The sequence below is a fragment of the Oryctolagus cuniculus genome, chromosome 1 (genome assembly GCF_964237555.1).
Source record: "Oryctolagus cuniculus chromosome 1, mOryCun1.1, whole genome shotgun sequence".
In the NCBI taxonomy this organism is placed as follows: Eukaryota; Metazoa; Chordata; class Mammalia; order Lagomorpha; family Leporidae; genus Oryctolagus; species Oryctolagus cuniculus.
In genome coordinates, this window is record NC_091432.1 from 12848602 (window position 1) to 12990893 (window position 142292).

The window sequence follows — 142292 nt, forward strand, 5'->3', positions numbered from 1 at the left end:
ATCCTCCACCTGCAGCGCCGGCACGCCGGGTTCTAGTCCCGGTCGGGGCGCAGGATTCTGTCCCGGTTGCCCCTCTTCCAGGCCAGCTCTCTGCTGTGGCCAGGGAGTGCAGTGGAGGATGGCCTAAGTCCTTGGGCCCTGCACCTGCATGGGAGACCAGGATAAGAACCTGGCTCCTGCCATCAGATCAGCGCGGTGCGCCGGCCACGGCGGCCATTGGAGGGTGAACCAACGGCAAAAGGAAGACCTTTCTCTCTCTCTCTCTCTCACTGTCCACTCTGCCTGTAATTAAAAAAAGAAAAAGAAAAAAAAAAAAAAACACCCTGGGAGTCCCAGTAATTGGGTTCCTGCCATACATATAGTAGACATAGATGGACTTCTCGGCTTCTGGCTTTGGTCTCTCTCTTTTTCCCTCTCTTTCTCTCTTTCTTTCTCTGTGGTGTGTATGTGTGTTGTGTGTATATGCATGTTGCTCTACCTTTCAATAAAAATGAATAAACATCTAAAAATAATAATACATATAGGATAGCATTTACCTTTAGGGGAGTGAGATTGAAATAAGGACATAGGAAATGTCATTTGATATTTCTTATGTTGAGTGGTGGGTTGAATAGTATTTATTTGACTGTTATACTTCATAATTTTCATATATTGTATGCATTCTATCTATGTTATGGGCTGACTGTGCCTCTTCAAAACTCACCTCACTCCCAATACCTCAGATTGTGAGTATAATTGAAGATTAGGTCTTTACAGAGGTAATTAAGTTATTGCAAGATCATTAGAGTGAGCCTAGTTCCAGCATGACTGGTGTCGTTATGAAAAGAGATTAGGGCACAGGCAGGTGCAGAGGAAAGACCTGGAGAAGACGAGCCATTTGAATGTCCAGGAGAGGCATCTCAGAAGGAATCAACTCTGCCAAAACCTTGACCTTGGCGTTCTACCTTCCAGAATTGTTAGAAAATACATTTCTATTGTTTACACCACCCAGCCTGTCCACCTCTTGCTATAGCAGCCCCAGCAAACTGACAGTACCATTGTCAAATATTTCATCAGTAAAAACATTTTTTGTTGTTAAAAATCCATAAGATGGGGCTGGCGCTGTGGCACAGTGGGTTAATGCCCTGGCCTGAAGCACCGGCATCCCATATGGGCACTGGTTCGAGATCCAGCTGCTCCACTTCCTGTCCAGCTCTCTGCTATGGCCTGGGAAAGCAGTAGAAGATGGCCCAAATCCTTGGGCCCCTGCACCCATGTGGGAAACCTGGAAGAAGCTCCTGGCTCCTAGCTTCTGGCTTCGGATCGGAACAGCTCTGGCCATTGCGGCCATCGGGGGAGTGAACCATCGGATGGAAGACTCTCTCTCTCTCTCTCTCTTCCTCTCCTCTCTCTGTGTAACTCTGACTTTCAAATAAATAAATAAATCTTTTTTAAAAAATCAATAAGATGCTAAAAGGATGTATAGCAAACTGTTAACAACGGTCATTTCTGGAAGGTGTGATTATAGAGAATTTTCACTTCCTATACTTACATTTCTGAACACAGGGGCCATCCTCTACTGCTTTCCAGGCCACAGAACAGAGCTGAGGGGCCAGCGCTGTGGCATAACGGGTAAAGCTGCTGCCTGCAGTGCCAGCATCCCATATGAGAACCAGTTTGAGTCTTGGCTGCTCCACTTCCCATCCAGCTCTCTGCTATGGCCTGGGAAAGCAGTAAAAAGATGGCCCTAGTCCTTGGGCCCCTGTACCCATGTGGGAGTTGCAGAAGAAACTCCTGGCTCCTAGATTTGAATTGGTACATCTCCGGCCGTTGCGGCCAACTGGGGAGTGCACCAGCGGATGGGAAGACCTCTCTGCCTCTCTTTGTGTAACTCTTTCAAATAAACAAATATTTTTTAAAAAATGAGAGAGAAAGAGAGAGAGCTGGATCAGAAGTGGAGCAGCTGGGACTCGAACCAGTGTCCATATGGGATGCCAGCACTGCAGGTGGCGGCTTTACCCACTATGCCACACTGCTGCCCTTTAAGTAGCTTTTTAAAAAGAAAAAGAAAACCTGAATTATATATATATATATATGTTTAATTTTTATTTCTTTATTTTTTGTGTTTATTTGATAGACAGAGAGACAGAGAATCAGAAATCTTCTGTCCACTGATTAACTCCCCAAATGCCGACAACAGCCATAGGCTGCACTATGAGGAAGCCAGGATTGTGGAACTCAAATCTGGTCTCCAACATGAGTGGCAGGGACCCAAGAACTTGAGCTATCACCTGCTGCCTCCCAGGATGCATATTAGAAGGGAGCTGGAATCAGAAACAGATTTGGGACTTGGACTCCAACTCAGGCACTCTGATATGAAATGTGGGTGACCCAAGCTGCATCTTAACTGCCAGGCCCCTACCCCTCCAGACTTTTCTATAGCATGTCTAATACCCTCAAGGAAGATGTGGGTTAGTTAAGTTGTGCTGCAAAGATTGTCTTGCATAATTAATAATTAGAGCTAGCATTATTATTTACTATATGCCAGGCACATTTCATGTATTTCCATTAAATCCTTCCCTAAAACCTTGAGAAACAGATACTTTTAATATGATCACAAGGAAACTGGTGAAATATTAATAGCCCCAAATTACATTCACTTAGCAAAAACAAGACATAAGCCCAGGTGATCAAAAACCCAAGACAGTATTATTAATTATGCTATGATACAGTGAGTATGTAGCTATTCTTTTTGAGAGTTAAAATTTCTCCTTGTGTGACTGTCTATAATATACAATTAGAATATGTGTATGGTTCTTGACCAGAATTACCCATTCCCCTCAGTGACCCAAAAGGAGAGGGTGGGATTGGCTTTCTTGAGGCTTTGTCGAAGAACCTTTTCTGATATACTGGCAGTTCCCACCTTACTTGTGTCTTCTTAGTTTTAGTGATTTTTATTTTATTATTATTATTATTATTATTATTTTTGGACAGGCAGAGTGGACAGTGAGAGAGAGAGAGACAGAGAGAAAGGTCTTCCTTTGACATTGGTTCACCCTCCAATGGCCGCCGCGGCCAGCGCGCTGCGGCCGGCCGGCATACCGCGCAGATCCGAAGCCAGGAGCCAGGTGCTTCTCCTGGTCTCCCATGGGGTGCAGGGCCCAAGCACTTGGGCCATCCTCCACTGCACTCCCTGGCCACAGCAGAGAGCTGGCCTGGAAGAGGGGCAACCGGGACAGAATCCAGCGCCCCGACCGGGACTAGAACCTGGGGTGCCAGCGCCACAAGTGGAGGATTAGCCTAGTGAGCCGCGGCGCCGGCCGTGATTTTTATTATTCTATTACACAAATGATCAAAGAACTAGAGATGTAGCTCTTAATCTAGGAAAAGTTCAACAACAAGAAAGTTCAACCAGGCAGGCTATTCCTTGCCAACCACGGAGATCGAACACATTCTCCAATGTTTTCTCCACTCATTAACACAGTACCTGGAACTAGTAAGCTTTAATAATTGTGAATGGACAAAGTTATGCATTGCAGCCACTTGGGACATCTGGATCCCATATCAGAGTGCCAGTTCTAGTCCTGGCACTCTGCTTCTGATCCAGCTTCCTGCTAATGCATTTTGGGAGGCAACAGATTATGCCCCAAATGTTTGGGCCTCTGCCACCCATGTGGAAGACCAGGATGGAGTTCTTGGACTCTTGGCTCAGTAATGTCTATTGTAGGCATTTGGGGCATAAATCAGCAGATGGAAAATCTTTCGATAGATAGATAGATAGACAGACAGGATAGATAGATCCATATGTGCTACTGTGTTTTTCAAGTAGATGAAAATAAACATTATATATATATATATATATATACACACATATATTTAAGAATTACATAAGGAAAGCATAAATGAATGACATTAGCCTCAGCATCTCTCTGGCAAACATAGTAACAGGTTTACCAGGTACAGCATCAACCAGGTGTCCAGTTTGCTACTGCTTTCATGTCGATCTAAGGGAACCACATAATGTAATTCCTGACCTCTAAGGAGAAAATGGCTCAGTGTTGTAATGGGTGCTCTGGAGTGCCATCAAGATCCCTCGTTAGGACCAAGCACTCATAGTTTCCGCTGCTCGAAGTGCTGGTGGCTGATGGATCATAGCTGAAACTCTCTCCCTCTGAGGACTGTCCTTTCCTGAAAGGAAACATCTTAGGTATGTCCCCTCCTTGACACAACCTGTATGCACTGACTGATCAGTGCTTTGCCATCTAGCTCTCTCAAGATTGGATGCTTGGGATAGTCCAACTCAACTCTAGCTTTCCCCAAGCCAAAGGCTTCTGATGTTAAGTGAATCTCAGCTCAGTTTCTCCTCTGTCTCATCCTGTTCTTTGCTCCCATGCAGGTATTGTTCTTGAGTACACTCCCCAGTAAACTTCTGCGGGAGCCTGACCTGAGGCAAACTCAAATTTCTTCTTATTCAGTTGAGACTCCTGCTGTCTCTTGAAACCATAAATTATCTATTCTAATAAGAACGTTTTGTATTGATCATACAATTGAAGTTAGAGTAAAACTGGGGAACTAGATACCTGCATTACCTTTCATCAATAAGATCAGCACTATTAATAATCACTCGGCAAAATAGAACCAGTGCCCATGTGGAAAATATGGGGAAAAAAGTTGAAAATTTTCCCAGATGAGTTGAAAACTTATATCCATTCAAAAACCCGCACACAGAAGTTTATAGCAGTTTTATTCACAGCTGCCAAAACTTGGAAGCAGCAGTTGGTTAAAGAATAAAACATAGTACATCCAGATAATGGACTATTATTCAGCACTAAAAAGAAATGAATTATCAAGCTGTGAAAGGACATGGAGAAAACTTATATGCATATTACTAAATGAAAGAAGACAGTCTGAAAAAGTCACACCTACTGCATGACTCCAACCCTATGAGATTTTGGAAAGGCGAAACTCTGGAGACAGTAAAAAGATCAATAGTTCCCAGTGATTATGGAGTACGGGAAGGACGGTGAGTGGGATGAAGCAGTAGAGCAGAGAGGTTTTTTTAGGGTAATGGAACCATTCTGTATGATGTTTTAATGGTGGAAACGTGCAATTCTACATTGTCAAAACCCAGGGAATGTACAATACCAAGAGGTAAACTATGGGCTTTGGGTCGTAATGATGTGTCAGGGTAGATTCAGCACTGGTAGCAAATGCATCACTCAGGATACTGACATCAGGGGTCACTATGTATGTGTGGAGACAGAAACTCTGTACTTTCAGCTCAAGTTTTCCTGTAAATCTAAAACTGCTGTTAAAAAAAAAGTCTAGGTTAAAAAAAAAAAAGCCTAAAGCATTGGCGTTTGACAGGTAAACCAGTCTGGGCTGAACAGAGTAGTAAAAATTGGGATCAGAAAGGCAAAATAGCCCCTACAGGGCCTTTGGCAGCAGAGTGAGTTACTGGGACCTTATCCTGTGGATTACAGGGGGGCTCTGAAAATCTCTGAGTGGGGAACTCAGTACTGAGCAGCTGTTCTGTGAGAAGGCATCTAGAAGACAGACTTGAGGCAGATAGTTTAGAAGTAGGAATAAACTACACATGCCTGGACCAGTAAAGAAATGGGTGCATATAAGACCACCCAGGTTCTGGTAACTGATTGGATAGAGGAGAATGATGACTCCACAAGAAAAACTCAAACATTGATTGCTTTTTAAATATTGTTTCAAAGATTTACTTATTTATTTGAAAGGTAGAGTTATAGAGAGTGGGAGAGCTGTACCACCCTCTGGTTCATTCCCCAAATGGTTGCAACAGCCAGGGCTGGGCCAAGTCAAAGCCAGGAGCCAGGAACTCCCTCCAGGTCTCCCACAGGGATAGCAGGGGCACAAGGACTTGGGGCATCTTTAGCTGCTTTTCCCAGGCACATTAGCAGGGAGCTGGATCAAAACTGTAGCAGCTGGAACTCCCACTGGCACCCATAAGGGATGCTGGCATCATAGGCAGTGGCTTAACACACTATGCCATAATACCAGCCCCTCAAACACCAACTTTTAAAAAAGTTGTAATTATTTCACATATTAGGCATTGACTGAAGTACTATCATGCACCCACTTCTGTCTCCAAAATATATCTGGAATTTGTTCATTTTTCTCCTTCTCCCTTGCTACCACAGCCAATCAAGTCACCAGTACCTCCCTTCTAAAAGACTGTAGAAGCTTCCTAGAGGTTGTCCTTTCTCCAGTCTTGTGACACTTCAGTCAGTGATATTTTTAAACAAAAATTGGGGTCACTTGCCCTAATCCCTTCAGCTGCCTCCCATTGCACTGAAAATAAAACCCAAACTGCTTATGAGATCTTGTAAACATTTCGAGTCTGCCCCCTCCACACCTTCTCTCTCAGTTACTGCCTCTCTTTTCCTTCTCAGAATTCACACAAGAATGACTATGTTCTTTCCTTTGCTAACTCCTCACCAGCCCCTGGACTATAGCTTTAAGAGAGTAGACGCCTCTTTGAGACAGGTTACACCTGCTGTTCTCTTTTATAACATCCTGGTTGACTTCAACATTACTGTATATATGTGTATAATTACTGCAAATATTTTCTCTATATAATGACTATGTACATTAATTTGTATAATTCTTATGTAATACCTGTCTGACCCTAATGTCTTGTATGTCTTGTGAGGAACCAGAGCTATGTTTTCCCTCCTGTGACCTCAGCATTTGACTTAGGCCTGGAGATATACAACAGATGTGCAAATTGTTAAATGTGTGAATATGCTAAGCGTGGGCTACAGGGGGGAAGCAAAAATGAAACAAATATGGATCACCCCTTAGAGCAATTTGCCTCCTCCTAGGGGATGGATGACTGAAATATAAAGAATCCATAAGGAAGAAAATTAACATCACGGGAAACTCTGCAAGTCTTGGGAAAAGGGCATTATTTCAAGCCAGGTAGATTAGAGGAGTTACTGCAAAGAGGTAGTACTACACTGGGCATCGAATGCAGAGAAAGCATGCTCAAAGGCACCAACCTGAGAAAGTACAGGGCAAATGTGGAGAACGAGGTGTGGGTCACTTTAACCACAGCATAAAGCACATCAAGAGTAAGAAACAGAGTACACAAGAGGAAGAGAGGAGGAACAAAGTGATACCAGATTGTCACGAACCTCATGTGCCAGACTAAGAATTCTGGGCTGTATTCTGGAGGTAGCATAGGATAACAACAATAACTCAATGCAGTCATTTCAAACCTTAATTTTTTTTTTCAGGTAACATGTTGAAATAAGCATCCGTATAGTTACTACCTAGAGTCAAAGGAAATTACAGACAACATGACTATTCGTTCCTAAATACTTTAGCATATTTCTGCAATTATAAACATTTTCCTTCATATCGAGCAAACTATTACACTGAACCAATGTAACAACTACCTAACAGCATCTAATACTAGTTCATCAATTGTCCCCAATTATCTGTTTCTTCTGAACCAGAATTCAATAATTTGTTTTCTGTGTCTTTTAAGTTGCTAATATCAAACAATCATCCTTTGACCCTTTTCTATGAGATTGGTTTTCTTTAATCTTTGTCTTACCCTTTGTAGCCGTTGTCTTATAGACTGCTTCACATTCTTGATTTATCTGATTGGCTCCTCAAAGGTGTGGTTTAACTGGTTCCTCCTGCCCCCATAAACTGGAGGTTAGATCTAAAGGCTTGATTATATGCAGTTTCAGCATTTTTGGCAAGAAAACTCCATTAAATGATGCTGTATACTTCATGCTGCAGCACACCAGGAACCTCATAAAAATGATGGTTATGTCACAGCTAATGACACTGGGTTGGATATCTGGATTAAAGGTGGGAGGGGATGCAGCCAGACCTTTCCCATTGTGAAAGTATGGGTCTCTCCTTGGTGGTTTGCAAGTAACCCGAGGGATGTATTTGGCACCATAACTGTTTGCAGCTTACCAAACATGCTCAAATGCACCTAATCACAACATTCCTGTAAGTTCTATTTCTATTTTTTTTTTTTTTTTTAATTACTGGGGCTGATGCTGTGGCATAGTCGGTGAAGCTGCTGCCTGTGGTGCCGGCATCTCATATGAGCACTGGTTCAAGTCTCGGCTGCTCCACTTCTGATCCAGCTCTCTGCTATGGCCTGGGAAAGCAGCAGAAAATGGCTCAAGTCTTTGGGCCCCTGCACCCGCGTGGGAGACCCAGAAGAAGCTCCTGGCTCCTGGCTTCGGATCAGCACAGCTCTGGCCATTGCAGCCAATTGGGGAGTGAACCAGAGGATGGAAGACCTCTCTCTCTGCCTTTCTGTAACTCTACCTTCCAAATAAATAAATCTTTAAAAAATATTTAAGGTATACAAATTTCATCTATACAGATGCAGGAACATAGTGATACTTCCAACCCTACCCTCCTTCACACCCATGCTCCCAACCTTCTTCCTCCTCCCTGTTCCTATTTTTTTTTTAAAGACTTGTTTATTTTACTTGAAAAGAAGAGTTACAGAGAGAGAGCTAGAGCAAGACAGAGAGAGAGATCCTCCATCCGCTGGTTCACTTCACAAATGGCCGAAACGGCCGGAGTTGGGCCCCGCCGAAGTCAGGAGCCAGGAGCTTCCTCTGGGTCTCTCACGTGGGTGCAGGGAGCTAAGCACTTGGACCATCCTCCTCTGTCCTCCCAGGCACGTTAACAGGGAGCTGGATGGGAAGCAGAAGAGCCCAACATGAACAGGCACCCATGTGGGATGCCTGCACCACAAGTGGAGGCTTTTACCTGCTCCAACACAACACCAGCCCTGGTTTTAGACTTATTTAACGTAAGTGAAAACTGAGGCTTGGAGTACTTAAATGACTTTCCCTATGTAGCAAAGACAGGGCTCAATCATATGTATGTTGATTTTACTTTCATAAAAAAAGAAAAAAAAATAATACCTGGGGCCAACGCTGTGACTTAACGAGTAAAGCTGCCGCCTGCAGTGCCGGCATCCCAAATGGGTGCTGGTTCGAGACCCAGCTGCTCCACTTCCGATCCAGCTCTCTGCTATGGCCTGGGGAAACAGTGGAAGATGACCCAAGTCCTTGGACCCCTGCACTTGCATGGGAGACCCAGAGGAAGCTCCTGGCTCCTGACTTCGGATCTGCTCAACTCTGGCTGTTGTGGCCATTTGGTGAGTGAACCAGCGGATGGGAGACTTTCTCTTTCTCTCTCTCTCTCTGCCTCTCTGTAACTCTTTCAAATAAATATACGAAATCTTTAAAAAAAAAAAAATAGTCTACATGTCACTAAAGTTTTGAAGGATATTCTGTCTCTAAAATTCAACAAAATTTCTCTCCTTTGAAAATCATTTTTTTTAAAGTTTATTTTCTTGACACTGGGACATTGTTGAGAAAAAAATCAATTTGTCTTAGTGTCTAACTAAGAGCCATTTATTTCTACTGTTTGTTCAAACTGGCAAAATGTAACAGGTGCTGGATTCCTGGAAGTGTGGTGTTTTTGGCTACATTTATAACAATAGCTTACAACATCTAAACGTTACACGTTACTGAATCTGTGGCTTCCACAAATGCACGAACAAAATCAATTGCTCAAAAATAACGACGTCTGGCCAGTTAAGCACGTGCACACAACGTGTGCTCCGGACGCTAAAAGCAACACTAGCCTTTAGGTACGGAAGAGACCCAATGCCAAGTGCTGGAGAATCTATTTTCTCCTGAAGCGAGGTCAGCAACTCCTGGGACAGAATTAGTAGAGGCAGACACGGTCTAGAATCCAGAGCTAAGGGGTGGAGAGCGCACGTCGCAGGAGGGGCGCGGGCCGCGGGTCCAGGATGCGGCAGGGAAGCTGCTTCCCCCTCCCCAGAAAGCCAGGCCTTCGGCCCGAGACGGACAGACGAGGCCCCAGATGGGAGATTCAGGCGGAGGTTGACTGTCGAGGGCCGCTCTTTCAGCCCAGGCTTCTCCCAACAAGCCACTATCTGACGCCTTAAGTCAGAAGGAAACCCGACCTCCCACTCTCACATAAACAAAAACAAAAACACCCCCAACATTTGAGAGACTTTCACCACCCACCAACTTCCCAGAAGCTAGACGCAGGCGGGCACGCCCCCAAGCCTTCTTCTAGAATCCTGTTGGTTGTTCCGGCCTGCTTCTCTCTCTGAGGGCCCCTTTCATTGGCTAGCATTGCCAAGCTCCACCTTTCACAATTCCTGGAGCCAATCGTCTCCACTCATCGCGCGACCTCTCCGTTGATATGTGAGTGGCATTCATGCTAACCAGTAAGAAATGAAAGTGAGGTTTTGAAGACTAGACACCTCCCTTTTTCCCTCAACTCGTTCAGTAAATGGTAGAAAAGATTGAGCAGCTGATGCCAACACCAATCCGTAAGGGCGGAAGAGGATGAGGAGAAGAGTGATGGGAGGTGGTGACGTGGCAATGACAGGCGCATAAACTGAAAAGAGTGGCAGGAACACTAGCCAATGGGCGATCAAATTGGTCAGGCACTCCGCATTCTCCCTTCCTCCCAGAGCGCTAGGGACTTCAGAAAAGGACCAATTAGCTTGTGCACTCGCCTGATTGGCCTTCATCTGAACCAATCAACGGAGAGTCTGGCGGACGCGTCCCACCCCGGGCTCTCACTGGGCGGTGTAGAATGACAAGCCCGAGAGAAATGCCAATGTCCAAGAGATCTTCTTCAAGTGACACTCGGCAGCACCAATCGACGACCTCCTTCCAGGCTGCCGAGCCCTCCTCCTCACGGCGGGCCTGGCGGGGCGGGGACGCTGCGCGGCGGCGGCTGATGCGCTAGCCGTGTTGGGCGCTCCGGGTGGCAGCGGCGGCGGCTCTCGTAGGCGGTTCCGGTCCTGTATCTCCGGGCGGCGGCGGCTCATGGCGGCGACGGAGCTGAGAGGAGTGGTGGGGCCGGGCCCGGCAGCCATTGCAGCTCCTGGCGGCGGCGGCGCGGGTCCCCCAGTGGTGGGAGGCGGCGGCGGCGGCCGCGGAGACGCGGGGCCGGGCTCTGGGGCCGCGTCAGGGACGGTGGCCGCGGCGGCTGCGGGCGGCCAGGGGCCCGGGGCCGGGGGAGTGGCGGCGGCGGCGGGCCCGGCCCCTACGCCGCCGGCGGGGGGCTCCGGCAGCTCGGGCACTGGGGGCTCGGGCTCGGCTCGCGAAGGCTGGCTCTTCAAGTGGACCAATTACATCAAAGGCTACCAGCGGCGGTGGTTCGTGCTGAGCAACGGGCTCCTGAGCTACTACAGGTAACTGCTTCCGGGGCGCCGTCACTCACCGTGCCTCCCCCACCGCAGCCCACGGCCCCGGCGCCGGCCCCCTGGAAGGTCGCCCCGGGCTCCGCGTCGTCTGCGCGAGTGGACAGCCCGCGGCCGGAGCCCGCCGTGATGACAGTGAAAGACCCCAGACTGGCAGCCCCCGGCCCTCCGTTCCTTCTGCCACATCCTTCTGCCCGTCCGCTGGCCTCCCGGGCGTGTGGAGAGCGTTTGTTCTTCCCTTTCTTCCCACCGCCACATGGGTGCAGTTACTAACCGTGCAAGCCAGGCACCGCTGGGGGTGCTCAGAGCCACTGCTGTCCAGGAACTTAGCTCCAAGTCTTGGCTGCCCATGCCCAGCCTCTTAAAACTCAAGGTTATTCGTAGCCCTTGGTGTGCCCACCCTGGCCGCCTCCACGTTCAGGCGCAAGGACACCGCGCGTAGAGTGGCCTCAGCACCCCTGTAATTCCTTATCTCGCCTTCTGCACACCCCGAAATGGAGATCTGCGCTCCAGGGAGGCAGATCCTCCTCCCATGGGAATGATTTCAGTGCTGTGTCCCACATGGCTGTCATCTTTCCGGTTAGTTAGGATTACGTTTTATTCAAGGGAGAATCCGTGTCTTTGGTATAACTACTTCTGTTCGACAGTGTTTATTTTAGAAATGTTGAGTATTCACCGTGTGACCGCAGCATACATGCTGCTTTGGGTTTTCGTGTTGCTGTAGATAAGAGGAGTAAAGAGAGATGATGGGGCAGGACATACACATTTTCTGGGCTTGAACAGTGTGGCTGGATGTTTTGCAAACAGTATTTTGTTGGCTGCCAACAACCACCTGGGAGTTAAGAGGTATTCTCATCTTCCTGATGAGGAAACCAGCACTTACATGGGCCGCTTTCCCAACGTCTTGGAGGAGTCAGGGTTTGAAACTACTTCTGTTCACAGCAACATAAAACCAGGTTCCTGTTATATGAATCAGTCAGGTACAAAGGTGTTTGTATATCTGTAGCAAGTAAGTTTACAGGTCATAGTTGCTATGTATATTTTAGAAAAGTATAAAAGTCTCCCTTAAGGACTTTGCTTGACGTAATGGCATTTCTCACTGAAATCTTTTTGGGGGGATCCAAAACACTGATGTTGAAGAGCAGCTCACTCTGTATTTCTTTTTCCTTTGCCAGTAGTCATTCTGCTTCCAGGCAAGAGAGGGTAGACAAATCTCTTTTTCACTGTATTGGCTTTCAGAAAATTTTGAGGAGAAAGTTAAGGTGGGAATTTAAAGGTGTTGATAAGAACACAGTTTTTATCTGTGCTTTAAAGCTGTGTAAAATGCCTTAGCTTATGCTAACTGCTTAAGCAATGTTGATTGTGAGTAGTTGTATCATTTGCATCATTGTACTCATAATTTGTTTTAATTATAGCCCTTTCTAATCATTCAGATTGTCAGTTTAAGGTTCTATAATAAATCCAAAATTTTAGTTTACTGCAGTTTATCCCCCTACTCAAGTACACGTTTTTCTATTATCAGTGACCATCATTTTAATGATAATTGGTTGACTTACATTTTGACTTGCTTCATAAAGTCACTATTAATATTGATTCCCCATTTAAAAAAAATTGTGTATCAGCTGATGGCTTGAATTTATTGCCTTTTCTCAGGGAAGTTCTTATGGGATCCACTTTGTAGGCTAGTTGATTCTTCGATGAGTTTGAGTCTTGATCGGTATTCATTGTGAACATTAATAACTTAGTGGTCTCTTAAACCACTCTTAATTTCTCTCTTAGAAGAGCTAATGGTACCCATCTGACTACAGATAAAACTTCTGAAGCATTCCAAGCCACGGACTAGGAAATATGTCACAGTCTTTGCCAACCAAGATGGTTCCACTTGCAAACCAATCAAGCAGCAGGACCCAGAGTTATCAAATCTAAGGAATACCCTCAAAATCACATTGAAGTATTTCCTAACAACTACATTGGCAGCTTATTCTTCCCAGAAGTTCTTTTGGTCCCCATCTCCCTACTAGAAATATTTAGCCATGTGTCGTCCCTCTTGATTTTCATGCCTCCAAAACCTACATTCTCTTATATGCTGTTTCCAATACTGGTTCTTTTTAGCTGAGATCATGTGCTTCCTAGACCCATCCTCTGATGAACCATCCTTGTGTGCTTTGGACGCTGCTGCTTTCTGTTTACCTGTTTTATACTTTTTTACCTGCCCAGTTGCATAGATGTCCCTTTACTTCAGCCCTTACAGAGTCCCAGCTCTCCCAACAACACCATGTCAGGCCATAGTATTAGTTTTCTTGGCTAGCTTCTAGAGATTAGATTACTATTTGGGCTGGCCTTTTCAGGGAAGATCTTTCTAGCCAGAAAATGCCACCCAACACTGTAGTGCCTGAAGAACTTATCTTGCATCCTGGCAGTCATGTGTTTCCAGCTTCTGCACTAATCATTTATAACCACAGGTGTATCTTCCCCAGCCTCAGCTTGGGAAGTGTTAGGTCGAGTCTGCCTTACTCCCAGGGTTCCATGCTGTTTTTTAAACTGCTGCAGACTTTATGATTTGGAAAAGGTCTTTATTTCACAAAGATGATCCAGGCAGAAGAGATTGCTAGGCAGTGGTTTGTGAAAAGTGCCCGTAAGGAGGAATGTGATAGAAGGTCCAAGTGGCTCCCTTGGAGCAGAAAGCAAGAGTAAGCTGTCCTGTCAGCTGTAGGTCTATAATTCAGCCTGCATTATTCATAATGTAACTGAAGCTTGGGGGTGGGGAGGTAAGAATAGAAAAAACAGGGATTCATGTTACAGTGTGGCAGGTGCAGGGGATGGAAAATGGGCCAGTCCAGGGAGACCCCTGGCTATCACATACTGTTCATTTGTGCGTTTGAGGGAAAACCAGTTTGATGGGGCAAAATCAACAACAGCAAATCTGACATCCTGAGCACAATAAACAAACCTCAAGTGCACAGAATTTTAGTGTGCAATGATAGGGTATATGCTGTTTCCGGCATGCACGAATTCTGGATGTGCCAGGTGTATTTGGACACTTGGCTCCACTGAAAGGGAAATGGCTCTGCTTTCTACTGTGGCAGTTGGCAAAGGACTTTGACCTCTTTATGTTCCAAGTTAGGCAGGGAAAACTGCAGTCTCAACATGCAGGTTCCTGGGCATAGCCAGCAAGTGGTGGAAAACTTAGCAGTTTCCACTTTACATTCTGTTATGCTAGGAGCTTGTTTTTTTATTTTTTTATTTTTTTTTATTTTTCATATGAAGTGTCTAGCTTGTCACCATGCAGTGCTGTAAAGTTCAAAAGTTAGTCTATTAATAGAACTGTCAGTCAGTAGAGATTGAGAAAATTTTTACACCCAGTCTTCTGAGAGCAAATCTGCTGAATCTTTCCTAGCTATTAATAGGATGGCTTAGGAGCTCCCACCAATAGAGGTCGGTGGACCTTGGGAAAGAGCATTTTCCAGAAAGAGTTAACCACCTGGTCATTCTTTCATGAATATTCTTTCTCTCCCCTGCTGCAGAAAGGGAATTATTCTTCATATCATTCGAGCCGTAGCCAATATTTAATACTCTCAATGTTCTACTTTACCTTTTTACACTTCTGCAATTTAACTCTAAGCATGGTGTTGCATTTCTCATTTGGGCTGAGTTATAGTGATGGGGATGGTTCAGTGTATCTAATGAAGCTATTCTTAAGGAATGAGAACCTTGTATGAAATTTTGTTGCATGAGATGAGAGAACACTTGATCATTTTCTAAGTAAAAAGTAATTCTCGACTGCACAAGGGAACAAGGGAGCTCTTTGAGGTAATGGAAATATTCTACCTTTCGATTGTGCTGTTGGTTAGACAATTGTATACATTTGTCAAAACTCACTTAGTTGTATACTAAAAATTGCTGAATTAATTTGCATGTAGCTATCCTATTTTTAACAGGTTAATGATGAAAAGAACAGCAGGGCAATAAAATCTGACCCAGAAAATACATAGGTTCTGAAAGGAAATTCCTGCTGGTTGTTTCTTGAATTTTAGGGGGCCATTTGAGGGAAATGTGACCAGAACTTGCTGAATCCTTAGAATACCGTATTTTCCAAAAGACTAGTTATGAAAAAAAATGGAATATGCTGATGGATAAATCATCCATCACCTTTATGTTTAGCTTAACTTTGTTTTGCTATTACAGATCAAAGGCAGAAATGAGACATACTTGCCGTGGTACCATCAACCTAGCCACAGCCAACATCACTGTTGAAGACTCCTGCAACTTCATCATTTCCAATGGGGGTGCCCAGACCTACCATCTGAAAGCTAGCTCAGAAGTAGAGCGGCAGCGCTGGGTGACAGCCCTGGAGCTGGCCAAGGCCAAGGCTGTGAAGATGCTGGCAGAATCAGGTAAGCAGCAAAGAACACCATACCTGGGGAGCTTTCTGTTTGCCCCTTTATGCACAAATCTTTTGTCCCGCCTTGTGCTGTGTCATTTGATTATTATCTATCTCCTAGATGTCTCAAGCTTCTCCACATCATGCAGTATTTCTCCTGGAGTGGTGGTTCTCAACTGGGGCCAATTCTGTCCCCTGCCGGGGGAGCATTTGGCAAGTCTGGAGACATTTTTGGTTGTCACAAGCTGCTGGCGTCTGGAGAGTCCAGGCCAGGTTCTGCTGCTACATCCTACAGTACATACAACAGCTCTTCCCCCCTCCCCACCACATAATTATCTGGCTGAGGCTGGAAAACCACTGTCCTACTGGCATACAGTTGTGCTGATGCTTTTAATGACAATTGACTACCTTAAAATTTTGAGAAATAATCATTTTATTGCTAGATCAGCGTTAGGATTATAATAACTCACAAATTGTATCTACCCATACCTTCTCCTGACATCTTCTTACTTAACTGTTTGTTGAAACTGTTAAGTTGAAACAGTAGTTAGCCAAAAACTCTAAATGATACTTTCTATGAAAAATTTCCATTTTGCAACATTTGCTGCATTAAAAAGAACAGTCTACTTATGTTTTGATTTTTCTCAAGGAAAACAGTAGGATTTCTCCCCTGAGGTAGTGAGCTTGTTCACTTAGAACTGACCTGCTGACTTTTGTTATCTATCTTATCCTGTGTCATTTCCTATACTGCATTTAATATCTATTAAGCAGTGGAAGGAAAATTGGTCATTTTATAAATTTTTTGCTAACAGATTTTATTTCGACTGGCTTTGCTCCTTTGTCTGGCAGATAAGTCAGGTTTATCTTTACTTCTTTTGTCTTGATTTTAGTGCTGTTGTTCCTTTGCTCCTGCAAAGGAAGTGACACTTCTAAAAAAGCACTTTGCAGTTACAAAATGTTAAGTATAAAGCTGATAGAAGAAGGCACAACATAATGGTTCTCTACTTGATTTCTTAATAGAGAGCTACTTAATATAAGGCCCTGCATTGCTTTCATGGTTGTTGTAGTGTCAAGTGAGTTCATGAAGTTCCTGAACTCTCTTTCAGAAAAAAAAATTAATTAATGAGCCTTTTATTGATGTGGACTTGGTCTACAAAGAGCTAGACTATGATTCTCAATTTACTTGATACAAAGACTATTGATCACCCAACAGATGACCATGGATTCGTGATAATCACTGGCATAGACTGGAGTGGAACCCTCAAACTAGGGTTAAAAGGCTCAATAATGCATCCCTAATTTCAAGATTCATTCAGCTTTTCCATCCCTTTCTCCAGGTCAGTGTTTCTCTGATTTCACTGTGCATCAGGAATACCTGGCAGCAGGACCTTGCCTCACACTGGCTAGATTAAAAGTGTCTGGGAATGGGGCCAGAGACTTTACTCCCTTAAGAGGCACCCCAGGTGTTTTGATGCAAGCGGTCTGTGGACCAGTGTAAAGAAACCATCTGGTAATGTCAGGCCCTCAGTAAGTGAGATGGCGCAGCACAAGCAGTATCAGTTTGCTAGTTGGCAGAGTTAATAGGTTGCTGATTCTAGACTCACATAACTGACCTTTCCATCCCTAAAGATGAATCAGGAGATGAAGAGTCTGTCTCACAAACTGACAAGACTGAGCTGCAGAATACCCTCCGCACACTCTCCAGCAAAGTAGAGGACCTGAGCACGTGCAATGACTTGATAGCCAAGCATGGCACAGCCCTGCAGCGTTCCCTCAGCGAGCTGGAGTCCCTGAAGTTGCCTGCTGAGAGCAACGAAAAGATCAAACAGGTCAACGAGCGAGCCACACTCTTCAGAATAACCTCCAATGCCATGATCAATGTGAGTGCAGATGGTGTCTGTGTTGCTTTCTGATTCTTTCCCTCTTTGAAACGTAGTTCTTCCCAAGTGCTAGAAAACTGTATCTGATAAAGCCCAGGACATTAGGTACTGCTTCACTGCCCAGGGGCTTTAAGTTACATTGTTTGTTGCACTAAATAGAACAGGCTACACAGATGGAGTCACCTTCATGCTGTGCTCAGTTGGTCAGAAGGACATTGCTGCAGCCTAGGAGTGGGTTAGGCCAAAGTTCCAGACCTGCTTCTGCAACCAGCAGGCCATCTGATAGTGATAGTAATTCAGTCTCTTAACCTCTCTGGGTTGTGGTTTTACTCATCTATTTATTGTCAGTTATAATCTGTTGGAACTAAAAAATCTCCATGGGTCTTTTCACCATGGTGAAAAAGTTTGAACTATAGTCCTATTTTGCTAAAGTATTCTAACGTGTAGGATGGTAAATGGGGGCTGGCTCAAGTACTAGTGAGAATTGTAAAATACTGGTTAATCTTGTCTTTAGTCCTTGATTTCAGGTAATTCTATTGGTAAGACAAAATACTCAACTTTGGGCACCTTTCTTTTGAAAAGAAGGGACAACAATGCTGTTTACTTGTGACTTTGACTTTGGAGAGCTTTTGTTGGTTTGCCCAATATTTTAGCTGTGTGGGTACAAGGCACCAGGTAAACACAAAGCACCACTGGTGCATTGTTAGGTATGAAATGAATACATGGCTTTAATAGTGCAGTTTTTCCCATACTGGTAACTGATTCTCACCTGGCAGGTTGTTTTAGTTACCTTCCACGTAAAAATGCTCAAAGACATTTCCTAAGTGAGAGGAATATAATGTGAGAAAGGGTTTATTCTGGATAGGATTTTGTTAGTTTGTTTTGTCTAATTAAATGGGATGAAATTACCTCACCAGAGTCAGATTTTCCTTTGTATAGAGAGTGATAGATCTGCTCAGAGCTAGTTTAGTTCACATGGCTTCCTGTGACCGAAGGAAAAACCTGTTTTTTCTCATATAATTCTTTTGTTACTTAATGGGAAGTTATGATAACCTTTATTTTAATGCCATTTTCTGAAGTGTGAATACAGCTCTGATTCACAGTAGTAGAAAGAGGACAAATTATTTTCTCCAACTTGGGGGTTGCAGGGAGATTCAGTATCTTATAGGACCATTCAGCAGATCAGTCCTGATGATTGTGAAGTCATTCCTGATGTTTGGTCCATGTTCTTTTTTCCAAACTGATGTCTTTTGTAGCAACTGTGTGCTTGTTTTTTGGTTCTTTTGCGATCAGGGAAACCTCTTAAATCATAAAAGTCAATCAACAGTAAATAAATATACTTTTAAAAATGTTTATTTATTTACTTATTATACAAGAGACAGAGTTCTCCCATCCGCTGGTTTTTACTCTCCCAAGTATCTTCAGTAGCCGGGGGCTAAAGCCAGGAGCTGGGAACTCAATCTAGACCTCCCATATGGGTGGCAAGGACTCAAATACTCCAGCCATCACCTGCGGCCTCTCAGAGTGCACGTTAGCAGGAAGCAGGAATTGGTAGTGGAGCCAGGACTCTAACCTAGATAATCTGATATGAAATGTGGGTGTCCTAAATGGTGGCTTAACTGGTAGGCCAACCTGCTGTCCCAAGTATATCTTTTATTTTTATTTATTTTTTAAAAAAGATTTACTTATTCCTTTGAAAGAGTTACACAGAAAGAGAAGGAGAAGCAGAGAAGAGAGAGATAGAGAGAGAGAGAGAGAGGTCTTCCATCTGCTGGTTCACTTCCCAATTGGCCACAATGGCCGGAGCTGTGCCAATTGGAAGCCAGGAGCCAGGAGTTTCTTCCGGGTCTCCCACCTGGGTGCAGGGGCCCAAGGACTTGGGCCGCCTTCCATTGCTTTCCCAGGCCACAGCAGAGAGCTGGATCGGAAGTGGAGCAGGTGGGACTCAAACCTGTGCCCATATGCATGTAGCAGTGCAAGTGGTGGCTTTACCTGCCATGCCACAGCGCTGGCTCCCCAAGTATGTCTTTTCAATAGCCCAGCCCAAGACACAACAGTCTTCTGAGATAAAAGGTTACCTTTTATCCATGTTGGGTGTGTATCCCAGGCTAGGACAGTTGTTTTCTACTCTGATGTGCAGAAAACATTTTGCTGAATAAAATACCCCTTCATAAAACTAAAACTTTAGTTGGATTTTTCTTTTGAAAATGTGCTTATCTTTGTTCCTCAGGCGAATTCTTCCCCAAGTTCTAAGTGTGCAAGTTCTAAGTGTTCTCGTATTAACAAGAACATTCTGTTGAAAGTCAGAGTTAAGTTTTGTTTTCTTGTTCTGTTCTGCCTTGGTGAACTACTTGTGGCCTTTCCATAGCCGATTATTGCTTGAAATGCATTTTTTTCTGTGTTGTTTCCCTCATACCTTTTAGGTGATGATACAGCAAGGCATGTAATAATGCATGTCAAAAATTATCATGTTAGTGCATTTCAGTCTAAACAGGCAATTAAGTCAAAGGAGGAATATACCTCACTCAGTTCCTTGATTACTTAGGGTACCTGTATAGTTTTTCTTACTACCAAAGTGAATCTAACTAGGGGAGCAAATTTGAAACCTGTATTCATTTGCTATCTATTGACCACCTGCTGTTTATAGGCACTGTGCTAAGGGATATCCCTAAGGGTCAAGGTGTGTAGTCCCTTCCCTCAGAGATTACTATTTAGTGAGAAGACAAAGAAGGAAATGTATCATTATATAGTGCACAAAGTGCTGTGTAGAGGTGTGATGGAGCACATTGGAGGTGTTCAGCCCAGACTAGGAGGATTCGAGAAGGTAGTGCCACAGCTTCATTCAGAAAGATAATGGAGAGTCTTCTGATGAAGAAAGGGAATGTGAGCTTGAGGCCGGGAATCCAGCTATCTCTGTCACCTATCTGTATATCCTGGGGCAGCCTGCATCTTCTGTGACTTCAATTCCTTATCTGTAAACAGTGATGATGTTAATAGACCATCACAGGATTGTTGAACGTCTTTATTAGACAATTGATTTGAAGTACTCAGCAAAATGTCTGACAAAGAATTGTCTTCTGTTAAGTTTTAATTATGATCAGTGTTGTTAATGAGGAATAAGGTAGTGGTGTAGCATATGTGGGTTCCTTCCTCACCTCCAAAGCCTGGGTACTGCTGGTAATTAAGTATTAGAGCAAGAAAATAGCTAGAGATGAAACTGGAGTTAACTGAGTGCTGGCATGCAGGTTATGCTAAGTGAGTAGAGGATTAGAAGAAGATGAGATCAACTTTGGTGTATTCATAATTATAATAGCTAACACTTTATTGGATGTTTTTTATTAGCCTGATATGGTTCTAAGTGCTTAATATGTAAAGCAACAAACGTTTGAGATAGTTACTATTGTTGTTTTCTGTGTACATATTAAGAAAGATGTTCTTCTTTGTTTACAGTGTGATAGCAGGATGGAGCTGTGATTTGAACCCCAACAGTCCAACTCCAGAGTGTATACTCTGTACTGCCTCTGAGTATGGAGGATAGAAAGATGTGTGCAGGTTCCAAAAATATTTACAAATAATCATTAGGATCTGATAATTGGAGGTAGGAAAGGAAGCAAAACTAAGGAAAGGCTATCCCTTAGGTTTCTGATTTGACCAGCTGAGAGGACCCTGGAGCTGTTCTTGGGGTGGGGAATATCAAAGGGAAAAGCAGAGTCCTTCAGGGAGTGTGGTGAGTACAGTTTGAACCCACTGATTTTGAAGTTAACTTAAATAGGCAATTGGATGTTCTAAATTGAAACTCAGTGAGTGCTGGGCAGGAATTACCAATTTAGTAGCTATTAACCTATACGCAGTAGTTGAAATTCGGGGAGCCAATATTGTATTCACCTTTTGGTTCCTGTGAAACAGAACACAACTTTTAAGCTTACCTTGCCTCCTACTATGTACAAAGCAGCTAAGTTAAGAACTAGAGATCTGTATGTGAATAAGATAAATTTTGTCTTAAAGTTGCTCATAATCCATCTGGAGTGGTAGAAAATCAGTCACGAAACTGCCATGCATGTGTAAAATAGAAGTATGTGCAAAGTGGTAAGGCAAATGTAGAGAAGACATTAGCTCCTGAGGGGAGGTGTCACAAAGGAAGTAACATTTGCCGTAGGTCTTAAAAAATGAGTAACCGCATTCTCGGCAAAGTGCATATCATATACTGAAGTGAACAGGCCTGAAAGAAACCTGTCTCTAAGAAATGGTGAACAATTTGTAGCAGCTGCTTGGAGAGGAGGGTACAAGGCAAGTAGCTGCTATATAATGTGAAAGGCTCTTTATATTCATAACCAGGAATTAGTATTTGGTCCTAATATTCACAGGGAGTCCATGGAGAGATTGGTCAGAAGTTTTACTCTAGATCCTTTCTTTCATTCCTCAAGTAGGCTTCTGATTTTTAAGGTCAGTTATTGTTTTTAGTGACCAAAATAAGAAGAAAATAAGTTCCCCCCAATTGGTCTAGTTCAGAGCATTTTCTCTGTTTTCAGAGTCTGAATTTCTTAGCTTTAGGTCACTGAAGTTTATTAAAGAACTTATTGAAAACATTATCCTATGCTTTTTTCATCCTTTGTTCAGTTGGTAGAGCTCTTCTTTTGGTGCAGTTCACATACGTACGCTCACCTGGCATTTAGTCCTCACGACCAGGAAAATACAGATGACCAGACTTGCGTGTTTGGCACAACAGTTAAGCTGCCACGTTAGAGTGCCTGGCAAGTGCCAGCTGTGCTCTTGTTTCCAGGTACCTGCTAATGCACACCTTGGGAAGCAAAGGCAATGCCTTAGGCAGTTGTGTCCATGTCACCCTCTTTGGAGACCTGGATGGCATTTCTGGCTCCTGGCTTTGGCCTGGCCTCGCCCAGCCCTAGCCATTACAGGCATTTAGGGAGTGAACCTTTGGAGGGGAGCTCTCTTTTTGACTTAATCTGTCTTTGTCTTTCTCTGCCCCTCAAAATTTTAGAAAAGCTTTAAGAAACATGAGAGCCGTGTTCACTTTTTTTGGGGACTTGAGCTTAATGGCAGCTGTCCCTGATACTGTAGAATAATAGGGCAAGTCTTTTAATGTAATTTGCCAGCTAAAGTTCCCAGAGTAAGGTTACTGACTGGGCTTACAGAAACCTGAGAGGAGTCTGGCGACTTGAGGTGACACAATCAACACTTTCTCCCTACAGGCTTGCAGAGATTTCCTCGTGCTAGCTCAGACCCATAGTAAAAAATGGCAGAAGTCGCTGCAGTATGAGAGAGACCAGCGCATTCGACTGGAAGAGACCCTCGAGCAGCTGGCAAAGCAGCACAACCACCTGGAGAGGGCCTTCCGGGGAGCCACAGTTCTGCCTGCACATACCTCTGGCAGCGCAGGTTCTGGTAAAGGTAGGCGCTTGGTGGCGCTTGGGGAGACCAAGCCCTGTAGTTTCCTGCAAATGCTAGAAGAGCTCCACATTCTCAAGGACTCGCGTGTAACAACAGACTGGAGCTGCTTATCTTGGCTTCCCCACTGCTTTCTCTCTTTTATTGTATGTTGTGGTCTATATTTAAAAGAATCTGCTATCCCAGGCATTTGGTCAGTGTAACCAAAGTAAACAAATAGGGCTTTTCTTTTTATAGATCAGTGTTGCTCTGGCAAAGGGGACATGAGTGATGAGGATGATGAAAATGAATTTTTTGATGCCCCTGAGATCATCACCATGCCTGAAAATTTGGGACACAAGTAAGTTGTTATTATAATTATTTTTTAAAAGGTTTATTCTTTATTTATTTGAAAGGCAGAATTACAGAGAGAGAGGTCTTCCATCCACTGGTTCACTCCCCAAATGGCTGCAACAGCCAGAGCTTGGCCAGGCCGAAGCTAGGAGCCAGGAGCTGTTCTGGGTCTCCCATGTGGGTATAGGGACCCAAGCACTTGGGCCATCCTCCGCTTTCCCAGGTGCATTAGCAGGGAACTGGATTGGAAGTAGACCAGCCAGAAATTGAACAATTGCCCATATGGGATACCAGCACTGCAGGCAGCAGCTTAACCTGCTACGCCACAGCGCAGGCCCCAAGTAAGTTACTCTTGACTGGCAAAGAAAATGAACATACCTGGCCATCAATAGGTTAGAAACATTTTAGGAGAAGTATCATAGTGTCAGTGTTTACTGGAAAACTGTCAACTATTTTAACATAAAAAACATTCTATGTAGGTATTTAAATGCATGCCTATTCTAAGTGTCATCATTTGATCACCCATCAATAAGTTTGTACAGTGTACTTGGCATTCTGTTTTGTAAAGAAATGTCAAGGACCAAACTCTAGTTCTGATCTTTGTTCTCGTTCTCCCACTTTTCCCATCCATACAGACGTACTGGCAGCAACATCAGTGGAGCCAGCAGTGACATCAGCCTTGATGAACAGGTAATTCTTACAAGGGAGTTAACAGAGGTGAGGGAGTTGGGGTCTGAGTCCCAAGAATTTGTTTCTGAAGTGCTAAGAACAACAGAAAATACTGTTTTTTAAGCATGGGGGAAGGGAAGGTTATAAATAACAGATTTTCTGTTCTTTGTGGGTGATTGAATGGCTTTGTTTTTGTTCTCAGTACAAGCATCAGCTGGAGGAGACCAAGAAGGAAAAGAGAACCAGAATACCATACAAGCCAAACTATAGCCTGAATCTGTGGAGCATCATGAAGAACTGCATTGGGAAAGAACTCTCCAAGATCCCCATGCCGGTGAGGGTCTTGCACACCCAAACTGTTAGGCTGTCTTCTCAGCTTTAGTGGGAAGAGTGCTGATGTGACATCCCATTTGTGTAGCATCTTGTGGCATGGTCTTTATTACCCTTATAGTCATAAATTGGCTGTTAAAATTAGTTGCTTTAATTTTGGCCATGAGTCTGATATGTTCCTGGATCACCTAGAATCAGATACTTCAATAACAGTTATTTGTGAGCAAATTCCTATACTGGAGACATGCAAAAATAAAAACAGTGTGCTGTTTTCAAGATGTAGTTAATTTGAAAGAGACAGACCTAGGTGTAGATATGGTGGTACAGCAGGTTAAGCTGTCACTAGGATGCTTGCTTCCCATGCCAGAGTGCTGATTCAGGTACTGGCTCTAACACTTGCAATCCAGTGTCCTGTTAATTGTGCCTGGGAGGCAGCAAGTGATAGGCCAGGTGCTTGGGTTCCTGCTACCCTGCTGGGAGACCTGGATAGTACTCTGGCTGTTGCAGACTTCTGGGTAGTAAATTAGTGGATGGAAGATATATCTTTATTTTTCTGCCTTTCTCTCACTCTACCTTTCAAAAAAAAAAAAAGACATGAAAACAAAAAATTCAATTTTTTTATTATAGTGTTAATGTTATAGAACTACTGTACATACAAAGGTTTAGGGAACACAGAAGCAAAAGCAGCTCATTCCAGCCAGGAAGTTGAGGACCATCTCTATGGTGAAGATGGCATATAGGCTGACCTCCTTGGCTCTGATCAGGTCATCCTCCAGCGTGTCCACATTGTTGCCAGTGATCTTTTTAAAATCCCACATGTAGTCATGTCACTCTTCAGCTTAAGACCCATCAGTAGATCTTAGTTGCTTTCTTTTTTAAAAGATACATTTGAAAGGTAGAGTTACAGAGAGAGAGGGGTAGACCGAGAGAGATCTTCCATCCACTGGTTCACTCCCCAAATGGCTGCAACAACCAGGACTGGGCCAGGGTGAAGCCAGGAGCCAGGAGCTGCATGCGGGTCTCCCATGTGTGTGCAGGGCCCCAAGCATTTGGGCCATTCTCCGCTGCTTTCCCAGGCTCATCAGCAGGGAGCTGGATCAGAAGTGAAGTAGCCAAGACTCAACTCTGTGCCCATATGGAATGCCGGCAGTGTTGGCATGCAGTGGCTCAGCCCCACTATACCACAATACCAGCCCCTAATCTTCGTTGCTTTGAGTGTAGTCCAGATACTTTAGGGAACCCACTTGGTATTTCTTCCCAATGGGCAAGGCTCTGCCTTACACATCTGGGGTTCTAGTCATTAGGATTACCTTCAGGTTCTCAAAAGTATCTTGTGTTTTCTCTCAGGACTTTGCACACAGTCTTCTTTCTGCCTGGACTTTCATCAATTCACTGCCAACTCAAGCCACTTTTCTTTTGCTGTTCCTAGTACCCTTTTCTTTGGAATTCAGCTATCGTGTTGTTTCTTGAAGCACACCTTCTCCAGCACCTCCAGTAAGCATGAGATGTCTGTCTCCTGTGCTCTTACATCTGGGCAGTGCTTGTTCATTTCACAAGCATTGACTGAGTACCTACTATTTGCCTGGTGTTGAGCCAATATGTATTAGGTATAGGTTCAATCTGAAGAAACAAATCCAGAATGTATTGCTTTAAACCAGGGTTTTAGCTCCCTGCTGGTATGCCTGGGAAACCAGCAGAAGATGGCCCAAGTTCTTGGACCCTGTCCCCTAAATGTGAGATCCAGAGTTCCAGGCTCCTGGCTTCAGTCTGGCCCAGCCTGGGCTATTGCAGCCATTTGGTAGTGAACCAGCTGATTGCAGATTTCTCTCTCTTTCTGTGTGTATGTGTGCATGCGCGTATGAGGGCGTGCATATGTATGCGTATGTCTCCTCCCTCTCTCTTTAACTCTGCCTTTCAAATAAATAAATACATCTTTTAAAAACAATAAAATAAAGCAGAGATCTGCAAACTAAGGTCTTCAGGTCAAATCTTGATGCCATTTCTTCGGCCTGCAAGCTAGGAATGGTTCTTATAAGTGGTTGAAAAAAAATCAAAAGTTTGTGACATTAACATTCATAAAGTTTGGTTGGAACACAGTGTCCTCATCCACTCACGTCTTGTCGTGGCTCCTTTCCTTCTGCAGCAACAGCACTAAATAGTTATGACAGACTACATGGCCCTCCCAGCCTGTTTACTATCTCACCCTTTACAGAAAAAGCTGCAACTTCTGCCTTAAATAAATATTGGCTTAACTCATTCTTACTAAAATCCAGGGTAGGTGGTCCTGTACTGGCACTGTACTCCATAGTGTCAGGACCAGACTTCTTTCTTTCATTTTTTTTTTTATGGGAAAGTATCATTTTATTAGTAATAATATAAGAATTTGATACCAAAGAAATGAAGGTGATTTTACAAGCTCAGAATTTTTGTTAAGTACATGAAATTTCCATTTTATTGTACAGTTTTATGCTTACACTAGTTTAAATGCATTCTCTATAACTATATCAACTTAGGTCCTATGGGATTATTTCGGTCATCCCCACCATGTGACTTTACCAACAAGATTGAAGCTAAACAAACAAAATTAGAAACAGCAAACTTTTCGATGAATGTGATAAGAAATGGTCATCAGATGATGACTAGGGGTGTTAACCTCCAACAAGATACTTTGTTACAAGGATCCTTCTAACACAGCCATTATGTCAGAAGCTTCAAAGCACGGGGGCTGTCAGAATTATAGTACAATAAAAGAAGTTTCTCTAGCTTAAATCTCTTGTAGGCCCAATCCTGAGAAGTGAGGCAAAGCATCTTTCCTACAAATGAAGTGTGTCTCCAGCATCCACCTGATTGAACTTTCAGAGATGGATGCCCAAGACATATCATAAATCTGTGTACCACCGTGGCTCTGGGTGCCTTAGTTATGGCTAAAGAGTTTAATACCCATACACATCTGAAGGCGGAAGAACACATATAGTAATCAGCAGGAGCTGACTGTAGAAGCAGAGGCTGGTGCTGCTGGTGTAGCCCTGTGGGAAGTTCTCTTCCACAGAGGCCAAGTAGAAAAGTCCTAGAGAAATCAGTGGAATAAGGATGGTCAGAGTAGGAAGAGACAGAAACATTCTCTTCTCCCACTACTACCTGCCACCGTGTTTTAAAAGGGCTATGGTATTAAGAACATTTAGTTGTTGTGGTTTTTAAAAATTATGATCTAGTGCTGCTCTGTTTCTTCCTGCTTCTTTTGATTGGTCATCCTTGCTGCCTGTGGTATCATATTAGGGATCCCATCAATGATTGGACAGGCTATTCCCAACTCTTCATTAATCAATTCATTTGTTGATGCTTCATATCTGAGCAACTTCTTGGACAGGGAGCACACCAGGAACTGCAGCGGCACTGGGTGGAAGGCACTGGGCAGCGGCCCCGCCCTCTCGTTCAGATCTGCCAAGGGTCTCGACCTGGTGTACCCGCAGCACTGAGGCCAGCCTGCCGTTTGCTCCACTAAGCATGGTTCGGCTCTGGCTTCTTTCTGTCCTGTTGCACTGCTGTTTCACCTGAGTTCCTAAGTCTGAGTGGTAGCTCCACCTGAAACCATCAGAATCTCGTTCCAGACATCTAGAAGATGGATAAAGAGGATGAGCAGGCTCAGCCTTTTCAGTGTTTCTTGGAAACTGTATAAACTGTTTTCACTTAAATCTCTGTCAGCAGAACCTAGTTGTATGGCCCCAGCTAGCAGGAAAAGAGGCTGAAAACGAGGACTTCTATTCTGGATACCATGACCTAGTCAAAAATTGGCAGTTCTACCAGTTGTAAATGAAGGGAAGGATGGATTGGGGGCAGGGGTGGCCGCCTGCAAGTTCTGTCCACAGTCAGGTGTTTGGCATACAGAAATACAGAAACCATTCTCTGTCTGATTGGGACTTACGGGACAACGTGGTTGCTGCCTCTTCAGTGATGGTTTTCCTGACAGGCAGGAGCTATGTCTAATTGATCTTTTACTATTTGATCCTTAGCACAGTGCCTGGTATATGTAGACCATACAGCAAATGTTGAATTAATTAATTAATTGGGTCTTAGAAAACAAGCTTATATGTAAGTATGTAGAATTTTTTGTTGGAAAAATGTTGGCTTCCAGCCAAGAGAAAGACATCAGTAAATATACTGGAGAAACACAAAATTGTCTTATTGGGGACCTGAAAAGAATCTCTACTTGCCGAGGGCTTCAGGCAGCCAAGGCAGATCATTGCAATCTCATAAATGTGGTTCCTGTTCAGAAATAGCTTCTGGGTCTAGGTGACCTCCCTGTCCTCCTTTACTGTTTGTTTCTTGTTGACATTGCCCTTAGGAATGTGCAATCCTGTACCTGTTTGCCTGCAACTCATGTCCTCACGCTTACCCTGTACTGTACTGTGTCACAGAGAAGCTGATCTCTCTAGGCTATATTTTTCAGGCTTCTGTGTGTGCTGCAGTCTGGCTGGGCTCCACCAATACAAGATAACAGGAGGAGATTGCAGCCAGGAGGAAGGATGTTTCTCCCGCTCTGTGCCCTTTGAGACAGTGCTCTGGCAGCAGCTGTGTGGCTCTGGTTTTTGCTGGACAGGCCTTCCCTACAGCCTACTAGAGATTTTACCTCCCTGCCAGATCCCCCTCGCCTCTGGGCTGCAATAATACCAACTGTTGTTCTTTATTGTTTCTCTAGACTACCAGTGGTTATGGCTTCCTGCTGTTGCTAATCTCTGGGTTATCTTTTTTGGCTGCCTAATTCTCCATCAGCAGTATAATGAATTCCCTGCTTCCTTCCACTTTAAATACTCAGATTCATTTGTTTCCCTGTTTGCCCTCTGAATGACAAAATGACCATTATAAAAAGCTTGGCACTTTTAGAGATACTGTGGTTTCTGGAACAGCTGTGGGACCAGGGCTGTGTGTGTGTGTGTGTGTGTGTGTGTGTGTGTGTGTTTGTAAAGCAGCCATAGCTTAAGGATTCTGTGCTCCTAGTCCCAGGCAGAGTTAATATGTATAGTATCCTCCCATGGACTATACCACTGATCCCTGTTTCCCTGAAATTGTGTGGCAAAGATGCTTCATACTGCCTGAAATTCTGCAACTGAGAAAGTTTGTTAACACAGTTAATAAGCACCTTCTTTTAAAAATGCCCTTCATGATTAGATTTTACCAGCTTTGCAATCCTACACTGTGCACTTGTCTTATACTGCTTGTCTCTATAGAGAAGATAGTTTAGCATGTAGAACTCTGTTTGGTGGATCCTACTTCCAAAAAGCTAAGCATTCTAGTGTTGGTCCTCTGTTCATGGGAAAATGTACACAGAAAAACATTTGACATATTTCTCAAAAGAAAAAAGCAGATTCTGGTGTATTTTTTTAAAGTATATAAAAATGGGCCACAAACATGAAAAATGAGTAGTGGTTTATTAATAGTGGTTATTGATATCATTTTGAGTACTCTTTTTCACTATACTTTACCGTCAGTTTTTTATAGAGAAAATTTCAAGCTATTAATTTCATAATTGACAGCAGACAGTTCAGCATTTCTTTCTTTCTTTTTTTTTTTTTTTTTTAATTTTTTGACAGAGTGGACAGTGAGAGAGAGAGACAGAGAGAAAGGTCTTCCTTTGCTGTTGGTTCACCCTCCAATGGCCGCCATGGTGATCAGCACCACGCTGATCCAATGGCAGGAGCCAGGTGCTTCTCCTGGTCTCCCATGGGGTGCAAGGCCCAAGCACTTGGGCCATCCTCCACTGCACTCCCTGGCCACAGCAGAGAGCTGGCCTGGAAGAGGGGCAACCGGGACAGAATCCGGCGTCCCGACCGAGACTAGAACCCGATGTGCCGGCGCCACAAGACAGAGGATTAGCCTAGTGAGCCGTGGTGCCGGCCCAGCATTTCTTAATTGACAGCAGACAGTAAACATTAGGATAGTAAATGGCTCAGAGATTGGTGGGTAGCAGGTTAGACAAAAATACAGAAAGAGAGGTGGGATATAAGAAAAGTCTTGTGTGTGTGTTTGTTTTTTTTTTTTTTTTTTTTACAGGCAGAGTGGACAGTGAGAGAGAGAGACAGGTCTTCCTTTGCCGTTGGTTCACCCTCCAATGGCCGCCGCTGCAGCCGGCGCACCGCGCTGATCCGATGGCAGGAGCCAGGATCCAGGTGCTTTTTCCTGGTCTCCCATGGGGTGCAGGGCCCAAGCACCTGGGCCATCCTCCACTGCACTCCCTGGCCATAGCAGAGAGCTGGCCTGGAAGAGGGGCAACCGGGACAGAATCCGGCGCCCCGACCGGGACTAGAACCCCGTGTGCCGGCGCCGCAAGGTGGAGGATTAGCCTATTGAGCCATGGCGCCGACCTGAAAAGTCTTGTTTTTTTAAACTAAAATAATTGCTTAAGGCCACTACCATTCTATAACAAGACTTTTCTTTTCCTTCCATCCTCTGTTTTCTGTACTTAGAACTCAGGCTAGTAACACGCAGGCTCATTCAGCTGTATTATTGATCACATAAACTTTATGGGCTAACTTGGGAAATCTAGCAAATTTTGAAGTAGTAAAGTATTTAAAATCTCATTTAATTTAGAATCTTAACTTCTGAGGGTAAGCAGTGTAAACAATATCTCTTTTGTTCGCTTCTTCACACCCAGTCAGTAACATCGGGTTTGACACACAGGTGGCCTCAGTAAATATTTGTGGAATGAATAAGACTTGGCAATTGTCTAGTTCAGAGTGGAAGCTAACTTTTGTAATATATTCTTCACTAATCAGGACATATCTATACTTATAAATTTTTTTAAAGATTTGTTTATTTATTTGAAAGGCAGAGTAACAACGAGAGAGAGAGAGAGAGAGAGGCAGAGAGGGAGAGAGAGAGAGGTTTGCTTAATCCGCTGGTTTGCTCCCCAAATGGCCGGAATGGCTGGAGCTGGGCAGATCTGAAGCTAGAAGCCTGGAGCTTCTTCCAGGTTTCCCATGTGGGTAAAGGAGCCCAAATGCTTGAGCCATCTTCCACTGCTTTCCCAGGCACATTAGCAGGGAGCTGGATTGGAAATGGAGCAGCCAGGACTTGAACTGGTGCCCTTATAGGATGCCAGCACTGCAGGCTGCGGCTTAACCTGCTGTACCACAGCGCCGGACAGCGCCGGCGTCTGTACTTATAATTTGCTATCAGTTCTTCCCTCTCCCAAGGATTTGTAAATACTTAACTTCCTTTCTAGGTATACTTGTGCTAGAATGCATTACATTTCTTTTAAAAAAATATTCATTCATTTAATGCCTATTCAATGATGGAGTCTCCTCTGGGTTAGGCACTGATGGCTCTTAGGTGTGTGGTGCTAAACAGAAGAGGAACGATTCTCATATCAAAGAGCTTATAGTTGGTGAAACAAATGAAAATGGTGCTTTCTATCACTCACATGAACAGTTGACTATGAAGAATGAGTTGCTTGCAAGTTAGAGAACTGCTCTCTGAGCTAAGGCCTCTTTTCCTAGTGATTTCCATTTTCACCTCAACATTTCGGTATCTGTTTTTCTACTTGGAGGAACTGAAACCATTTCATATTAACCATGTGAGGAGTGTTTTTATACCTCTCTTTTCCTTACAGGTGAATTTCAATGAGCCCTTGTCCATGCTTCAGCGCCTTACTGAAGATCTGGAATACCATGAGCTGTTAGACCGAGCTGCAAAATGTGAGAATTCTCTAGAACAGCTCTGTTATGTTGCAGCTTTCACCGTGTCCTCCTACTCCACTACTGTCTTCCGAACCAGCAAGCCATTCAACCCACTCCTTGGGGAGACCTTCGAGCTGGACCGATTAGAGGAGAATGGGTACCGATCCCTCTGTGAGCAGGTAAAGGAGTCTCAGGACCTTAACACCTTTCCTTTGTAAAGCAAAGGATGGCCTTTTGATTGCTCTCTCTGGGTGTTATGTCTGCAGAAATTCTTGTTCATGTCATCCCAGCCCTCTTGTTTCCTTCAGCACTACAACACTGGAGACCTTGGTATTCGCCTACTGTTGCGGGTGTGAAAATGTCAAGTGTGACTTTTGACTATTTATCACTATCTAATAAGCAGTATCTTTTCCTTCTGCGTTTTAATTTGAACTTGATTTCTTCAAGGTGAGTCATCATCCCCCTGCTGCTGCACACCATGCTGAGTCCAAAAATGGCTGGACATTGCGTCAGGAAATCAAAATCACCAGCAAGTTTCGAGGCAAATACCTCTCCATTATGCCCCTCGGTAAGGCTGCCATCTTTGCAAGAATTGGTGTGCCAGGACTGAAAGTTTTCTGGCATGATGGAGGAAGTAATGGTTCAAGAATCAGGGGACTGGAGGTCTGATAGGGGAATAGAACCTCACTAGCTGATTTGGCCGAGTCGTTTAACGTCTCAGCTATCGAATGAGTGATGAGGCCAGAGATTTTTAAGAACCTATCCAGTCAGAAATTCTTTGATTTTTTTTTTTTTTTAAGATTTACTTATTTTATCTGAAAGGCAGAATTACAGAGAAGCAAAGGCAGACAGAGAGAGGGAGACGTCTTCCATCCTCAGGTTCACTTCCCAAATGACTGAAACGGCCAGAGCTGAGCTGATCCAAAGCCAGGAGCTGGTGCAGAGGCCCAAGGACTTGAGCCATCTTCTACTGCTCTCCCAGACCATAGTAGAGAGCTGGATTACAAATGAAGCAGCTGGGACACAAACTGGCACCCATACGGGATGCTGGCAATGCAGGCGGTGGCTTTACCCCCTACTCCACAGCTTTGGTCCCTTAGCTTTAAACACTAGTTTGGTGGCTGGTGTTGTGGCACAGTGCGTTGAGCCACTGCCTACAATGCCGGCATTCCTATATAAGCACCAGTTTGACTTCTGACTTCCCTACTTCTGATCCTGCTCCCTGCTAATGTGTCTGGAAAGACACTGGAAGATGGCCCAAGTACTTGGACCCCTGCCACCCATGTAGGAGACCAGAATGGAATTCCCCGCTCCTCTCTCCATAACTCTGCCTTTCAAATAAATAAATAAATCTTAACAAACAAAACACACACTAGTTTAGAACACAAATTCTAGCATGCAGGGGTTTGTGTGTGTGTGTGTGTGTGTGTTTTTGAAGCATTTTTATTTTTAAATTTTTTTTTCATAATTACAGCTTTAGGAACATAGTGATTCTTCTATCATACCCTCTTTGCAACCCATATTCCCACCCTCCTTCCTCTTCCCTCTCCTATTCCCATTTTTATTTTTTACTGAGATCCATTTCTAATTAACTTTCAATACATATGATTAACTCTGTACTAAGTAGAGTTCAACAAATTGTGTGGAAAAAAAAAATGTTCCTCAACAGTGGAGATAAGGGCTGTTCCAAGTCATTGCACCTCAAAGTGTTAATTTCATTTCTATAGATTACCTTATAGGTGTTATCACAGATCAGGGAAAACATATGGTATTTGTCCTTTTGGGACTGGCTTCGTTCACTAAGTATGATGTTTTCCAGTTTCATCCATTTTGTTGCAAATAACAGGATTTCTTTTTTATTTTAACCTCTGTGTAGTATTCCATGGTGTACATATCCCATAATTTTCTTTATCCAGTCTTCAATTGATGGACATTGGGTTGATTCCATATCTTAGCTATTGTGAATTAGATGCAGTAAACATGGTGGTACAGATAACTCTTTCATATGCTGATTTCATTCCCTTGGGTAAATTCCCAGGAGTGGGATGGCTGGGTCATATGGTAGGTCTATATTCAGATATACTCAAATTTCTGAGATATCGCTATACTGTTTTTTTTTTTTTTTTTTTAAGAAGAAAGGTTTATTGTCAGATTGGGGAAGCCTGACAGGCCAAGGGGAGAGAGCAAGAGGGTAAGAGAGAGGAGGAGAGCTTAAGAGAGAGCTGTACTGTCTTCCACAGAGGCTGTACCAGTTTACATTCTCACCAACAGCGGATTAGGGTACCTTTTTGCCCACATCCTCACCAACATTTGTTGTTTGTTGATTTCTGTATGTAAGCCATCTGACAGGGGTAAAGTGAAACCTCATTGTGATTCTGATTTGCATTTCCCCAATGGCTAGTCAACCTGAGCATTTTTTCATGTGTCTTTTGGCCATTTGGATTTTGCCCATTTCTTAACTGGGTTGTTTGTTTTGTTTTTGAGTTTCTTGATCTCTTTATAGATTCTAGTTATTAATCCTTTATTGGTTGTATAGTTCGCAAATAATTTCTCTCATTCTGTCAGTTGCCTCTTCACTTTGCGGAGTGGTTATTTTTGTATGTTTGTTTTTTTCAGTGCAGAAGCTTCTCAATTTGATGTAATCTCATTTGTCAATTTTGGCTTTGATTGCCTGTGCCTCTGGGATCTTTTCCAAGAAGTCTTTGCTTATGCCAGTGTCTTGCAGGGTTTCCCTAATATTCTCTACTAATTCAATGGTATCGGCTCACAGATTTAGGTCTTTAATCCATTTTGAAGGTAGCGGTCTTGCTTCATACTTCTGCATGTGGAGATCCAGTTTTCCCAGCACCATTTGTTGAAGAGATGTCCTTGCTCCAGGAATTGATTTTAGCTCCTTTGTCAAGGATAACTTGATTGTGGATGTGTGGGTTGATTTCAGGTGTTTCTATTCTTTTTTTTCTTAAAGATTTATATATTTATGTGAAAGTTAGAGTTACACAGAGAAAAGAGAGGCAGAGGGAGAGGTCTTCTATCCGCTGGTTCACTCCCCAGTTGGCTGAAGTGGCCAGAACTGCGCTGATCCAAAGCCAGGAACTTCCTCTGGATCTTCCCACATGGTGGTACTGCATTCCCAGGCCATAGCAGAGAGCTGGATTGGAAGTGGAGCAGCCGGAATTCGAACCGGTTCCCATATTGGATGCTGGCACTGTAGGTGGTGACTTTACCCACAGCGCCGGCTCCCATGTTTCTGTTCTGTTCTGTTCCATTGGTTTATTCATCTGTTTTGTGCCAGTACCAGGCTGTTTTGATTATAACTGCGCTGTAGTATGTCTTTTTCTTTACTTTTTCATTTTAATTAAAAAGTAATCATTTCATATTACTAACACAAGGGTTTTAAAGAGGAAAAAGATACACTATATAACATAAACAGTTCAGAACATAAAATGCTGCCATTTGAGGGACGTTGAGTTTTGAAACCATTTCTTGGTCACTGGCAGGAGCTCAGCCAAAGCCACAGTGGCTCCCTCACCCCTGCCAGGGGCCCCTTGAGGCTGCCCCACGGGGCTTTACTGAGCACAATCCTAAGGAGAGGGCAGCTTTCCTCTGGCTGAGCTCAGAGCAGCAGCCAGAAGCCCTCCCTGCAGCAATTTTACTCCAGCTCCAAAGGTTTGAATTGCCACCCCTATCAGAACATGTCCAGCTATCAAAAGTCTGACATTGAACTGGTCCCCACCTCCTGCTGCTCAGAAAACAGAACCAGAGTCTGGAGGAGAATAGAGGCTGGGTCTTTGAGCCAAATACTGAAAACCAGTCATTGAAAGGATGGGTGTCCACTGCCAGAGCTGAGCTCCTCCTCAGAGCCGGCTCCAGGACAGTGCTGCTAGAGGGGTGCAGACAGAACTGTGAAGAGGGAAGCATGGGGGTGCCCAGATTCACAGTTTGTGTCAAACTGCTGGTGACTGGAGCTGTTCAGTCCATTAGAGATCCTCCAGCAAAATGGGGGGTGGGGGGCCAAAAACAAAAAACCACCACCCTGACTAGGGCAGAGAACTTTCTTCTTTTGTAGCTGCCTTGGCCATGCTTCCACACACTTAGGAATCCCAAGGCAGCCCCGCCCCCATGTCGGGGGAGGGCTCGAGGACACAGAGTCTGTCAAGGGCAGTGTGCTTCTTTGTGACCCTAAGTAGAAGCTCGAGCCCTTGTCAACATGCATGGAAACCTTGGTGAGTTCAAAATGAACAATGGTGGCAGCTACCACCATGACCCATGCCAGTCCCAACTCTGCTAGCTGGGGCTTGCCTTCTTCTTCCTTTCCTCCCCCAAATCCAGCAGAGAGGACCCAGAGAAGCTCCCTCAAACATACACTGAGCCTGGACACCTGTAATGTCCCTATAACTCCAGAGATATTTATCTTCTATAAAAAAAAAAAAAAAAAAAAAAAACAAAAACAAGGAAGGTACATCTCCAGGTGCACTATAAACTTAATAGGGGATAAGTAATACAGCTTTGGGCAGAAGAGAGCAGGTGGCAGAAACTCATGACAATGGATGTAGACCTGGAGAATACAAAGGACGTCCTCTAAGCAACTCTATTTAAAACGCAGTAGCTGGGAGGAGGCCAGGGGCCCTGGGGACGTCAGTAATGCCTCTGGTAAGATCCCATGGGGGCCTGGGGCTGTCCCACTTGTACTGTGATCTGGTTAACCAGGTGGGAGAGAGCAGGGCCACTCTGGATCAGGGTGTCCAGAGCTTTCTGTACACTTAGATTGTCAAAGCTGATACCTGTGGAAGTCACAGGCCTGTGGCTAGCCATGTTGCTCACAGGTGCCAGGCAACTGGAGGGCTGTCCAGAGAGTCCTTGGGAGGGAGCCCCAAACCTAGGGCCCGTGTTCTGAGCAGATCCTGCCTGTCCCAAAGTGTTTGCAAGCTGATTGCCAGAGGTCTGTGATCTTTGTTGAGGCTGGCTGTTCCCTGCTGTGGGAAAATTCTGGTTCTGGGTGCTTCCGGCAGCAACCAAGGGGGATGCAGAGTTGCTATTGGCTGTGACCGTGCCACTACTGAAGAGCCTGAGTGTTTTGGCCTGAAGCTCTTGCTGGGAGGTAGGGGGTGCAGCTGGAGCAGGTGTAGCAGAGGGGAGCACTTGACCACTCTGGAACAGTTGGGAGCTTGGCTGTGTCTTCAGCAAGGCACCCGAGATCGCCCAAGTGGCTGGTGGGAAATGTAGTATGTCTTGAAATCTGATGTTGGGATACCTCTGGCATTGTTTTTGTTGTTTAATATTGCTTTAATAGTTGGGGTTTCTTGTGTTTCCATATGAATTTCAGCATCATTTTTTCCATATCTGTGAAGAATGTCCTTGGTATTTTGATTAGGATTACATAGAATCTCTAAATTACTTTTGGTAGTATGGACATTTTGATATTGATTCTTCTAATCCATGAACATGGAAGATTTTTCCATTTTTTTTTTGTATCTTCTATTTTTTTTTAAATGTTTTGTAATTCTCATCGTAGAGATCTTTGATGTCCTTGATTAAATTTATTCCAAAACTGGCCGGCGCCATGGCTCAATAGGCTAATCCTCCACCTGTGGCACTGGCACACTGGGATCTAGTCCCGGTCGGGACGCCGGATTCTGTCCCGGTTGCCCCCCTTCCAGGCCAGCTCTGTGCTATGGCCCAGGAATGCAGTGGAGGATGGCCCAAGTGCTTGGGCCCTGTACCCCATGGGAGATCAGGAGAAGCACCTGGCTCCTGGCTTTGGATCAGCGCAGTGCGCCGGCCGTGGCAGCCATTGGAGGGTGAACCAATGGCAAAAGGAAGACCTTTCTCTCTGTCTCTCTCTCTCACTGTCCACTCTGCCTGTCAAAAAAAAAAATTATTCCAAAAGTATTTGATTTTTTTTTATAGCTATTTTGAATGGGGTTGATCTTAGAAGTTCTTTCGCAGCTGTGGCATTGTCTGTGCACACAAATACGAAGGCTGTTGATTTTTGTGTGTTGATTTTATACCCTGCCACTTTACCAAACTCTTCTATAAGTTCCAGTAGTCTCTTGGTGAAGTCTTTTGGATCCCCTATGTATAGAATCATGTCATCTGCAAATAGTGATGGTTTGACTTCCTCCTTCCCAATTTGCATCCCTTCGATTTCTTTTTCTTGCCTAATGGCTCTGGCTTAAACTTCTAGGTTTATATTGGATAGCACTGTTGAGAGTGGGCATCCTTGTCTGGTTCTCAGTGAGAATGCTTCCAACTTTTCCCCATTCAATAGGTTGCTGGCCATGGATTTGTCATAAATTGCCTTGATTGTTGATGAATGTTCCTTCTGTATGCAATTTGGTTGAAGTTTTCATCATGAAAAGGTGTTATGTTTTATCAAATGCTTTTCTTTATCTATTGAGATAATTGGTTTTTGTTCTTCAATTTGTTAATGTAATATATCGCATTGATTGATTTGCAAATGTTGTACCATCCTTGCATAAATCCCAGTTGGTCTGGATGAATGATCTTTCTGATGTGTTGTTAAATTCAGTTGGCCAGAATTTTGTTGAGGATTTTTGCATCTATGTTCATCAGGGAAATTGGCCTATAGTTCTCTTTCTCTGCTGGATCTTTTTCAGCGTTAGGAATTAAGGTGATGCTGGCTTCATAGAAGGTGTTTGGGAGGATTCCATCTCTTTCAGTTATTTTGGATAGCTTGAGAAGAGTTGGAGTTAGTTCTTTAAACGTTTGGTAGATTTCAGCAGTGAAGCCATTGGTCTTGGGCTTTTCTTTGCTGGGAGGGTCTTTATTACTGATTCAGTTTCCATCTTAGTTATTGGTCTGTTTAGGTTTTCTATGTGTTCATGGCTTAGTTTAGGTACGTTTTATGTGTCTAAGAATTTATCCATTTCTTCTAGATTTACCCATTTGTTAACATATAGCTCTTTGTAGTAATTTCTGATGATTCTTTATATTTCTGTGGTGTCTGTTGTTACATTTCCTTTTTCATCTCTATTTTTATTAATTTGGGTCTTCTTCCCCTTTTTTTTGGTTGATTGGGCCAATGATATGTCAATTTTATTTATTTATTTATTTATTTATTTCAAAAAAACAGCTTTTTGCTTTGCTGGTTTTGGGTTTCTATTTTGTTTACAATAGTCATATCTTCCTGTTGAATTGATCCCTTAATTATTACATAGTGCCCTTCTTTGTCTCTTTTAACAGATTTTGTGTTAAAGTCTATTTTGCTTGATATTAGGATGGCTGTACCAGCTCTTTTTTGGTTTCCGTTAGCATAGAATATCTTTTTCCATCCTTTCATGTTCAGTCTGCATTCATCTTTGTTGGTGAGATGTGTTTCTTGTATCAGCAGATAGATGGGTTTTGTTTTTTAATCATTTTGCCAGTCTGTGTCTTTTAACTGGAGAATTGAGACCATTTACCTTTTTTTGTTCTTTATAGATTTATTTTATTTATTTGAAAGACAGAGTTACAGAGAGAGGTAGAGACAGAGAGAGAGGTCTTCCATCCGCTGGTTCACTCCCCAGATGGCCGCAATAGCTGGAGCTGTGCCCACCTGAAGCCAGGAGCCAGGAGTCTCTTCCGGGTCTCCCACGCAGGTGCAGGGGCCCAAGGATTTGGGCCATCTTCTACTGCGTTTCCAGGCCATAGCAGAGAGCTGGATCAGAAGAGGAGCAGCTGGGACTAGAACCAGTGCACATATGGGATGCTGGCGCTTCAGGTCAGGTAGTTATAACCCACTGCACCACAGCACCAGCCCGAGACCATTTACCTTTAAGATGGCTACTGATAAGTAACGACTGCTACAAGAACCACACAAAGGATCCGTGCAGTCCTCAGTGTGAACACGAATCCTGCAGCGATGACTCTCACCAGGGAATCAAGGAGCCCCGAGCGTGTGGAGCCACCCACAGTGACAGCCCAAAGTCCCAGCCACACCCTGCTCCCTCCCACAGGGCCACAGTGTTTACACAGTCCTGGCACAGAAGGCTCCCAAAGTCACGAGCACCCAACCCCCCTGCCATTTCTCCCAGCCTGACTCAGGCATCTCCTGCTGAGCACCCAGACATGAGCTAGCGCAGCTGTTACATATGTCCAAAATGGTGCCTTCCTTCTTTATGCTAGATAGGGGCGCAAGTGCAGGGTGGTTGGGGAAAAAGAAATGTACCCCCTTTTTTTTCCTCTAGGTTGGGAGGTATCCTGTCCACGACAGGGCTCCAGGCTGGGCCCACACCAGGCTCTTCCTTCAGCTGTATCACCAGTGGCTTGGGTGCTGCAGTCTGGTCTCACCACACTCCACGGCTGGTGCAGTGGCTCTCAGCTGCCGGGGTCCCAAGCTGTCCATGTCCATACCCTCCACGTAGGTCCAGTGTCTCCCCGTTCTCTGCCGTTTTCTCCCATACCCTTCCCTGAGATTGTACCCTCTCCACATTTTTTGATTATCCTCCCCTAGACTAGAGCAGTAAGCTCCCTCCCTCTTCTACCATCTTCTGTATTACTCCTATTTTTAGTTGAATGTGGTTTTTAAAGAAAGTTCTCTCTCTTAACTGATTTTGTTAACCCACTGTGTTAACCGTCAGGTTCTCTCTGTGCATCAGAACTCCATGATGTGAGGGTAGTTTTCCTGGCAGCTCCTCCCTTACCTCTCCTCCTCCCTGCTTCCTTTTTTTTTTTTTTTAAATGATTTTTTTTTTTTTTTAAATTTATTAGGTAGAGTTGTAGACAATGAGAGAGACAGAGAGAAAGGTCTTCCTTCCATTGGTTCACCCCCACAAATGGCCGCCGCGGCTGGAGCTATGCCAATCCAAAGCCAGGAGCCAGGTGCTTTCTCCTGGTCTCTCATGCAGGTGCAGGAGCCCAAGCACTTGGGCCACTGTGGCCAGAGCTACACCGATCCAAAGCCAGGAGCAAGGTGCTTTCTCCTGGTCTCCCATGCAGGTGCAGGAGCACAAGCACTTGGGCCATCCTTCACTGCCTTCCCGGGCCACAGCAGAGAGCTGGACTGGAAGACGAGCAACCGGGACTAGAACCCGGCGCCCATATGGGATGCTGGCGCTGCAAGTGGAGGATTAACCAAGTGAGCCACGGCACCGGCCCCGTGTTTTTAAAATTTTTAAATATCTTAGAAATCATGGAGAAAGAGAGTGAGCGAGCGGTATCTCTTGTCTTCTGACTCAGTCCCCATATGCTTGCCAATGGGTAGAGCTGGGCCAGGCCAAAGCTAGGAGTTGGAAACTCAGTTTGAGTCTGCCACACAGGTGGCAGGGACCCAACTATTGTAGCCATCGTCTGTGGTCTCCCACAGTACACATTAGAAGGAAACTAGAATTGGAAGCAGAGCAGGGACTCTAAGCCGGGCACTTCAGAATAGAATGCAGGCATCTGGAGTAGCTCTTAACTGCTACACTGGATGTCTAACCTGGGTCTCTTTATTTCTTAATGTGGATTTAAGTTACTGTCTAATGCCCTTTCATTTTAATCTGTAGGACTCCCATTTAGTATTTCTTATAAGGTACAACTGCTACCAATGAACTCTTTTAGTTTTTGTTTATCTGGGAATGTTAAGTTCTCATGTTTGCGGGATTATTTTTTAAGTTCTAGAACTGTTGCTTTGAAAGGCTTTCTTTTTTTTTTAATATGTCATTCTGCTGCCTTCTGGTCTGTATGGTTTTTTCTCTTTCTGGTTATTTTATTGTAGTAAAACACATATAACATAAAATTTAGCATCTTAACCATTTTAAATGTATAGTTCAGTGGTATTAAATACATTCATAAAAACCACCATCCATTTCTAGAACTCTTCCTCTTGGAAAACTGAAACTATGTACCCATTAAACAACTCCCTATTCTCCTTCCCTCCAGCACCTGGAAACCACCATTGTGTTTTATGTCTCTGTGATTTTTAACTAAGTACCTCATATAAGTGGAATCATATAGTATTTGTCTTTTTGTGACTGGCTTATTTCACGTAATGTAATGTTTTCAAGGTTCATCCCTATTGAATGCTGAATAATATTCCTTTATATGTATATAGTACATTTTGCATATCTGTTCATCTGTCAGTGGACACTTCGGGTTGCTTCCCTGCTATTGTGAAAATGCTACTGTGAACATGAGTGTACAAATATTTCTTTGAGACTTTGCTTTCATTCTTTTGGGCATATATACAGAGAATTGCTGGATCACGTGTTTTTATGTTTTATGTTATGTTTTTAATTTCTTAAAGAACCACCATACTGTTTTCTGCAGTGGTTGTATCATTCATTTCCACTAACAAGGTATAAAGTATAATTACTCCACATTCTTCCCAATACTTGTTATTTGTTTTGTTTTGTTTTGTTTGATAGTAGCTATCCTAGTGGGTAGAAGGTAGTATCTCATTGTGGTTTTGCCATGTATTTCCCTAATAATTAGTGATGGTGTCCCATACTCAATAACCATTTGTACATCTTTATTAGAGAAATGTCTGTTCTGATCTTTGCCCAGTTTTGAATTGTTTTGTTTTTTTGTTGTTGAGTTTTAGGAATACTGTATATATACCCCTTGTCAGATATAGATTTGTAAATATGTTTTCCCATTCTGTGAATTGACTTTTTCTCTGTTGATACTGTCCTCTGCCGCGCAATATTTTCGAACAATTTAATAAGTTCATTTTGTCCATATGTTGTTGCTTTGTCTTTGGTGTTATATCCAAGAAATAATTGCCAAATCAAGTGTCGTGAAGCTTTTGCCTGTGTGTTCATCTAAAACTTTTATAGTTTTTGGTCTTTGATTCATTTGAAGTTAATTTTTGTATGTGATACTAGGGAAAGTTTGAACTTTATTCTCTTGCATGTGGATATCCAGTTTTCACAGCACCATTTGTTGAAGACATTGTCCTTTTTTTTTTTTAACTTTTATTTAATGAATATAAATTTCCAAAGTACAGCTTATGGATTACAATGGCTTCCCCCCCATAACGTCCCTCCCACCCACAACCCTCCCCTTTCCCACTCCCTCTCCTCTTCCATTCACATCAAGATTCATTTTCGATTCTCTTTATATACAGAAGATCAGTTTAGCATACATTAAGTAAAGATTTCAACAGTTTGCTCCCACACAGAAACATAAAGTGAAAAATAATAGATGATTTTTTAAATGATGATGAAATCAGATCAGACCTATTGTCATGTTTAATCCCAGTGAGAGTCAAGTTGGGAATTGATAATTTCTTTTTTTTTTTTTTACAGAAGATCAGTTTAGTGTACATTAAGTAAAGATTTCAACAGTTTGCACCCCCATAGAAACACAAAGTGAAATATACTGTTTGAGTACTCGTTATAGCATTAAATCTCAATGCACAGCACATTAAGGACAGAGATCCTACATGAGGAGTAAGTGCACAGTGACTCCTGTTGTTGACTTTACAAATTGACACTCCTGTTTATGGCATCAGTAATCTCCCTATGCTCCAGTCATGAGTTTCCAAGGCTATGGAAGCCCCTTGAGTTCTCCGACTCTTATCTTGTTTAGACAAGGTCACAGTCAAAGTGGAAGTTCTCTCCTCCCTTCAGAGAAAGGTACCTCCTTCTTTGAAGACCTGTGAAGACATTGTCCTTTACACACTGAATAGTCTTAGCACTCTTGACAAAAAATCATTTGAGTATGTATTCAAGGGCTTGTTTCTGGGCTGTTTGTTCTTTTAGATAGGTTTATATCTCTGCCTTTATACCTGTCTTCTTACACTATTTTAATTACTGTAGCTTTTAGTAAGCTTTGAAATCAAGAAGTATGAGTCCTCCAGCTTTGTTCTGTCTCAACATTATTTTAGCTATTTGAGATCCCTTTATTTTCCATACGAATTTAGGGTAAGTTTTTCTTTTCTGCAGAATGCATCATTGGTTACCCATTTTTTAAAAATTATTTATTTATTTGAAAGGCAGAGAGAGAGAGCTCCCATTGACTGGTTCATTCCCAGATGCCTGTAACAGCTGGGGCTCCAGCCCAAGAACAGGAACCCAGAACTTACTCTGGGTCTCTCATGTGGCTGGCAGGAAACCAAGTACTTAGCCATCACCTGCTATCTCCCAAGGTGTACATTAGCAGGAAACTAGAATCAGAATAGAGCCACGATTTGTCACAGGTGCTCTGTTAGGGGATGGGGATACTCCAAGAGGTGTCTTAACCACTGTGCCAAATGCCCACCCCAGACACAGACTGCACTGAATCTGTAGATTACTTTGGGTGGTGTTGATATTTCAGCGATTTCAAGCCTTCCAATCTATGGACATGGGATGTATTCTCATTTATTTTTTTGTCTTCTCTAATTTCTTCTAGCAATGTTTTGTAGTTCCATCTCGTTGGTTTAGTTAATTCCTAAGTATTTTATTTTTAACACTATTGTAAATGGATTGTTCTTAATTTCCTTTTCAGAGCATCCTTTTTTCTTTTTTCTTTTTTTTTTTTGGGGGGGGGGTGACAGGCAGAGTTAGACAGTGAGAGACAGAGAGAAAGGTCTTCCTTCTGTTAGTTCACCCCCCCAAATGGCTGCTATGGCCGGCGCGCTGTGCTGATCCAAAGCCAGGAGCCAGGTGCTTCCTCCTGGTCTCCCATGCAGGTACAGGTGCAGGGCCCAGGCACTTGGGCCATCCTCCACTGCACTTCTGGGCCACAGCAGAGAGCTGGACTGGAAGAGGAGCAACCGGGACAGCATCTGGCGCCCCAACCGGGACCAGAACCCGGGGTGCCGGCACCGCAGGTGGAGGATTAGCCTATTGAGCTGCAGCGCCAGCCCAGAGCATCCATTATTAGTTTTGCATATTGTTTATAACTTACTATTTTGATTCATTCCAACGTTTTTGTGTGTGTATAGATCTTCAGTGTTTCTGAATATGAAATCATATTTGTGAACAGAGATAATTTTACCTCCTTTCCTTTTGGATTTCTTTTCTTTCTTACCTAATTGTTCTGACTAAAACCTTCTAGTATTTGTTGAATAGGAGTGGTCAAAGTAGGTATCCTCACATTTTTCCCAATCTTAGAGGGAAATCTGTCATTATTGATTCTGATATTTGCTATGGGGATTTTCTTTTCTTTTCTTTTCTTTTTTTTTTCTTTTTGGGAAAGATTTATTTATTTGTTTGAAAAGCAGAGAGAGAGAGAGAGGTCTTCCATCTGCTGGTTCATTCCCTAGCTGGCCACATCGGCTGGAGCTGCACTGATCCGAAGCCAGTAGCCAGGAGCTTCTTCCTGGTCTCCAACGCAGGTGCAGGGGCCCAAGTGCTTTGACCATCTTCCATTGCTCTCCTAGACCATACCAGAGAGCTGGATAGGAAGTGGAGCGGCCGGGATATGAACCAGTGCTCATGTGGGATGCTGGCACATTGTGGCTTTACCTGCTGTGCCACAGCACTGGTCCCAGAGTGGGCAGGAGGGATTTCCTTATATAACTTGTACTTTGTTGAAGTACTTTTCTTCTATTTCTAGTTTGTTGAGTATTTTTAATCATGAAAAACTGATCAATTTTGTTGAATGATTTTTCTGCATCAATTGTGATGACCATGTGTGTGTTTTTCCTTTATTCTGTTAATGTGGTATAATGCTTTGATCAGTTTTATCATATTGAACCATTCTTGCGTTCCATAAATCCTGTTTGGCCATGTGCTGCTTAATTTGGCTTCCTAGTATTTTGTTGGGGATTTTTACTTCACTGCTGATAAAGGATACTGGTCTGTAGTTGTTTTTTGTTTTTCGTTTTTTTCCCCTCATAGTGTTTTTGATTTTGGTATCACGGTAATATTGATCTCAGAGAATGAGATACATTAAGGTTAGGCAGATATTTTGAAGATATTTGGGAGGTTAAAAGAAAATACATGAGGAGAATGTGGTACAGTACCTGGTAAATGCCAAGTGCTCTCAGCAGAGATACTGTTATTATTATTATCATTATGTTCTCTTCAGTAGTGGTTATAGAGTGAGCTTAGAATTATATTCTTACTGGAATTGGCTGTATTATTCATACTTAATGTATCTTTCTAAAATTTTTGATTATTTTGAATCCTCAGTTCTTTTTTCAAAACACTGATTTTAGTTTGGCTTTCACTTGTGATCAGCTCACAGGAACAGGAATCAACTGTATCTACTGAGCACCTATTAAATTTTAAGCATTTTATTGGGCAAATAAACATTTACTGAAAAATAAAATGTGATTATCTGAAGTCAACACATGATAAAACTGAAGCATGGGGAAGTTAAAGCATTCAGGTTTCATTACTGTAATGTGGTTCTGACTCCACTCAGATTTTGTGCACATTCAAGATTGCCGTTGTTTTGGTTACCTGCCACAAGGATGGGGGGTCCCCGGACCACCCGCACTTCTGACGGGCCAGAAATTCAGGGGACCCCACAACTCCCTCAGGTTCTATAATTTATTAGAACACCTCCTAGAATTCAGGGAAGTTCTGTACTTAACATTACAGTTTTATCACTCACAGCACAAAACAGCCATCGTCAGTGACCCATAAGGTGAAGTCTGGGAAGGTCCTGAGCACAGGGCTTCTGTGCTCTCTCCCTGTCCAGTCAGGACTGTCACCCTCCTGGCACCTTGATGCATTCACCAGCCAAGACACTCCATCAAGTTTTGATGTCCAGAGATTTTATTGGAGCCTTGTTATGAAAGCTTATATAAGGCTTATATAAGATAGAAGATAGATAGATAGATAGGTAGGTAGGTAGGTAGATCAAACCTGATAGATAGATATATCAAATATATATATTTGAGTGTCTGTGATTGAATTCAGTGTCCCATCCATTTCCCTCTCTGGGGTCAGGAAGTTGGACCCACTGCAGATGATCCAAAGCCCCAACTCTGTAGTCACATGGTTGATGTTTCTGGCTTGGCTTGTCCCCATCCTGAGTTATCTCATTAACATTAGCTGTCTGGTGCACATGAGTCACCTCAACGGCATGAACTATCAGGCTCTCCTTGAATAACAAAGACACTCCTAACACTTGGGAGGTTACCAAGGTTTAAAGGTTCTCTTCCAGGAACCATGGACCAAGACTCACAAACTTCTTATTATACAACAGAGGGTCACACATCAAATAAATGGTAGAGCCAAGATTGAATCCATTCTTTCTGATTCCAGAGCCCTTACTCTATTCATTTTTTGAAAGTAAGAAATAGAGGGAAATTAAGTTGTTATCTTTTCTGATGTTTATACACCTCTTTTTGCTTCCAGGTACCATTCATTGTATTTTCCATGCAACTGGGCACCACTACACTTGGAAAAAGGTTACCACTACTGTGCACAACATCATTGTGGGCAAGTTGTGGATAGATCAGGTGAGCAGAGGTACCCAGTGTGCTCTTGAAGTTCAGAAGAACACCCCTTAGGTATATCTTTGCAGTAATTAACACATGTGATCTGCCCAGGATGTTGTTACTGGTTCATTGGTTTCAGGGAGTTCACCCCAGTACCTCCTCCACAAGTGTCTGTACCACAAATCATTGTTTATAAATGACTCGGTTTATGACATCCATCAGTGACTACCCTACTAGGACTGTGTTGTGCATTATGAGGTATATAAGAAAATAATAAACATAGCCCCCACTTTTAATCCTCTTATTATTCATTAAATATTTTTTGCTAGGCAGTGAGGTAGATTCTGTGGATACTTAGACAAGACATTCCTTAAGGAGTTTCTGTGTTGTTGAAGATATATGACAAACATATCTAGGATGAAAAGTGTGCAAAAAACACACTAGTATAAGAGATGTGCTAAAATTATATCTAGTCAGTGGTTACAGTAAACTTAGAAAAGAGGGAATACTAGTATTGTCTTCTGGGAGTTGTAAAGATTGGTTTGGGATTTAAAAGATAGAAAAATGAAATAAGCAAGTTGTAGAAAAGCTGACTGTAAGTTTGAAACTGAGTAATTTAAATAAAAGAGTTAAGGGTACTAGCAAGGGATTGGTTTGGTTAGGTAAGTTATTTTGTGAATTTCAGTATATGCACTAAAGGGCTAATCATACCACCACACAATTCAAAATGAAAGAAAATATCATTTGGTCTTGATCTTTTTGATATTGGAGTTACAAAGGGATTTCATAGCATCCCAAAGGTTGACTAATACCTGAATCTTAAGCAAGGGAATGCTAGAAGATAAGATTGAAAAGTAAAGATTTATGAGGCAGGCCATTTGGCACATAGTCAAGTCATCCAGTCTTAATAAAATTAATCTATGCTTCTTTTCATTTTTACAGTCTGGTGAAATTGATATTGTGAATCACAAGACAGGAGACAAATGTAATCTTAAATTTGTTCCTTATAGCTACTTCTCTCGGGATGTAGCAAGAAAGGTAAGGGAAGTTGGAATTTAAATGTTTTCCACTTAGTGTGTGTTTCTCTTTTTATTTTATTTATTTATTTATTTATTTTTATTTTTTGATAGGCAGAGTTAGACAGTGAGAGAGAGAGACAGAGAGAAAGGTCTTCCCTCCGCTGGTCCACCCCCCAAAATGGCTGCCATGGCCGGCGCACTGTGCCAATCCGAAGCCAGGAGCCGGGTGCCCCCTCTAAGTCTCCTATGCGGGTGCAGGGGCCCTAGCACCTGGGCCATCCTCCACTGCAAAGACAAATGAGGAAGTAAAATTTTAAGGCAATGAGAGGTTGAAGATGGGAAACACAGAGGAAATACTAATAAAAGCATTGCAGAAAGAAGGTGTGAACAGTTTGACCCTTGTCAAGGAAGAGTTGTGTGTTACTGCTACAGTGGGACTGTGGCATTACTTTCTATGAGACGGTAAAGAATACCTGAGGATTTAAATCTGTGATCTCTGATTTCTGGAGAAAAGAAAATGAATTCTGAGTAACAGATGCCTTTCCCACTTTGACATTGCATTAAAAATCCCTGTTCAACAAGAAAGTGATAAACCTTCAAGTCATAGCTCAATTATTGCAAGTAGTATCTGTTATTTGGCCACTATTTACCTAGGAATTGGTTTCCAGAACAGTGAGATAAGCTACCCCACAGTGGATGCTATTCTACAAAGCCCTATTCTCCACCTTGCAGGTGACAGGAGAGGTGACAGATCCATCGGGGAAAGTTCATTTTGCTCTTCTGGGGACATGGGATGAGAAAATGGATTGTTTCAAAGTACAGCCAGTCTCTGGGGAAAATGGAGGTGATGCTCGACAGAGAGGCCACGAAGCAGAGGAAAGCAGGGTCATGCTCTGGAAAAGGAATCCTTTGCCGTGAGTATCAGTGTGTGTGCTGCCCAGATACTATTTTGACCTTGACGGTGGGGCAGTATTGAAGGATTTCTTAGCTGCCTTCCCACTTGTGTGAAGGAGTGAACAAGGGAAACCAGAACCTTTGGAAAGATTACCAGAAAGCTGCCCCTGTATCATTTAACAGCCTTGTCAGAACAAAGTTCAAGGTAATCAAACCATTTCTGCCAAGAAATACCATGCTTTCTAAAAGTCATTTGGGATTGTCATTCAGAAAGATATCTTTTTTTAAAAAAATTTATTTATTTATTTGAAAGTCAGAGTTACACAGAGAGAGGAGAGGCAGAGAGAGAGAGGTCTTCCATCCACTGGTTCACTCCCCAGTTGGCCACAACGGCCTGAGCTGCACCGATCCAAAGCCAGGAGACAGGAGCCAGGAGCTTCTTCCGGGTCTCCCGTGCAGGTGCAGGGCCCAAGGACTTGGGCCATCTTCTACTGCTTTCCCAGGCCATAGCAGAGAGCTGGATGGGAAAGGGAGCAGCCGGACTCAAACCGGTGTCCATATGGGATGTCAACACTGCAGGCAGCAGCTTCACCCACTGTGCCACAGTGCTGGCCCCCAGAAAGATATCTTTTTAGAGTTCAGAGCAATAGTATTCAAAAGCAACTAAAGGAGAGAGGTACCTTCCACCTTTTAATTTAGCAGTAACTTGAAAAGTCGCTGAGACACATGCAGAGGTCATTTACCTCCTGTCATTTTCTAATACATTCAGTCTGTAGTATTAGCCAAGGTTATCCCAGAAAGAAGTTAAAGAGAAAGCAAAGGAAGGAAGGAGGAATGAGGACTTTTCATTTACTAGAATGTTTCATTCTTCCCAATGAGTGTATGTAAATCCACTGAGAGCAATACAAATCCCAAAATATTATTGACTCAGTGATGGTGGCAAGCAGATGGGGAGTGATCCAGTTTGGCTATCTCAATTCGAGTTGTCTGGCGTGATCCTAGATTCTTTGTATTTGTAGAACAACCTGATACAGTCTTTTTTTTGTTTGTTTTGTTTTTGCGACAGGCAGAGTTAGACAGTAAGAGAGAGAGACAGAGAGAAAGGTCTTCCTTTTCCGTTGGTTCACCCCGCAAGTGGCCACTATGGCTGGGTTGTTGTGGCCGGCACACCGCGCTTATCCAAAGCCAGGCACTTCCTCCTGGTCTCCCACGCGGGTGCAGGGCCCAAGGACCTGGGCCATCCTCCACTGCACTCCCGGGCCACAGCAGAGAGCTGGACTGGAAGAGGAGCAACCAGGACAGAATCCAGTGCCCCGACCGGGACTAGAACCCGGGGTTGCAGGCGCCACAAGCAGAGGATTAGCCTAGTGAGCCACGGCGCTGCCCCTGATATAGTCTTGGAAGTATACTTAGATATTTCTCCTTAACTCTGGTCTTTTACCCTTTCTCATTTTTTACTTTTAGGAAGAATGCAGAAAACATGTACTATTTCTCAGAGCTTGCTCTAACTCTGAATGCCTGGGAAGGTGGCACTGCCCCTACGGATAGCCGGTTACGGCCCGACCAGAGACTAATGGAAAATGGGCGCTGGGATGAAGCAAATGCTGAGAAGCAGCGCCTCGAGGAAAAACAAAGACTTTCCAGAAAGAAGAGAGAAGCAGAAGCTATGAAAGCCACAGAAGATGGTAGTGAACTTGCCTTTTACTCTTAGTTCTTGATAATTGGAAAAATGCCAGCTCTAATTTTGTTTTTCTTTTCTCTCATCCCCCTTTAGGCACACCTTATGATCCTTATAAGGCGCTGTGGTTTGAGCGGAAGAAAGACCCTGTTACCAAGGAGTTAACCCATATTTATAGGGGGGAATACTGGGAGTGTAAAGAAAAACAGGACTGGAACTCATGCCCGGACATTTTCTGAAGTGGCAGTAACAGAAATGAAGAGGATCTAACAGAAGAGGACAGAAGATGTGTGGGAAAGCTGGCGTTTGTGACTCTCTTACCAAGTGCTTTCCTCAAGTTTGTCTGTCTTAACCAATCATTTTTTTTTCCAAATCAATCACCAGAAGCAAACACCAGTGGTGGTGATTGGCTGGTTGCCTTAGCTGATCGAAAATGAAATCGACATACTAGATACCTGTGTTTGTAAGGGAGAGGTTTGGTGGCTGAAAAGTGTTATTCCACATCTGCAAAGTCAGGTGTTCTTGACTCTTCTTTCTCCCTCGGCCCCCATTTAAAATGATGTCATTCATCCTCCCTGTAATATCCTGTTTGGCCAAGATCTATATAAGATTATGATTCAGGGGCATTTTGGTGCTGTTCAGAGCAAGAGTTGGTTTTAAAGCAACTTTAAAAAGAAACACATAAGACTTACCTCTGGAGGCATTGCAAATGGTTGCTTTGGAGCTTAGGTATAACATTATGAAATGTATTCACACGGGGGTCATTCTCATGGGATGTCCGTGCATAGAGAGCGGAGGTACTGGACACCTGCAGGAAAGATTGTTTTGTAAGGCTGCAATATTCAGAGTCACATTCTTGGAAGTTTATATCTTCACTGGCATCAGACCTGCCTCTGCTATTCCCCGTCTTTGTCAGCAACTGGAGATGGTGGTTAGTAAAAAGGTTGCATTGTCCTCGCAAAGGCGTTTATCGACTTTCTCAGGCAGAGGACTTCTGAGAATAGGCAGAGTGGAAAAGACTGCTCACCACTTTCGCTTTCCCTGTTCCTCTACATCTCCATCCTTCATTGCCTTTCTAGTTTCTCTTCTCTCCTGGCACAATACCAGTTTGGGTCTGTGCCTGTCCCATTTTCTATACATCAGAATCTGAGAGAAGATATATGGACAAAAGATTTTACCATCTCTCAAGCCCCATGGACTGGAGCCACCTCTGAAATAATGTGTTAAATATCTGTATATTATATATATGTAGAGAAAAATCTAATTTTTGGTTTGATTTTCCTCTTTCCCATTAAGAATCTTGGTTTTTGATATCCCTTATCTCCCTGGGACTCACTCTTGGACTTGTTGATATGGATTGGCACTGCTCTGCTTTTCACCTTTTAGGGGCAGGCAGATTCAAAACCTGAGGAGGATCAAGTCTGGCAGTTAGAACAGGGACCTTGTCCATGGTTTGTATCATGGGGTGCCCACTGCTGTCTAAACTCTGCTTTCCTAATTACCTGATTCTTAAAAATTACATCCTAACCTCTTTCCTGCCTCTTTTCTGTCTTGCGTTAGGAAGAATATGGGTTGAAATTCAGGAGGGTAATTTCCAGTTTAATTCTGCCCTTGTCCAACACACAGGCTAACTCCCAAAAGAACTTTCTTCTTCGGATGCAGGGCTAAAAGTACTGTCTGGCCGAGTAGACAGGAGAACTGCTCCTGCTGGGCCTTGGCTTCCTTCTTTGTTCCGTGTTTGTTTTATGTTTAGAAGTCTAACCCCTGTACAACCCACCCTTGGTTGAGGATCACAAATTGAGGTGCCTTTCTTGTATGCTTTTTGTTAGTGTTTTTTTCTTTTTGTTCCTTAACTGCTGAGCCTCAGCCAGTGTGGATCCTGGGGGAAAATATCATTCCAGAGGAAGCCATCCCTCCAGGGAAGTTGGATTTATGCTGGGTAAATGGGTACTTTTATCCTTCCCCATCAGAGTGACTGCTGGGGGATTTCCTCCTAAGAACCCTGTTCCCAACACAGGCGAGAGCCAGGGAAGCCCATAAAGCTCGGACTTCATCTTGGGCTTTGGGTGGAGTGGAAATTCCCCAGCTAAGTTAAACGTCCCTGCCTTCTCCCTCTTTTCTTTGTCTGCACTACATTTCTGGCTTGATCCCCTATCAGATTCTTGCTAATGGAAGCTGAGTCCTTCAGGTGGAATAAAGTCAAATGAAAACAAAACAAAACTATATATATTTTCAGTTTTTTTGCCTTATTTTTTTTTTCAAAAAAATTTACTAAATTAAATAATTTTTAAAAAGTCATATTGTTTGTCTGATTCACTTCTACTCCTACCAGGCAGAAAATGTTGGTGAGGAAGGGAAGAAGAACTGGTCCGATGGAGCTTTGTTAAGCTTAGGAGTCTGGGTGCCCAGGAATGATGGTCTTCAAGACAAACTGAAAGGAAAGCTGATGTTCCAACTGTTGAACACCACTCCTTGGGCCCATGAGCAGAAGAGTAACTTTAGAAGCCTGTTGGTATAGGGGAATAGTTGCTAGTGTTTTTGATACTGAGCCTGCTTCACTTCAAAATTAGAAGTTTTTAGGGCTGCTATTGTGTAGCTGGTAGAACTGCCGCCTGTGACTCTGGCATCCCCCTTTTCCAGTCCAGCTCCCTGCTAATGCACCTGGAAAGGCAGAGGAAGATGGCACAAGTGCTTGGGCCCCTGTTCCCATATGGGAGACGTGGAGGAAGGTCCTGGCTCCTGGCTGCATTCTGGCCGTTGCGGCCATTTGGGAAGTGAACCAGTGGGTGGACGACCTCCCTCTCTCTGTCTCTCCCTCCCTCTCCCTATAACTCTCCCTTTCAAAATAAATTAATCTTAAAAAGAGTAAATAGGGGCAGTGCTGTGGCATAGTAGACTAAGCCTCTGCCTGTGTTGTTGGCATCCCATATAGGCGCTAGTTTGTGTCCTGGCTACTCCTGTTTCAATCCAGCTCTCTGTGGCCTCGGAAAGCACTGGAAGATAGCCAAGTGCTCGGGGCCCTGCACCCATGTATGAGACCCAGATGAAGCTCTTGGCTCCTGGCTCGCTCCTGGCTCGCTCCTGGCTCCTAGCTCCTGTCTCCTGGCTCAGCTCTGACCGTTGCAGCCATTTTGGGAGTGAACCAGCAGTTGGAAGACCTTTCTCTGTCTTTCCCTCTCAGTAACTCTGCCTCTCAAATAAATAAAATTTAAATAAATAAATAAAAAATTTTATAGAATTTACTTTCTCTTGCTCACTTAGATTCTGAGTTTATTCAGTTTTTCATGTAGGAATTCACAATTTTCTTTTTTTTTTTTTTTTTTTTTTTTTTTATAGGCAGAGTGGACAGTGAGAGAGAGAGACAGAGAGAGAAAGGTCTTCCTTTGCCGTTGGTTCACCCTCCAATGGCCGCCGCTGCAGCCGGCGCACCGCGCTGATCCGATGGCAGGAGCCAGGATCCAGGTGCTTTTCCTGGTCTCCCATGGGGTGCAGGGCCCAAGCACCTGGGCCATCCTCCACTGCACTCCCTGGCCATAGCAGAGAGCTGGCCTGGAAGAGGGGCAACCGGGACAGAATCCGGCGCCCCGACCGGGACTAGAACCCGGTGTGCCGGCGCCGCAAGGTGGAGGATTAGCCTATTGAGCCACGGCGCCGGCTCAGGAATTCACAATTTTCAACATTTTAAAAATTTTTCTCATTTTCTAAATATACTTTTTAAAACATTTAAAAATATTTAACAATAATTGTATATATTTATGGAGTACAGTGGGACATTTCAACCCTTATAAACAATGTGTACTGATCAAATCAGGATAATGTTTCCCTCTCTTGGTTGTTACATGTAATTGGAGCCTTGGAGCCTCTGTCTTCTGTTTGCTCAGAAAATACAGGTTATTGTTGACTGCAGTCACCCCACTGTGCTCTAATAATGTGCTGGAACACAGGGAGCTTAAGTCCAGTCTGTGATTTGGTGCCCATTATCCAACCTCCCTTATCTCCACCTCCACCCTGAGATTCAAATTTTTTATTCTGTTTTTTGAAAATAAGTGATTGACTTTTTAAAGGTTTACTTATTTATTTGAAAGTCAGAGTTCTGCTGGGTCACTCCGGGCTGCAAACATTTGGGCCATCTTCCTCTGCTTTTCCCAGGCCACTAGCAGGGAGCTAGTGGAGCAGCCGGGACACAGGGTAGAGCCCATGTAGCTCCAGCAATTGGCTTTTGATTTGAGGAGCTTTGTGAGAAAGAGAAAGACAATGAGCATACTTGTTTAGGTTTTCTCTGTAAAATTCAGGTTCAGGGAGATCCTGGGATGGGGAAAGTAACCAAGAGGCCCCAAGAACAAGTACAATTCCTGCCATGGGAGGGAACTCACTGAGCATCTGCTGTGTGTTCGTGCTGGGAGGCAGCATTCTCCTGCTTACACATAAACAATTTTAAGAGGAAAATGTAACCGTTACTATTTTGAAAATAAAACCTAATTTAAATAAATTCTCTCAAGGTCGAATAGCTGGTTACTAACAATATTGGAATTCAAAACTTGATTTGTTGACCTCAGAGTCCGTGACCTCTCACTCTGTGCTCTGGGAGAAATTGGGCTGGAAGGCAGCTGGTGGTTGTGTCCTCTGCGGGATTATAAGCCAGGATGTGGAAAGGCACGTTTCTCTCTCCAGAGGTTAACATGGGCAGTGTCAGTTCTTTTGAGGCTGTACTTGAAGAAAGAATCAAGAAGCATCCTTGAATTCAGCCTCCAGGCCACTTGACTTCTCAAGGCTCTCGGTTCCACAACATTAGCTGTTTTGTCAGGGAATATTTTTCTAGCATGGTTGTCAAGAAGGCCACTTATCTGTTTAACCCATTTGCCTGCTTCCCGTTGCTGTCTTTGATGTTAAGTTTCAGCTGAGGTTTTTATCTGGCAAGCTAAAAAGCACAGCAGTGCAATTTGCCCCCTTGGCATATAATTTCCTGCATTGGGAGCAGTCAGATGTCACTGAAATGTTTAATGATCCTTCCTTGGTTCCTATAATATGGCAGGAAGGGTAGGAACATAGATCCTACGTGATCTACCAAGCCTGATCATGATTCAAAGTTTTGACTTATAAAATTATAAATTATTACACCTAGAAGAGAAGAAGAAAAATAATAAATACACTTGTCAGGGATCTCTGAAGTCCCACAGAAGTGTTAAGCTTGTCCTGCACATTTCGAGAGTCCACTCTACTTTGAGCAAGATAACAGGACCAACCTGCAGTTCAGTCCTAAAAGGAGGTGTAGAAACATCTTTGATATTTGATATTTTGTATTTGATATACAACCATAGTTGTATACCCTGCAAAACTCTTAAGATTGTTGCCAAAATTTAAAGCTTGCCATTCGCAACAACATGGAAGCAACTGGGGGTCGTTCTGTCAAGTGAAATAAGCCGAGTCTTAAAACAGAATGATCTAGAAGTGTAATGATGGTTACCAGAGTAAGGAGGAAAGACGAAGGCTGGTGAAAGGTTGACTGGAATAAGATCTGGGGTTCTAAAGCACAAGTAGTGTGACTACAGATAATGTATGTATTTCTCTATTTGAAAAACCTAAAAGAGAGGACTCTGAATACTTTCACCATGAAGAAATGTTAAATGTTTGAGAAGATATATTTACCCTGACTGGACATTATGTATATACATGTTTGAAACAGCACATGGTACCCCATAAATATGTACAATTTTTGTATGTTAAAAATATTTGTAATCAATTAAACTTTTTTTTTTTTAATTTACAGTTTGCCTCTAAAAGCTTTAACCCTTTTGCCCAGGACTCTGCCCTATCCAGTGGGAAGCGTTCCAAGCTTTTCGTGGCTTTTCCTTCCGCAGCTCGTAAAGCAGTCTGTGGTTATACTGTTAGACTTTCCTCCCTATTCTTTTCAAGTACCATCTCCCTTGGTTCACATAGATCCCTTGTGAAAGGAGGCAGGGTGACCAAGTGAGATGTCTGAAAAAGCAAGAAACCAAAGAGTTCAGGATCTCCCATAAACAGTCTTGCAGAGGGCACAGCCTCTGAGTTTGACCAGGTGGTTTTATTTATTTTTATAACTTAACCTGTTTTCAATTATTTGAAAGGAAGAGCAACAGAGATCTTCCATCCATTGGTTCTCTCCTCAAATGCCCATAACATACAGGGCTGGGCCAGGCTAAAGCCAGGGGCCTGTATCTCACATGTGGGAGTGACCCAAGTGCTTGAGCTGTCACCTACAGCCTCCCAGGTGTGCAGCAGCAGGAAGCTGGATCCAAAAAGGACACAGGCCTTGAGCTCGGGACTCCTATGTGGAGTAGGGGCATCCCAAGCACCCTGCCCCGATCAGGTGACTTTTGAGGTTACTAAAGAACTAGTTGGTCCTGAGATAAGGCTAGAAATGTTTTCATTCACTCATTCTTCATTCATTCCACATTGACCCAGCCTATTACTGTAACATCCGTTGGTAAGGTCTACTTTGATAAATGATGTAAAAGCACTGGAGGGAGCCACCTATCCTGTAGGGAATGGATAGAGAGGTGAGAAAGACACATCAAGGGAAGGCTGCTAGAATTAGAAAAATGTATGTTAGCTGCAATGCGCAGGTTAAATAAGGGTTAGGAGAACCATAACGTAATGAAACACTGCAGGGACCATGAATCTGCATGGGTGGCTGGAGTTCAGGGTCAAGAACTCCCGAGATATGGTACTGGAGAGTTAAGACCCACACTATGGAAGGTTTTATATACCATGAAGAAAAGTCATGGGTTTCCACAGTGTCTTGGCTTTCCATTCCTGAAATACTCTCATGGGCATTATTTTCAGCTACAGAGCCAGTGAAGGATTTTTAAGTAGGATAGCGGGCTCCAGCATGGAAAATGATGAATAGGTAGGAAGGCCAATTAAGAGGTTGGAGAGGAAGTGAAGATGATAAGTAGAGGGATTCCAGAAATACTTGAAGTAGAATGAGCAGCACTTGGGTATCATTTTGGATGGGGAGCAGAGAGAGGCAGCAATTCCTATTTTTCTGACTTAGGAAACTTACAAGGTGGTGGTGACATACACACATTTGGAAGGAAAGACAGGTTCATTTTTAGACAAGCTTTGAAGTGCTTGTGGGGAGATCAAGAGAGCAATTTTTAACATGGATCCTGTACTTAACTGTTACATATGTGAAGGAGCAACGGCTTGGGGGGGCTGAAACAAACCACACACTCAAATCACGTGGTCAACTTAAAGACTGTATAATACCCGGATCCTATCTACAGAACTTCTAATTTGAGTAAGGACTAGATCTAGCGCAATTACACACCTAATACAAATAAGAAGGAACTCACTCGCCCAAGATGACAGGAAAGTGAGATGGGGATTTAAATCTACTTTGTCATCAATACACCAAACCTAGGGAAAGCCTGCACTACTGTAGTATTTTCCATGGCATAATTGATTACTCTAAACTTAACGGCTTAAAGCCATTAGATTTAAGTAATTAGCGCACAGTTCTGTAGGTGGTATGTCTCACAAGAGGTGGCTGGCTTCTGTGCTCAGGGTATCAAAATGGAAGTCACAGTGTGGGGTTGAGTTCTCAGCAGGAGGCGCGAGGGCGCGAGGGGAAAATCTGTTTCCAAGCTCATTGTTGATGGTACTATTCAGTTGCTTGTAGCTGCAGAACTGAGCACCAATTTCCTTGTGAGCTGTTAGCTGGGAGGCACTGTCAGCCCCTCAAGGTTCCCCACATTCTTTGCCCATCTTCAAGCCAGCAAAGGAGCATTGCATTCTTGTGTTTAGAATCTCTGACTTCTGCAACCTTTGGAGAGAATCTTTTGTTTAGGTCAGGCCCACCTAGATAACCACATGTTTTAGTCAGCTGTGCTGTGAAATATAACCTAATCACAGAAGTGAGATCCATCACATTGACAGACCCAGGGATTATACAGGGCATTTGGGGGGCTGGAGGGTGTCTTTGGGGCCATTTCAGGATTTTTCCTACTACAACCAACTAGGGAAAGAAAAACTGAAGTTGAAACTCAATGAATGATAAGCTCTGGACTCTGAAAAACCTTGAAGCTAGCTTAGGTGTGACAACCTAATACTTTCAATTTTAGAAGCACCCTCTCCTTACTCTCTCTTGAGAAGGTCAATCTGGAATCACCTTCATTTAAGGTCTATTGTATATGAATTCACACTAAGGTCATCTTCTCAAGTTACAACAAGCCTATGTTATCTCCCAACTTATGACTCAAGTAAAGATGAAGCATTGCATTATTCTATGCAACAGCCTTATGGAGCTCATTTGAAGCACTTTAGCTTTTAAGTAAATGAATGCGAGAAATGCAAAATGCAGAGGTGGAACACATCAGCATACTAGGGATATTATTAAACCACAACTTGCTCCTTAGAGTTTGAGAGAGGCCTGAGACAATCCCAATTTTTGACTACATATATATATATGTATATATGAAAAAAATTCTCCAAGATATAACTATACAGATTGAGGTACATCTTTAATACCAGGTTTAGCAAATCAACGCTTTAAACAAATACAGTGACTCTATGCATACCTCATGTAAAGGTAGCATTCAAAGTCTACCTTGAAGCCTTTACCCATGGCCTTCTTCCCACTTCTATGCACTTCTGGAGTCCCTGATATATCTGCAAAAAAAAAAAAAAAAAAAAAAAAATCATATCTTTTGACCTTGCAAAATCTTCCTTCACATAAGAAAACAAATAAACACACAAAAAATATTAATTTCACTACTGTCTTGAATAATAAAATTTAGAAGAAAAAAATGAAAATGTATGTCCTTAGGAGTTTGATTACATGGATTGTGTTATATCCATACAATCCAATGCTGTGCATGGATTAAAAACATGAAATAGGCATGTAAAACCACCATGAGAAACATCCCTGACCTTTTTAAATGAGAAAGGCAAATTGCTAGCAATAAGGAAAAAAAATCTAAGAAAAGTGGGTGTTATGTCTAGCTTATACATCAGGACCTTGCATTATTACCTTTAATATTTGTAAAATGCTTACCTTCAAATGAACTTGTCTTTTACCGTGGAACAAACTAGTTCCTTATAATTATGTGGAGGAGAAAAAAAAAAGGTGATACTATGAGCAGCCGAAATAGCTCAGTTGGGAGAGCGTTAGACTGAAGATCTAAAGGTCCCTGGTTCGATCCCGGGTTTCGGCAATGGTTTTAGACAGCTGTCATCAGTGTAACACAATAAAACTGAGGTTACCTGGAACTCTAGGTTGCCCCCTGATGGACATCCTCCTTGCTTCCAAAAATACTCCTTCTGCTTACTTCCTGAGAAGGAGAAACCTTGAAACCAAGAAGGAAGGGATTTGCCTGAGTTCGAAGTCACTGTCTCAATCTTAATTTTGCGTCTGAGTCCTCCAGTGCAGCTCCTTCCTGCCTTCTCCGTCCCAGGCAGCTTCAGAGCCTGGAACTGGTGTCCAAGGGTCAGAGTGGTGGGCTCACAGGGGTCTGTTCGCAGAGGGGTCTGTCCCCGCTGAGCGGGAAGGCCACAGCCCCAGCCTCCTCTTGGAAGCATCTGGCGCCCCGGTTTTATCCAGCTGGTTTAGCGATAAGAGGGACCCTAGGATAGCTCTTGGTTTTGGAGTTGGGGGCCACAAGCCCCAACTAGGGTTGTCCAATCAAATTACAGGGTGCCAAATTAAATTTGAATTTCAGAGGAAAAAACTACTTTTTAGACAAGTATGTCCCAAATACTTTGTATGCATGGAGCAAAGCACACTTAATTGTTTCTATGAAACTCTGGATTTAACTAGGTGCCCTGTATTTTTATTTGGCAAATCACAAGTCCCTAGTTTTATTTTAAACATTTATTTATCTATTTGAAAGGAAGTGCGACAGAGAGCAAGGAGAGAGATCTCGCATCTTCTGGCTCACTCCCCTACTGGCAGCGATAGCCATGTCCCTGCCAGGCTGAAGCTGGAAGCCAGGAATTCTATGCTGGTATTCCACATAGGTGGCAGGGGCTCAAGTACTTCGGCTACCTTCTGCTGATTTTCCAGGTGCATTAGCAGGACGCTAGATGGGAAATGGAGTAGCCAGGACTGGAACTGCGCTGTGATATGGCACAACGTGGGCCCTGTAAGCCACTACTGCACAACGTATCTCTTTGAACTTGATGGAGCCCAGCGGAGATACTCAGCGCTCTGATCCTCAGCATCTCACAGGTTACAAATTAGCACCCAGCCCCTAATTTGTTCCCAGCACCAATGGACAAGTCCATGGCAGAAAGCACAGGGAAGCAGCCCAGCAATCAGCCTTCCCACCAGTCCCCAGGCCTCCAGAGTTGGTGGTGCTAGTTTGGGAGGGGTGGAGGACTGAGGAATCCAGAGGTTCCAGGTTGGATCAGAACACACACACACATACACACACCCCTTGTTAAGATGATGAGCTATTTAGAGCCCGAAGACAAGCTAAAACAAATAAACACTGTGTAAGATGTCAGAAATGTTTGGAATTTGGACATTGGACTTAGCAATGCACAGGAAAAGGGAAAATCCCTACACCGCCCTTCAAGAACTGCAGAACTAAAGAAAGTTTTAAAAGAAAGCAGTATTACAACAAAGCGTTGGAGAAACTAATGTAGAAGGAAAGACCCAGTGAAAAGGGTGTGAGAGTGACCACGTCCAGGAGCAAGAGCAGGGACAGTCAGCCCATGATTCTCCAGCAGACGGCAAGGAAGCACCTGCTTCTTCCTCAGAGGACAGCAGTGCCCACTACAGCTCAGCATCTGTAGTCCCCGCGACAAACTCTTCCTCCTCCTGTGACTCAGAGGTGGCTCCCAGCTTCTCCAGCAGCAGTAGCCCCAGCATAGACAGCCGCTCCGAGGACGAACCACCGAGGAGGAGAAAGAAACAGAACTGCTCCATCATGATAGAACCATGGACTGAAGATGCTGATGTTATTCTCAAAGGGGAGTTCAGAGGATATTAATGTCAGATTGAATAACTGGTCAGCATTTCTAGACTTCAAACATTTCCAAATGTTTTAACTGTAAGAGTATAAGGAGGATGAATAACGGGTTATATCATTACCCGACTTCTTTAAGGGTGAATCTTGTTTTTCTTTTGCATCTTGAAAATATATCTCCAGAACATAAAGCTGAAATCAAGTAAATCTGTTTCTGCGATGAAGCATTTTTTTCTATGAAATTAAAGCCATAGTTTATTATGTTAATGGTCTATATCAGAAACATTGTCAGGATAATGCCTCACAATATCTGGCAACAAATCTTCAATGCATTTCTCTGCATGTTCTTCTGTAAGATTTAATTCATTTTTATGATAAGTTGAGGAGTTTTCCTCCTGTTAATAAGAGCACCCTATTTTTACATTTAGGAAAAAAAAAGGCCGTGAACCATGCTTCTCTAGGTAATTCAATGAACAGCACAGGTCTGGGGGCCTTCTTTTAGGTACCCAGCTGGACCATGAGGAGAGAGGAATGAGATCCAGTTCTCACATTCTAAGAACATGCAGTGTCGCAAAAGGCAAAACATAGACCTACAGTCTATCACCTCCTGATGCCTTTTCCCCTTCCTATTTATCTGGATCAAGTGCCAGCTGACAAGGGCCTGCATTCCGCTTAGTGTTCAGCTCCTGAATGGAAAGATGTAGTCTGGTAAGGCACTGTTGACGATCCAATGATGATCAAAAGAAAGGAGATCACAGTGGTGGTGTTATATATTGGGGTGTCCAAACCTTGCATTATGTCTGTACATACGATGGTTAATTTATCTGTGAATCTGGGGAGTGTGGGGTCCATAGTTGTTTCATCAAACACCAGTCAAAATGCTACTGTGCAGGTACTCCTTAAATATGCTTAACAGGCCATTTCGTGAACACCAGGTGTGAGGGAATACCTGTGGTAGCCAGGCCAGAGAGAACAGGATGATTCATGGGAGCATGTGGAGTTGACCCTTGCATTTCTAATGGAAATGTATCATGACTCTTATCCTTTGGACTGCAAGGTTTATGTAGGTAATCTCGGAAACAATGGCAACTAGACTGAATTGGAAGCAGCCTTTGGCTATCACGGATCACTCTGAAGTGTGTAGGATGCGAGGAACGCTTTTGGCTTCACTTTTGTTGAATTTGAAAATCCACGACGGGTTGAGAGCTAGGTGGAAGAATGCTGTGGGGCTGCCATGGAAGAGTGGAACTGTGGAATGGTGAGAAAAGGAGTGAAAATCGTGGCTCTCCTCCTTCTTGGGGTTATTGCCTTTGAGATGATTATCTTAGGAGGAGGCCTCCACATCAACGCAGATCTCCAAGCAGAAGAAGCTCCTCTCAAAGCTGGAGCAGGCCCCTTTCCAGAGCCAGGAGGACACAAAGATCGCCGTCTCCGGAGAGAAATCAAAAGCTGTCCAACCCTTCTCCAGGTCTTGTAGCCCATCTAGGTCAAATGAAAGAAAATAGATCAGCTTGCAAGGGAAGTGGTATAGAGGAAATAACTTCATTTGATAGGAGTATGTATGGAAAATTCAAGTTTCGTTTGAGACTTCTCAGGCTTGGTGCATTTTCAAGATATTTCGCCTGTTCAAATTTGTCTCTTGGAATAGAATGACACACAAAAAGATCTGATTCTCTATGGATTGAAATGGATCATATGAGGCATGTAATACCAAGAATTGTTACTTTACAATGTTCCCCTAAGCAAGATTGCATTTGCATTTGAATTTCAGTCTTGCATAGACTGATAATCTCTAAATCCTGCCCAGCTACATAAATCATATTGTTTTAATATTGTAGAAACAACTCTGTCAAAAATTGAACTAAGATGTACTTTTTTCATAACCTGGTATGTAGTACACAGCCAGGATGAACAAGCAGTCTTCAAAGGCTGCTATGATGCAAGCCAGCAGAGAAAAATAAAAGCAGCACTGTTAAACTAGATTAGAGATTTTTAAAAAACCCAGGTAGTCTTATCATGGGCAGAGGTTTCTAGTTGGTATAGAATCCGGTAAGTTTCTGGAAAGTTCATCTTCACTTAGTTCGTACATTTCTTATGTGATTGCAATATAGGATACAAAGCTGTTGATAACTGTCTCTATTGGGAAATTTGAGATTTCAAAAAATACCAATAGTCCTGCCAGTTTAAGGGCTACATGTAGAGTTGAACTTTGGTTCTGTTTCTCTGGGAAACCCTGACAGCATGTTTTACTCTTGATCTTAACTACAAGGCCAAGAAGCAATGAGGACAGGCTTCACAAAGGTACTTACATGCAGGTAAGGCACAACTGAGAATGTTACTACTGCTTTGAGCAAAGGCCAACACCCCTGGGACTATAACGGTAGGACTCACCTCCTAAGAAAGGGTGGGTCTTTGCCCTGAAAGATCAAACCCTGCCCAATTTCCAGCTGGAGGAGGAAGGGGGAAATCCCTGTGAGCAGTATTTGGAATACAAGCAAGAAGCTCAGAGAATCAGGCCGGGTGTCCTCCATGGAAGCTGGCTTCTGGCAGGCCTGTGCACCCTTGCTCACGGTGTTACTCTGCCTGCCTTTTTCCTCTGTTACCGAAGTTCTTGCACATTCCTCTGTTAAAGCATTGACTAAGTGAGTCTCCACTGTTTGCAGCCTGTATATGCGCCGGGCCAACAGTAAATACATCCTGGGGCCAGGGTGACATCAGGTGAGATGGGAAAGAGGAGAAATGGTGTTGGCCCCAGGGAGCCACGCAGAGAAGAGGGAATGTACACTGCCTTCTCAGAGGTGTGAGGAGTAAGAGACTGTGCCGCTCTAGCACCAGAGTTATTTTGAGCTGAAGACAGTTAAGAAGCAGGTACAAAAAATGCTCTCTACCCTCCCCCTACTTACCCAAAAACAGGGCAGACGTACAAAAGCATCCCTCTCCCTTCTCTACCAGGAAGGACAAAGGCTGACGACCAACGATGACACTAGATCCTTATCGGCTCGGAGACGGCAGCACAGGAATCGATATAACAAACTTGACCAGTCTTTATCTACTATTGATTTCCCATATATTTACTTTCCCACAGTTTGCTACCCCTGGAGACTCAAGGTCCTTTTGCTTTGTCTTGTCACTTGTCCAAAAAACGTATTGTTCTCTGTTGAAGATGTGATATAAACCAGAATTCTGAACCACCTCTTTGAGACGTACTCATTCCCTGGGCATGTCCCATGTATCCACCCAATGCACACGTTAATCCACCTCTGTGTGTTTTTCTCTTGTGATTCCTTTTTTTTTTTTTTTTTTTTTTTTGTCACAGGAGTGTCAGCTAAGAACTCAGAAGGGTCGAGGAAAAATTGTATTTCCTCTACAAAGATTGGGATTAAAAGAGATGGAAGGAATTGAGGGATGTGACAGCACATGCCAAGGCCCCCAGGACTGAGAGGGTGCGGCGGGATCTGTGATATGAAAATAGTGGGGGAAACATTGCAGCTGAAGCAAGACAAAAGGCGTTCCTCCACATCTATCCGCTCTGCTAAAATTGCGAATGGGGTTCCACGCAGGGCAGCGGGTTCAGCGGCTTCCACTTGTTCGGAGTACAAACCTTTCCCCGGGCGTTTCGAAGGGCTGACGACGGGCTCTTCAGCAGCCATCCCCAAGGTGGACTTGACCGTGAAACCTCCTCACCGGCTGACTGCAGTTCAGCGTGCGGCTCATCACAACAGAGGGCTGCACGTTGCTTCAGTCTTTCAGCCATAATTTGACGTTCGGAGGACTAGAAGTACAGACATACGACGATTTTCGCCTAAATGGTGTGATCCTTTGAAACCGTGTCTTTGGTTTTAGTCACACAACTGAAAGCACGAAAGGGGAATGGTTTTTAAAGCTCCTAATTTTTACGACTATTACCATTCAAAGCGTCCTACGCCTTTACGAAAGGAAGAAAAAAAAAAAAAAAAAAAAAAGCCAAGGTTGTGGGGCTGAGGTGAGACGGCGGCGGGCTGGCGGCGGGCGGCCGGGGCGGCAGCTGCGCGTGCGCAGAGCCGGGCGGGCCGGGGCCGGCGTCGGCCGCCGCTTCTGGCCGGAGCGCAGGCCCTGTCTTCGGAGCGAGACCGCGTCCCCCGTGTCTTTGAGCTGGCCACTTGGGATGGGGACGGGGAACTGCGAAGTGATGTCCTTTCGGAAGAAGCGGAGGCCCGTGAACCCTGAACTTTGGCCCCTGACCCGGGGCGCTTTGGTTTAGGGCAGAGAAACTCCCACGTCGGCGCTTCCTCCCCACTCCGCGCAGGCTTGCAGAACCCGGCGGTTCACGTGAGCTAAAGGATCTCCAAATCAACAAGGAACGGGCCTTACTGTATTTGGCTGCCAAGGAACAACCTCACTTCCCTCCCTCCTCACGCCCCGCTTCGCTTGCTCCTCGGCCCCGCGGAATTTAACGCTGGGGTTGGCCTGCAACACGCAGGAGACAGCCAGGAACTCTGCGGCATAGTCCTTTAATGCTAGGAAACGCACCACGCACAGTCTTCAGTCTTTAACGCGAGCTCAGCGTTGTGAGCCCGGATAGCTCAGTCGGTAGAGCATCAGACTTTTAATCTGAGGGTCCAGGGTTCAAGTCCCTGTTCGGGCGCGTTCCTTTTTTTTCATCCTTTGGGAAAAAAAAAAAAAAAAAAGACACCAAAAACATGCGAACTAGTTTTACTAATAAAAATCCTGGAGTGTGTATGTTGCGGTCTCCAACCGCTCCCAATCCGGGTCCTCCACAGGGGAAAGCACACATGGGCGTTTGGAAAGTGCCATTCCATTCTCTGCGCAGACCTGGGTTGATTGTGCAATGGGAAGCGGACGTGCCCTCCGGGAGTTTGGTAGCCCCTCCTTTATGGATCCGCTGCTTCTCCCGCTGACTTTCCTTGGGTGTCCTGCTAGGTGCCTGAGGAATGGGTCCTGCAGCTTCACCACCCCTCCACGCTCCTTATCTGCCAAGAAGGTTTTGGTGCACTCTGAAACAGGAAGAGGGGAAGAGACCAGGTGCATCCCTGGCTTAGCTGAGCTGACCCCGGCGTCCTCTCTGACAGCCTGGGAACGTGGCCTGAAGGAGCCAGCGCTCTCTCAGCGCAGGGACCCCCGAGCCCTGGTAGGCGGGGAAGGACCAAGAGGGACCCCCCCCACCCCACCCCAGTCTTCCCTCCTGCCCTGTTCCAGTTCATCCCCTGTCCGCTCATCTTTTTCACCCTTTGGTGACAGTGACAGACAAAATCCATTGAGTCTGTCTCGACCACCACCTTTGGCCTCCGGTGGGAGCCTCTGGGTAGTTTTGGTTCAGTTCTGGATGCTTGGAGGGTGGTGGTGGATTGGTTCATTGAAAAGTTTTATCCACCCTAGGGCAGGCAAGGGATGGGACTTGGGTGCTGCCGAGCTGATCAAGTGCTAGGCACACAGTAGGTTCTTGGTTAAGGGGCTCTTATTCTTTTTATGGCCCTGGGAACAGAGAGAGAAAACATTAGGAAGACCAAAAAAAAAAAAAAAAAAAAAAAAGGTTGTCTGAGACAAAGCAGAATGGGAAAGTTTCGTCATAGGACACAAATTAATTTTCTTATTGCTTTGGAATCCTCAGTGCTAAAAATAAACTGCTGGAATGGTAATATTAGGAATTAAATGGGAAGAACAAAGGAAAATTGAATTTTTCTTTTTCAATTTCCCTTTAACAGGGTGGGGTAGGTACTTGCGTTTGCCGAAATAGCTCAGTTGGGAGAGCGTTAGACTGAAGATCTAAAGGTCCCTGGTTCAATCCCGGGTTTCGGCAAGACTTTTATTGCCACTGAAACCTACTTACTCCCAGTTGCTTTGCACATTTGTACCTGTGGCACACACAGAAACAGCACTAATCCGTGTCTCTAACAAAAGAATCAACATGGTATTGTAAGAATGCAGAGGTTAGGCCTATTAGAGACACTGGAAATCATAGAATGCTCTGTGTTGTGTTCATATTATGGAGGTGGCAACACGTGGCAAAAGGTTGCCTGTTGTGGTGGCTAACAGGTCCACTTCATGGGTGGAAGGTCACCGTCAACTCACTGTGGCTGCAAATTTCTCATCTGGGACAAACGTGAAGTCAGTCTTCAAACATGCTTGTCTTACAGCAAGACTCGCAAGGCAGGGTCGCCAGCGCGTTTGGATTGGCCTGAACCACGTGTCTTCCTCTGAATTATTTCTTAGAACCTCAGTTTCCTCATGGAGAGTTTACTAAAACTGCCTGAAGACATTGTTTAGTGCAGAACTGCCGAGAATATTCTTGAACGCAGGTATAGTTTTCTTGGCTACGTGTTTGCTGGTGTTTTGAATATTAAAGAATACATGTTAGTGTTAGGAAAAAACTCATCTGAGGATAAAATAATGTATGACTATGAAGGTTGGAAAAGAAAGCCTGAGGTGCCACCTTCCCACACATTTTGCTTTCGGCAAAACCCCCACCAATTCTCCTTCCAGTTGGTCAAACCCACTCCTTCAACAAATTTGTTTTAGTTTAAAATAACACGCCCGAACAGGGACTTGAACCCTGGACCCTCAGATTAAAAGTCTGATGCTCTACCGACTGAGCTATCCGGGCTCTTAAGGAAAACTTTGACCATAGGCTATCCACAGTAAAATAGCCAAGTGGCCTCCGTCTTTATTGGATCAAAATCCCAGAGTCTTTTGGCTGTTTCTCTGACAGGTGAACCTGCAAAAGCGAGGTGGAGCCTGCACGTGGTGAAACCGAATCTTTAATTCTCCCTTTCTCCTTTCACAGATAGACCACAAAGACCAGAAAGCACAACTGCTTGTTTGACCTAAGTTCCTAAGAGGAAGGTCCCGGGTCTAGGGCATTCGTGGCGCGTGGAGCCTGAAGCGTCCTGTGGGCTGAGTGATGAATGATGAGGTTTCCCATCACGAGTCGATGGGCATTTGTTGAGTGCACACCGCCTACAGCTAAGCAGGCTCGAGAGGGTGCAGAGCCCCGCTGCTGAGAGTCGGCCGAGCCTCCCAATGGGTGATGGCGACCGGTGCCGGAGAGAACCTGACAGAGGGAACCGCGAATGGGAAGTGACATTTCTTACTTTGTTAGGGAGTCTGACCACGTCCCAGAAGCTCCCATCGAAAGATCTGGAACAGGCTGGATTTTATCTTCAGAGCCCTATGACCTTGGCATTGGACTTGGCATAGCTGTGTCCTGGATGTACTTAATGAGCCGATTTTGGAATTCATTTTGCTGCTTTATCACTTCGTTGTCCTGTCATTCTTTGGGGTATTGATAAGAGGCCTTGAAAGTGAGTGAGGTGAGAGGTGGAGTCTTGCACTCGTCTCATCTCTCCTAGGAGTCCTAGGAGAGTCCTAGGAGTGACTCCACTGTGCGAGGGAACTGCCAGGTTTGTACTTTGGCAGGCAGAATGCATCGGGAGAGCAATAGGCAAAGATTAAAAAATAATCATGGAGCGACGATCTATGTTGTGTCAAGTGAAAAGGACCCAAAGTGCCAAACAATATGTGTCCTATAATATTTGTGAAGAAATTAGTGTGTGTTTATGTGAATCCCCTCTCCTTTAATTGGAATACATGCATGCGTTTTTAATTATTTAGTTATATATCTGTGGCTTGCGTACATGTAGAAGGATCTGTAGGATAGGAAACAATGGACCAGGATTGCTACCCTTGATGATGAGGTATGACAAGAATTCCCCTCGTCTCCTTTGTGTGGGTTTTCAAAAACAAGCGTGTAGTACTCTAGTAATAAAATAAGTGAACAAAATGTCATCCATTCAGTTAATTGACGCTTCTGGAATCGCATGTGTGGTTCTGTCGACCAACGCTGCTGGATGCTGTGTTTTCTAAAGATCGTCAGAGAAGGTGACAAGCTCAAAGTTCCTTCTGAGTCGGGAGTGGGGGAGAGGGGAATGCCCTCCTTGCCCTGTTGTTTTGGGGGGTGGTTGTTGGTGCTGAAAAAATCCCGAATGTATTGGATCATTTTCCCAAAGGAAGACATAGGTCCCTAAGCATCCCCTGGTAAGCCTCGATTCCACGAAGAAAACTAAAACCAAACCCCTGGGAGGGAGCTGCCAGTGTCAGGAGCAGTTAGGAGCCTTTGGCCTGCGGCTCTTCAGGCTCTGTAGCTCCACCTCTTACATCCATGCCAGGGACGCAGTGGCTACGCAGTGCAGCTTTTAAGAGTGAGCGTGGAGATCTGTTTCCCATTCTCCGGGGGTAGATCAGATTGACAGGCACCAAACACGGAGACCAGACGTCTCAAACCGCATATAAGCAAGTGTTTATAGTGTGACGAAGGCCTGCTTAACTCGAAGCGGTAACTGGAGCTGTCTGTGTTTCATTCATATACCGTTCATGAAGCACTCATTCATAAAATCCTCTAGAGCACTCCTTCTCCGCCTCCACCCCCATCTTACAATGCTCCCCTCTTCCCACTTTCCAGCCCCCTTTGCTTTGGGGAATTCTGGCTGGCAGAGCTCGGGGTTTGGTGCAGAGATGGATCCTTGCTTGGTTCTCTCGAGACAGGGTTAGGGACTGGGGACTCACAGCTGGTACCTGCGTCACGTCCACCACGGCCGCCCCACCATCGGTTCAGCGGGGTTTTCCTTCCAGGACGTTTCTGCTGTGAGGACGGGGACTCTCTTATTTCCTCAACGCCTTGAGAGCTGCAAAACAAACTCTCAAAAACCGTCCTTGAATGAATGGATGGATGAATGGTTGAGGGACAGCCATGGTCAGGGAAGGCTTTTGGTGGAGGAGAGGCAGAATGGATCCTTGGAGGTTCCCTTTGGTGGAGAGGGCGAGGAAGCACGTTCCTGTTCGGGTGAAGCGATTTCATAATCAAATGAAGTAAATCTGTCCTGGGAAAGTTCTATGGTGCCCTTGTTTTATTTTCTTTATAGCATTTAGCATCACTGGATATTCTCCTACTGATCTTGTCTGCTTATGTGTAACTCATCTCTTCTTCTTGCCATGTGTCGTTGGGCAGTGACCTTGTTGGTGTCATTTTCTTTACTTTTTATAAATATAGATATCTGCATCCTAACAACCCTAGCCTCCAGAACACTACCAGATACATAGCAGGATCTCAGAAAATAAGTGTTGACTGACTGTAGCACAGTGCACCTCTCTGTCCCAGCCCCCACCCCCAAGTAGTGCTGTTGCACTCATTTTCTTTCTACTTTTCAAACTGCAGATTCCGAAGCTGTCTCCACATTTCCCACGTCTGGCAAAGACACCAACTTTCAGGTTGAAATGTCATTGTCATTTTTCACTCGGGCTGTGTTGGCTGCTATTACTTGAACGCCTACTACTGCAAAAGATAGATTGAAGAATTTGGAAACGAGGTTCCTGCTGGAAAAAACAGCCAGCATCTACCAGAAGTGGGGTTCGAACCCACGCGGATATAAATCCATTGGATCTTAAGTCCAACGCCTTAACCACTCGGCCATTCTGGTAGTCGGGTAAGCACCAGTTTATTTTTTGGCAACTCGGGCAATATCGGCCCAAGTTTCAGTAATAAAAAATTATTTTTATTTCTGAGGTAAGAGAAATAATACGGAGAAAAAGTGACTTTTATTCTTTCTCGCTGATTTCTTCACCTCGTCGTCAGAAGCAAGAAAACGGGTGAGACAAGGCTCGTGCAGCGGAATTCCCAACACCTTGGAGCGACGCGACACCATAAGGACAGGGATTCATTTCCGTGCTTCTCAGAACGGGTGAGTCAGGCTGGATACTCTACACGGCAACGTTCTCCTCCATCCAGGACAGGTATTTTATTTTAAACAGTAATCAAACTAAAAGCGACTCTGGTGGGACTCGAACCCACAACCTTTGAATGCCTCCGTCTGTCTAGAAGTCCAATGCGCTATCCATTGCGCCACAGAGCCAGGTGCGCCGAGGGCTTCCCAGCAGCGAACATCAGCGCAGGAGGGGCGTGGACTCGGAAGCCCGCGCTCGCTCCCTCGGACTCGGCCCCGGGCGGAGGCGCGCAGGCGGGCTGCGTCAGGAGACCCGACCCCCTTCTGAGGGTTGCTCTCTACGCGCACGCGCCCCGGTCGCGAGCCTGGGTGTCCTCTGTCGCCTTGTTAAAGAAGCTGCACGCAATGAATAAGCTGTAGCGCAACGCGCTGATGTGCGGTTCCATAGTGTAGCGGTTATCACGTCTGCTTTACACGCAGAAGGTCCTGGGTTCGAGCCCCAGTGGAACCACGGGGCGGCCTGCCCTTTTCCGGGTTCTCGTTGTTGCTGTCTTTTCCCAGTCAGAACTCCGCTTTTCCTCCTGGAAGCAATGCCGCTAGGTACGAGATTCTTTTAAAATTCCTTGTCTCTTCCGGTCCCGACAGCAAATCCCTAACACAGCGCCCATCATTCAAACATCTCCAGTTACTAAGCTCTGCAGCACTTTTCTACCACGTGGTTCCATAGTGTAGCGGTTATCACGTCTGCTTTACACGCAGAAGGTCCTGGGTTCGAGCCCCAGTGGAACCATGCTGTCGTTCGTTTCCTTTTGGTCCGGCTGTTTTGCGGCAGATCTTGGGTTTGACTTCAGGAAGCCGCCACCTCGACCGCGCCTGTGGAGGGTGACAGGCCCCGTGGCGGCGCCCGCTCCGTCTCCCAGGCTGCCGGGACGCGGCGGCTCTGAGGGGGCGCGGCGGCTCTGAGGGGATCCGGGAGGCGCCTCCGGGCGGGAGCGCCGCTGCGCCTGCGCAGTGCGCGCTGCCGGGCCAGCCCGCCGCCCCGCGCCTGGGGTCGCCCGTCTGTACTCCGCTAGAGCGGTCTCCTGTCTGCACTGCGAGGAAGGGGCACCCCCAAAGGCCCGCTTTTGCTTTGTTGAGCGACTCCAACTCCACTGGCCTCGGAACTTTTTGAAAACTTAACTTCAAGGACGGGGTGAAGAGTTCAAAGCTTCGTCGCGCGTTGCGGTGGTGTCGCCCGTCTTTCCATGCTTGAAGTTGCTTCTGCGACACGCAAACGTGTCGTGCAGTCGGCAGTCTAAAAATACAGTTCCGAGTCGTTTCTAAGCCACTTCGTGCTTCTTATCCACAAAGCAGCGCATCACGGGTACGGCTGCCCGGTCCTTCCGAGCCCCGCACCCCAGCGACAGCCTGAAAAATCTCGTTTTCGTTCGTAAAGCCTCGCTCGTCCCTTCGCCGCCAGCCTTGGGACGGACTACAGCTCTGTGGATGATGCACAGTTCAGTCGTCTCCGGGCTGACAGTGCTGTAGTGGATTTCCTTATTGACTGACTTCCTGATTAATGCAGAATGTGGAGGGATACAAGCTCTGGAAGAGGCACTGTGTGGCCTCGCGAGGTCACTGTCCGGCCCCACCCCGTGGTGGTCACTCTAGTACTGTCCGTCCCATCTTACAGAGGACCCCGTGGAAGTCTAGAGAGGCCGAGTCATCGCCCAGCGTTATAGCTCTGCTCAGGGACTGAACAGGCGACCAACCCAGGCGACCGAAATGTTGGCTTTTTGCCTTAGAAAAGGAATTGCTGCAGCACTAGTCACAGTAGCCAAGGCGTGTAATCAGCTGAGCTGTCTGTCCATCAGCACATGAATGGTGGAAAGATGTGCTATGTGTATGCAATGGCATGTTATCCAACATAGAAACAGTGGAATCTGTCATTTGAGGCAGTATGTAGTAACCGGAGGGTGTAAGTGAATGTCCCAGGCCCAGAAAGACAAATACAGCTTGTTCTTTCTTGCTCAGGCAGGAAAGCTATGAAAATTGATTTTGTAGAAGTAGAAAGTAGAATAATGGCCGCTGAAGTGAGGCAGCAGCAGGGGCGGGTGGGGTGGTGGTGGTGATAGAGGGAACTTGGATGCTGGCACAAGTTATACTGTTCTACAGGGTCCCCATACGCAATTTATTTTATTATTATTGTTTCACTTTTTCATTTTATTTTATATCAATTTATTATTTATAAAAATCTGGAAGAGTTTAAAGTTTCCTAAAACAAAGAAATGATTAAGGGTTAAGGGGGTGGAAATGTTGATTACCCGGAGTTGATTCATTCCACATTGTACACATATATGGAATCATCACACTGAACTCTATAAATGTGTTCAGTGATTTTATGTTCATTAAAAAATAAAATGAATTGCTGGGCATAATATATACAATATGTTGTTTCTATACACATTGCTACTTTTAATTCCAGGGAGCTTGTACCAAATTATGCTTTTGCCATCATGAAGTGTCTCTCCCAAATAAAAAGGATTAGTGGGCTTTTGAGTCTTGGTTTGAGAAGTAAAAGTGTTTTAATTTTTGTCTTTTATTGTAAAGTTGAGTGTTTTTTATGTACTTAAAAGCTTACTCTTCCCTCTCATTCTTTCTCCCTCCAACTCAATTCACCTCCTTTGTCCAATTTTCTATTATATTGTTAATGTTTTCTTATTGTCTTTTGTAGATTTAGATTTAGGACTTATTTTGCAAGTATATTTTCCATACTTGCCATTTTCCTTTTGATTATATTTGTAAAATTTGGTGCTATGCAGAAATTAAACATTTTAAAATAGTCAAATTCATTATCCTTTTATTTTTTGGGGGGAGGGAGAATAGGCTTTTACAATTTCTTGCTTAGAAAATATTTTCCCATTTTGAGGTTATACTCCAAAACTTATTCTATGTATTCTGATTTGTTACTGGTCGCGAGGGGAGTGTGGTTGCAGAGTGAGTTTCATGGGTTCTTTTCTTCAGGTTAGTATAGAAATAAAAAGTGAGGAAACAATTTGCAAAGAGGCAGAAACTTTTATTTGACAGAAAAGTGTCTGGTCCGAGAGGAGCCCAGGCAGAGTGGGACACTGGTTTTCAGAAAGTGCCCAGGGTTTTAAGACATTATTGTTTTTTCCACTGGATCATCCTATGTGGGGTGCCCTTTGGATGGGGGTTTTACATACAGTATGTTGATTGGCTTGGGGCTCAAGGAGATAGCGGGGGTCTCTTGGAGACAGCCCATCTCCTAAGGAGCTCAGCCCCCTCCTCTGTTAGTTCTGGATGAAAGATTACAGCCACCTTGAAGGTGTGATTTAAACTGCAAGGTCACACATTTAGCACAAGAAGCTGTAGTGGGGGAGATGCAGGCCTGTCTAGAGACAGACATTCCAGCCACAGCTGGCAGCCTGCTTGTGAAGGACATTTTACTTATAACTGAGGGGCTCAAGACCCCTGGCCCCACTGGACAGCTTCATGGTTATTTTGTAGTTAAACCTTTTCTAATGTTTGTATCTTTGGTTTACATGAAATTGCTAAAAACTGGGTTTGCCATGAGATAGAGAAGGTGGATTTCTGGAAACGAGTTAGTATAGCACTCTAGAAGTGTGTGAGTGTGTGTATAGATCTACCAGCTTGATAAAGTCACATAGATTCCAGAAATTAAACTGGTCCTGCCTCTTACATATCGCTTAATGTCCTTTTCTTTGAACTTTTCCTAGTTCTGCTAACCCAGGCCTTTCTGCTGTACTCCTTGGGTTCATCAAGCCCTGTTCCTTTTGCTTTTCTATGTTTCACAGGCGAGGTTAGCTTTTGTCTCACAAAGGGTGCAGGGTACAGTGTGGTATAGACCTTAGAGATTCAACATGGAGGCTTCTGTGCCCGACTATGGTTCAGTTTCTCTTTCGGTCGTGTGAGCTTGGCGCAGTCCATACCCAGTCTGAGTTGTATGACCCTGGACTAGCTGTTTAAGTGCTTCATGCAGTTTCCTCCTCTGTGACATTTGGATTAGCTCACATGATTCTTGAGATAATTTAGTGAATTGCTACGGGGGGCTTCAAAAATTCGAGGAGAATATGCATTATCTTTTAATTCCATTTTTGCATGAACTTTGTTGATGCACCCTTGTTTTTTGGATGTTCTGCACATGATGAGCTCTGAGTAAGTGTCATCTCCTATACTGTTTTGCTAGGTAAATCTGGTGCAGCTTGGTAGAACGATGTGGCTTTTTCTGGCAAATGTAAGGTGTTAAGCAAGTCAGATCTCAAGTTGCTAGGCCTGTCTCTTCGACTTTCTTCTCCTTGTATCTCTGCACATCATCTTCCTTTATGTGCATGTCTGCACCCAGTGTTCCCATTTTTGTAAGGACGTCAGTTATATTGGATCAGGGCTTACCCTAATGCTCACATTTTAACTTGATTATCTTTGTGAAGACTATCTACAATTAAAGTCACATTCTGAGCTACTGGGGGTTGGAACTTTGACATATACATTTTGGGGAGGCAATGGCATAATGGAACTCACAGCGTATATTGTCCAAAACAGAACATGCGATTTTGCCCCGAAACATACGCTTCTCCTGCATTTCCCTCCTTGGTGAGTGGTCATCATTATCTGCCCGTGCATGACCCCTGATAGACATTAAGCAATTACCCTGTTTCTTTCTCACTTTCTACATCCCACCATTCGGTCACCAGAGCCTGCAGATTCTTTTATCTGCATCCACGTGTCTTCCATGCTGTACTGAGTTCAGGTCTCTTCATTTCTACCTTGTGCTGCCATTTGTGTCCCTGTCTTTAGTCTTGCCCGTCTTTAACCTGAGCTTCAAGAAGTGGCCAAAGACTTTCCTGAAGGGTAAATAACATTGTTCCCCAGGCCCTTACCCTTGAAACTCCTCTGAAACTTTCTGTCCCTCTCTAGCCTGCCTCTTGTCCCATTTCCACCCTTCTCCAGTGCCCCAGTTCTTGGTGCCACTTCTGGTACCTTCATTTCTTCCTCACTGTTGTCTTTAAAGACTAAACTGCTCCCCATTAATGACAATTTGGATACAACTTCCTGTGTAATGCCTTTCTGAGTTCAATCCCAGTGTAAGTAGAAGAGTTCACTCCTTCTAACCCCATCCAATTTTGTGGCATTAAACCCATGAGGTCAGGGCATCTCACTATTTATTTTTATATCCTTCCTTCTCACACTCCCGGTTTCTGTTAAAAAATTATTCTGACATTTGTTCAAACAGCATGGAAAATTTTATTCAGGACTATTGCCATTGGTGTCAAGATTGTGGCAATAGGGAGATGGATTGGGTAAATTCCAAATATAATGCAGACAGCTGGGGATTTGTAGCCAGGAAGCAGAGTTGGTGAGGGCTGAGGGTTGGGGGGTTGTCAGTGGATGGAAAATTACGAAGAGGAGACATCAGGAGTAAGGAGTATTCTGGCTTTACTGACTCAACAGAATTCTCTTTTTTTTCCCCCTAAATATTTATTTATTTGAAAGTCAGAGATAGAAGGAGAGAGAGTGAGAGAGAGAGAGACAGAAATCTTCCATCTGCGGCTTCACTCCCAAAATGGTTGTAATGGCGCTGCTGAGCCAGGCAGAAGCCAGGAGCCAGGAGCTTCTTCCATGTTTCCCACATGGGTTCAGGGCCTAAGACCTTGAGCCATCTTCCTCTGCTTTCCCAGGCACACTATCAGGGAGCTGGATTGGAAGTGGAGCAGCTGGGACTCATATGGGATGCTGGCATTGTAGGCAGAGGCTTAACCTGCTGTGCCACAGTGCAGGCTTCCTCAACAGGATTCTTACTGAAGGCAGGCCAAGGAGGTCGCCTATCAAGGGTGGAAGAAATTCCAGATAAACTGAATTTGCAGGATCCATGCTAAAGGTGGGTCCTGGGCAGACAGGACAGGAAGGAGGCCAAGATCTGGAACTAGTGGGGCTGAGGGCTCAGAGGAGCCTGGCCTCTTCACGTCTCAGGCTGTCACAGGCACATGGTTCATGCGTGTGGAATTAAATGTGTTTCTGAGGAAAAGGTTTTCTAATAATGGTGGCTTAAAATCTTGGTCGTCTTGTTCAGTTGATTTAATTCAACCTCTGCAGTAATAGAAATCTACCTGCTGAAGAAAGAAAACCAGTGTTTTTGGAGCTTGTCTTTGTGGATTTCTAAACACAGCACACACTTTGCAGGGGGATGTCTTGTCAGAGATGCTGCATTTTAATCTTCAAAAGGGCAGGATTTATCCTAGAGTGAGTTGAAATACCAGACACTATCAGGTATTTCCTCTCAAAGACGATAAGGGAGAAAACCTTTGTGATTGCTGTTTAGCAAAACTTTTTAAGAGGAAGTATCATCCGTAAATTATAAACTTTTTGGAGGGTATGATAGTGACTTTACTTCTGCTGAATTGGCACATTTTTATAGAAGCTTGAGACTATGAAAGTATTTAGTTAGTGCAAAATACTAAGAAAATGCTACAGTAATACTTAATCTTTATATTCATTGATCTGGATTTATTTTTTGGCTAGTTTGACATTTTTCTAGTAATTGTTAAAGTTTTTAATTGACATAATAATTGCATATATTTGTAGTGTACAGTCTGATTATTGAATACATACACATGACATGTAATGATCAAGTCAGGATAATTAGCATTTCCATATCCTTAAAAATTTATCATTATTTGTGTTAGGAACCAATGAACTCCTTCTTTTCTAGTTCTTTATTTTTTTTTATTTTTTATTTTTTTTTTTTGACAGGCAGAGTGGACAGTGAGAGAGAGAGAGACAGAGAGAGAAAGGTCTTCCTTTGCCGTTGGTTCACCCTCCAATGGCCGCCGCTGCAGCCGGCGCACCGCGCTGATCCTGGCAGGAGCCAGGAGCCAGGTGCTTTTCCTGGTCTCCCATGGGGTGCAGGGCCCAAGCACCTGGGCCATCCTCCACTGCACTCCCTGGCCATAGCAGAGAGCTGGCCTGGAAGAGGGGCAACCGGGACAGAATCCGGCGCCCCAACCGGGACTAGAACCCGGTGTGCCGGCGCCGCAAGGTGGAGGATTAGCCTATTGAGCCACGGCGCCGGCCCGTAGTTCTTTATAACATATAGTAAATTATAATAAATTATGGTCCACTCTACTGAACTGTAGACACTAGAACCTGTTCTTTTTATTTAATTAATATTTAGGTACTCATTTAAGAGACAAATAAATTTGACTTTTTTTAAAAGATTTAATTATTTATTTGCAAGTCAGAGTTACACAGAGAGAGGAGAGGCAGAGAGAGAGAGAGAGAGAGAGAGAGAGGTCTTCCAGATGATGGTTCACTCCCCAATCGGAGCTGCACCGATCCAAAGACAGGAGCCAGGAGCTTCTTCCATGTCTCCCATGTGGGTGCAGGGGCCCAAGGACTTGGGCCATCTTCTACTGCTTTCTCAGGCCATAGCAGAGAGCTGGATTGGAGGTCGAACAGCCAAGACTCAACAGGCACCCCTAAGGGGTATTGGAACTGCAGGTGGCGGCTTCACCCACTATGCCACAGCGCTGGCCCCCATATAGCCCTTTTCTATATGCCTGAGAAACAGTGGTTTTTTGACTTACTACTTGTTGAATTCTTTTGGAAGATTAAGCTTGTGATTATAAAGTAAGTTGAAAATGTGTCATTGCAAAAATTAAAAAAAAAAAAAGGAGGAGCAAGGGTGAGCGTAAGGGAGGGAGGATAGGGTGGGAAATATTATGTTCTTATAAGTATATATATGAAATACATGAAATTTGTTCCATTTATATAAATAAAAAAGCTCATGAAAAATAGAAAAAATTGGTTGGCACCGCTGCTCACTTGGTTAATCCTTTGCCTGCGGCGCCGGTACCTCGGGGTTCTAGTTCCGGTTGGGGTGCCAGATTCTGTCCCCGCTGCTCCTCTTCCAGTCCAGCTCTCTGCTGTGGTCTGGGAGAGCAGTGGAAGATGGCCCAAGTGCTTGAGACCCTGCACCCATGTGGGAGACCTGGAAGAAGCTCCTGGCTCCTGGCTTTGGATCGGTGTAGTTCCAGCCTTAGCAGCCATTTGGGGAGTGAACCAATGGAAGGAAGACCTTTCTCTCTGTCTCTCACTGTCTAACTCTGCCTGTCAAAAAAAAAAAAAAAAAAAAAAAAGGAAAGAATTAAGCATATTGTAGCTTTATAGTACACTGAGCTGATGTTACAAGTATTTCCATCAGTAGTTATCTCCCAGATTAGTAACTTTTTAAAAAAGATTTATTTACTTTTTTTGAGAGGCAGAGTTACAGAGAGGCAGAGGCAGAGAGTCTGTTGGTTCACTCCTCAAATGGCTGCAACTGCCGGAGTGGGGCTGATCCAAAACCAGGAGCCTGGAGCTTCTTCCGGGTCTCCCATGCCGTGGTTATGTTTTCTAGATTTTCCCTTGCAGTTCATGTACATTTATTTACTTTTTATGAAATAATGTGGAACCGTTTTTTTTTTTTCAGGTTTCCAAAAGAACGCTGCCAGAATTTATACTGGGATTTTAGTGTATGTATTTATAAATAAAAGAAAAAAGTGAAAGTCATGTCACAAATGGGAAGGAAAATATTTGCAAAAGACTTGATAAATTCAGAATTATATATATGTAATATGTATACTGTATTACACATATTTTCTTACAATGCAATAATAAATAAAGGAATCTAATTAAAAATGGGCATAAATATGACCAGATCTTTCACCAAAGATGATATACAGCTGGCAAATAACAGAATAAAAAGACTCACAACATTATTAGTTATTAGGAAAATACACATTAAAGTAACAATGAAATGCTTCTCCATACCTATTAGCAGTTAAAACACAAAACTGGAGGCCAGAGCTGTGGCACTGAAGATAAATCCTCTGCCTGGGGTGCCTCCATCCCATATGGGCACCTGTTCTAGTCGGCTACTCCTCTTCCAATCCAGCTCTCTGCTATGGTCTGGGAGAGCAGTGGAGGAGGGCCCTAAGTGCTTGAGACCCTGCACCCATGTGGGAGACCTGGAAGAAGCTCCTGGCTCCTGGCTTCAGATCGGCGGAGCTCTGGCCATTGCGGCCATCTGGGGAATGAACCAGCAGAAGAAATACCTTTCTCTCTCTTTCTACCTCTCACTGTCTGTAACTCTACCTCTCAAATAAATAAATAAATCTTAAAACACACACACACACACACACACCTGACAATACCAAGTGTAAGTAAGAATGAGGAGCAGCTAGAACTCTTATACATTGCTTGTGATAATGCACATCATATAGTCACTTAGGAAAAGAGTTTAGGACTTTCTTATAAAACTAAAAACACTTACTAGGGGACCCAGAAGTCCCACTTGTGGGTATTTACCCAAGAGACATGAAAGCACATGTTTATACAAAGACCTGTATATATGTAAATGTTTTTTGCAACTCTATTTAAAATCTCCAGAAGTGGAAGGAAACTAAACAGGTGAAAACATAAGTAAATGGTGGTACAGCCATACAAAGGAATACATTTCTGATAGTTGCAGCCAGGATTAAATGCCAAGCGGAATGAATGAATGTATAAAAGGCTACATGCTATATGATTGCATTCATGTGATTTTTCTGGAAAACAGGAAAAACTGTTGGTACAGAAACAGGTCACTGGCTTGATTTTGGAACCCAGGTAGGGTTTGACATGATGCCTGTATTGGTCATTGTTCTCCAGAGAAATAGAGCTGGTAGGGTCTATGCGGGGATGTTGCAAAGGCTTTAGTATGGAGCTTCTCATGTATTTATGGAGGCTGAGAAGTCCCACATCTGCTGCTTCTAGGCTGGAGGCCCAGGAAAGCCAGTTGTTTTGGTCCATTTGGGCTGCTACAGCAAAAATACCATAGATGGGGTGGCTTATGATCAGTAGACATTTGTTTCTCACAGTTCTGGCAAGTCCAAGATTTGATCTGCACTGGTAGATCTCGTGTCTGGTGAGGGCCTGCTTCCTCTCACTAATGGCCATTTCTCTCTGTCCTCTTATGGTAAAATAGGCAATGGAGCACTCCTGTGGGGAGCAACTCGGACTAGACTAAGTTACTCGAATTAAGACTTATTCTATGCATCTGCTCTCCCACAATATGGCACTGGGAGAGGAGTAAACAGCTTCTACACAGCTGCCTCCCGTTCAACCAATAAACAGCAGGACCTGCTCCTGATTGGAGGAGAGCAGCGTACTCTGCGTGTGGGTAGCAGAGTTGGGATTGGTGGAAGAGGACTATAAAGGAGGAGAGAGACAACATGCACCGGGAACATCTATCTGAAGGAACACCTGTGCAGCCCCTGAGAGAGCTGGCCAGCGGTGTGCCACTCCCCCGCGGAAGTGGGGAAAGTGGCAGGGGGAACCGCCCTTCCACGGAGGTGGAAGGGTCGGTAGCCAACCCGGGAAGAACCAGCAGCCAACCCGGGAAGGGCCAAGCAGACAAAAGAACAGCGCAGGGTCCTGTGTCGTTCCTCCGCGAAGAGGGGGAGCGACATACTCCCATCTAAAAATTCATTTATTTTTTTGCTTTTGCATTTCTTTTTTTTTTTTTTTTTTGACAGGCAGAGTGGACAGTGAGAGAGAGACAGAGAGAAAGGTCTTCCTTTGCCGTTGGTTCACCCTCCAATGGCCGCCGCGGCCGGCGCACCGCGCTGATCCGATGGCAGGAGCCAGGAGCAGGGCCCAAGCACCTGGGCCATCCTCCACTGCACTCCCTGGCCACAGCAGAGAGCTGGCCTGGAAGAGGGGCAACCGGGACAGAATCCGGCGCCCCGACCGGGACTAGAACCCCGTGTGCCGGCGCCGCAAGGTGGAGGATTAGCCTAGTGAGCCGCGGCGCCGGCCAACATTTCTTTCTTTTTTAAAGATTTATTTATTTATTTGAAAGAGCAGTAGAGAGAGAAGGGGAAAGAGAGAGAGAGAAATATTTTCACTCCTCAAATGCCTGCCAACAGCCAGAACTGGGCCAGCCCCAAGCCAGGAACCCCAACTGGGTCTCCCAGGTGAGTGACAGGGTCTTAAACGCTTGGGCCATCCTCTGCTGCCTCCCAGGCACATTAGCAGGAAGCTGGATTGGAAGAGGAGGGCAGCCAGGACTCAAACTAGGCACTTCCGTGTGGGATTCAGGCATCCCAAGCAGCGACTTAACCCATTATGCCACAACTGTCTTTTTTTGTATTTTTAAATATTTATTTATTTACAAGGGAGAAGGAGAGAGAGAGTGAGCGAGCGAGTGAGCAAGCTAGTGCTCCCATCTGTTAGTTTACTCCCCAAGTGCCCACAATGGTTGGCCCTGGACCGGGTCAAAGCCAGGAACCAGGAACTCAATCCAGGACCCAAGTACTGGAGCCATCACCTGCTGCTTCCCGTGAATGTGATTAGCTGGAAACTAGAATCAGGAGCAGAGCCGAAACTTGAACCCAGGGGCACTGTATGGGACACAGGCATCTCAACCACATTTTAAATGCCAGGCCAAACACCTGCCCTTGAATTGTTTGGATTCCTTACATTTTGGATATTAACCCCTTATCGGTTGTCTGGTTTGCAAGTACTTTCTCTCATTCCTCCCATTAATTTTGTTTTTATAGTTTAGAAATATAGTAGTAGATGGGTTCTATGATGTTTTTATTCTACTCTAGACTATCTATTTCATTTTTTAAAACTGAATTCAGACCCACTAAAATCATATCACACCCTTTAAAGTTTCAGGACCTTCAGTTTAAACAACATTGACCCGGAGCAATGTTTCTCCAAATGTGATACATAGACCATTTGCATCAGAATCATAGGAGACTGGGTGGGAGGGGAGAGGTGTGCTGATTTAAGACAAAATTCCTGGTATCTCTTAGATGGTGACTGGAATTTTGTATTTTCATCAGTTAACCAGGTGATTCCTATGCCCATTCAGGTTTGAGTATCACTGGCCTGGCAGCACATCAGGTGCCCCAGCAGTTTTCAGCTCTAATCTGTGTGGCCCTAGACTCACAGGACTACATAGGAAATATCCTTGGAAAACAGGTACAGGGTTATTCCTCTTGATTCACGTGAGAATTCATGTAGAAAGTAATTTCCAGTCCTAAGAAACAGATGTGAATTTTAATGGAGGGAAAGCCAATATGATGAGTTTTGGTGTTTCATCTCTTGGTATAAAAATTGAAAAGTTGACAAACTTCTGTCCAAAGGAGAAATCCAGAAAAGGAATGGCTCCCTCTAGTGGTAATGTTTTACACAGTAGATCCGGCCCCTCATAGGTGTGGGAGATGTTGAAAAATTCATCACAAATTTGAATATATATTAGAATATGAAGTTAAAATATTGTTGTCAGGCAACACATCTCAAAAGAGAAGGAAAAGCACATTTTCATGAAAAATAGATTTTTATGTATACTTTTATATCCATCCAGTCTTAGGAAACTCAGTGTGTATCTGTGTGTGTGTGTGTGTGTGTTAATTTTTTTTTTGAACAATTTATTTAATTTATTTGAAAGGCTGAGTTACATAGAGAAAGGTAGAGACACACAGAGAGGTCTTCTATCTGCTGGTTCACTCCGCAAAGGACCGCAACTACCAGGCGAAAGCCAGGAGCCAGGAGCTTCTTCTGGATCTCCCATGTGGTTGCAAGGGTCCAAGGACTTGGGCCATCCTCTGCTTCTTTCCCAGGTACATTAGCAGAGAGCTGGATTGGAAGTGGAGCAGCCGGGACTTGAACGGCTCCCATATAGGATGCCAGTGCTGCAGGCTAGGGCTTTAACCTGCTGTGCCATAGACTGGCCCCTTAATTTAAGTTTTGAGAGACAAAAAGCGAGAGACAGATATATATCTATATAGAGAGAGCTCCCATCCGCTGGTTCTCCAAATGGCTGAAATGGCTAGGTTAAAGTTGGGAGCTGAGAACTCAAATCAGGTTTTCCACGTGGGTTGCAGGAACCCATTTACTTGAACCAATCATCTGCTGCCTCTCAGGGTCTGCATTAGCAGGAAGCTTTAATTGGAAGCCCAAGATGGGCATTGAAACTAGACATTCCAATATGGAATATGCCATCTAAACCAGCATCTTAACTTCCTAGTCCAAATGTTTACTTATGTGTTTTTAAATTAAGTATATGTTATGTATGATCACTTTCCATGTTAAAAAATATATCTGTAAATACACATGTATATAGATAAAACCCATATTATTTATATATATATTTGTATACACACACACGATAGTCTCATTGTGGATTCATAATTATTTGCCTCTGGAAAATAAAGACTAAATTCTAGAATAAATTCAGCAAAAAGTGCGAGGAAGGGAAGTTTAGCTTTTATAAAAACATGGCTTTTAAGAAATGAAAATAATTTATAAGAAAAAATATTTGATATCTTTTATGGTTGATAGATAAAGAAACCAACTGGATATGTAAGAATGGGATTCTGTACTCTGGTTTCAAGAGAAATTTCATTTCTGAGGTTTCTGTTTCATGACTAATTAGATACAAAATTCAAGAAAGAAGTCAGAAGTGTGAAACTTTTACTTCTAGGTAGGAAGTAACAACCAACTGGAAGAAGCAGATGCAGATTTTTAAAAGATCTTGCAGCTGTAGTAAGCAAATGTATTTTGTCTATAGTGCCTGCTTTTCCTGGGCCACCATACCCTTCTTTTTTTTTTAAGATTTTTAAAATTCATTTTAGAGGTAGAGTTACAGACAGTAAGAAGTAGAAAGAGAGAGAAAGATCTTCCTTCCACTGGTTCACTCCTCAAATGGCTGCAACGGCAAGAGCTGGGCTGATCTGAAGCCAGGAGCCAGGAGCTTCTTCCAGTTCTTCCACACGGGTGGAAGCACTTGGGCCATCTTCTGCTGCTTTCCTAGGCCATAGCAAAGAGCTGGATTGGAAGGGGAGTAGCTGGGACTAGAACCAGCGCCCATATGGGATGCTGGTGCCGCAGGTGGAGGATTAACCTACTGCTCCACAGCGCCAGCCCCACCATACCCTTCTGCTCCTCAGGCTCCCTTTGACTTCCTGGGCTCATATTTATCCCCTCTCAGGTCTATCTACTGAAGCTTCCTATTCTACATCTCCACTGCAGATGACACTTGGGGCCTTCCACAAGTCCCCTGACCATCTATAATGAATCCCTTGAAATGCAGTGCTGAGGCAGACTTGGGAATGTCCCCCACCCCCAGTCCTGCTATTCCCACCTCTACCACCACCACCACCCAGGGTATGCTCAAATCGCTCTGACCTTCCAGTGCTGTATCCAATTTGTGAAGTGGTGGCTTTTTATCTATCATGTTCTCCATGAACTGAGTTTAATTTATAAAGCTTGCCTAAAGCAGGACTTTGAGGGTAAGCACTAAGGGAGAAACAATAGACCAAGATCTAATTGGATGGTTTGGGTTATTTTTTTAGAACAGGTTTCCCTTGTTTGTGTTTGTTCCTAGATAACACTATGGAAATATGCCCCCTTCCGTTATTCCAGCCACACGGACATTGGAGATTGCATGGGGGATAAGACCTGGGTGTTAGATGGAAATGAATGTATCCTGCCCAAACTTGAGTTAATTCCATATTCAACTATTTGCTTGTCAAAACATAGGCTTCTAGGAGACCAGCTGGAATTTAATCTTCTCATTTCCTTTACAGTAAAGAAGAGGGGCTAAAGGGTATCCTAGAGAGAAGAAGGAGGGAGACTTTGGAATGGTAGATTTGTAATCTTACAGCTAATCAGCTCCTGAATGATAGAAAATAGTTTTCTTCTTAAGCCTTTGTTTCTTATGGGCTTGTGAGTCAGGCATGTTCTAGGGATGCAGGAAAAATAGGATTTCTTTCTCATTGGAAAGTTGGCCTTCCTTAGGCTTCTGTTATGTACTCTCGGGTCATGTGAGAAGGACAGCCTTTCATGGCATCACAACAGAGCAGATGTTTTTATAGATGAGCTTGTCTGAGACTCCATCAAACCTTGTACGAGGCAGCAGAGATAGTAAAACATACAGTTAACGGAGGACAAGACATCTCAGATAGGGCCCTGTGTTAATTAACTAGGAACCATTTGATAATACATGAAACTTTTCTCTTTTTGCAAGAGGAATACTGAGGTTTTCTTAGAAAAATGGAATTTGAAACCTCCAACATTAATAATGTATTTCCACATAGGAAGTGGTGACTGGATTGCATAGCCTTGGTTGCTGGTCCCTGGAAGTCATTTTACTAATAAGCACCTGGACAACACATGGTACATCTACAACTCAAGACTCAAGAGAGGACCTCCTCTCAGACTTCATTTCCTTGCCTGAAGTGAGGTGGTGTGGTGATCTAAGCATTCATTAAGAGTTCCTTTAAGAGCTGACAACTTACAGATCTGACTCGATGTTTATAAAAACCTCAGCATGAGAAAACCCTACAGAGGCGATTGCCTCAGGACAACCTTAACTGAAGCACAAAGACAAAAACTTTGATTTTAAGATAGTCTATTGATTGGGACCTTCTTTATGTTGTAAGGAAATACTTCAAATAATGCAATCTAGACGTCATAGTGTTTACAGCTTTTTGTAAGGTCTTAAGTGTTTTCTTCGGTCTCCTCATGGTTGACTTCATCTCCTGGTTCCTCAAGGTATAGATGTTGGGGTTCAGGACAGGGCTGCAGACAGTGAAGAAGATAGGGGGGTTCTGTCCATGTGGAGGGCAGCGAAGGGCTGGGCCTAATCACAGACGCATGATCACCACAGTGATATTTGAGGTGCAGGATATGACTTTCCTCTTGCCCTCTCCGGTATGTGACCTCTGCATTACTGGGCAGGACTCAAGGGGAAAGAACAACTACAGTGTAGACATCAAGCCATTATTGGAAATCATTAAGACCACAAGAGCAAACGTGTGGTGCAGGCATGTTTGAGGACCTGGAGGACATCACAATAGAAGCAGTCAACAATTTTAGGTTCACAGAAGGGGAGGGGGAGCAACAGGGAATTCTGCATGATGGTGTGGACAAAAGCCCTAACCCAGGAGGCCATGATGAGAGCAGTGCATCACCCCCTACTCATGATGATGTGGTAGTGCAGGGGCTTGGAGATGGCCATGTAGTGATCACACGTTATCACAAACAAAGAAAAAATATCTGCCCCACCAAGGAGGTGGAAGAAAAACATCTGTGTGATACAACCGTTGAAGGAGATGATATTTTTCCTTGAAAGAAGACCTTCCAGGACCTTTTGGATCAGTGATATAGGAGAAGCAGATGTCTAAGACAGAGGACCATGGGACAGGGGGTATACAAGGCTGTAATGATGAGACTCAGCTCCTAGTGACCATGATGAGGTTTCCCAGCAGAGTTGCTGTGCGCACCTGAACTAAGGAAAAGTTAAGACCAAGCCCAGCTCTTGGAACTGGGTCAGTTCTTGCTGCTGAGATTGCCGACTCCTTTGGATTGTATTTCTTCTTCCTCAACCACATGGGGAGAAAAATACTTTTTTTACAGGTGGAATATCATTAAAAACAAAAGAAATGTGAGTTTTGTGCCTTGGGTGTCATTTTTTGGAGTTATTTCCCTTTTGGGCAAAGATACCTACACTTCAGTAAGCTATCCACAATGGATTTTTTAAAAGATTTATTTTATTTATTTGAAAGACAGAGTTACAGAGAGAGGTAGAGAAAGAGAGAGAGGTTTTCCATCTACTGGTTCACTCCCCAGATGGCTGCAACGCCCAGAGCTGCACCGATCTGAAGCCAGGAGCCAGGAGTCTCTTCCAGGTCTCCCACATGGGTGCAGGGGCCCAAGGACTTGGGTCATCTTGTACTGCTATCCCAGGCCATAGAAGAGAGCTGGATTGGAAGAGGAGCAGTCAGGACTAGAACTGGCACCCATATGGGATGTGGGCACTTCAAGCCAGGGCTTTAACCTGCTGTGCCACAGTACCAGCCCCCACAATGGATTTTTTAGAGACTGCCCTTTCTTCTAATGTAGAAACATATCTGATCTTAAAAAAATGCTATTTAATTTTCACTTGTTTGAAATACACACAGAGAAAGAGCTGGGTCAGGTTGAAGTCAGGAGCTGAACTCAATCTGGGTCTCCCACAGGAGTGGCAGGGACCTACCTACTTGAGCATTACCTGCTGCCCCGAAGGTGTGCATTAGCAGAAAACTGGAATCAGAAATAGAGCTAGGTCTTGAACCTTGACACTTTGGTATGGAATGTAGGCATCCCAGGCATCTCAAGTAGTATCCTAACTGCTGTGCCAAAGGCCCACCACCATCAGTGTTTCTTGAGTTCTCTCAGAGCATACCAAAGAGTAGGTTTCCAATGGTGTAATAGATTGAAGCCATGAATCAGTTTTTTTTTTCATAAAATTCTTATTAAAAATTTCAGGGTGGCAAGATTTTATACATTCTACTTTTCCTCTTGAAAATTCACTAGATTCTCTGGGAAGTGAAGAGACTTGTGTAATGTATTTAACAAGATTTCATCACAGGACACTCTCCCCCTCTCAGATTGCATCATTAACATTGCAGAATGGGCTGGTGTTGTGGCACGGTGGGTAGAGCTGCTGCTTGTGACACTGTTTAGGATGCCAGCATTCTATATAGGCACCAGTTTGAGTCCTGGCTGACCCACTTTCCGATCCAGCTCCCTGCTGATGTGCCTCTGAAGGCAGCAGAGGGTGGCCCAATTGCTTGGGTCCCTGCACTGACATGAGAAGAAGCTCTTGGCTCTTGGCTTCAGACCAGCCTCACTCTGGCTGTTGTGCCATTTGGGTAGTAAAACAGTGGATGGAAGACATCTCTCTCTCCATATAACTCTGTCTTTAAGTAAATAAACTTTTATTTTATTTTATTTTATTTTTTTTATTTTTGACAGGCAGAGTGGACAGTGAGAGAGAGAGAGACAGAGAGAGAAAGGTCTTCCTTTGCCGTTGGTTCACCCTCCAATGGCCGCCGCTGCAGCCGGCGCACCGCGCTGATCCGATGGCAGGAGCCAGGATCCAGGTACTTTTCCTGGTCTCCCATGGGGTGCAGGGCCCAAGCACCTGGGCCATCCTCCACTGCACTCCCTGGCCATAGCAGAGAGCTGGCCTGGAAGAGGGGCAACCGGGACAGAATCCGGCGCCCCGACCGGGACTAGAACCCGGTGTGCCGCGCCGCAAGGTGGAGGATTAGCCTATTGAGCCACGGCGCCGGCCCAAGTAAATAAACTTTTAAAAACAGGAAATACAACAAGCAGAGTTAGACAGTGAGAGAGAGAGACAGAGAGAAAGGTCTTTCTTCCGTTGGTTCACCCCCCAAATGGCCGCTATGGCTGGCGCTGTGCCGATCTGAAGCCAGGAGCCAGGTGCTTCCTCCTGGTCTCCCATGCGGGTACAGGGCCCAAGCACATGGGACATGGTCATCCTCCACTGCCTTCCCTGGCCACAGCAGAGAGCTGTACTGGAAGAGGAGCAACCGGAACAGAACCAGCGCCCCAGCTAGGACTAGAACCCGGGGTGCCAGCGCTGCAGGCAGAGGATTAGCCTAGTGAGCCATGGCGCCAGCCAGAAATACAACTTTTTAAAAAAATTGCACAGAACTGGTTTTCTAGACATCATTGTTTGTGAAGAGTAGAGGAATATACACTCTGTTCTGCTTTCCCTGTAAAATATAATTCTTTGAAATAATTGCAGCTAGAGCAGACTTAGTATTTAAAAAACAGATATGTTCCATACAATGGAATATTATACAGCAGTAACAAGAAGTGAACCATTAAGCCAAGAAGAGACATAGAGGAAGTTTAAACGTCAGTGGCTAAGTAGAAGAAGCCAATTTGCTGAAGCACATAATATATGGTTACAACCACATGACTGTCTGGAAAAGAAAAATTATAGGAACAGATAAGGAATTGGTGTTTGACAGGAGCTGAGGAAGGGAGTCAAGTAAGGATGAGGAGGTGGAACCCAGGGATTTTTAGGGCAGTGAGACTTCTGTATGACACTATATGTAATGGTGTGTACATGAATGATGCATGTGTCAAAGCCTGTAGAATGTGCAACAGGATGGGTGAGCCTTAGTGTGGACTATGGACTTTAGTTAATAATGTAACAACATTGATTCCTTAATTGTTAATTAATGTACTATGCTAATGGAAGATGCTAATAGAGTAAACTGTGTTGCCGTTGGTGAGAGTGAGTTTATGGGACCTCTCTGTACTTCCTGTTTAATTTTTCTGTGAACCAAAAACTACTCTAAGAATAAAATCCATTAAGTTTTGAAAAATCAGATATACCAAAGGATACAACAATATAGAGCATAAATGTATAGATATCTATTTTACATATGTTTATGTATAAAGTTCCCTCTATAAATCCTAATGCAGCAGTTTCCCCTGCTTCTCATTCTGTTTGCAAGAGGACATTTAAAGTAAGAACTACTTTGACAGGCATCTGGATATCATGGTTTCATCAACTGATCAAAAGAAAACTAACTCTTGCAGCTTTCTTTTTTAAAATTGGCTTTGTTGAAGTGTAATATATATACAACAAAGTACATTTTTTTAAAAGGCACTATTTGTATGTCATTGTAAAAATTAAAAGATAAGAAAGGAAGGTGGAGAGAGTGTAGGGTGGAAAGTATCACTGTGTTCCTAAATCTGTGTATAGGAAATACATGAAATTTGTTCACCTTATATATAAAAAAGGAACAAAATGGAAAAGATACTATTCAATGAGTTTTGACATATATACATAGTGAAACCATCTCCATAATGAATCTCCGTCATCCCCCCAAATCACTCCTGAGCACTGCACTCAGCACCTAACAGCTCCTTCCATGCCCTTGCACGGCACCTAAGTGTAGTGTAGCTTCAATTGCATAAGGCCATGTGCCTACCTTGACCCCAGCCCCTATTAAAATGCTTGCCTGAGAAAAGCTCAAAGCTGCCAGGAGAATTCACTGTCTATGATGAAAACCCCCCTTTCTTAGAGCATTTGTTGGATTGGGCTTACAATAGTGAATATGTATCTCTTGCAGCTCGGAAGTAGCTCTCTCAAGGACCTGAGAGCCATTTCTTTGGGATGTCATCATTGGGACTGGAGGGGCACAGCTTCGATGAAGCCATCTAGCAGGCACAGCTGCCTCATGGCGCTAACACACCAGCTCCTGGTACTTTTCCATTACTCTCACTCTGCTGAGCTGAACAGCCCGTCCTTTACTCGCCCTTTGCAAAGTCCAAATCACCTCTGCACAAAAGGAGCTCAGCTTTCCCCTCCTGTCGGTAGTTCCTGAATAAAATCTGTGTTCAGCCCTGACTGGGATTTGGCTGCATCGGTCTTTGACAGGCCTTTGTAGTTGTTGCCTTCATGTTCTGCTGTGTGGAGGCCAAGCTCTGGTCTTGCTGCTCACACCTGGATGCCTGGATTTCATCACATTTTGCTTCTAATTTTCTCATCGGAACAGAACTTCTCTGTGCAGACTATCCCCCTGTGCTCTTTCCTTTGAAGCCCAAGCAACACAAAAGAAAATAGCTAGACTTACTCTCCCTATTATCTATTCATCCATCAAACGCAAAGGATTTCATAGCTTTCAAACTCTTTTGGCTTTTAAAAGGGCCAGGTATTTCTTCAGAGTAAATAATTTAAAGGGAAAACATCAGAACACATGCAGCTTTTTTAGATAATGAGTGGTGTTTTTGCTTTTGTTTTGAACTATGGTAGAAAGTAATGTTGTATAAAGAAGAGGCATCAGCTTGGGAGACTTGAGCTTTGATGCTACGCCCGGAGCCTTCATAGAGCAGTGGTAAATATTTAAAGGCATCTGTACCCCGGGGGATTCAGGCTTTCATCAGTGAAATGGGAGCATTTGCTGCCTTGAGTCCTTTTGAAGGCAGCAGAGTCTGAACGGCGCATGAAGAGCATTAAATGGGTCTGCCCATCTAGGTGACTTCTAATCCTCGGTAGCCTTAATAGTCAATGGTTTCAATCATGTTGCCCTTCAATTACTTTGTGACTAGACAAGCTTGTATTCTGTGCATCAGCCTGGTTTAACCTCAGGAACCATAACCCTCAATCTACAGGCTTTGTTTTTGGACCTTTAACTTTAAGCTCATTGGTGGTGGCAAGAAAAGTGGCTGAAGTCAAGAATTTCTGGGAGCAGTCTAGGGAAATGGTTAGAAGAATGGGCTTTGCAACCCAGAATGGCCACTTTAATATCTTAGTTCTGCCATTTTCTAGTTATTTCTAGTTATCATTGCTACTTATTCAATGTTTCTGTGTTTGCTCATCTGTGAAGATTAAATGAAATACCTCATGTGGCAGGTCTAGAAATACACCAGGTTTCTTCAGTAAATGCTAACTATTTTTATTCTTTTTTTTTTTAAAGAATTTATTTATTTATTTGAGAGGTAGAGTTACAGACAGTGAGAAGGAGAGACAGAGAGAAAAGTATTTCTTCTGCTGGTTCAGTCCCCAGATGGCCACAACGGTCGGAGCTGCACTGATCCAAAACCAGGAGCCAGGTGCTTCCTTCCGGTCTCCCATGGGGGTGCAGGGGCCCAAGGACTGCCATCTTCTACTGCTTTCCCAGGCCATAGCAGAGAGCTGGATTGGAAGAGGAGCAGCAGGGACTAGAACTGGCGCCCATATGGGATGCTGGCGCCGCAGGTGGAGGATCAGCCTATAGAGCCATGGCACCAGCCCCTATTTTTACTCTTTTAGGTTGAAGTTTGCTATGAATATCTTGTACCTTCTAAGTCCACCTCTTTGGTATTGTGTCATCAGCATTGCTATTTATAACCATCATCCTGAGACATGGCAGGACTCTTATATAGAAGTCATCAATTGCTGCATAGCAAGTTACCATAAACAATCAAAAATTGTTATCTCACACAGTTTCTGAAGTTCAGGAAAGTGAAAACAGATTAGCTGGTTGCTTTTGGCTCAGGATGGCTCATGAGACTGTAGTCAAAATGTCAGCCAGCTCTACAGTCGTTTGAGGTTCCACTGGCATTGAAGGATTCACTTTCAGTCTTACTGTTGTGAATCTTGGTAAAGGTTTGAGATCCTCACCACCAGGGCTCCTCCCCAGGGCTCTGCTCAACTGGCTGCTCCCAGGGCTGAAAGAGAGAGAAAGTAACCAAAACAGAACCCTCCATTTGTAACTGAATCTCAGAAATGATGCACCATCACTTGCATGCAGAGTAACCCTGATTGGCTGTGAGAAAGGACTTTGCTGTGACTGAGGAGATGTGATCATTAGGGGCTGATTGGCAAAGATACTCCACATACTTAAATACCCCATATAAGCCTCTGGAGCCCAGGTTTTGGAATGAGACTCTGAGCTCAAATCCTGGTCTTACTATTGGTTGTTTGTGGGACCTTGGGCCAGTTATTTGGTCTTGTTCAGGATCATAACCGTACCTACACTTGAGAGATGTTGGGGATTTCAAATAAGATAATTTATGTAAAGCACATAATCTAGATGCCTGGTACATGGGAAGTTCTCACTAAGTGCTAGCTATTGTTATTGTTACTGTGCTACAAGGATACTTCAAAAATTCCGTGAAAAAACAATTAAAGTATACATTAATTTTGGTGCAACAATTTTTTGAAATCCATACCTGTGTTTTTAGAATATACATTTTCTACGAGCACTTTAAAGATCTCATATATTTCGCATAGTGTTTCTCATAGTGTCCTTTTCACTTTCTCCCTGTCGCTGATCAGGGAGAACATGTGATATTTGTCCCTTTGGGACTGGCTTAATTCACTCAGCATGATGTTTTCCAGATTCCTCCATTTTGTTGCAAATGACTGGATTTCATTGTTTTTGACTGCTGTATAGTATTCTATAGAGTACATGTTCCATAATTTCTTTATCCAGTTCACTGTTGATGGGCATTTGGGTTGATTTCAGGTCTTAGCTATTGTGAATTGAGCTGCAATAAACATTAAGGTGCAGACAGTTTTTTGTTTGCCAATTTAATTTCCTGGGTAAATTCCAAGGAGTGGGATGGCTGGGTCGAACGGTAGGGTTATATTCAGGTTTCTGAGGAATCTCCAGACTGACTTCCACAGTGGCTTTACCAGTTTGCATTCCCACCAACAGTGGGTTAGTGTCCCTTTTTCCCTACATCCTTGCCAGCATCTGTTGTTGGTAGATTTCTGTATGTGAGCATTCTAACCGGGGTGAGATGAAACCTCATTGTGGTTTCGATTTGCATTTCCCTGATTGCTAGTGATCCTGAACATTTTTTAATGTGCCTGTTGGCCATTTGGATTTCCTCTTTTGAAAAATGTCTATTGAGGTCCTTGGCCCATCTCTTAAGTGGGTTGTTTGTTTTGATGTTGTGGAGTTTCTTGATCTCTTTGTAGATTCTGGTTATTAATCCTTTATCTGTTGCATAGTTTGCAAATATTTTTTCCCAATCTGTCGGTTGCCTCTTCACTTTCCTGACTGTTTCTTTTGCAGTACAGAAACTTCTCAATTTGATGCAATCCCAATTGTTAATTTTGGCTTTCACTGCCTGTGCTTCCAGAGTCTTTTCCAAGAAGTCTTTGCCTGTGCCAATATCTTGCAGGGTTTCTCCAATGTTCTCTAATAATGGTTTCGGGTTGTAGATTTAGGTCTTTAATCCATGTTGAGTGAATTTTTGTGTAAGGTGTAAGGTAGGGGTATTGCTTTCCACTTCTACATGTGGACATCCAGTTTTCCCAGCACCATCTATTGAATAGACTGTCCTTGCTCCAGGAATTGGTTTTAGATCCTTGATCAAATATAAGTTGGCTGTAGATGTTTGGGTTGATTTCTGGTGTTTCAATTCTGTTTCATTGGTCTATCCATCTGTTTCTGTACCAGTACCATGCTGATTTGATTACAACTACCCTGTGGTATGTCCTGAAATCTGGTATTGTGATGCCTCCGGCTTTGTTTTTGTTGTACAAGATTGCTTTAGCTATTCGAGGTCTCCTGTGTCTCTATATGAATTTCAGCATCATTTTTTCTAGATCTGAGAAGGATGTCTTGGGTATTTTGATTGGTGTTGCATTGAATCTATAAATTGCTTTTGGGAGAATGGACATTTTGATGATGTTGATTCTTGCAATCCATGATTCTTGCAATCCATGAGCATGGAAGATTTTTCCATTTTTTGGTATCCTCTTCTATTTCTTTCTTTAAGATTTTTTTTTGACAGGCAGAGTGGACAGTGAGAGAGAGAGAGAGACGGAGAGAAAGCTCTTCCTTTTTGCCGTTGGTTCACCCTCCAATGGCTGCTACGGCTGGCGCATTGCACTGATCCGAAGCCAGGAGCCAGGTGCTTCTCCTGTTCTCCCATGCGGGTGCAGGGCCCAAGGATCTGGGCCATCCTCCACTGCACTCCTGGGCCATAGCAGAGAGCTGGCCAGGAAGAGGGCAACCGGGACAGAATCCGGTGCCCCGACCGGGACTAGAACCTCGTGTGCCAGCGCCGCAAGGTGGAGGATTAGCCTAGTGAGCCACTGTGCCGGCTTCTTTAAGATTTTGTAATTCTCATCGTAGAGATCTTTAACATCCTTGTTTAAGTTTATTCCAAGGTATTTGATTGTTTTTGTAGCTATTGTGAATGGGATTGATCTTAGCAGTTCTTTCTCAGCCATGGCATTGCCTGTGTATACAAAGGCTGTTGATTTTTGTGCATTGATTTTATATCCTGCTACTTTGCCAAACTCTTCTATGAGTTCCAATACTCTCTTAGTAGAGTTCTTTGGATCCCCTAAATAAAGAATCATATCGTCTGCAAAGAGGGATAGTTTGACTTCTTCCTTCCCAATTCGTATCCCTTTAATTTCTTTTTCTTGTCTGATGGCTCTGGCTAAAACTTCCAGAGCTATATTGAATAGCAGTGGTGAGGGTGGGCATCCCTGTCTGGTGCCAGATCTCAGTGGAAATGCTTCCAACTTTTTCCCATTCAATAGGATGCTGGCCGTGGGTTTTTCATAGATTGCTTTGATTGTATTGAGGAATGTTCCTTCTATACCCAGTTTGCTTAGCGTTTTCATCATGAAAGGGTGTTGAATTTTATCAAATGCTTTCTCTGCATCTACTGAGATAATCATATGGTTTTTCTTTTGCAGTCTGTTAATGTGGTGTATCACATTGATTGATTTGTGAACATTGAACCATCCCTGCATACCAGGGATAAATCCCACTTGATCTGGATGGATGATTTTTCTGATGTGTTGTTGTATTCTATTGGCCAGCATTTTATTGAGGATTTTTGCCTCTATGTTCATCAGGGATATTGGTCTGTAATTTTCTTTCTTTCTTTCTTTTTTTTTTTTTTTTGACAGGCAGAGTGGACAGTGAGAGAGAGAGAAAGGTCTTCCTTTGCCGTTGGTGCACCCTCCAATGACCGCTGCAGCCGGTGCACTGTGGCCAGTGCACCGTGCTGATCCGAAGCCAGGAGCCAGGTCCTTCTCCTGGTCTCCCACGCGGGTGCAGGGCCCAAGCACTTAGGCCATCCTCCATTGCACTCCCGGGCAACCCTCAGTGTGTTCTCAAATTTCTCTGCAGTCTCCCACTGGGTTGCCAAGGTTACCGAGTTTGTGTACTCCATGAGTTCTCTCACTCACGCTCAGATTTTCACAGTCTCAGTTCATTAGCTCCACACCTTCATTAGGTCCTAACCTCCTGTTATTTCTCCCCACCAGAGTCAGGTTTTTCTCCTTGGCTGATGGTGGGCACCGCTTTACGTATGTCCAAAATGGCGCCTGCTCTTTGTCTTGCTTGGCTTTGTAGGGTGAGTGGAGATAGAGGCTCGTGTCCATGATGGTCCCTTTTATTTATTCATTTTTTTCTCTCCTCTAGTTAGCCTGGTGAACTTTCCCCAATGGGGCTTCAAGCCTCTTTCCCTCTAGGCTCTTTCTGCTGTTTCCTCGCCAATGTCTCAGGTTACTAAGGTTTTGCCTTACCTCCCCTTCCAGCACTGGTGCGTAGACTCCGTCGCTGGGCTCCCGAGCTGTGGGCATCCTTGCTCTCCCCATAGGTCCTCCATGTCACATCCACTAGATCCGGAAGAGTTTCCTCTGCAATTTTTTCCCTGAGCCTTTCCATGAAAATACAGTAACTCCACTTTTATTAGACTATCTTCGGATAATGCTTTGTGATTAGAATTTTGTGGACATTTCTATGTGGTTCTTGGAGTCTGACTATACTAGCATCTCACAAATTAAGCTGAAGCAACTTAGAAATTCTTTGAAAAGCTCTATCCTAACCAGTCATTTTGTATATATAAATGCATTTGTTTGTTTATGAAAAATACTTGAGAAACATAAAATCAGTCTTATATTTAAGAAAAATCAAGGCTGGTAGGACCAAGTACAGGTGACTTGTATAGGGTAAGTCAGAATTAATTTATTATATGATATTTTCCCATGAAAATATCAATATTTGAAGAGAAGTGCAGATTAATCCAGGTGTTTGATATTATGTTTAAAAAGTAGATTTAATGGTGTTTTGAGTGCAATTGCTTTTCCTCACTGTGTTTGATCAAGTTGGTTTGCATGAGTAAGCAATCAGTGCAGCTGCATGGGCAGTTTTCATTTGCCTTGTTGGTGCTACACTTGGGAGAAGAAACTCTGATTGTTCAGATCTTTGGTCACTTAACATTTTACAGAGGTCATTCATGAAGTAAAGGTAACAGAGAGATAGGGAAAAAATCATTGGAAAAAAAGTACAAAAAGGTATAGGGAACAAAGATACCAGAATAAGGATGGAAAGAAGTAGTAAATGACAGTTTGGAAGCTGAAGATGGATTTATCCGAAGACAGTTTTATGTCTGTATTAAAATTTTAATGTTTGGGAAAGTATGTATAAGATTGGAAAAGAATTGGTGGAGATACAATAAAACACTGGAAAATGCAGTCAATAAAGATGACTCTCATTCTAAAGAAGTTTCTACATAAACTTTTGTTTATGACTTGTCTATGGAGAGTATGGGAATAAGTGAGATTGCCTTCCATTAAATGTTGTTTTCTTGTGTAGTTTTCTTTGGGCACTATAGTGTCATGTTACTTAGAACCTAACCTTCTAGTCTACTGTCATAGACATGCTTACCTTGGTTACCTTTCCCTTTTTTTATGTTAAACTTCCTTCCTACATCTCTTTTATTTAAGTTTGATTCTCTGCATGTTGCACAGGTCCAATAGTCATTCCAGCAAACATTCTATGCATTAAGATAATCCCCTTAGAGAAAGTGTCTCTATCCTTGTAATGTAACTCAATTGTGAATTCTTATCAGTGAGTCATAAATGTGGAAGAGATCACTAGAATTCACCAGTCTTCCTGATCTCTCTGGAAATGGAACTTGATTACATTCTTCAGGCTCCCTTGCAACTAGGAGAGGCTGTGTGACCAGGGGATGGCCAGTGGAATGTAATCAGAAATGGTCCACATTACTTCCAGGACTGGCCCATAAAGACATCTTCCTTCCTATAATTTGTAATCCTCTCTCCCTTTCTCTGTCTGCTAGAAGAATAGACATGATTCCGAAAATCAGGAGATTTTTGTTTAAAGAAAGTCTAGAGAAAAATGAAACTCAAGATGGAAGAAAATGTATCTCGAAATGACTGTGTGAAACAGCACCTATTTTCTGTTGTGACATGAGCGGGAAAAAAGTTTGTGGTCAGCTACTCAGTTTTGATGTTTTTATTACAATGATTAGCTTATTTTGATCCATACTTGAGAACCAGCTACATCCTTGAGCTTTACCATAATAGGAAATATAGTACTGTAAAGTCAATAGATTCCAGCAAAATACAGATAAATCTTCCGGAAAATCTCCATCCCTTTCACTACAGAGACTAGAAAATTCTGATTCATGGATTAAACTCATGCTTTTTAGGTCCCTTTCTTTGCTTTGTAATGGATTGAGTGGAAAGAATGAAGAAGTGGTAAAGTCACTTTGAGCAGAAACAATTGGAAATTTGGACCCATCTTGTCTGTGAATGGAATAACCTTGCTGTACTACAGGGATTCAGTTGCTTCTCATAGGAGTGCTTGGCATCTGCTTTTTCTCAAAGTTACCATCTTGCACCCATCAGTGATATTTCTTTATGAATACTCCCACTAACAGAATGACCTTCTTCTTCCAGACAGGAAATCATGTCCTTGAAGTGATTTTCAGATATACTGTCTCCAATAGAAATCATGGCTGTACATTGTGTAGAAGGCCACAAATGGAGGTTTTCTTCCCCAACTTTTAACTTATCAACTATTAGTTTTCACTCCATAGGTATTCTACTTAATGACCAGACTGTGTTCACTTTTTGCACAAATGTGGCACACTCTAAGAACTTTTCCTCCCTCTGAATATACTGTTTTCTTTGCTTAGATTGTTTTCTGCCTTTTACCACTGAAAAGGTCTATTTGATGTCAAATATCTTTGGAAGCTCTCAGTAAAGACCCTCTAATGTTTCCCAACACTTTGCTTATATCTTTAATAAAGCATTTTAGAGTTTACATATTGGGTGGTGACTAATTTAATATTTTTGGAGCAATCTGAATCCTCACAACTGTCAGTCACATAGTATTTTCTTTTTCTTTCTTTCTTTTTTTGTTTGACAGAGTTAGTGAGAGAGAGAGAGACAGAGAGAAAGGTCTTCCTTCCATTGATTCACCCCCAAAATGGCCACCACAGCCGGAGCTACACTGATCCGAAGCCAGGAGCCAGGTACTTCTTCCTGGTCTCCGACATGGGTGCAGGCGCCCAAGCACTTGAACCATTCTCCACTGCCCTCCTGGGCCACAGCAGAGAGCTGGACTGGAAGAGGAGCAACTGGGACTAGAACCCGGCGCCCATATGGAATGCCAGCACCGCAGGCAGAGGATTAACCAAGTGAGCCACGGCTTCGACCCCAACAGAGTATGTTTTCTATAAATATTTATTCAATGGATAGTTCAAAATGAATAGTGGAAGACATGAGTGAGTCTCACAAGTGGTTCTCACCCACATGGTCCCTGGCATATAGTATAGGATCAGCCTCTTTTGGACTTGGTGGTAGCCTTAGATGTCCTTTTTTATTTTAAGGTACTCTCATTTTGAGAAAGTGAAATTTACTATCTACTTTCAAATTTTGGTGCTATCCTGTCCTTATCAGATTTAAATTGTGTCTGAATGCTGCACTCGTTTCTTGAGCCTCCTCATGGCTGACTTCATCTCGTGGTTCCGCAGGGTGTAAATCAGCGGATTCAGCAGAGGGGAGATGACAGTGAAGGTGACAGAGATGGCTCTGTCAGTGGGGAGGGCAGTGAAGGGCCTGGCATAGACATAGATGCAGGGCACGAAGTGCAGGGTCACCACAGTGATGTGGGAGGTACAGGTGGAGATGGCTTTCCTCCTGCCCTCTCCAACGTGAGATCTCAGCATCATCATTATGACCGTGTAAGATATGAGGAGAAAAAAGAATACAAACCAACTGAGTAAGCCATTATTGGAAATCATCAAGAGCTCCATAGTAAAAGTATCAGTGCAGGCAAGTTTGAGGACCTGGGGGACGTCACAGTAGAAAGTGTCAAGGATGTTGGGTCCGCAGAAGGGGAGGAGCAGTAACAAGGAAATCTGCACAATGGAGTGGACAAACCCCCCCACCCAGGAGGCCACAATGAGGGCAGTGCATCTCCCCTTCCCCATGATAGTCATATAGTGCAGGGGCTTGGAGATGGCTATGTAACGATCAAATGCCATGATGGAGAGAGAAAAAACATCTGCTCCCCCAAGAAGATGGAAAAAGAACATCTGAGTGACACAGCCATTGAAGGAGATGGTTTTTTTCTCTGATAGGAGATCAATCAGGACCTTAGGAGCTGTGATAGAGGAGAAACAGATGTCAAGAATAGATAGATTGCGGAGCAGGAAGTACATAGGAGTGTGAAGATGAGAGTCGTAGGTGACTGTAACCATGATGAGGAGGTTTCCCATCAGGGTTGTCATGTACACCAAAGACAAGAAGACAAATAACACCCAGCTCAACTCCCGGGACTGAGTAATTCCCAGAAAGATAAATTCTTTCACTCTGGTGTAGTTCCCCTGATCCATTGGATCACAGATCTTTTTCCTGGTTCATCTCTGGAAGAAATAATAGTGAAATTATTAAACAATATGTTATAGTACCTAGTTTTATATTTTCATTTAAGTTTTAATTTTGGGCATTATCATGCCCAAAATTCGGAATGCCACCAATGGATGACAGATTACTCAGGTTTTTGAAACAATCATCTAAGCAGTCATGTTTACTGTCATTGCAGGCACTGAAACAGAGGGTAGAGGTCTACTAGCCTATTCAATTACAACTTCACTATAAAACCTGACACTTAATGTCTTAATGTAGTTGAATTTATTCTTAATACTATTTTTAAGAATTTCTGTTCACAAGAGGCATCATTAATAACTAAAAGGTAACTTGTAAATGAGAAAAATATTTATAATACATATATTTGAGAAAATACTTATAGCTAGAATATAGAAAGAACTTCTACAGGTCATTTAAAAAAACCCAGATGACCCAAATGAAAAATGGCAAAAGGTAGGAACTAGTTCTTCACAAAGGAGGATATCCAAATGTTGACTCAACTTCATCAATTATTAGGAAAATGCAATTTAAAATTATAGTAAAAAACCATCACATACATATCAAAATGGATAAATTGAGAAAACAACTCTGCTTTTTTTTCTTCATACTGTTGAACTCTTAACTTAGTATAAGGTTAATATTATGAGTATAAAGTAAACTGAAAATAAATCTTTGTAAAAATTAGGAGTGGGAAAAGGAGAGGGAGGAGGAAAAGAGGTGGAAGCATGGGCAGGAGTGAGGGTAGGGTGGGAAGTATCACTGTGTTCCTAAATCTGTATATATGAAACACATGAAATTTGTGTACCTTTAATAAAGTTAAACAGAAATACCAAGTAATGGTGAAGACATGGAGTAGTTGAAACTTTTGTATACTGTTGGTGAGTGTGTATTGATATATCTACTTTGCTGCTTGATAGCTACTAAAATTAAATGTATACATATATTCAAATGCACACACTGTATAACCTGTATATTATATATTATGCTCTTTCTCTCCATATGTTGATATATATTTCCTAAGGGGATATATATATATATATATATATCTGTTAAGCATATGTATGTCCGCTTCTAGGAAATGTCACTCAAAGACATGTCCTTGAATATTCCTAGAAGCACTGTATATCATTTCTTCAAACTGGAAAATAACAGTATCCAATCAACAGTAGAAAAGATAAGTTGTGTGAAATTCACACAATATTATTCAGCAACTACAATATTTATACTGTAGTAACAATATAAGTATCTCATAAACGTCATGCTGTGCTGAATAATACAGACACCAGAAAGCACTTATGCTTTTAGGGTGCTGATAGTGTGCTGTGCACATCTGAGCGTTTGTTACAGAACAAGCTGTTATATTAAGTTTGTGCAAAAATTCATTGGGTCGTATACTATCTGTGTTATTCTGTATGTGAGTATATTATTCTTCAGTAAAAAGTTAAAAATAATAAACATATGGTAATTATAACATTTTAATCCCATGTGTGAAGGATTAATTTCACTTAAAGAAAAATTTAATGGATCACTCACTTCCATAACCGTTACTTTTATAGTTACATGGTGCTCTGTAGTTGCAAGGTTTTCAGAAAATTTGTGGAATACATAGAATTTATTTTGGTGATAAAAAATTTTGAAGACTATGCCCAGTTTTTTCACAGTCATATTTTCTTTTTTCTTGGCAGGCAGAGTGAATAGTGAGAGAGACCTTTTTCCGTTGGTTCATCCCCCAATGGCCGCTGCGGCCGGTGCACTGCGCTGATCCAAAGCCAGGAGCCAGGTGCCTCTCCTGGTCTCCCATGTGGGTGCAGGGCCCAAGGACTTGGGCCATCCTCCACTGCACTCCCAGGCCACAGCAGAGAGCTGGACTGGAAGAGGAGCAACAGGGACAGAATCTGGCACACCGACTGGGACTAGAACCCTGGGTGCCGGCGCCACAGGCGGAGGATTAGCCTATTGAGCCATGGTGCCAGCCAACGTAGTCATATTTTCCATGAGCCTTTTGAAGACCCCCTCTACAGATAGAGATTTCACCAGTTGCAAGCTGAGAATTCCTTTTATTTCCCTATCACTTGTGGATTTTAGGTATTCTCAAATTCTTCTGTCATGTAGGTGACTCTGCTATCAACATGTAATTCTTTGCTGATTTTGATTTTAATTTTTCCATTTTCTTTTTCACAAAACTCTTGTAATATTAGGGAAAAAAGTTCTTAAAATACCAAGCTCCCTCAAGCAGCACTCTCTTTTTCATTCACACAGAAAAATGAGATAAGAACTCCTATTCCTCCTCGATGTTTATGTTAAGGTGACAAGAGGGTCAGTGCTGTGGCGTAGTAGGTTAAGCCTCCACCTGTGGCACTGGCATCTCATGTGGGCTCCAGTTTGTGTTCCAGCTGCTCCTCTTCCAGTCCAGCTCTCTGCTTATGGCCTGGGAAAGCAGTGGAAGATTGCCCAAGTGCTTGGGCCCCTGTACCCATGTGGGAGACCAGGAGGAAGCTCCTGGCTCCTGGCTCCTGATCTGCCCAGCTCTGGCCATTGAGGCCACTTGGGGAATGAACCTGCAGATGGGATAGACCTCTCTGTCTCTCGCTTCCTCTGTCTGTAACTCTGCCTCTCAAATGAATAAATAAATCTATTAAAAAGAAAATAAGGTGACAAGAATAAATGTTCAGAATAATGATTGTAGGAGTTTCCAGGTCTCCAGAATCCCTGAAGTTGGAATCCCCACACTGTACTTACTGTGGCTGGAAAGTGGAGGAGCCATCCGGATGGAAATCTTTGGTTAATCTGAAATGTAGACACATATTGATAGCGTAGAGATGTGTTTTAATTAACTACAGCAACCCACTTTAGAATCTTCCTTTTGGATACTGAAAGGAGAAGTCAGTGGTTTTTAAAATCTTCTCAGGGGTTCGGCACTGTGGTGCAAAGGGTTAAAGCCCTGGCCGGTAGTGCTAGTATCCCAAATGGGTGCAGATTCAAGTCCTGGCTGCTCCACTTCCAATCCAGCTCCCTGCTAATGCACCTGGGAAATCAACAGAGGATGGCTCAAGTCCCACCCACATGGGAGACCCAGAAGAAACTTCTGGCTTTGGATTGGCTCAGCTCTGGCTGTTGTGGACATCTGGGAGTTAACCAGCAGGTGGAAGACCTCTCTCTCTCTCTCTCTAACTCCATCTTTCAAATAAAATAAAAAATAAATCTTTACAACAATCTGCTCAGGGAAATCACTATGACAAGCCTAAGACTTTCTGGTGTCACCTGTTCTTTTTTCACCCCACTTCCCTCACTTCCTGTCTCCTGCTCTTCTTTCCTCTTTTCTTTTTTTTTTTTCCCTTCCTCTGTATGCCATTTCCATCATACTGAGATGGTCTTTAGGAGGGAGAGGGGACTTGAATATAGGTCCTTTCTTTAGGAAGTTTACAGTGCTGTCAGCATGTTGTGGCTTGTGAAATCTGTAGAGAAGTAAGTGCAACTGTACATAATCTCGACGATAAGAACAGTAGCTGTATCTGTGCATGGTGTGTTTGTAACCCCCGTGCTAGTCAGGAATTCTGCTGCAGTGTGTCTTGCACTTGGATTTTGGTTACAGATCTGTGGATCATCTGGAACATTGATGCAATTTGGGGTTTGCCACTTCCTAGCTGGTGTGACCATGAGCAAGTCACTCAATAACAGTAGTGAACTCATGAGAAATTATGAAGCACACAGGGCATGAGGCAGTTCTCAAATGCACTAATGCAATTTATCTAAAACATGATGAGAAGAACTTCCTAAAACACAATGTGACTCTAAGGAGTAGGTATTATTGTACGTCTGTTGTGGAAATTAATGGCATCTGAGAATCTGATTTTCAGCAGTGGCTACCCAGTCCTGCTAATCCTGCTAGTCCTTACATGTGCTAGATCTATCTATGGGGGCTTATATGAGAGTGGTTCATTTGATATTGACCCTGTAGGTCAGTGCCATCCTCTCAATACTTTCAGGAAAGTGGAAAATGCCATCTCTTTTATGGGGATATATTTCCTTTTTCTTAGGGGCTTAAGTTAAAGCACATCTCCAGAAATGAAGGATATTTGTACTCACACACTTGCTTTTGAGGGGTTTTCATAAAGTTTATGGAAATGCACATTAAATTATGCATGGCTTAAACATTTTTTGCACCAAAAATAAACCTATATTTTAATTTCTTTTTTCCACAAGGAATCTTTATAAAAACAAAAATTAAATTTTTTTTGACAGGCAGAGTGGACAGTGAGAGAGAGACAGAGAGAAAGGTCTTCCTTTGCCGTTGGTTCACCCTCCAATGGCTGCCACGGCCGGCACGCTGCAGCCAGCGCACCGCGCTAATCCGAAGGCAGGAGCCAGGTACTTATCCTGGTCTTCCATGGGGTGCAGGGCCCAAGTACTTGGGCCATCCCCCACTGCACTCCCTGGCCACAGCAGAGAGCTGGCCTGGAAGAGGGGCAACCGGGACAGAATCCGGCGCCCCGACTGGGACTAGAACCTGGGGTGCTGGCGCCGCAAGGCGGAGGATTAGCCTAGTGAGCTGCGGCACTGGCTAAAAATTAAATATTTTTGCAATTGTAAATATATTTATGTTATAAGCCTTTAAAGAAAATAAATACAGGATTATTCTCCATAAGAAATCCTCAATAGCTACATAATAAGCCCCAGGGGATCCATGCACTATTCAAGGTCTTAGCATTATAGAAATGTGGGCAGATTAATGCAACTCCAGTTTGCCAATTTTTGCTTGCTTTTAGAAAACCTTTATGGGATGATTCTTATGTGCAATGTCAAATGCTTCATTTTGTCTCTTTCAAAACATATACTATTGATGTGAAATAGTTACCATTATTCCGATTTTATAGATTAGGAAACTGAGTTATAGAAACGTCGATTTCATCAAAGTATCGGCTGATAAAGCCTTTTCTCAAATCAAGATTTGATGGTTTATTGTAAAGACTGTTCCAAAGACTAATGCTGTTCACTACTGCAACCGTACTTTTTCCCGATGCTGCTTAGTCCTTCCCAGAAAATGCTATGAAGGAAAGAGTTTAGGGAAATTTTTTGCAAATCAAGTGAAAATATCATGTGGTTTAAGATGGTGGTGTTAGAAGCTAGTGTATGGTGAATGAGCAGAATGGCAGAGTGACTTAGCAGAGTGAATATCAGAAGTGTCTTTGAAAAAACAACTGAGTTTGAAAAAACCAGACTGCAGCCTTCAGAGCCACCTGAGCCAGCATCAGCTAAGTAGTGCTCCCATGACAAGGTGCAGAAATGAGTACTGAATAAACTTACCTCAAGCAAAAATTCCCCTTGAAAACAATGGATCTGTGGGCCCCTGTGGATGGTATCTTTACAGAATGGGAAAGATACCTTTAAAGTGTAGGATTATGTACGTTGCATTGAACTACATGCACAACAGCCAGAGAGTTAGGGAAATGGTTAAAGAAATACAGATTGATTCTACCTTTGCAAGGTCAAAATAAGAATCACAAGAATTTCCTAGAAATTACCCCAAAGGGTACCAGCCTTTGGAAACAATCTTATCAAATATTTAGACAAAGCCTGCAAACTAAGGGGTCTCCAGCACCCCACTGAGCAAACTGTGCCTCACTGAGTTGACTTTGTAGGATGACCGTCATGTCACCATTTTCTCTTTCTCAGTTTTAAAAACCCTCTGCTCTTAATCAAAATCCTACAAGTTTTTGAGACAGTATTTGTTATGCAGTGGCACATGAGGGCATGGATAAACTAGTCATTAGAACAACTTACTCAAAACCCCCAAACTTTTATTCCCAGCCAAGAAACACAGATGGCCACAATGCTCATCTGGAATCCAGGAATCACTGTTCTTACATGCTATTTTCCAAGGCAGTTACCCTCCTGGTATTAACACCTTCACAACTACCTTCAAAATATTCTACACCTCAATAACCTGTCAAGTAAAATGCAGCCACATCCCCTAGAGTCAATGGATATTTCTCTGTTTTCTAAGCTACACTTTCCCTCTTCCAAATAATAAAAGCTACCTCTTTTCTTTGCATCATAAAGAGTCTTGGCTTTCATGAAAACACTTGTAGCATTTTTGAAAAATCACCAGTAGCAGCTTTTCAGTCTAAGAAGTTCACACACACTAACACTAATGGTTGGTTTAATCTCCAAGTGGGAAATTGATCCTCATATAGTGCCCCACCTACACTGCAGAAGTAGTAGGTACTGAGAAATATTGTGCTTAAAGTGAAGCCTACCTTAATGCTAGTGATTTTGTTATCTTTGTTCTTCAGATGGAAAAAGACAACCTCAGGGAATCACATTGTTCTGACTCTTCTGTTCTACCTTACTGTGGCTTGTCCAACTGTCTTAGTCACTCAGCTATAATCCCAATATAGGAATTAGCAAAGGGAATATTGTTGGGTTTGAACATGGAAGCTAAATGGTAAATGCAATGAAGTTCCTGTGGGAGTCATTAAAATGTCACCGAGTTACCCCCTCCTCCACCCTGTCTCCTGTCCGTCCCATTTCACACATCCGTGCAGAGGCCCCAGTGCACTTTCAGGACATATCCTTTCCTCTAGAGGAAGCACATGGGAGAGTGCATTTTCCTCTTGACTCAGGAAGAAAGTGTTATGTTAAATCACTAAAAGGGCTATGCAGTCTTTCTCTTGACCAAAGTCATTTTGCCTGCAGTCAACAGGAAAATGAAACTTAAATAAAAAGATAGCAATGAAAAAATGATTGCTTGGTGGCTCCTCTCAGGGCAAGTCTCAGAGACTGGATTGTGTAGATACATACATGTAACTTCTGTTTAAATCAACATTATTGCCCCTATGCAATTATTTAATCTTACATCTCTGAGATCTACAGTTCACCTATAATCTGAAGAGGTAGAGAGGTGATAGTTCTTGAAGCTCATCAACCTTATTACTTCATAATTGTTTTATTTTATTTTTTCAATGAGATGTTTACCATTAACATGTTTGATACAGGGAACATATGTACCAAAGAGTAATTTGAAAGAAATATGTTGACTCTTCTATGGTTCTTAGCAACAAAGCTTTAAAACATAAACAATTCATCACTTCACAATATTTACATATATCAAGCGTCACTTTGTATACCATAGGTAGATGCAACTTATATTTGTAAATTATGCCTCAAAAAGTGGGTAAAAACTGGATTTAAGTAGAAAAAAATGCAGCTCAGGATATTATATCATCCAGGTAAATGTGTGATGATATACCATGCTCTCTCATTTCTGAGTTAGTGCCTTCCTGAGTTAGTGTGTGTTTAGACATGGTTTGAAGAAGTCATCAGGTACAATGAAGTGGCAGGGGTCCTTGGATTCTTGCTCCCGTGTGATTAAACTTCTGAGATACAATGATTCAGATGCCATAAGTCTTTGGTGCCATCTGCTTTTGGCTGAGATAAAATTTTTTTTTGACAGGCAGAGTGGACAGTGAGAGAGAGAGAGAGACAGAGAGAAAGGTCTTCCTTTGCCGTTGGTTCACCCTCCAATGGCCGCCGTGGCCGGCGCGCTGCGGCCGGCACACCGCGCTGATCAGATGGCAGGAGCCAGGTACTTATCCTGGTCTCCCATGGGGTGCAGGGCCCAAGGACTTGGGCCATCCTCCACTGCACTCCCTGGCCACAGCAGAGAGCTGGCCTGGAAGAGGGGCAACCGGGACAGAATCCGGCGCCCCGACCGGGACTAGAACCTGGTGTGCTGGCGCCGCAAGGCGGAGGATTAGCCTAGTGAGCTGCGCGCCGGCCAAGAGATAAAAATTTTATTTGAGTAATCCATGAGACAGGAAGGAAAGGAAAGTACACATTTGCCTATTAAATAGTTTGTGGTGTTGACTTTCCACAAGCAATTCATACAAAAAGCCTAAGAACTCTTGAGAGCATTGCTACTTGGGTAAAAGTAGCAGGACCTATGTATGCATAGTGACTTGACAAGTGTGATTGTTTTTAAAATTTCCATGGTTGGAAAAATAAGTTAATAATTGTGAATAGTTAGAATTTTAATCAGGTGACAAGATATGATAGGCATTTGTTCATAAGCACAATGAAAGTTTAGGGGGTCAGGCCAGATTCAAGGCATCAGTGAAGTTTGTCTTCATCTGTGTCTTGGCGAGGTCTCTAGGCTCTCTTTCTGGTCCTGCTAGTCAGATCTTCATTGTATGATCTCTGATAGCTCCTTTCAGAGCCAATGTTTGTCCTTGACCCATTATTTTCTTTTGGTGTGAAACTCTCTTGTGCTACATCTGCCATCAGTTTCAGGGTGACTTTTTAAGCTTTATATATCACAAGCAAGCCTACGGTATTGTTTTTTAATGATGGAAATTTTAAGGTGATAAGATGGTTGGAATTTTATGGGAATTGCAATATTTTCTACTTCACCAGTTTTTTCTCTAGTAATAAGGAGTAGGTGCCTTAAAGAGGAAGGGTATAAGAGGCCAATGGGGGATAGAGGTGTGATAGGGCAAGCTGTACTGGTGATATCAATAGTGACATTTGCCTTTCATCAAGCATTTATTGTCTGTTAGGTAGTTTATATTTCACATGTGTTATCTCATTTTAACCTTCACAATGACTCCATGGATGAATATTTTAAGTACCTTTGTGTAAATGAACTGTGACCTCTGGAGAGATGAAATAACTTACTCATGCTTATACAAATGGGGCACAGCACATAAGAGAGGGAGGAGATGTACAGTTTGGCACATGCTCACTCAGACTTACCCCTAATGGTAGAGTTAGAAATGTGTCAGGGAATTCCAATGCAATCTCATCAAGGTGGCATGTACTAATGCCATCTCACTAGTCAAAGTAATCAGTTTCAGTTCATAATTGATCATAATGATAGGATTAAGTGTCAAAGGGATCACATAAATGAGACTAGTGTCTGCTAATACTAACTGATAGAATAAAAAAGGGAGAGAACGATCCAACATGGGAAGCGGGATACAGAGCAGACTCATAGAATGGCAGATATCCTAAACAGCACTCTGGCCTCAGAATCAGCCCTTAAGGCATTTGGATCTGGATAAAAAGCCCATGAGAGTTTCTCAGGCATGGAAATCTAAGACACTGTGGCAAAAAAATTGACCTAAATGAAAGATCTCTGTGAGTGAGATCCCAGTGAAAAGAATGGGCCATCAAAGAAGGAGGTACCTTTCTCTGAAGGGAGGAGAGAACTTCCACTTTGACCATGGCCTTGTCTAAATAAGATCAGAGTTGGTGAACTCAAGTGGCTTCCATAGCCTTGGCAGCTCATGACAAGAGCCTCAGATGATTACTGATGTCATAAGTAAGAGTGTCAATTGTTAAATCAACAACAGGAGTCACTGTGCACTTACTCCCCATGTAGGATCTCTGTCCTTAATGTGTTGTACTATGTGAATTAACAGTAAAACTACTACTAAAACAGTACTCTATACTTTGTGTGTCTGTGTGGGTGCAAACTGCTGAAATCTTACTTAGTAAATACTAAGTAGATCTTCTGTATAAAAGATAATTGATAATGAATCTTGAAAAATGGAATGGGAGAGGGAGTGGGAGATGGGATGGTTATGGGTGGGAGGGAGGTGATGGGGGGAAAAGCCACTATAATCCAAAGTTGTTCTTTGGAAATTTATATTTATTAAATAAAAGTTAAAAAAAGGGATTTGGACTGAGCTATGTATGACCCTGAAGTTAGTATTTTCAGCTACTGTGTTTTACTGCGTTTCCACACTGTGACTGTAGTCCAAGCTGCCTCTTTACAAAAACAGTTTGAAAACAGATTGAGGGGCCGGCGCCCTGGTGTGATGGGTTAATTCTACCCCTGCGGTGCTGGCATCCCATATTTGCACTGGTTCTAGTCCCCACTGCTCCTCTTCCAATCTGGTTCTCTGCTGTGGCCTGGGAAAGCAGTAGAAGATGGCCCAAGTCCTTGGGTCCTTGCTCCCATGTTGGGGACCTGGAGGAAGCTCCTGGCTCGTGGCTTCAGATTGGCGCAGCTCTGGTCATTTCAGCCATTTGGGGAGTGAACCAACAGAAGGAAGATCTTTCCTCTGTCTCTCTCTCTCACTGTCTGTAACTCTACCTCTCAAATAAATAAATAAAAATCTTTTTTTAAAAAAGAAAACTGATTAAAGTTTTTATCTTCTTTAATACATTCTCTATTGCTCTCCCACCGCCACCCACAGAGGGAATTTTTAGTAGAGAATCCAAGCCAAAATTGACTCATGTAAGGCTGTAACTGGAAAATCAGTTCTTGGGAAGTAGGAATAAGTTGGCCCGTGTTTGAGTGTCCCCGAGGTTCTGCTCTTGTATAAAATCACCATGAGAATGTAGATCTGGCATGTGTAGGTCTGCATTAAGATCAATACCTTTAAACAAGAATAAGAAATCTGCTCAAGCTTCATTCTTGACAGGGATAAGGGAAGACAAGCATTATTCACTTGTAAAGTTTTTGGTAGCTGAAGATCCTATAACAATTTAATCAAGAGAAAAATTTCTTAATTTGTGATAGGCCACATCTACTCATATTGTGTAAACAGAGGCATTGACTATGAACCTTTAGGAAAAGATAATAGTTTAGTATAGACAGGCCCCACACTATAATACATCACATTTATGTGGTGGTAGAACAATGGGTTGGGTTTATGAAGGTGTCTCTGTAATTAACTTGCTATAAGACTTTGGACAAATCACTTTATCTCTCTAGGCTTTTATTTCCTTAGCTTGTAGAAAAGAGATTGGATCATCCTTTTAGCCTGCCATATAATTGTCTTGATTGATATGTTGTTATCTTGGTGTTTGAACAGAAATGCATCTTTTTTAAGTCTTTATTTAATAAATGCATCTCTCATAAGTACAACTTCAGGAATACAGTGGCCCTTCCCCCCATACCCACTCATCCACCCTGACTCCCACCTCACCTCTCCCACTCTCCCCCATACCACTCTTCACTATGGTTCACCTTTAGTTTGATTTTATATACAGAGAACCAACTCCATGTTAAATTCAGATTTCAACAGTTTGCACTCCCCTACATACAACATATAGAGTACAGTCTGAGAACAAGAGTTGCAGTCAATTCTCATAGTTGCAACTCATAAAGGACGGAGGTCCTACATTGGGAGCAGGTGCACAGAGACTTCTATTGTTCTTTTAACAATTAAAACTCTTATTTATGATGTCACTGATCACCTGAGGCTCTTGCCATGGGCTGCCAAGGCTATGGAAGCCTTTTGTGACCATAGATTCCATCAGTATTTGAATACGGGCATAAGCAAAGTGGATGTTCTCTCTTCTCTTCAGAGAAAAGTACCTCCTTCTTTGATGGCCCTTTCTACCCACTGAGGTCTCACAGAGATCCTTCATATAGTACATTTTTGCCACAGAGTCTTGGTTTTCCATGCCTGAAATGCTCTCACAGGCCTTTCAGCCAGACCAGGAAGCCTTAGGGATTGATTCTGAGGTCAGAGTGCTATTTACAGAGAATGTCATTCTAGGAGTCTGCTGTGTGGTCTACTTCCCGTATTGGACTTTTCCTCCTTTTTAATTCTGTCTATTATTATTACCAGACGCTTGATGTTATTTATATGATCACTTTTACACTTGAACCTATCTATATGTTGACTTTAACATTTAACATGATCAATGCTATACCAATGAAAATACCAAAGAAATTCTTCTCAGATCTAGAAAAAAATGATGCTGAAATTCATGTGAAAGAACAGGAGACCTTGAATAGCTAAAGCAATTTTATACAACAGAAACAAAGCCAGAGGCATCACAATACCTGACTTCAAGACATACTACAGGGCAATTATAATCAAAACAGCCTGGTACCTGTGCAAAAATAGATGCATAGACAAATGTAACAGAATAGATACCCCAGAAATCAACATTTACAACCAACTTATATTTGACAAAGGAGCTAAAACCAATCCCTGCAGCAGGGACAGTCTCTTCAACAAATGGCGCTGGGAAAACTGAATGTCCTCATGTAGAAGTGGAAAGCAAGACCCCTATTTTACACCTTACACAAAAATCCACTCAACATGGATTAAAGATCTAAATCTATGCCACAACACCATCAAATTAATGGAGAACATTGGGGAAACTCTGCAAGACACTGGCACAAACAAAGAATTCCTGGAAAAGACTCCAGAGGCACAGGTAGTCAAAACCAAAATGAACAAATGGGGTTACTTCAAACTGAGAAGCTTCTGTACAGCAAAAGAAACAGGAAAGTGAAGACACAACTGACAGAATGGGAGAAATTATTTGCAAACTACGCAACCAATAAAGGATTAATAACCAGAATCTACAAAGAGATCAGGAAACTCCACAATAACAAAACAAACAATCCAGTTAAGAGATGGGCCAAGAACTTAAACAGACATTTTTCAAAAGAGGAAATCCAAATGATCAACAGACACATGAAAAAATGTTCAGGATCTCTATCTATCAGGGAAATGCAAATCAAAACCACTATGAGATTTCACCTCACCCCCGTGAGAGTGGCCCTCATACAGAAATCAACAAACAACAAATGCTGGAGAGGATGTGGGGAAAAGAGCACCCTAACCTACTGTTGGTTAGAATGTAAACTGGGAAAGCCACTATGGAAGACAGTATGGAGATACCTCAAAAATCTGAATATAGACCTACCATACAACCCAGCCATCCTACCCCTGGGAATTTACCCAAGGGAAATAAAATCAGTAAACAAAAGAGCTGTCTGCACCTCCGTGTTTATTACAGCTCAATTCACAATAGCTAAGACATAGAATCAACTTAAACTATTAACTGAAGACTGGGTAAAGAAATTGTGGGATATGTACACTATGGAATACTACACAGCAGTAAAAAAGATGAAGTCTGGTCTTTTGCAACAAAATGGATCAATCTGGAAAACCTCATACTTAGTGAAATAACCCAGTCCCAAAGAGACAAATACCATATGTTCTCCCTAATCTGTGAGAATTAATCGCACTCCTAAAATGAAAGTTATAGAAGTGAAATTGGCACTTTTAGAATCAATGACTTGAAATGTGTCCTGGCTGTTGAGGGATAGTTTATTATTGTTACTTTCTATTTTGTATTTCCTTTTTTCCCCTTTGTTTTCTTTCTTTTTCTTTTCTCTTCTTCATACTATGTGTTGAACTCTTTAGGTAACATAAAGTTAATCCTATGTATATTAAGCCAATTGGAAAAGATCCCAGTAACAAATAAGAGGGGGAATAAGAGAGGGAGGAGCAGTCTATAACTATAAAGCTGCATAGTTCTGCATACAGTCCTACAGATTCACTTCTAAGGGCACAGCCTAAACACTTGTCATGGGACTCCAGACCCATTAAAACCCGTGGTATAAATGCCATCTTACCTGCTAAAATGATCATATTAAATGTTAAAGTCAACATATTGATAGGAAATGTATCATTCAACTCAATTCTGTAACACTGGTTATGTTATGTTGAAGAGAGGCTTGAGTTATTAGTTACCTAATAACTTAAATAGGAAAACAAATGGTCATGTAGTAAGTGTAGTTAGCTTATTGACAATGTATTTGAGTATATAAATATTAATCTATGGAAAAATAATTAAAACAATTTTTAATGAGGAAGAGTTTGGGATCATTTTTTTTATTCCCTTTCGGCAGGAAAAAGTCTTCTTTTCAGTCTTCTCATGGCTGACTTCATCTCGTGGTTCCGCAGGGTGTAGATCAGCGGATTCAGCAGAGGGGAGATGACAGTGAAGGTGACAGAGATGGCTCTGTCAGTGGGGAGGGCAGTGAAAGGCCGGGCATAGACATAGATGCAGGGCACAAAGTGCAGGGTCACCACAGTGATGTGGGAGGTGCAGGTGGAGATGGCTTTCCTTCTGCCCTCCCCAGTCTGAGACCTCAGAATCATTAAGATTACTGTGTAGGACACAAGCAAGAAGATAAACCAAAGGGTGGTGACCAGGCCATTGTTTGAAATCATCAAGAGCTCAAGGGTGAAGGTGTCAGTGCAGGCAAGTTTAAGGACCTGGGGGACATCGCAGTAGAAAGTGTCAAGGACATTGGGTCCACAGAAGGGGAGTGGGAGCAACAGGGAGATCTGCACAATGGAGTGAACAAAGCCTGCCACCCAGGAGGCCACAATGAGGGCAGTGCATCGTCTGATGCTCATGATGGTCACATAGTGCAGGGGCTTGGAGATGGCCATGTAATGGTCAAACGCCATCACAGAGAGAGAGAAAATGTCTGCTCCTCCCAGGAGGTGGAAGAGAAACATCTGCATCATGCAGTTCGTATAGGAGATGGTCTTTTTCTTTGACATGAGGTCCACCAAGACTTTAGGAGCAGTAATGGAGGAGAAGCAGATGTCAAGGACAGCTAGATTTCGGAGCAGGAAGTACATGGGGGTGTGAAGGCGAGATTCACAGGTCACGGTGACCATAATGAAAAGGTTTCCCAGCACAGTTGTCAAATATACCAAACATAAAAAAAGAAATAAGAACAAGCTCAGGTCTTGGGACTGAGTAAGTCCCAGAAATATAAATTCATTTATTCTTGTGCCATTTCCCAACTCCATTGGATCATTCTCCTTCTTCCTTGTATACCTTGGAAAAAATTATTAGTATTATTTCATAAAGTATTTACTCTCCTTTACCAAGCTTCATGTTTGTAGAATCACATGTTAGGTCTGAGAACTCAAGAGGTGTTATGAACATATGAGTTATGATTCTGAGGTTATTGCTAATGCGTTCAAGATGATATCTTGTCACACAAGTATTTAATTATTCTTTCTTCTGGAAATATTTAAGAACATGCATAAAAATAATGTTCTAGATATATGAGGAGGTCTTTAAAAACTTATGGAAAATGAATGTTATGAAAAACTATGCAGATTTCATAAAGTTTTACACCAAAGTAAACTTACCTTTTAATTCAGTTTTCCTTGGCTTTTAAAAATGTATTTATTTTTTAAAGATTTTATTTGAAAGAATGGGGTAGAGAGAGAGAGAGAGAGAGAGAATGAAACCACTCGCATCTGCTGGTTCACTCCCCAAATGCCTGCAACAGCAAGGGCTGGGCCAGGTCAAAGCTGGGAGCTTGGAACTCCATCCTGATCTCTCATGTGGATGGCGTGGGCCCAAGTACATGAGCCTTCACCTGCTGCCTCCCAAGCTGCACATTAGCAGGAACCTGGAACTGGGAGCGGAGGTGGGAATCAAACCCAAGGTGTACCAATATTGGATGCAGGTATCCCACATGGCATTGTAACCACTGCACTAAATGCCTACCTACCTCTCCATGAAGTTTTTGAAGCCCCTTCAAATAATTTCTAAGATTTTAAGGTAAGCAGAGATGAGTGCTCAATTTTCAGAAAGAGACTTTGGTGGCATGAGATGTAAAAACAGTTTCTGTGTGGATAACACAGTGCCTGCTTGATGTGACTAGAACTCTTTATCTCCTACAGGTTGCATTTTTTCCTTTCCAGACAGGAGACTCCACTTAAGTGGTTCCAAGAATTCCTGTCTGCAAAATCGTCCCTTTGGATGGAATTCTGTAGAAGCACTCTCCCCTTTTATAAGTAAGAAACTTGATTCCACAAAAATTAGAAAGCTTTAAAGCCATATGATTCATATCTATTACGGCTCTAGCCTTCTTTAAAGAACTTCTTTGTTTCTTCCTTTACATTAAACCTAAACCCCTGATGATGAAGAACTCCTCAGCTATGGAAATAAAAGGATGACTTGAGCGTCTCTTCTGCCATTATTCCAGTTTTTTCCTTAGAAATTAATTTATATAGTGCTATCATCAACATATAAAAGTCTGAACACTTTGCTAAGTTTTGACATAAGTGCATATTCACGACACTGTCACCATTGTAAACATTGTGCACATGGTCACCACCAAAAGTGACCGTATGACTTCTGTAATCCAGCCCCCTACCTCTCCTTCCTCAGGCAACTGCTAATGTGCTTTATGTCATTACACTTTAGATTGTATTTCCTAGAATTTTCTACAAATGGACTCTCACTATTATCTACTCTCTGTTTGTGCAGCTTCTTTTAGTGTATTACTATTTTGTTCCTTTTTATTACATCTGCCAGTCAGTTTGTTCATTCATTCACTTGTTGATGAACATTTGGGGTTTTTCCAGTATTTAACTACTACACATCAAGCTGCTACAAATATTTGTGTCCATGTCTTTGCATGGACATATGTTTATATTGTCTTGAGTAGAAGGCTAAGTGTGGACTAACTATAACCTTAAAAAAATCACTCATAAGAAAACAAATGACCCACTTAAAAATACAGATAGATGATTCTAACATATTTTTCAACAAAAAGATATAGGGATTGAAAGCAGACACATGGGAAAGATGGTAATGTCATCTATCACAGAGGAAACCTAAGTGAAACCACAGGGTAAATTATATCATAATGTAAATTAAAACAGTACACAGTGTGATGATTGACTTATGCTCTTCAACTCGACAGAAAGCTTTCTCTGCTTACAACAGCAGTATACACTTATTAGAATGATTGAAATAAAAAAGATGATATATCAAGAGTGGGCAAAGAGTTAGAAAAACTGGAATGCAGGTACATTGAAAACAGTTTGGCAGCTTCTTTCAGAGTCAAGCATATTCTTACCGTATAATTGTGTTGCTTTTGAATTCCCTTCTGTTTTTCACGAATACTTGAAGTGGACCTCAATTTCTTTCTTCCTAGTTTATCTGTCTTTTCCCCAAAATAAGAAAGAAAAGGAGAGTGAAATCTCAGTGTTTCCATGTTTTGAGTGAATTTCCAGTACACATGGAGGTATTTCTTTACACCCGAGAACCTTCCCTTCTTTTCTTTCATCTGTTTGCATTTTTGTTCAATGGTCATTTAATATTGGAAAGCTAAAATTTTTCTCCATGGGGTGATTTGGGCAAGTGTATGACCACATTGAATCTCTACTTCTTCATTTGTGGAATGGGGATAATAATACCCACCTCATAAGGAAGTTACGAAGTTAAGGTGAATTAGCAGGTGTACAGGTCTCTGTATACAGGCTAGTTACTGGTTATGATTAGAATTAAGGTGAGTAACCTTAACAGTAGAGGTTCATCAGTAAATAGTGTATATTGAATCGAATGGCAGCTGAGCTATCAGTCCTGTATAGCTTCAAGAGAGAGAAAATGATCACCAGAAAACACCAACTCAGTGAGACATTGAGAACAAACTTAGTGATAAAGTCCTCCACAGAGAAATGTCCCCCCACCCACCCCTTGTAAACAGCACACCTGGTCCCACAAAAGGGGAGAAGGCAGGCAAAGCCTTAGACCCCCAGGGGCCAAGCCTGTGTGTTAGAAAGGAATAGGTCTCATGTTTGCAAACTCACTGACAACTTCCTCCAGCTTCGGGTTCATCTTTATGCTATTTTTTAATCTATCTAGAAAATAGTGATGGAGCTTGGGGAGAGTTTTAGGTTATCTGAGAGAAAGGAATAAAATTCAAACATATGGGAAAAAATTGAAATCTGAGAGTCACATGGGAGTGATGGAGACCATCTAATGACAGATGAAGAGCTACTATGAGTGACAAAAGGATGATGGAGGACGTGACATTTATATTTGAAGCACATGGAAATGGGAATAAATGGTGCTCTGGATTTAGAGAATCACTTGAGTATATGAAAATTGCTCATGAATATGGGATGTTTGGCTGGAAAGAAAGGGTGTGAACATGAAGGCATGGAAAGACAGGAAAGAAAATCATTGCTGTAAGATTTCATTTTTTTTGGTAAATCTAAACAAGGATATGTAAGTATTCATTATACTAGTTTTTTTAAACATTTCTGAGGGTTTAAAATATCACATTTTCTCCCTATATTTAAATTTAGGATAAGCGGGCAGGAATTGGGTGCCAGTTATGACACCTGCATCCCATATCAGAATGCCTGGGTTTGAGTCCCAGCTTCCCTCCCAATCCCAGCTTCCTGCTAATGAGCACACCCCTTAGCAGCAGGTTATGCTCAAGTACTTGAATCCCTGCCATCCAAGTTGGGGGGTATGGATTGAGCTCCTGGCTTCTGGCATTTGGGGGAATGAAATGCTGTTTGGGAGCTCTCTCTCTTTTTTATGTCTTCCTCTCTCTGTCTCTCAGATAAAATATAAGTTAAATTTAGAGCGAGAATGACTTCTGTTGATTTTAGTCTGAAAAATTTAGGAAGGAAATCTGAAACCACTTTTCTGTGTATAATTTAAGAGATCTCCTGAAATGAAGCTGCCTTTTCTTCAGTTCCAAGCTGACCTCATCTTTATGTCTGGCCTTTCACAATTTCCTCTTTGCTAATGTTTCTAATCTGTGCTGTTACTAAATGTTCTACCTGAAAATTCAGCATCTTATGTACATCTTATATAATTTGTAGTGAAAATGCATTTATGAATCTTATTGATTTCAATTTTGTTTTCGTTTTTGTGTTATAGACACCCAGACGTCATAGCACAAATGCTCACGTGGAGTTATGTCTCTTACCTAAAGTCTCCAGCCTTCTTTCAAGAACTTCAGCGTGTTAAATAAAATTCACACAAACCGTGGAAATCAGAAAATCCTACTGAACTCTCTCTTAAGGCCATTGATTTCAGTGTCTTCTATCTTGATGTGGCAAAGGGCAGATGAAGGGATACTGTGTTGACTCCTCCACGCTGATTCACAGTGCCCCATCACATTTATCAATTCTTTAATCCCAGGATGAGTGTGAGAATTATCAGAAGGGTTATAATTGGATGTGGCTGTGGAGAAATTCTTCTGATGGTGAGACAGTTTCATTGGGAATAATTAAGAAGTTAACTTCTTAATTAAGAAGTTACATTTCAAGGCTCCTCTCAACTCAGACAATTTCTCAGACTTCCTTTGTTTTTGACAACTTTTACAGTTTAAGGAGTCCTGGGAGGATGTTTCATAGAATGTCCCTTACTTTGGGTTAGTCTGATGATTTTCTCACAATAGTCAGAGGTTGCAGGTTGTTAGGAGAAAGAATACAGAGGTAAAGTATCATTTTCATCACATCATATCAAAGGGTCCATGCCTTTACTATATTTATCATTGATGATACAAACTTTGAACACATGGCCGAGGTAGTCTTCATTATGTTTCTCCAGGGTTTTCTCCCTCCAGTTCCATATTGTACCCTTTAGGAGGAGACCATTATTCACAGCTCCTAAGAATTTGGAGCTATGCTTCATGTGCTTGAGGAAACTATATTATTTGAAATTCTTTTGTATGTGAGACTTATATATTATCCTCCATTTAATTATTTATTCAATCATTTATATGTACATGAACTCATGGATATTTAATTTATATACTTTGGGTTATAATCTAACACTACCTTATATATTTTGTGATGTGGATTGTTCCAGCTCTGGCCATAAGAACTCTTTTTTAAAAGTTATTAGAGACGGTGACTTGATCAGCCCTCGCCCTGACTGTTGATGAACAACTTAATATGTTATCCCTCTTAGTATTTTTTTTTTTTTGTTTGTTCTACTTAATACTTTTGGTTGAATACTGTAATCAATACACAATTATTCTTAAGTGCTGAAACTTAACTGAAAAGTGATCACTGTTAAATATAAGAGTGGGAATAAGAGAGGGAAGAGATGTGCAATTCGGGACATGCTCAAGCTGACTTACCTCAAACGGTAGAGTTAGAAACATACCAGGGGATTCCAATTCAATCCCATCAAGGTGGCATGTACCAATGCCATCTCACTAGTTCCAGTGATCAATTTCTGTTCACAATTGATTATAATGATAGGACTAAGAACCAAAGGGATCACATAAACAAGACTAGTGTCTGCAAATACTAGCTGATAGAATCAAAAAGGGAGAGAACGATCCAACATGGGAAGTGAGACACACAGCAGACCCATAGAATGGCAGATGTCCTAAACAGCACTCTGGCCTCAGAATCAGCCCTTAAGGTATGTGGATCCAGCTGAAAAGCCCATGAGAGTATTTCAGGCATGGAAAGCCAAGACACTCTGGGAAAAAAAAAAAAACTAAATGAAAGATCTCCACGAGTGAGATCCCAGTGGAAAGAACGGGTCATCAAAGAAGGAGGTACCTTTCTCTGAAGGGAGGAGAGAACTTCCACTTTGACCGTGGCCTTGTCTAAATATGATCAGAGTCGGTGAACTCAGGGGGCTTCCATAGCCTTGGCAGCTCATGACAAGAGCCTAGGGTGATTACTGATGCCATAAACAAGAGTGTCAAATTGTTAAGTCAACAACAGGAGTCACTGTGCACTTACTCCCCATGTAGGATCTCTGTCCTTAGTGTGCTGTACATTGTGATTTAATGCTATAACTAGTACTCAAACAGTATTTTTCACTTTATGTTTCTGTGTGGGAGCAAACTGTTGAAATCTTTACTTAATGTATGCTAAACTGATCTTCTGTATATAAAGAGAGTCGAAAATGAATCTTGATGTGAATGGAAGGGGAGAGGGAGTGGGAAAGGGGAGGGTTGCGGGTGGGAGGGATGTTATGGGGGGGAAGCCATTGTAATCCATAAGCTGTACTTTGGAAATTTATATTCATTAAATAAAAGTTAAAAAAAAGAAAAAAAGAAAAGTTATTAGTTTAATTGAGAAACTGTAACATCTCTATGAGTTAAGTCCATGTTGACAGTCTGAAGAGTCAGCTGTGTAATTAATGAAACATAATTGTTACATTGCAGAGTGGCTGTTAGCACAGACTAGCCATCATCATTGCAATCACTACTAGTTTTGGAGCTCCTACCACCTGTCAGGTGTTTAATACTCACAGACTCTTTTGTTCCCCAAAGAAACCTTTTAGTTAAGGAATACAAATTTCATAAGTACAGCTTGAGGGATATAGTGATTCTTCCCACCATACCTGCCCTTCTACCCACACTCCCACCCCTCCACCTCCTCCCTTTCCAGCTCCCAGTCCCATTCTCCATTAAGATCCATTTTCAATTAACTTTATACACAGAAGACCAACTCTATACTAAGCAAAGATTTCAACAATTTGCACACACACACACAAAACCTGTTTGAGAACACATTTTACAGTTAACTCTCATAATACAACTCATGGTGGACAGAGCTCCTGCATGGGGAGTTAGTGAGTGTACAGTGACTCCTGTTGTTAATTTAACAATTAACACTCTTATGTAAGATGTCAGTGACCACCTGAGGCTCTTAACATGAGCTGCTTAGGCATCAGGAACTCTTTTGGTTGTATCCTGTGTCCCTTTGATAGACCCTCAGTGATTTAATTTTTTGAGTGTTTCTTTGCTTTTTGGCATTAGAAGATGCCACAGACTCACGTAGAATATTCCCTGTTCCAGCGCTGGTATTGCCCATTTCTCCAAGGAAACTTGGTTATTTTTTATTTAAAATGTTTGTTTATTTTCACCTACTGGAAAGTCGCAGTAACAGGTGTTTGGGCTGGGGGAGACATACAAACACACACACACACACACACACACACACACACTCAGTGAGAGTAAGGGCGATAGAGAGAAAATCTTCCATCAGCTGGTTCACTTCACAAATGCCTGCAGTAACCAGGGCTGTGCCAAGCTGAAGCCATCAGCCTGAAATTTCATCCAGGTTTCCCATGTGTGATGCGGGGACCCAAACACTTGGGTCATTATCTGATGCACCCCAGGATGCGTTAGCAGGAAGGTGGACTGGAAGCAAAGTAGTCAGGACTTGAAACAGTCCCCCAGTTAGGGATTCTGCACATCAAGTGATGTCTTAACCTGCTGGCGACAACTCTCACCTTGAATGGACTGTTTCCTTAAACATACCCTCCAAAGATTTTAAGAGAAGTGATGGGCAGTGCTAATTCTATGAGTGTTATAATTCAATATATTTTAGTAGTGTTTACTGTATTCCACTTGTGCCAGTTGAAGGAGATGCAACAATAAACAAAGCATAATTCTACTGGGAAAGATAGGAAGAAACAGAACAGGCTATTCAAAGGAGGTTCCTGAGTGTTGTGCTAGAGCCTTTGAGTGCTTTAAGTGCTGCTGAGGGAGTGCGTTGGACAGGTGGTCAATGAGTCTGTGGCTCAGAGGGGCAGGTATGGTCTTTGCTCAAGGTCACAGAACTCATCTACTGTGAGGTTTATATTTTAACTCAAGCTGTGTTAGTTCTCAGGTACTTTCTGTTAACCATTGAAGTGCGGAATTTACATGAAAAAAATCTTCAGGTGATAATTACTTAATTTGCTCCGATTACAGAATTGGAAAAAGAAGTTGATGTGGATGTGTTTATTTAATTAGGATGTGAGTACTTAGTGAAAGACCTTATGGAATCCCAGGGCTCAAGCTGTACCATTTTTCCCACATGTGTCTTTGCTATCTTCCTGGTAACACTGCAGGAATGGGCTGGGAGAGTCTGAGTGTGTTTTGGCTCTGTTTCCTTTTCCTTTATTTCTTCCAAGGCTTTATTGCAAAAAAGATATAACCTCTTCTGCTGACAATTTTATTTTTCTACCACTGTTACAGGAAATCAGGCTTTTTACTTAGATGACTGATCAGCATCTTTGATAGTCATTTGCATTTTAGTAGAAACAGAAAAGTTAATTAGCAAATAAAGTTTATTTAATGTGCATACCTTTCTAAAGGTGGTGATGGGAAGGAATGGCCAGTCTATTCACTGTCAGAAGGCCCGAGTTTTTTTCTGAGCCTCCTCATGGCTGACTTCATCTCGTGGTTCCTCAGGGTGTAGATGAGGGGATTCAGCAGAGGGGAGATGACAGTGAAGGTGACAGAGATGGCCTTATCAGTGGGGAGGGCAGTGAAGGGCCGGGCATAGACATAGATGCAGGGCACAAAGTGCAGGGTCACCACAGTGATGTGGGAGGTGCAGGTGGAGATGGCTTTCCTTCTGCCATCTCCTGCCTGAGACCTTAGTAATAAGAGTATGACCAAATAGGACACCAGGAGTAAGAAAAACCACAGTGTGGTGAGCAGTCCATTATTGGAAATCATTAGCAGTTCAAGTACTACTATGTCTGTACAGGCAAGTTTAAGGACCTGGGGGACGTCGCAGTAGAAAGTGTCAAGGACATTGGGTCCACAGAAGGGGAGTGGGAGCAACAGGGAGATCTGCACAATGGAGTGGACAAAGCCCCCTACCCAGGAAGCAGCTATTAATCCAACACACCGGCCCCTACTCATGATGGTCACGTAGTGCAGGGGCTTTGAGATGGCCACATATCTATCTAAAGCCATCACTGACAATGAAAATACATCCACCCCTCCAATCAAGTGGAAGAAAAACATCTGAGTGAAGCAGCCATTGAAGGAGATGGTCTTTCTCTTGGACAGAAGATCCACCAGAACCTTGGGAGCTGTGATAGAGGAAAAGCAGATGTCGGCAACAGATAAGTTCCGGAGCAGGAAGTACATGGGGGTGTGGAGGCGTGACTCACAGGTGACAGTGACTGTGATGAGGAGGTTCCCCAGCAGGGTTGTCATGTACACCAACAGGAGGAAAAGAAATAAGACCACGCTCACGTCTTGATTCTGGCTTAGGCCCAGGAAAACAAATTCTTTTACTGGGGTTGCATTGGTTACCTCCATGATTTATTCTTTTTCCTCTTTCGTTTCAGGCTATGTCATGTGAAAGCAGTCGTGAGTTATTTTGTTGTTCTCCTAGCCCCTAGAATGCAATTCAGAAGTTTTCTCACATAGCAATAATGTTTGCAGTTTGTTGAGTTGTCCACATTTTTAAGATTTCAATCAGTTTGGTGTTCAAGTAAAATTATCACGCACAAAATAATTCAGCTGTTCTTTTCCTATAGAACTATTTTGAGAAATAAAATATGGTAAGTAATGATAAAAAGATACCATTACCAAGGTTCAGTGTGGTGCTTTGGGTCTGAAACTTCCAATATAATAGACATTTTTTCCTGTTTTTTTTTTTTTTTTCTGCTCTAAGTAAATATTTTCATCTCCTCTTGTCACTTAAGCTGATTTGAGAGTCAAAATGTTCCAGATTCTCTAAAAGGAAGAAAAAAGTATCATTTATAGGTTCTTAGTTTGTTTCAACGTTTGTTTTCTGCACTGTGCCAGAATACATTTTGACAAGAACCTATAGAAATTTTAGAAATCTTACAGGTGATGTTTTTCCCCAAAAGAAATAACTTCCCTGCTGAGAGAGGCCGTGAGCTCTGTACTTGGAGATTGGAGCACTGGTTTCATCTCCTTCATACCTGCTACAAGTGAGCTGACTTACGGGGACTCAGGCTCCTCAACTCTGAACTGCATGGCGTGGACGCTGTGTACATAATGTCAGTGTGAGACAGCGGGGAGGGGAGGAATCGGAGCTAACGGGGAGATTCACTTGAGAGGCTGCGGAACCGGATGTAGACCTCCGCGTCTGAATCCAGGTCCCTAATTTCAGGCTCTGCAAAAGGCAGGAAGTAACTGATGATTTGCTTGATTTGTTTTGCTCTATTCCTCCTCCCTTCTCCATCAGATAGCTGGGAAGGGCTGAGTGTGAAGTCAGGATGCCCCATGAGGCCTTCAGATCCTAGACTTTACGTGACTTGTGAATGGTTCTCTTATGAAGAAAGGTTTTCTTTCTTTCCTACAGATGAAGAAATGATGTTCAGAAAGACAAAGTCATTTCCCCAAACTCACAGCAGCAATAAGTGGTAGGCTTGGACTTCAGATATGGTTCTGATGAGCTCCAAAGTTCCACCTGCTACAACATACTAACACTTAAGCGCTCGATTGTTGAGAATTATTTTTTCACCTTAATTTTAGGGTAAAGGTGGCATAAAAACAATCCCTGATGAGTTTTGTAAAAAAAAATCATAGTCTTCAGATAAATTTGGACATGCATATGTTCAACCCAACACACTTGTAGTGTACCAGCCTCAGTAAGATTTTGCACTTAAAACTTTGCCGAGTAGATAATCTCTCTCTGTCTCACATGTGCACACACACACACACACACACCACCCATCCACCTACCCACCTGATCTATTAGGAGGATAGAATGAACTGGTTTAAGTAAACTCAAACAACTTCACCCTTTCTCCTCTCACAGGATGTATCCTGCAAGGCATCCGAAGCACAAACATCAAATTGTTCAATTACCCTGCTTAATTAGACTCTTTTAAAACCTGAGAAACCAGGCTATAGCTGTGATGCTCACATCGGTGTTCATTTTCTTGGAATGCTCTCCTTATTATTGTCCACCTTCACAACTTCATTGATACACAAAAATTCTGTTAAGACTTTATCAAGCTTTTTATTTTTGTGTTTTTTGCCATTCTCTCCTTGCGTATAGTTGGCATGTTCTCACTCTTTATGGTTCTGTTTCTTAAAAGCCTATATAGGCTAGCGCTGTGGCGCAGTGGGTTAGCACCCTGGCCTGAAGCACTGGCATCCCACATGAGCACCAGTTCTAGTCCTGGCTGCTCCTCTTCCAGCGGATGGAAGACCTATCTCTCTGTCCCTACCTCTCTCTGTAACTCTGTCTTTCAAATAAATAAAATAAATCTTTAAAAAAAAAGCCTATGTATTATTTCAAATGTCAGACATCACTATATTTATGTAATATAATACTCATCATTGCATTATAATATTCATAGCCAATGAACATGTATTACAATCTTAAAATGAGTGGATGATTTGTGTGAGTTAAGGCACAAAATGAATGATAAAAAGTGAGACATCATGGCCGGCGCCGCGGCTCACTTGGCTAATCCTCCGCCTGCGGCACTGGCACCCCAGGTTCTAGTTCCCGTTGGGGCACTGGTTCTGTCCCGGTTGCTCCTCTTCCAGTCCAGCTCTCTGCACTGCCCCAGGAGTGCAGTGGAGGATGGCCCAAGTCCTTGGGCCCTGCACCCGCATGGGAGACCGGGAGGAGGCACCTGGCTCCTGGCTTTGGATCACTGCAGTGGCCATTGCGGGGTGAACCAATGGAAAAGGAAGACCTTTCTCTGTCTCTCTCTCTCATTGTCTAACTCTGCCTGTAAAAAAAAGGTGAGACATCAGAGGTAGATTTGGGTGGCATAGGGGATATAATGACATGGTCATTTATGGAAATAGCAAAAACTAATTGTTTAGTGCTTTTATATAAGAAATGGCATCAAAATTGGTTTCTTTAGTTCTTACTACCACCCATTAGATAATACTAGTTTTAATGCTATTTTTTCATGTGAAATTGGCAGGGTTTTCAAAGAGTTCATGAAAAATGCACATTATCATAATTCTATTTTTCTGTGAACTTTTTGAAGAACCCTCACGTACTATGGATCTATGATGGGTACAATGAAGGATGAATAAAATGAGGGATAGGAGATAATAGTGTTTTTATTTTTCCCCAAATTCAGTCTGTACAGATGAAAATTTTGTATTGCATGGACAGTTGGAAAAATCTGTCTGAGGGTGAGCATTTGACAGAAAGGGACTCTGGAAGCTATTATTAGACTTATTTAAGTCTGAAGTTGTCTCACCATAAAGCAAGTCAAAGGTCACACAAATGCATGATGACTTTTCTCATACCCAAAGGACTACATTTCTATATCCCTCTTAACACATCATCTATCTTCCCAATATTTGACACCCACCTTTATTGTATCTGTAGTGAGATGATCATCTTGGCTCAGAAGCATTTAGTATACCTTGCAAATATCAGTCAAATTTGTTAACCATAATGAATAACAGCATCTCAGTTTCACTATGCATAATCTTAACCTTAGGTAGCAGTTCAATGGCTGTACTTAGTTCCTTCGATCCTGTAGGTACAGGACAAAACAGCTGATGACATGCATTCTTGAAAACTTTGTTTCTGAAGATAAATCCTCCTTTAGAGGATTGAATATCTTAGTGTCTTTCCTCCATTTTCAGGTGAGAAAGGGCATACTCAAGGAGTCACCTCTTTAAGGTTCTTGCACTGTGTGCCTATCTTATGTCCAAATCCCTCAGCCTTAGGCTTAATGAAAGAATTGCAAAGGGATTATTTTTGGATGAGAAAGTGGAAGTCAAGTGGTTAATGCTAGTTCAATGGGTGATGCAGCTTCAATGGGAGTTATTAAAAATATTGATAAGACATAAACATGTGTATGAACACACACATATAGATATATGTTGGTTGGTGTCCAAATTCTTTAGAGACAGTAGAGAAAATCTATCCTCTTATGTATGGTTCAATCAGAACTTCATAAAACTTGCCACATGCTATGCCCAGGAGACTTCAAGAGTCCAATTTTCACAGCTTGCAAGGCTCAGGGGACATCATATACACGAGTTTCAATCAGACTGCCAAAAACTAGAAGAAAACAGACCTCAAGTCATTTGTACCCAATCCAGTCTCTAAATTAATACAGAATGATTATAGATCCATGGTGTTATCACTAGTGCCAACACAAATAGAAACTCAACTTAGATGATGTTTGGGGAATATGCATTTTTCTTGTTTTCCAATATTCCATTTATATGCAGTCTCCCAATTGGGAGACAGCTAGGTTGGCATAAGAATCTGTATGTGAACAGGAAGCAGGAATGACATTCCTGTCAGACAGAGACTATGATTATGTAAGCTCTCTGGCATCTGTGATTTATGTCAAATACACAGAAAAGTGTAAAATATGATTCACTCAACTTTTTTTTCTCAAGAACATGTTTTACATTATACTCCAGGCACTGAAAATTTAGCAAAAAATGAAATAAACCTAACTGCTATCCTTGTGTTATAGTTGGAGGATATATATATAATAAATAAATAAGTAATAAAATTGTTTATAGTATGCAGGGGATGAACAGAACAAAAAATAATTGCCAGGTTGGTGAGACAGGGAACCTTTAGTAGGGGCTACACTCTACAAAAGCATTTAAGCTGAAATAGGAGGCAAGTATTGATAAAATGATGTTAAGAGATAGTTTACATGGTCAGATTTTGGAGGATCCACAGGACATTTAAGAATTGGCTTTTATTTTGGGAGAAAATCAGATTTTAAGGTGGGAGCTGATGTGATCTTTCTTCTAGCAGGATTTTTACAGCTATGTAAATAACATACTGAAGAGGAGCAAGCCTATATATATCCTACCAAGACATGAAATGTTAATACGTATTTTAAATATTTATTTATTTTCAAAGCAGAGTCATACACACACACTCACACACACAGATACACAAACACACACACACACTGAGAGAGAGAGAGAGAGAGAGAGAGAGAATTTGTTCCTCTGGTTCATTCCCCAAATTACTGCAACAGCCATGACCAGGCCAGGCAAATCTAAGAGCTGGGATCCCAGGCTGGATCTCTCATGTGAGTGACAGGGACCCAACTACTTGAGCCAACACTTGCTGCCTCTCAGAGTCGGTATTATCATGAAGCTGAATTTGAGAATAGAGGTGGGATATGAACTCAGGTACTCAGATATGGGCTGCAGGCATCCCAGGTATCCTAAATAACATCCTAACCAGTAGCCAAATGTCAACCCCACCACATTTAAAACAATCCATTAAATTCTTGCTGGAAAATTTGGTTGATTTCACATACTGGCTACTTGATTAGTGTTGCACTATGTATCAAGATATAGTTATTTCTTTGTTATAATGGTTTCATGTCTTTGGACATATACCTAGTTAGTGGGATTGTTGGGTCATATGGAAATTCTATTTCTGTTTTTTTTTTTTTTTTTTGACAGGCAGAGTGGACAGCGAGAGAGAGAGAGACAGAGAGAAAGGTCTTCCTTTTCCGTTGGTTCACCCCCCAATGGCCGCTGCGACAGGCGCACTGCAGCCGGTACACTGCACTGATCTGAAGCCAGGAGCCAGGTGCTTCTCTTGGTCTCCTATGCGGGTGCAGGGCCCAAGCACTTGGGCCATCCTCCACTACACTCCCGGCCACAGCAGAGAGCTGGACTGGAAGAGGGGCAACCAGGACAGAACTGGTGCCCCGACCGGGACTAGAACCTAGGGTGCTGGTGCCGCAGGCAGAGGATTAGCTTATTGAGCCGTGGCGCCGGCCTATTCCTATTTTTTTAAAGGAATCTCCATACTGCATAAGAGTTCCCCTTTTTTCACATCCTAACAAGACAAAGATGTCCATATTATTCACTACTATTGTTCAATATAGTATTGGAAGACTTAGCAAGAGCATTTAGAGAAGAAAAAGAAATAAAGAGCATCCAAATTGGGAAAGCAGAAAGCAGAATATTCATATTTGAAGATGACATAATTTTTTTAATTAAAAAAATTTTTTTTGACAGGCAGAGTGGACATTGAGAGAGAGAGACAGAAAGGTCTTCCTTTGCAGTTGGTTCACCCTCCAATGGCCGCCGTGGCCAGCGCACCGCGCTGATCCGATGGCAGGAGCCAGGTACTTATCCTGGTCTCCCATGGGGTGCAGGGCCCAAGGACTTGGGCCATCCTCCACTGCACTCCCTGGCCACAGCAGAGAGCTGGCCTGGAAGAGGGGCAACCGGGACAGAATCCAGCACCCCGACCGGGACTAGAACCCGGTGTGCCGGCGCCACAAGGCGGAGGATTAGCCTAGTGAGCTGCAGCGCCGGCCGATGACATAATTTTATACATGGAAAAAAACTCCACCCAAAAGCTCTTAGAACTAATATGTAGATTCAGTAAATTTGTAGGTTATAAAATCAGTGCACAAAAGACACATTTTTTTTCAAAGATTTATTTATTTACTTGAAAGTCAGAGTTACATAGAGAGAAGAAGAGGGAGAGAGAGAAAGAGAGAGAGAGAGAGAGAGAGAAAGTCTTCCACCCACTGGTTCACTCCCTAATTGGCTGCAATGGCCAGAGCTGTGCCAATCCGAAGTCAGGACCCAGGAGTTTCTTCTGGGTCTCCCACATGGGTGCAGGGGCCCAAGGACTTGAGCCATCTTCTACTGCTTTTCCAGGCTATAGCAGAGAGCTGGATAGGAAGTGGAGCAACTAAGACTCAAACCAGCGCCCATATGAGATGCTGGCACAGCAGCCGTCAGCTTTACCTGCTGTGCCACAGCACCGCCCCCCCAAAAATATAATTTTTAAAAGCTTGTGTGAGATAATCTTGTTTTTAGACTCCATATGACTGAGGTCATGTGATACTTGTCTTTCTGTGCTTAGCTTATGTATTTCACTGAGCACAATGTCCTTCAGTTCCATCTATAGTGTTGAAAATGACAAGATTTCATCATTTTTCATTTCTGAGTAGTATTTTATTATGTGTACAAACAACATTTTCTTTATTTATCAGTGGATAGGCATTCAGATTGTTTCAACTTCTTTGCTATTGTGAGTAGTGCTGCAATAAACATGGAAATGCAGATGTCTCTTTAACAGATGAGTTTCATTTCCTTTGCATTTATACCCAATAGTGGGATTGCTGGATTATGTAGTATTTCTGCTTTTAGTTTTTTGAAGAACTTCCATACTGCTTTCCACAATGGCTGTACTAATTTATATTCCCACCAACAGTGTGCAGCAGTTCCCTTTTATCCACATCCTTGCCAACACTTTATTTTTATTTTTTTTGGATAATAAACAGTCTAACTGGAATGAGATGGTATCCCATTATAGTTTTGATTTTCATTTCCCCAATGATTTGTCATGTTGAGTATTTTTTTCATGTATGTTTGGCCATTTGTATAACTTCTTTCGAAAAATTTCTGATTAAATCTGTTCATTTTTAAATTAGATTTTTGGAATTGAATTGAATTCCTTATATATTCTATTATTAATAACTTGTTAGATGAATGGCTTGCAAATGATTTCTCCCATCTTTTGGGTTGTCTTTTCACTCTGTTTCTTTGGCTATGCAGAAGGTCTGATAAAATCCCAATTGTCTAATTTTACTTTTATAAAAAGATTTATTTAGTTAGAAAGTCAGATGTAGGAGTTTACTTCTAGGGTTTCTATTATACTTCATTTGTCTATGGATCTGTCTTTATGTCAGTGCCAGGCTGCTTTAATTATGGTAGCATTGTAACATATTTTAAGTCAGGCAGTGTGATGCCTTTTCTGCTTTGTCCCTATTGCTCAAAATTGCTTTGGCTATTTGAGGCCTTTTATGGTTATATACAGACTTTAGTAGTGTTTTTTCTAGTTCTATGGAAAATATCATTGAATTGTTGATAGGAATTGCATTGAATCTTTAATTCACTTTGGATAGTTTGCACATTTAAATGATATTGATTCTCCCAATGCATGAACATGGGATGTTTTTCTGTTTCTTTGTGTTGGATTCAGATTATTTCATTTTAAAAAATATTTATTTATTTGAAAGGCAGAGTTACAGAAAATGAGGAAGAGATAATGTGTGTGTGTGTGAGAGAGAGAGAGGGAAAGAGAAAGAGAAAGAGAGAGAGAGGAAAGAGGAGGTGAGGAGATATCTTCCATCCACTGGTTCACTCTCTAAATGGCTGCAATGGTGAAGGTTGCACAAGCTGAGGCCAGAAGCCTGGAACTCCATCTGTGTCTTCCATGTGGGTGATGTGGCCCAAGTACATGGACCATCTTCTACTTCCTTCCCAGGTGCATTAGCAGGGAGCTGGGGCAGCGGAGACTCAAACTGGAGCTCATTTGGGATGCTGGCATCACAAATGGCAGCTTAACCAGCTACACCACAATGTCGGTCCCTCTTTAATTTCTTTTATCAATGACTTACAGTTTTCATTGTATAATTATTTCACCTGTTTGGTTAAAAGTATTCCTAGGAATTTTGCTATTTTTTGTAGTTATTGGAAATCAGATCACTTTATTGCTTTCTTTTTCAGATGATTTGTTATTGGTGTATAAAAATGCACTGTTTTTTGTATATTGCCTTTGTATACTGAAATTTTGTTGAATTTGCTTGTTATTACAGCTTTTTGGTGGTCTTTTGGGTGTTCTCTATATAATATGTCATTTGCAAACAGTGATGATTTGACTTCTTCTTTTCTGATTTAGATGCCTTTTAAAAAAGATTTATTTATTTACTTATTTGAAAGGCAGAGTAATAGAGAGGCAGAGGAAGAGAGAGAGAGGTCTTCCATCCATTGGTTCATTCCCCAAATGGCCGCAACGGCTGGAGCTGGGCTGATCTGAAGCCAGTAGCCAAGAGCTTCTTCTGGGTCTCCCACATGGATGTAGGAGCCCAAGCACTTGAGCCATCCTCCACTGCTATCCTAGGCCATTAGCAGAGAGCTGGTTCAGAAAAGAGCAGCTAGAACACTAACCATTACCCATGTGGAATCCTGGTGCTGCAGGAGATGGCCTAATCCACAGCAACAGCCCAAGTATAACATTATTAACCATTAGTTTCCACAAAGGTATAAAAAAGTTTTATAAAACTATGTGGGGCTGGCACTTTGGTGTAGATAACTGTTTTATCTTTTGTTCCCTAATCGTACCATATATTCCACTCAGAACCTCCAACATAGTGTTGAGTAAACTGGTAATAGAGGGTGCCTTTATTTATTTATTTATTTATTTTGACAGGCAGCATTAGACAGTGAGAGAGAGAGAAACAAAGAGATGGCCGGTGCTGCGGCTCAATAGGCTAATCCTCCGCCTTGCGGCGCCGGCACACCGGGTTCTAGTCCCTGTCGGGGAGCCGGATTCTGTCCAGGTTGCTCCTCTTCCAGGCCAGCTCTCTGCTGTGGCCCGGGAGTGCAGTGGTGGATGGCCCAAGTGCTTGGGCCCTGCACCTGCATGGGAGACCAGGAGAAGCACCTGGCTCCCGGCTTCGGATCAGCGCAGTGCACTGGCCGCAGCAGCCATTGCGGGGTGAACCAATGGAAAAGGAAGACCTTTCTCTCTGTCTCTCTCTCTCACTATCCACTCTGCCTGTCAAAAAGTAAAACAACAACAACAAACAAACAACAACAAAAAGAAACAGAGAGAAAGGTCTTCCTTTTCTGTTGTTTCACCCCACAAATGGTTGCTGCGGCCAGCACAGTGCGCTGATCCGAAGCCAGGAGCCAGGTGCTTCCTCCTGTTCTCCCATGCAGGTGCAGGGCCTAAGCACTTGGGCCATCCTCCACTGCACTCTCGGGCCACAGCAGAGAGCTGGACTGGAAGAGGAGCAACCAGGACAGAACCGGTGCCCTGACCGGGACTAGAACCTGGGGTGCCAGTGCCGCAGGCGGAGGATTAGCCAAGTGAGCCGTGGCACCGGCCATTTATCTTACTCCTGATATCAGAAGAAAAATTATCAGCATTTTATCATGAAGTATGGTATTTGATATAGAATACTTCAGTTAAACTTTATTAACAATTTCTTTATATTAATATTTGGTTATTTTTTCACCACTGATACATTTTATCAATTGTTTCTGCATCAACTGAGATGATCATATTACTGATTCACCTAGTATCATAGTGAAATATTTTGATAATTTTCTAATATAAATTATAAATTTCCCTGTAATTAGAAACCCAATTTATCATCATGTACTATCTTTACTTATGTATATCTGGAATTAGTTTATCTAACTTATTTTTTATTTATTATTATTATTATTTTTTGGACAGGCAGAGTTAGACAGTGAGAGAGAGAGACAGAGAGACAGAGAGAAAGGCTTTCCTTCCATTGGTTCACCCCACAAAAGGCCACTATGGCTGGCATGCTGTGCAGATCCAATGCCAGGAGCCAGGTGCTTCCTCCTCGTCTCCCATGCAGGTGCAGGGCCCAAGCACTTGGGCCATCCTCCACTGCCTTCTCGGCCACAGCAGAGAGCTGGACTGGAAGAGGAGCAACCGGGACAGAATCTCGCGCCCTGACTGGAACTAGAACCCGGGGTGCTGGCGCCACAGGCAGAGGATTAGCCTAGTGAGCCACGGTGCCGGCCTGGTTTATCTAACCTTTTAAAAGAACTTTTACTTAGGGCCGGCGCCGTGGCTCAATAGGCTAATCCTCCACCTTGCGGCGCCGGCACACCGGGTTCTAGTCCCGGTCGGGGCGCCGGATTCTGTCCCGGTTGCCCCTCTTCCAGGCCAGCTCTCTGCTATGGCCAGGGAGTGCAGTGGAGGATGGCCCAGGTGCTTGGGCCCTGCACCCCATGGGAGACCAGGAAAAGCACCTGGATCCTAGCTCCTGCCATCGGATCAGCGCGGTGCGCCGGCTGCAGCGGCGGCCATTGGAGGGTGAACCAACGGCAAAGGAAGACCTTTCTCTCTCTGTCTCTCTCTCTCACTGTCCACTCTGCCTGTCAAAAAAAAAAAAAAAGAACTTTTACTTATATGTATATCAGTTAGAATACCACCTGATCTTTTCTTATTGTCCTTGTCTGGTTTTGTTATCAGTTTTATCCTAGTTCCACAAAATGAGAGGGAGATTGTTATCCCTTTATCAGTTCTCTCAAAAATTTGTTCAAGATTGAATTATTGGGCTCTCTGTCTCAAGGGATTCCAAGATGGCTACATAGGGAGGGAGCATGCTGCTGTAGTCTGTGTAAGATAGTTTAAAAAAAAAGTGGAGACATGCATAAAGCTCCTTGATTCCCTTGTGAGGATCATTGCTGTGGGATCTGTGCTTACACCAAGGACTGCATAGATCCTTTATGTGGTTGTTGTAGCAGTGCAGATGAATATTATACCCACTGGGGCTGGTGCCCAGGCATTGGTCTCCTTTGAGGAGAGGAAGTGGGTGTGAAACTATACCAACAAAGAAGAACAAATCTCCTCTCTGCCATAAAAATGAGGAGATTTACCACACCCAACCTGGGTGTCACCTTGGACACTCCCTTCATCCTGGAGCACTGAACAGACCTCCCTGGCCACACCCACCACACACCTCTAGGTATTCACTGAAAAAGCAGACACTCCACTAAGCCACAAAGGCATAGTACAAGGATAAAGGCCATCACAGGAAACAAAAAACCCAACAAGTATCATCACAAATGCCTAATAATAAATGCAGGAATTCAAGAAACAAGAATAAGGAAGACAACATGACATCTCCAAAAGAACACAGCACTTCAGTACTAGAATGTGAAGATGAAGAGATTGACAAAATGCCAGAAATTGAATTAAAAAAATTGATTGTAGGATTACTTAGAAGTAAGCAGAAGAAAATCCACAAACTAATGAAATCTGTACATGACATGAAAGAAAATTTCTCCCATGAAATTGAGATATATAAGAGAAATCAAAATGAAATTTGGAAGTAAAGAATTCAATGGAACAAATAAAAAATACGGTGGAAAGGTTTAACAGCAGACTCTGTGAAGTGGAAGAAAGAATATCTGAGTTAGAAGCTACAAGGCTAGAAATTTTACAGTCAGACCAAAAAAAAAAAAAAAAAAAGAAGAAATCAGAAAATTAAAAAACATCAACATATGGGTATTAGTGGTTTCTGAAGGCATGGAAAGATAAAATAGATTAGAAGGCCTTTTTAGGGGATGGTGCTGTGTGCAGCGGGTTATTACCCTGGCCTGAAGCACTGGCATTCCATATAGGTGCCAGTTTGAGACTCAGCTGCTCCGCTTCCTCTCTAGCTCTCTGCTATGGCCTGGGAAAGCAGCAGAAGATGGCCCAAGTCCTTGGGCCCCTGCACCCACATGGGAAGACCCAGAGGAAGCTCCTGGGCCCCTGCACTCATGTGGGAGACCTAGAAGATGTTCCTGGCTCCTGTCTTTGGATCAGTGAAGCTCTGGCCATTGTGGCCAATTGGGGAGTGAACCATTGGATGGAAGACCTCTCTCTCTTTCTCTCTCTGCCACTCCTCTCTCTGTGTAACTCTTTCAAATAAATACATAAATCTTAAAAAAAGAGAAAAGAATGGTGTTAAAAAAGGAAGGCCTTTTTAGTGAAATAATTACAGAAAACTTCCCTAATTTGGAGAAAGAAAGGGGCATCCAAGTTCTGGAAGCACATAGAACTAATAGACATGACCACAAAAGATCTTAACCAACACATTGTAGTAACACTCTCCACCATAAAACATAAAAAAAAGGATTCTAAAATGTGAAGGAGAGAAACAACAGATTACTTTCAGAGGATCTCCAACTAGACTCACAGCGGACTTCCTATCAGAAACCCTACAGTCTAGGAGAGAATGGGGAGATATATTCCAAGTCTTAAGAGAAAAAAGCAGTCAACCCAGAATATTGTACTATGCAAAGCTCTGATTTATGAATGAAGGTGAAATAAAGACCTTCTATAACAAACAGAAATTGAAAGAATTTGTCACCACCCCTGTGCAGCCTTGCAAAAAATGCTTAAGGCTGTGCTGGACACAGAAACACAGAAACTGGAACATCACTACAAAAGAAGGTGAAGGCAGAAATTCTCCCAGTAAAAATATAAAGGAAATCCAAAATACATGATAGGAATATTTATGGAAAAATGTCCTGAAGCACCAGCATCCCATAGTCCTGGCTGCTAATTTTCTGATCCAGCTCTCTGCTATAGGTCTGGGATAGCAGTGGAAGATGGCCCAAGTCCTTGGGCCCCTGCACCCACGTAGTGTACCTAGAAGAAGCTCCTGGCTCCTGGCTTTGGATCAGCCGAGCTCTTGCTGTTGCTGCCATCTGGGGAGTGAACCAACGGATGGAAGAGCTCTCTGTCTCTACCTCTCTCTATAACTCTTTCAAATAAATAAAATAAATCTTAAAAAGAAAACAAGACATACTACAGGACAGTTATAATCAAAACAGCCAAGTATTGGTACAGAAACAGATGGATAGACCAATGGAATGGAATAGATACCTCAGAAATCAATCCAAACATCTACAGCCAACTTATATTTGGTCAAGGAGCTAAAACCAATTTTTGGAGCAAGGACAGTCTCTTCAACAAGTGATGCTGGAAAAACTGGATTTTCCCCTCCTAGAAATATGAAGCAAGACCCCTACCTTACACCATACACAAAAATCCACTCAAAATGGATTCAACACCTAAATCTATGAACATGGGGGAACCATGGAAGACATTGGCATAGGCAAAAGTTTTTGCAAAAGACCCCAGAGGCACAGACAATTAAAGTAAAAATTGACAAATGAGATCATATCAAATTGAGAGGCTTCTATACTGCAAAAGTATCACTCAGCAAAGTGAAGAGGCAACTGACAGAATGGGAGAAATTATTTGCAAACCATGCAACTGATAAAGGATTAAAAATCAGAATATATAAAGAAATTAAGAAACATCACAACAACAAAACAAACAACACAGTGAGGAAATGGGTAAAGGACTTAAATAGAGATTTTTCAAAAGAGGAAATTCAGATGGCCAACAGACACATGAAGAAATGCTCAGGATCACTAGCTGTCAGGAAAATGCAAATCAAAACCACAATGAGATTTCATCTCACCCCAGTTAGAATGGTTTTCATACAGAAATCAACAAACAAAAAATGCTGGTGAGGATGTGGGCAAAAAGGCACCCTAATCCACTGTTGGTGGGAATGTAAACTGGTAAAGCCACTATGGAAGACAGTGTGGAGCTGCCCTAGAAATCCAAATATAGACCTACCATACGACCCAGCCATCTCACTCCTGGGAATTTACCCAAGGGAAATGAAATCAGCATATATAGGGGCCAGTGTTGTGGCATAGCGGGTGAGGCCACCACCTATATTGCCAGAATCCCATATGGGTGCTGGTTCAAGTCCTGGATACTCCACTTCTGATCCAGCTCTCTGCTGTGGCCTGGGAGAGCACTGGAGGAGGGCCCAAGTCCTTGGGCCCCTGCACCCACATGGAAGACCTGGAAGAAGCTCCTGGTTCGTGACTTTGGATCAGCACAGCTCTGGTTGTTGTGTCCTATTGGGGAGTGAACCAGTGTATGTTCTCTCTCTCTCTCTCTCTCTCTCTCTCTCTCTCTCTCTGCCTTTCCTTCTCTCTGTGTGTAACTCTGACTTTCAAATAAATAGATGAATATTAAAGAAGTCAGCATATGAAAGAGTTAATCTCTTCCCCCATGTTTATTGCAGTTCAGTTCACAATAGGTAAGATATGGAATCAACCCAAATATTTGTCAACTGAAGACTGAATAAAGAAATCATGGGGTATATACACCATGGAATATTACACAGTGATAAAAAAAGAAATTTGGTCATTTGCTACCAAGTAGATGACACTGGAAAACATCATATTTAGTGAAATAAGCCAGTCTCAAAGGGACAAATACCACATGTTCTCCCTGACCTGTGATAACTAAAGAGCACCAAAAAGGCAATCTGTAGAAGTAAAATTGACACTTTGAGAAGAAATGACTTTGAACAGCCCTTGTCTTTACTGTTGAGGAATAGGTTTTTTTCCATATTATTTGTTGAACTCTCTACTTAACATAGAGTTAATCTTATGTGTATAAAGTTAATTGAAAATAGATCTTAGCGAAAAATAGGAGTGGGAATAAAAGTGGAGGAGGAAGGGGCTTGGGAGTGTGTGTCAGAGGGCAGGCATGGTGGGAAGATTCTTCATGTTCCTAAAGTTGCAATTATGAAATGTATGAAGTTTATAACTGTAAAGCTGTATAGTTCTGAATACATTCATACAGACTTACTTCCAAGGGTACTATTCAAATACTTGACATGGGACTCCAAATCCCTTTCAGCTGGGTGGTAAAAATAGCATTTTAAGTGTTAAAGTGATCTCCACAGACTGCACTCTCTGCACAGTTCTCCAGGGTTAAGGGTGTGCCGAAGGTGACACACTCAGGTTTGCCGTGGTAAATCTCTCTCTCTCTCTTTTTTTAATCAGAAGGGAAGCATAATCTGCTCAGCTGATCTCTTCTCAGTGGAGACCAGTACCTAAGTGCTAGCCCCTGTGGGTATAATATTCGTTGGTTCTGTCCCAAGGACCACACAAAGGATCTGTGCAGTCTTAGTGTAAGTGCAGATTCCCCAGCAATGTCCCTCACCAAGTAACCAGGAAGCCCCGAGCCAGTGGTGTCTCCCACTGAGACTGCTCAAAGTCCCAGCCAATACTCTTACTTCTTGAATTGGTGTTTTTGTTGTTTGGCATTTGTGGAGATACTCTGGTTTCTTCCTTTTTTTTCCTGCTGTGCTGTGGCAGCTTTTATTTTTGTATTTTTCCTCTGTAGATGAGTGGAATGTCTCCTTTCAGTGAATATCTAGAGGCTTGTAGTAGGTGTGACTAGGGAGCTCTGTTCAGTTCTTGGGAGTGAAGGGAGTGTCTAAGGTGACACACCCAGTTTTGGTGTAGGAAATATCCTTTTTTTTTTTTTTTGGACAGGCAGAGTGGATAGTGAGAGAGAGAGAGACAGAGAGAAAGGTCTTCCTTTTGCAGTTGGTTCACCCTCCAATGGCCGCCATGGCTGGCGCACTGTGCTGATCCAATGGCAGGAGCCAGGTGCTTCTCCTGGTCTCCCATGGGGTGCAGGGCCCAAGCACTTGGGTCATCCTCCACTGCCTTCCTGGGCCACAGCAGAGAGCTGGCCTGGAAGAGGGGCAACCGGGAAAGAATCTGGTGCCCCGACTGGAATTAGAACTCTGTGTGCCGGCACCGCAAAGTGGAGGATTAGCCTATTGAGCCATGGCGCCGGCCTATTTTTTTAATCACACAGGAAGTTTATTCTACTTAGCTGAGTTCCTCTCCTCAAAGGAGGCCAGCACCTGAGTGCTAATCCCAGTGGGTATAATATTCGTCTGCTCTGCCCCAAGGACCACACAAAGGATCTGTGCAGTCCTCAGTGTAAGTGCAGATTCCCCAGCAATGTCCCTCACTAGGTAACCAGGAAGCGCTGATCATGTGGAGTCTCCCACAGTGACTCCCCAAACTCCCAGCTACACCGTGAGTCCTCCTACACAGCCTCCATTTTTTTCACAGTCCCAGCACACATGCCTCCCACAGTCCTGAGCACCCAGACCCCTGTCAGTTTTCCCCACTAGAGTCAGGAGTCTCCAGTTAGCTGGTTGCTGGGTGCAGACACAAGCTGGCACAGCTTTTACCAATGTGCAAAATGGTGCCCACAGGACACCATTGTAAAGTGATTGGGGAGAGAAAAATGCGTCCCTCCTTTTTTTTTTTCTCCTCTTGTTTGACAGGTACACTATCCCCCACAGGGATCCAAGCCAGGTTCCCTGTAGCTACTTCCTGCAGCTTTATGGCCAGCTTTGTTGGCTTGGGCTGCTGCAGTCTTTTCTCACCCCACTTTGCAATGCTGGTGTGTAGGCTCTCAGTTGCTGGATTGCTGAACTGTGGGCATTCACGCCCTCTATGTAGGTCTACCGTGTTACTCTAATTTGCGTAGAGTTTCCTCTACTGTTTTCTCCCTAACTCTTCCCTGAGACTGCACTCTCTCCACTTTTTAAAAAGTATCTTCTCCTAGTCACTGTGCACTTACTCCCCATGTAGGATTTCTGTCCTTAATGTGTTGTACCATGTGAATTAACGGTATAACTAGTACTCAAACAGTACTTTATACTTCGTGTTTCTGTGTGGGTGCAAACTGTTGAAATCTTTACTTAGTATATACTAAATTGATCTTCTATATATAAAGATAATTGAAAATGGATCTTGATGTGAATGGGATGGGAGAGGGAGTGGGAGATGGGATGGTTGCAGTGGGAGGGAGGTTATGGGGGGAAAAAGCTGCTGTTATCCAAAAGTTGTACTTTGGAAATTTATATTTATGAAAGGCAGTGGAGGATGGCCCAAGTCCTTGGGCCCTGCACCCACATGGGAGACCAGGAGGAAGTGCCTGGCTCCTGGCTTCGGATCGGCGCAGCATGTCGACTGTAGCGGCCATTTGGGGGGTGAACCAATGGAAGGAAGACCTTTCTCTCTGTCTCTCTCTCTCACTGTC

General features: G+C 43.0%; 5 protein-coding genes, 2 long non-coding RNA genes, 8 other non-coding genes and 4 pseudogenes across 16 annotated transcripts; 9 read left to right on the top strand and 10 right to left on the bottom strand.

Annotated features, from left to right (window-relative positions):
• Window positions 1-10797: 10797 nt before the first annotated feature.
• On the top strand, window positions 10798-53110 carry OSBP (oxysterol binding protein). 2 transcript variants are annotated; one of them, NM_001082233.1, is given in 14 exon segments: window positions 10798-11239; window positions 15434-15642; window positions 17259-17509; window positions 22720-22918; window positions 23153-23255; window positions 23884-23938; window positions 24120-24251; window positions 31854-32099; window positions 32368-32488; window positions 47139-47242; window positions 48164-48259; window positions 48973-49154; window positions 50599-50819; window positions 50909-52444. In NM_001082233.1, coding segments are annotated over 14 exon segments (2430 nt in total). In that variant the 5' UTR covers window positions 10798-10871; the 3' UTR covers window positions 51052-52444.
• Window positions 27063-27366, bottom strand: LOC108177917 (phosphatidylinositol N-acetylglucosaminyltransferase subunit Y-like; annotated as a pseudogene).
• On the bottom strand, window positions 36556-40264 carry LOC138847624 (nuclear receptor coactivator 5-like). The gene is made up of 2 exons (XM_070066873.1): window positions 40210-40264; window positions 36556-37127 (listed from the first exon to the last, which is right to left on the bottom strand). Exons 1-2 carry the CDS (start codon window positions 40262-40264, stop codon window positions 36556-36558), a joined length of 627 nt encoding a protein of 208 aa, XP_069922974.1.
• A 6187-nt stretch (window positions 53111-59297) lies between the features above and the next one.
• On the bottom strand, window positions 59298-59920 carry LOC138848886 (uncharacterized). Its single transcript, XR_011387020.1, has 2 exons — window positions 59847-59920; window positions 59298-59461 (listed from the first exon to the last, which is right to left on the bottom strand). It is a non-coding gene; the product is annotated as an uncharacterized lncRNA (long non-coding RNA).
• A 13-nt stretch (window positions 59921-59933) lies between these two features.
• On the top strand, window positions 59934-60006 carry TRNAF-GAA (transfer RNA phenylalanine (anticodon GAA)). The gene has a single exon. It is a non-coding gene; the product is annotated as a tRNA-Phe (tRNA).
• A 1055-nt stretch (window positions 60007-61061) lies between these two features.
• On the top strand, window positions 61062-61785 carry LOC127487840 (zinc finger CCHC domain-containing protein 10 pseudogene; annotated as a pseudogene).
• An 852-nt stretch (window positions 61786-62637) lies between these two features.
• LOC100354925 (serine/arginine-rich splicing factor 3 pseudogene) lies at window positions 62638-63266 on the top strand (annotated as a pseudogene).
• Window positions 63267-65803: 2537 nt separating this feature from the next.
• Window positions 65804-69538, top strand: LOC127492997 (uncharacterized). Its single transcript, XR_007922875.2, has 2 exons — window positions 65804-66889; window positions 68543-69538. It is a non-coding gene; the product is annotated as an uncharacterized lncRNA (long non-coding RNA).
• Window positions 66313-66385, top strand: TRNAK-UUU (transfer RNA lysine (anticodon UUU)). Its single transcript has one exon. It is a non-coding gene; the product is annotated as a tRNA-Lys (tRNA).
• Window positions 67486-67558, top strand: TRNAF-GAA (transfer RNA phenylalanine (anticodon GAA)). The gene has a single exon. It is a non-coding gene; the product is annotated as a tRNA-Phe (tRNA).
• TRNAK-UUU (transfer RNA lysine (anticodon UUU)) lies at window positions 68290-68362 on the bottom strand. The gene has a single exon. It is a non-coding gene; the product is annotated as a tRNA-Lys (tRNA).
• Window positions 69539-71148: 1610 nt separating the features above from the next.
• On the bottom strand, window positions 71149-71231 carry TRNAL-UAA (transfer RNA leucine (anticodon UAA)). Its single transcript has one exon. It is a non-coding gene; the product is annotated as a tRNA-Leu (tRNA).
• A 346-nt stretch (window positions 71232-71577) lies between these two features.
• On the bottom strand, window positions 71578-71663 carry TRNAR-UCU (transfer RNA arginine (anticodon UCU)). The gene is given in 2 exon segments: window positions 71578-71613; window positions 71627-71663. It is a non-coding gene; the product is annotated as a tRNA-Arg (tRNA).
• A 249-nt stretch (window positions 71664-71912) lies between these two features.
• Window positions 71913-71985, top strand: TRNAV-UAC (transfer RNA valine (anticodon UAC)). Its single transcript has one exon. It is a non-coding gene; the product is annotated as a tRNA-Val (tRNA).
• A 206-nt stretch (window positions 71986-72191) lies between these two features.
• TRNAV-UAC (transfer RNA valine (anticodon UAC)) lies at window positions 72192-72264 on the top strand. Its single transcript has one exon. It is a non-coding gene; the product is annotated as a tRNA-Val (tRNA).
• Window positions 72265-86953: 14689 nt separating this feature from the next.
• Window positions 86954-97434, bottom strand: LOC138844267 (olfactory receptor 4D9-like; annotated as a pseudogene).
• A 3131-nt stretch (window positions 97435-100565) lies between these two features.
• On the bottom strand, window positions 100566-101501 carry LOC100348628 (olfactory receptor 4D9). Its single transcript, XM_008273364.4, has one exon. The coding sequence runs from the start codon at window positions 101499-101501 to the stop codon at window positions 100566-100568; it is 936 nt and encodes a 311-aa protein (XP_008271586.3).
• Window positions 101502-115184: 13683 nt separating this feature from the next.
• On the bottom strand, window positions 115185-116120 carry LOC100354669 (olfactory receptor 4D11). Its single transcript, XM_002709180.3, has one exon. The coding sequence runs from the start codon at window positions 116118-116120 to the stop codon at window positions 115185-115187; it is 936 nt and encodes a 311-aa protein (XP_002709226.3).
• Window positions 116121-124216: 8096 nt separating this feature from the next.
• LOC100348376 (olfactory receptor 4D10) lies at window positions 124217-125152 on the bottom strand. The gene has a single exon (XM_002709001.3). It carries the CDS (start codon window positions 125150-125152, stop codon window positions 124217-124219), a length of 936 nt encoding a protein of 311 aa, XP_002709047.3.
• Between the last annotated feature and the right edge of the window lie 17140 nt (window positions 125153-142292).

Excerpts from the sequence above, each read along its gene's own strand:
- OSBP (XM_051826172.2), top strand. The coding sequence starts at position 11,781 with ATGGGAATGATTTCAGTGCTGTGTCCCACATGGCTGTCATCTTTCCG. Across the intron at positions 17,510-22,719 it reads CCTCCAATGCCATGATCAAT|GCTTGCAGAGATTTCCTCGT; the intron begins GTGAGTGCAGAT and ends TTCTCCCTACAG. Across the intron at positions 48,260-48,972 it reads CTCGGGATGTAGCAAGAAAG|GTGACAGGAGAGGTGACAGA; the intron begins GTAAGGGAAGTT and ends TCCACCTTGCAG.
- LOC138847624 (XM_070066873.1), bottom strand. The coding sequence starts at position 40,264 with ATGGACAGCTTGGGACCCCGGCAGCTGAGAGCCACTGCACCAGCCGTG. Across the intron at positions 37,128-40,209 it reads TGCACCAGCCGTGGAGTGTG|CCACTTGGGCGATCTCGGGT; the intron begins GTGAGACCAGAC and ends ATTTCCCACCAG.
- LOC100348628 (XM_008273364.4), bottom strand. The coding sequence starts at position 101,501 with ATGGATCAGGGGAACTACACCAGAGTGAAAGAATTTATCTTTCTGGGA.
- LOC100354669 (XM_002709180.3), bottom strand. The coding sequence starts at position 116,120 with ATGGAGTTGGGAAATGGCACAAGAATAAATGAATTTATATTTCTGGGA.
- LOC100348376 (XM_002709001.3), bottom strand. The coding sequence starts at position 125,152 with ATGGAGGTAACCAATGCAACCCCAGTAAAAGAATTTGTTTTCCTGGGC.